The sequence below is a fragment of the Artemia sp. Qi Xiang Cuo genome, chromosome 4 (assembly GCF_049724085.1).
Source record: "Artemia sp. Qi Xiang Cuo chromosome 4, ASM4972408v1, whole genome shotgun sequence".
Lineage (NCBI taxonomy): Eukaryota > Metazoa > Arthropoda > Branchiopoda > Anostraca > Artemiidae > Artemia > Artemia sp. Qi Xiang Cuo.
Genome location: NC_142797.1, coordinates 33875262 through 34019440, shown reverse-complemented (window position 1 = coordinate 34019440; position 144179 = coordinate 33875262). Strand labels below are relative to the sequence as shown.

General features: G+C 34.2%; 2 protein-coding genes across 3 annotated transcripts; one reads left to right on the top strand and one right to left on the bottom strand.

Annotated features, from left to right (window-relative positions):
- The first annotated feature begins 68630 nt into the window (after positions 1–68630).
- On the top strand, positions 68631–136801 carry LOC148953037 (DNL-type zinc finger protein-like). Of its 2 annotated transcripts, none has more exons than XM_089087507.1 (2): positions 68631–68728; positions 136233–136801. In XM_089087507.1, exon 2 carries the CDS (start codon positions 136244–136246, stop codon positions 136703–136705), a length of 462 nt encoding a protein of 153 aa, XP_088943633.1. In that variant the 5' UTR covers positions 68631–68728; positions 136233–136243; the 3' UTR covers positions 136706–136801. The 2 variants fall into 2 exon arrangements, with proteins under 2 accessions (XP_088943633.1, XP_088943634.1); XM_089087508.1 differs by lacking the exon at positions 68631–68728 and adding an exon at positions 106373–106486.
- A 1738-nt stretch (positions 136802–138539) lies between these two features.
- On the bottom strand, positions 138540–140312 carry LOC148953036 (uncharacterized). Its single transcript, XM_089087852.1, has one exon. The coding sequence runs from the start codon at positions 140310–140312 to the stop codon at positions 138540–138542; it is 1773 nt and encodes a 590-aa protein (XP_088943978.1).
- Positions 140313–144179: the final 3867 nt, after the last annotated feature.

The window sequence follows — 144179 nt, the reverse complement described above, 5'->3', positions numbered from 1 at the left end:
TTTCAAAAGGGGCTCATTTTATACGAAATTGAAATTGCCCTTTTTAATAGTCTACAGTGAGTGGAGAGTAATTAACCCCCCTCTCACTCCCACCATTTTCCCAAACATATTCAATCAAAGTTTAGACATCGCAATTTTGTTCAACGTAGTTGAAAGTTCTAGAAATTGTGTATTTAAGGATGACAAACTCCCCAGAGTCCCCGGGGCAAAGGATGTAAGTTAGGTCCTTGGGGCATATAAGGTTTTTAATGATAGAGTTGTAGTAAAACTTCAAAAGGGGCTCGTTCAATTGTAAATTAAGAGGGCTAGTGCCCTTCTTAATAGTTGAAAGTGATTGAACGGTAACTAACCCCCCTCTCACGCCCACCATTCCCCTAAATACATCCAATCAAAATTTTCAGATAGCCATTTTGTTCAACGTAGTAGAAAGTTCTGGATATTAGGTTTATGAGGATGACAACCCCCTCAGAGCCCTCAGGACAAGGGTTGTAAGTTATGCATTGGGGGCATATAAAGTTTTTATAGAGTACTTTATCTTAGAAACTTCGAAAAGGGCTAATTCGACTATAAATTGAAATGGCTAGTGTCCTCTTTGATAGTCGTAAGTAATTGAAAGGCAACTAACACCCCTTCCACGCCCACCATTTCCCCAAAACACATCCAATCAAAATTTTGAGATAGCCATTTCGTTCCACGCAATTAAAGATCAGGAAATTATACCTTTGAGCAGGAAACTCCCCAACATTCTTCAGGGCAAGGGTTATAAGTTATTCCCTCGGGGTATATAAGTTTTTATTATGCCTTCCCAAGGCCAGAACATAATTTGCACTTTACTGAAAAAAAAATACAAATGAATATGTATTGTCAGTTTAATATACATATACTGATATTTAGTAATCAAAATGTTAATATTATTTGATTTATATAAGTTATACAAATAGCAGGCCAAACTATAAAGTCTTAAAAAAAAGAAAAGTTTTAAACTATTATTTTGCTTTTCCCTGAAAAGACTATGTCAATATAAAACGAACAGAAATTAATTAAAAAAACTTTTTCCACAAAATTTGTTTTTCAAAGAAAAGTAAAGAACTCCATTAAACCAAAAATGAGCAAAAATAAAATCAAATAATCTACCAAGCGTGAAACTACCACAAATCAGTATCAATATGAAAATGAAACCCAAAACGAACAGCAATTACAATAAATAACAAATTCAAACTCAAAACGAGAAGAAAATAACATGAGTAGGGCTCAAAACCCCTATGCCTTCCCAAGGCCAGAACATAATTTGCACTTTACTGAAAAAATACAAATGGAATGTGTATTGTCAGTTTAATATACATATACTGATATTTCTGAATCAAAGTGTTAATGTTATTTTATTTATTAAAGTTATAAAAGTAAAACCGTTTATATTTTTTTCAGTAAAGTGCAAATTATGTTCTGGCCAAATTATGTTTCACGCTTGGTAGATTATTTGATTTTATTTTTGCTCATTTTTGATTTAATGGAGTTCTTTACTTTTCTTTGAAAAACTTATTTAGTGGAAAAAGTTTTTTTTAAGTAATTTGATGAAAAGAATAGCTCGATATAGGTCTAGCGACTCGTATTTTAATAAAATCCCAGATCTTCAACATACCATTCCCTAAACCAAAATTCGACACTTTATGCACCATAGATGTTTAAAGGCGCAATAGTAGTATCAGTAGGACACAGAGTATGCCAACCGATCCTGACAAATGCCTTGACATTCCACCTCTATTTTCCGAATCTGGAACCAATTTTGCTTGTGAAGATGACACAGGACACTTTATAGAGGATCATGATGTTTACAGATCCGAAGATTGACGATAGGATTAGGTACCATCTGCATCAAAATCCGTGGAGGCCTACAAGTGTCCTCCTTCTATGCATTATGAAAACGACAAAGAAATTAAGTAGCGTTTATGAATGCAATATTTGAAAACCACAAGCGGATTCTTCTTTCCCATACTAAGTAAAGTCCATTTTGCAAATATTGTGCATTATTTTCGAGTGAAAAAGTAAAATTTAACAAAAACGTTAGTGCTAAAAAATATGTCATTAAACTAGTGATGAAACTTCCCAATCTCTTTGGAAAGGACGGCTTTCTAAATTCCCATGAAAATACACATTATAGTAAAGAATACGTCCATGCTGGTCAATGGTGTATGCAAAGTCTCAATTCCCCTAGCGAAAAACTAATAAACGAAGTACATAGACACAGATTTCAGCAAGCAGAGGAAAATAGATCAAGGATATTACCTATTATTGAAATATCACTTTTCTGGGAATACAAATACTGCTCTGAGAAGCGCACTGCGAAGTTAGTATATTGGATTATGTGGCAGCTCTGTCCAACAAAGGAAATTTTTAGAGGACTCCTAAAGTTTAAAGATACTATTGGAGACACAACTTTATATATAGCATCTTCAAAAGCAACACATACATGAAAAAATTCCCAGGATAGTATCATTAAGCAATGGGGAGAGGAATTAACAAGCACAATACTTGAAAGAATTTATCACGCCAGCTTTTACGAACATTTTCTGGTGAAACATCCGACATTTCTCTCATTTGATACTGTCTTTCAGAATTATATAAATACATAATACAAAAATTCGTGAAGGTTTTCTAAAATTTAACAGTTATAGGTGTTTTGACAATTATAATGACGTATTCGTAAAAGGAACTATTGAGGACCTTAAGTATCTGGAACTGCATTCGGTGCAATAACTTTAAGTATCATGAAAGAACTATTGCTTGATATAGACTGGTGTTTACGGCAAAGGAACGGTTAACTGCAGTGTTGTCTTCTGAATTTATAGGAGCTGATAAAAAAAAGTTAACGAACAAGCAAAAATGCATGCAAGGTACCCTGATACAATTGTGCCATTAACATTTCATTGTCCAAGTCGAACAATGATGTGGGTGTAACAAATGCTGTTGGGACTATAAAACACATTATTTCATTTTTAATTTATCTGCAAAGAGAAATTCTTTTTTAAGATATTTATTAAATTGACGTGTTCTAGGACTATGTGGGACAACATGGGCTGATCGTCTCGACGGTATCTTGCAATTTAGTACACAATTCATTCATATTTCTGAGTATCTCAATCTGCAGTTAGGAGGTCGAACGGCAACTAGCAAAAGTGATCTGCAAAAGTGATCGGACGGCAACTAACAACTCCCCCCCTATGCCCTCTTTTTCCCAAATGCATCCGATCAAAATTTTGATACAGCATTTTCGTTCAAAATAGTTCAAAGATCAAACAACCCCTAGAGACTGGGAGCAAGTGTTATAATTTATGCCCAGAAGGCATATAAGGTTCATAGGGAAGAGACGCTCGAATAAACTTTGTAAGAGGTTCATTTTAAAGCAAATTGAAAGTATTAATTCTCCTTTATAAACACTTTTAACTCTTAAAAAGGGAACTAAAATTTCCGATTTCCGATCCAATGAGCTCCCTCTGAAGTCTGTACGACCAGCTCTTCCATAAAAACCCTGTATGGCCCCCTCTCGAAGGCATATAAGGTTATTAACGAAGGGGTGGTTGTATAAAACTTGGAAGAGGCTCATTTGATTGAAATTGTCAGTTCAAGTTTTTTAAGAGTCAAAAGCGATCGAAGAGAAGCCAGCTCCCCCATACACTCTCTTTTCCCCAAGATCATATACTAAGATCACATGCTATGCCTTGGGGGTTGACACATCCCTCCAGAACCTTAGGGAAAGGGTCGCAAGCTATGCCCCAGGAGCAAGCAAAGGTTTTTATGCATAGGGATAGTAGTAGTGGGTGTGTATGACGTTTGAGGGATACAAGACCTATCAGACCCCTTTCTGCAGCTACACCTATTGCTGGGCCAATCAGAGATGTTTCTAAGCCTATCAGATTTCATGGAAACATAAACTAGACCTGCGCAATAGCCTTATGAGGATAAAATAGCGGGACCTAGAATGCATTATGACAGAAAAATCAATATATTACTGAGTAAAGGGAAAGGAATTATATTCTTACGTGCACATAGAATTTGAATAATTATTTAAAAGAAATAAAGGTTTGAAATATTAATTGCTTATCAACTAAGGGATAAATGTCAGGGAATTGTAACTCCATTAAGAGATACTTATTATTTTTTATTTTGAAGGATGTCTTGAGAATAACGCAAGAATTTTAAATGCATAAGCGTGGTTGGTATAATACACAAGTACCAAATAAATAGTTTAGTTAACGTGGGAATTTTAAATGTATAAGTGTAGTCGGTATAATACACAAGTACCAAACGATGAGAAGAGACAATATTTATTTAAAGAGAAAGAAAGGCTTGAATTATTATTTGCATATCAACTAAGCTATGTATGAGGGAATGGAGATTCCACTAAGAGATATAAATGTAAGAACAAAGTTATCAATAATGTCTTCAGACTCCATCTTTTTAGAGATGGGTGAACGAATTAAACATTCGATTTTGACACTTTTTGACTTAACAATATCAAATATGGCAATCTAAAATGTTTACATTTTAAAAGTTTCCCTCCATTAAGAGATATATATTATTTATTATTCTGCAGGGGTGTCTTGAGAATAATTATTTTAAATTTCTGAATATATTTAACGCGGGAATTTTAAATGCATAAGTATGGTCGGTATAATACACAAGTACCAAAATGAAGAGTGTAGTTAAAGTGGAAATTTTAAACGTATAAGTGTCGTCGGTATAATACGTAAGTACCAAACAAGGAGTATGGTCAATATTTATTTAAAGAGAGAGAACGGTTTGAATTAGTATTTGCATATCAACTAACCTATGCATGAGGGAATAGAGACTCCATTAAGAGATATAAATGTAAGAAAAAAGTTATCAAAAATGTCTTCAGACGCCATCTTTTGGGAGTTGGGCGAATGAATTAGACATTCGATTTTGACACTTTTTTACTTAACAATATCAAATATGGCAATTTTGAATGTTCACATTTTAAAAGTTTTCTTGAACTAAACGGACAAATTCTCCAAATTGCGAATCAACATATAGGCAACGCAGTATTTATGAAGACAAAAATCTCGTGATAAGCTTCTATGTGAGATCAAAAACAGTAAAGGCAATAGGTTGATTTTACTGGGTGCTTTCACATTAATTGTCAATTTGAAAGTCTAATAAAAAGAACTTGAAAGATTATCATGTTTACGTCTCTGGTGGAATTTATCCTTTTACGGCTTTTATTTTTTTCTAAATCGTCGATTTTGGTTTATTGCAAGAAAGCAGTAATGGCAAAACTCCCATGGCTTCTATGGAAAGTGTGGAGTCAAATACACACTTCCAATCTGCATTACTGGAGAGATAAATGAGTCGTAGCCCTTCCACCCACCCCCCCCCCCCTCCTCCATTACCAAACTTTGGTTGAGATATAGACTTCCTGCGCCTTGATTTAATCAACATCAAGGGATATCGTTTGAAGCATGAAGATACATTTTTCTGAAAACTGGAATAAGCTTCTTAAAACATTCTAATGAAATTAATAAAGTCGAATAAATTTTAAGCGATGTTACGGCGGTACTATGAGGGAAATGATGCAAGTCCCAAACATTTTTACTGGTTCAAAAGTGTATAACCGATTCAAAAGTGCTTAAATGGCTTATTTTGAACTCTGAGAAATTACAGGAGATATTTAGCCCAAGGATACCGTTTGAAGCACGAAGATACATTTTTTGAAAACTTAAATAAGCTTCTTAAAACATTCTAATAAAAATTCAAAAATTAGAACAAATTTTAAGAATGTTATGGGGATACTATGAAGGAAATGACACAAGTTCCTAACATTTTTACTCGTTCAGAAGTGTATAACTGATTCAAAAAGTGCTGATCTGGCTTATTTTGAACTCTGAGAAGTTACTGGAGATGTGAATTTTAGCTCTAGGATAGCGTTTGAAAAATCAAGATACATTTTTTTGAACACGAAATAAGCTTCTTAAAACATTCTAATGAAATTAATAAAGTCGAATAAATTTTAAGCAATGTTATGGGGGAACTATGAGGGGAATGATAAAAGTTCCAAACATTTTTACTGGTTCAGAAGTGTATAACTGATTCATAATTGCTTAACTGGTTTATTTTGAACTCTGAGAAGTTAATGTAAATATAGGTTTCAACTTTAGGATACCGTTTAATTAGGAAGGCACATTTTTCGGAACTCTGATTCTATCTTCTACATACGTTTTTCAGAAAACTGAAATAAGCTTCTTAAAACATTCTAATCAACTTAATAAAGTCGGATAGATTTTAAGCAATATAATGAGGGTAATATGAAGGAAATGGTACAAGTTCCAAATGTTTTTAACTGGTTCAGAAGTGTATAGCAGATCTAAATGTGCTTAACTAGCCTATTTTGAACTCTGAAAAGTAAGTGGAGATATTTAGATCAAGGATACCGTTTGAAACATTAAGATACATTTTTCTGAACACTAGAATAAGCTTTTTAAAATATTCTAATGAAATTAATAAAGTTGATTAAATTTTAAGCAATGTTACAGCGGTACAATGAGGGAAATGATACAATTCCCAAACTATTTTAATGGTTCAGAAGTGTATAACTGATTCAAATTTGCTTAACTGAAACTTAATATAAATATAGGTTTTAGCTCTAGGATACCGTTTAAAACATACATTTTCTGAAAACTGAAATAAGTTTCTTAAAATATTCTATTGAAATTAATAAAAGTTGAGTAAATTTTAAGTAATTTTATTGGGCAATTATGAACGAATGATACAAGTCCTAAGCGTTTAATTTTAACTGGTTAAGAAGTGTATAACTTATTCAAAAGTGCTTAAATAGAACTTACTATAAATATAGGTTTTAGCTCTAGGATACCGTTTCAAACATGAAGTTACATTTTTCTGAAAACTAAAATAAGCTTCTTAAAACATTCTAATGAACTTAATAAAGTCGAAAAAAATAAAGCAATGTTACTGGGCTAGAATGAAGGAAATGACACAAATCCTAAGCGTTTTTTTAACTTGTTAAGAAGTGCATAACTCATTCAAAAGTGCTTAACTGGCTTATTTTGAATTCTGAGAAGTTACAAAAAAATTTTGGTTCAAGGATACCGTTTGAATCATGAAGATAATTTTCCTGAAAACTGAAATCAGCTTCTTAAAACATTATAATAAAATTAATAAAGTCAAATAAATTTTAAGAAATGTTAAGGCAATGCTATGAGGGAAATGATACAGGTCCCAAACATTTTTCTGGTTCAGAAGTTCATAACTGATTCAAAAGCGCTTAACTGGCTTATTTTGAACTGTGAGATGTTACAGGAGATATTAAGCTCAAGAATAGCGTTTGACAGATGAAGATAAATTTTTCTGAAAACGAAATAAGCTTCTTAAAACATTCTAATGAAATTAATAAAGTCGAATAAATTTCGAGCAATGTTACGGCGGTACTATGAGGGAAATGATACAAGTCCCAAACATTTTACTGGTTCGGAAGTTTATAACTGATTCAAAAGTGCTTAACTGGTTTATTTTGATCTCTGAGAAGTTACTGTAAATATAAGTTTTAGCTCTAGGATACAGTTTAAACAGGAAGGTATATTTTTCACAACACTGATTCTATCTTCTACGGAAAAATTCAGAACAGAAGAGAACTATTTTTTCTTCACTTCTCTGAGAAAAGTCAGAATTAAAGTGGAACTGTTTCTCTTTTTTGGGAAAAATTCAGAAGCAGTAGCACTATTCTTTTTTTTCTTTTTCTCACATAGGATTTTTGGACTTGGAAAATAATTTTTTATTAACGTGGCCTTATCAATGGTACTCTATGGCTGCTCATAGACACTACACGGATGCACCAGTGGTACTCTATGGCAGGATATCGACACTACCTAGTTTATTGCATGTATTAGATCAGTAATTTTTACACATTGGAAGGATAAATACCTGCATCAGATTTAAAAACTAGTGACAATGAATTATTCGAGGAAATTTTACACACATGATAAAGTCATTGTTGCGTTGAATGCTGACAAAGACATATATTTGAACTCAGAAAAGAGTAGTAGTGGAGATCTTATTGGGAATCTATGCGTACGTTGTCATGACAGCGAGGAGTGAAATTCCTTTGGAGTACCCAAGAATTTCCATCACGCAAATAGTGGATATGCAAAAGTATCATTTCCTGAGAAGTTAGTACTCAAAGAGAATGCCAACATAAAAATAATAGTTGGTGAAGAGGGGTAACTTCTAGATAATGGTTCTGGTAACGCGTTACCCGTTGATAGATCTTATCGTTATCTTTCCGGTATTAGCATTCAAATGAAAGCAAAGAAAAGTAGAAGATATGCATACTGCTACACTAATATCATAAACCATATCTTGTCTACGTGCCAGAACTTTTACCTCTGTAAAAATAATGTGCTAATAGACAATGAAATCGCTGACAAAATAAAAAGGACATTGGCAGACAATATCATTAATGAATATAAAGATAAGTTACTGCAAAATAAAGCACAAGTGAACATCATTACTACCATTGATCATACCGACAATAAACCAAATAATACCAAAGACAAATTGAACAAATTGAACCTTTAGGTGACACAAGTAAAAATTGTGTATGCCTCAAAATGGAATAATGATTATTTTACTGGTTATGAACTAAGAGATCAGAGTAACTTTAGTATCAAGGGAGAACATCATGAATTATTTTAAGGAACAGATTCAAAATTTCTAAAGTTGTTCAATTATATTAATAATGTATAAGAATACATATAACATATTTTTTATGTTAATATTCTACATGTCGTTATTTCAATAAAAATATTTTGGATTACTTTTCTATATTTCCATTATTTTTAGGGTACGCTAGGAAGTCAAACGTTTAGAATGTTTATTAAAAAGTCAGAGATGTGAGAAATTGACTTTTCGCATATAGATACTATTAGCAGGCTCATAGAAGTTTTATTAGAAACTGAAATAGGTTAACAGACACAAAGGCAAAGAGAGTGAGAAATACATACAAAAAATAGATTCAGACATACAAACCGACAAAGACAGGCACTGGAACAAACAAACATCTGCCCAGACATACAGACAGAGATAGTGAGTGAGACAAAAAAACGTAAAATCAATATTTTTCATAAATTGGAAGGATAAACCCTTGCATCACATTAAAAAAAATTACTAGGTTTCAAGTAACCGCTGCAATCCGGAAATTCTTTCTTTACTTTAAATACGGCAACGGAAACTGAGTTTCTCTCCATTCTATTTGAATTCATCTCCTCCACTTTCATCTCATTTATTCTAAAGTCTCTGTACCGCGAGTAAAATGTGATATATTTAAAATACAAAAAAAAGTTCCTTCTTTCTAAAGATAATTCCAACTTCCTCTAATTAAGTTTAAATCTAGTTTCAAAAAAAAGAAAAGTTCTTAATCAGCAAAAAGAAGAATTGCATTTTAGCCTCAGACAAAGAACGGCGCTATCCAGTTTTGGATTTCACTAAGATAGTGGGCAATAAAAAAAAGGGAATATCAGGAAGTTTAAATTATAAGAGCGATGTGAACGCTTGAGTCATCAGAAATATTTAAAACAGTTTATTGGATGAGGAATTCGCATCCTTGGGCCACTTAGGCCAATTGTGAGCCAGTTCTTAGAGCGCAGGACAAAAAACTACGTTTGATTGTGGGGTAAAAGTGCTTTTTGGAAGATTATTAGAAGGAGAATTAAATTGGCATTCAGGCATTGTGATTCAAATTATTATGCAGTCATTGTAGAAACTTGGTTATTATTTGCCGTCAATTGAAGTGAGCCCTGTTGTACACCTCAAATGTAAGTCACAATAAATCCATTGTTTTTTCTATTTGTGTTTATTTTATTTTATATGTCTGTATCTAGTCACACGACTGGTAATTAGTTCGCATACTTCCAAGGTAGCGCTCCCAAGAATCTGATTTCTACATAATATAAGAGGTAATTGATTTCCAGATAACTCAAGGAAAATAGGTTACATTTATATAGCTATATATTTTATTGTCTCGCGTTCAGAGAGTGGCATGGTCACCCATTTATCTATCCCCCCCCCTTTTCGCAGCCGGTGCAGCCCTCGACGGCACGAGACAAACTATAACGGCTTTGACGATGCGATCATAAAATTCCCCGGTGGAACCTTTGGTTTTCTTATTTTTTTATAGTTTGCTTAGCCTATCCCTCAACCTAAGAAAAATTCACCCGGCGGAAACGGCGCGACCTTTAACGCCACGAACGGCACAGTCTTTAGCGCTATAAGTAGCACTATCAGCGAACTTACAAGGTGTAAGTTCCCAGCTTTAAAGCCTAAGATTACATTTGACGCGGTTAATATTTATTACCACAATTGCCTCAGTCTAAAATTTTTTATCGCTACAAATGGCACGGTCGGAAATTGGAGGAAAACTTGCGAACTAGTTAGGCTATAAACCTTGTAATTTAAATTTAATCATTGGAGAGATACAGACATATAGTTAAAGTGATTAGGTCTATAACCACTAAGCTATTACAGGAACACCCTTTAGAATATCTCATAGGAGATAATAGCCTCCCCCAACATAGGTTAAGTGAAAAAATTAATTTATTTTGAGTTATTCAAACGCAAAAAAAGAAATGTTAGAAGATTTAGACGAACAATTAAAGGCGCAAAAGTTGGTCGCGAAAAATGTAGAAATAGCAAAGTCTATTCCACAATACAATGGACAATCGGATATTGACAAATTTAATATCCAATTGGCCCAGTTTGTAGAATTAACAAAAACAGAGCTAGAACCGTTAGTTGGCATGCTTCTATTAAGATTAAGAGGCCAGGCCTTAACCTTTCTAAAGCAGATTGAACGTACTATAGGTGATGACGCCAGCTTGCCAATAAATACGGTAGACAAATTGTTAATGGCATTTAAAGACAGATTTATCGAAACTAGTTCTACAAATAAATTAAAACACGGAATGGTATGCTTTGCGCATTCACAAAATAAAAGAGAATATCTTGATAATATACGGATTTCAGTAGAAGCAAAATACGGAGAATGTTCGGGAGAGCTGTATGAAAAAGTCATATTAAGTACCTTTTTTTGAAAGGGCTACCCCCAAAACTATATAGAATGATAATATCCAAAAATATTCAGAAGTTGGATCTTGTAGTTCAGGAGGTAGAGCGATTGATCGAAATCGACACGATGGTCGCTAATCACAGTAAAGAAAAATAAATAGCCTATGCGAATAAAACGCAAATATGACCTTCAAGGGCGATCAGGCTTCTCCCAATTTCTTTTCAAGGGAAAACTCCCCAGTGCCACAAAGAAATAAAACGCAAGAACCCACTAGGCAGAAAATAGTACGTTAACAGCCTGTCAAACAATCTAGTTATGAAAATAACCCTACAATAATAAGATGCTATATTTGTTTTCGACCCGGGCACATCGCGAGGGAGTGCCGTTATGTCCCCAATAGCACACCAAGAATTGCTGTTGGCAATATGCAGAATTATGGCAACCATTTGTTTGGAAGAACAAATTTTAGCGCCGGTGGTGCCCTAGGCTATAGCCGGGAAAGATTGCGCCAATCAGTACCTTACAACGCGTACCAACCAAATTTGTATAACCCTCCCCCCAAAAGACAAAATAATTATCGGCCGACGGGAAATACAAATTTTTCAAGCCAACGGTATTTGCTGTCAGCGCCAACACCCGGCACTGGCGCAAGAAATCCAAACTATAGTAATAATACATGGCAAAGGCAGACAAATATAAATCAATTAGATATACCTACGGAATCTCAGATGTCTGAATCTCTATTGCAGACACCGACGTACGAAACAAATCCACGGGAAAACTCGTCAGGCCCCTCAGAAATATAAATGGGACCCAGAGGGCGCCTAGAATGTTTTATAGGTCGAAACCGATAGTGGTACCGTCTTGTAGTGATAGTAATAACAAGTTACCTATATTTAATGATTTTTGTGTGGCAAATGTTTACTTTAAAACTTTGATTAACTCTGGTACAACGATTAGTATCATAAACTCATACGTATTTAATATGTTGCCTCCGCATATTAGGTGACAGAGGAACCCCAATAATCCCAATTTAACTAGCGTGACAGGGCATAAATTGGATACAAAAGGTTCAATTCGTCTTAACGTAAAGAGGGATAACAGAATCTTTCCTACAAATTTTATAATATGCGATAACTTTTCGTACGAAGCCACTATCGCCACCATTTTTCTTAGGCTTAATAGAGCATTATTAGATATGGCTAACAACAAGCATGAATACCCGGGAAAGTTAGAAAAAGAATTTTTTACCTTAAGAAATTGTAACGGAAGTTACGAAGACAACATAACAGAACAAAAAAATTCGGGCGGTATAATGTCATAATATTTTGACCCTCAGTATCTCGCAAGGAAGACAGGGCATAGTAAGAAATTTGTTCAATTATTCTGAGAGGCATTGCAGAGATGAAGTAAATTTAAATAATAAGTGTATTGAATCTGCAAAAATAAAAATAGGAGATATGCGGCAGTACAGGTCAAACGAAATCAAGAAAATTGTGGAATTATGGAAAAAAGTAGTGAACCTCAATGCAGTTCAGACACAGCCAGTGCTAATGACGGATAGTGCCAGTCTAAATTTAATGGACAATGAAAATAAAGAAAAATATTACGGATTCGTGATAAGGAAAACAAAAGTCCCTCCCAAAAAGATGCAAAGAATTCAAATATCACAGATGATTGAACCAGTGGATGGCAAATCTGAAATATGGTTTGCGACCCCGTCAAATGAAATTCCTGAAAATCTGCTATGTGAGGAACAGATTATATCTTACGAAAAAAGAGAAGTTTTTATTTGGGTAACTAATAACCACGAAAATGACACAATTACAATAAAAAAGGGGACGTGTTTAGTTCAAATCCAAGTTTTATCAGAGAATGATTTAAATAGATGGGAAAATTCTAAAAGAAACCTAGTTAACGGCATCAAAACCTCAATTAACAAATACCCTCTAACTAAATCGCAATTTTTAAACAAATTTAATATGGATCACATTACGGACTTAGATCTTAAGAAAAAATTATGCGAATTATTATAGAATTTTAAAGATGTATTTCCGCATCTGAAGATGATATCTGACTGATACCGTTTTATGAACAATCAATTTTAACGACTGGTAATCCCGTAGCAAAACAGCCATATCGTGTGCCGTATAAGCACAAAGAATAGTTAAAAAATAAAATCCATGAATTAGAAAAAAAATGAAATTATACACCCCAGTATAAGTCCGTATTCTGCACCAGTGATCTTGGTGTCCGAAAAGAAGAGTGACTTGTGAATTTTAGTAGATTATAGAGCCCTAAGTAAACAAGTAGTTAATGATAAATTTTCTCTAGCAGGAATAGATGAACTTTATTACTTCATTTCAAGAAAAAATAAAATTTTTGCTCCTTAGGACCTTACCCAAGGCTACCACTAAGGGAAAAAAGCCGAAAAAGATGTCCATAAAACTGCATTTTCAACAGCTGAATGTGGTTCACACGAATATTTAAGAGTACCTTTTGGACTTAAGACAAGTTCAAGCGCACTATGTAGACCCTTATTATATCTATTAAGAGGATTAAAGAATATCATTCATTTTGTGGATGATGTCATATGCGTGGGAAAAAATTCTGAACAACACTTAGCAGCATTAGCTAAGGTGTTCGAGAAATTCAGACTGGGCAACTTAAAATGCCGGCCTGAAAAAGTAAATTTATTTCAACCAAAAATTAAATTTTTAGGAGTAGTAGTAACGCAAGGAGAGATATAGCCAGGCCCAGATAATCTAAAATGTGTTAAATACCTCAAACCCCCCAGAACTACGAAATAATTCAGAAGAATTTTATGTCTCACTGACTACCTTATGCAATGTGTGTGTATGTACGCCGAAAATATGAAAACCCTCACGTACACAACTAAAGGGAACTCCCAAAATGTTACCTGGTCCCAGGAAGCTCAAACTTTCCTAGACCGTCTCAACAAGGCACTCACTTCTGAACCAATATTATCACTACCTAATTTCAAAAACGGACAATTTGTGGTCACAGCCGATGCTAGTTCAAAGGGCATTGGCGCTATTTTTTCGCAAATAATCCCGGTAGAAAACCCAAATCCTCTAGAGGGAACGCCCAAACAAAACAAAATAGAAAAAGTTATATGCTATTCGAGTAGAACTTTATCAAAAGGCGAAAGTAGTTATTCCGCCACAAACTTAGAATTATTATCTATAATCCACCACTTGGACAAATTTAGACACCATTTAATTGGTAGAAAATTTATACTACGATCAGACCATAAAAGCTTGCAGTACCCTCGCACATTTAAAAACCCCATGGGAATTCTAGTTAGATGGATTACGAACATCAAAGACCTAGATTACCAAGTTGAATATTTAAAATGTAAATAAAATGCAGTTTGCGAATTTATGAGTAAATACCCGGAAAATAGTCCGTCAGAGACTTAGGGATATGAGGATAACAATATCCACACTAAGAGAAAACACAAATATAAGACAAACAAAAACACAGACAAAGCAAAAGAAAAAATTGTTTTCGGTTGTCTCCTGTCCATAGAAAATATAAAAAGAAAGCAAAAAAGAGGGAAAGGCGTATAACGCTCATTTATCATGGTGTGAAGGATTAAGTGCTGCTAGACGAATTAAAAGCGATTAGAAAAGATATAGATAATTTTTACTATGAACTGAATAAAGAAATACTTTTCGGAATCTTGACTACCGAGACAAATAGAAACCAAACCTCAATAATACCTGTATTACCCCAAAACTTAATAACACCTGCATTTGAATATTTTCATTCAGATATAGGTGGACACTTAGGAGTAACGAAAAATTTCCATAAATTAAAACAATATTTTTACGCGCCGTCGGGAATAACAAAACTTAAAGAATTTGTAAGTACATGCGAAGCTTGTAACTTAAGAAAAAAACCCGAGCTTATCCTAACCCTCCAATGGGAAGAGTCCCGGTAGCCAGATTCCCCTTTGATATTGTCTCATTTGATTTATATGGAACCAGTGGAGGACTGCCTGTTTCCAACAGAGGCCATACTTGTATTCTTTCAGTTATAGACCATTTTTCTGGTTTTAATTTTGCAAAAGCATTAAAAAATCAAGGAGCATACGCCACAAGTAAGGCATTAGCGAAATTATTTTTAAAATTTGGCATTCTCAATAAGGTTTTAAGTGACAACGGAAGCAATTTTGTTTCAAAAGTAACAAAAGACTTAATGAGTTTTCTTAATACAGGGAAATTGGTGACATCTCCGTATCACCCACAAGCTAATGGTAAAATAGAAAATAGGTATAAAATATTTTCGAACGTATTAAGCATTTATACAAAAGACAATAGGAACGATTCGGATCAATTCTTACCTTATTTAACAAGCGTAATCAATACTGCTTATTCAGAAACAACCAAAGACAATCCATTTTATTTACTTTTTGGTCGTGTTCTTAGAATCCCGTATGATGAGATTGTTGAATCTCGGCAGTATTATAATAACTCGGAGGACTACAAACAAGAATTCATAAATAGGATGAGGAAAACTTATAAAATAGTTAGGCAAGAGTTGGAAAAATGTAAAATAAACCAAGAGCTAAGAAACCAACCCAAAGTCAAGGGGGGCATAGATTTCAAAATAGGAGACTGCTTTTACCTAAAGAACGAGGCAAAAACGGAAGGCAAAAAACTTTCCAACAAATATTCTGGACTGTACAGAATAGTCAAAAAGTACGATAACGATTATACTTTTAAAATGGAGAACCCCGATAGCGGAAGAACTTACAAGGCACATGTTAGCCGAATAAAAAGAGCCAAATTTCCAGAGAGATGGGTATCACGTCCCTCCTTTACTGATTCGTCAGATGCAGAAAATGAGCCCCCTAAATCAAGATTAGCAGAGCTAAAACCCTTTAATTTCAGGCAAGACTATTTCAAGGATGAGAGCGATGAGGAAAACTTTGAAGAATTTTTAGCTATGAAAAATCTAGTTATTCCGAAGAAAAAATCCCTAATACCAGTAAGAATAAAAACGCCAAAAGATCCAAACAGTTCATTATCGGAGAGCGCAGGAGAATTAGATTATACGATATCTCCGAAAAACCAATTTCTCCCTGATAGAATTTCGACCCCTTGTCCCCCCAAAAGATTTCCAGACGACATGGTTTCCCCTGCAACACCAATAGAAAGGCCCCTGTCATTAAAGGAAGAATTGAACAGAGCTGTAGAAACTCCGGTTATTACTGTAAAGAAAATTCCTCCCAAAGATTCAACTAAAACAAATCTGCGAGAAGCTATGGATTTAATAAATTTCCCATTAAAAACGAGTCAAAGTACATTGCCTAAGAATAAAACTCCCGAGGATGACCGGCAAGGACAATATGATGCTTTATCTGTGTCCATTGTAAAGCTCCAATTGTAGACAACATGGAGAAAAGCCAGTAAAAAGAATGTCCCACCTCCTGTAAAACATTGCTTATAAGCAATGGAGAAATCCTGCAAAAACTCTGAATTATTATCAGAATTCTAAAGAGTCCTTCAAATCTCCCGAGTTGAAAACTCAAAGCGAGGACTTGGAGAATAAACCTTTTACTTCCAAAGGAATAAAAATTTACGAAGGAAGGGGAGGCGATACCTCAAGAATGTGAGGTCCAACTTCTAAAACTTATAATACATCAGAAACCAGATCCAAAGAATCTGACGGTGAATCAGACCATAGTAGGTAAAGAAATAGGGAAATCAAGACTGACTTTAGCAGCTGCACACGCGAAACAAAAGAAATTAAAAGGGCAAAAATTTTTGAAAAAACAATATAAGAAATTCGATCTTATATCCCTCGCAAAACCGAAAAAGAAAAAACCGCAAGAAGTCAAGGAGAAAGTAACGACACAATCGGGTAGAACGGTAAAAAACCCGATAGATGGAATTACACTTAGTCAGTATAGGATTAAAAGATTTTAATGGACAGGCGTTATAAAGGAATAATGATTAAAAAAAAACTTTTAATTTACAAGTAAAAAATCATACAATTATAAAAACGCTATAGAAAAATTTTGTTCAACTTATATCATGGCTTCCCATGAATCAAAACCGCCTGATACCGTCTGTTCAACATATATCAGTTCTCGAAAACAAATCTTAATTAAAAACTCACACTGCATACGATTAATTAAAATAATTCTCTTTGATATAAAAAATGTACTCGCAAAATTCCGATACGCGACATCCGATCTAATTAGACGAGCCTGTGACCGTGAGTAAGAAAAAAAGAACATCAATTCATTTTCAAAACTACATTAGACTTGTTTCGCTTACAAGAGAAACTGTAGAAGCATTTTCTTGCTATAACAACAATAAGGAAGCAGACCCAGATTTCAAAACAGATTTAGCGTTGCAAGATGTGGTTACGATAACCAGAAATCAAGGGTGTCGAGTTGTAACTAGAGTCCTCTGTTCGAACGCCGTTAATTACCACGAGCACAAAGATAATAAGTCCCAAAATAATCAATTTCATGGCAATTAACCTGTCGTACACTATTCCCAATATATAAAATGAGGAAATTAAAACCTCAATATGGTCGAAAATGGAAAAAAATAAAGGGACAGTAAAGCTTACAAAAATAAGAGAAGCATTAGACTCCCAGATTCCCCTATTTACAAATGAAGACGAGAGATTAATGTACGTGAATGATAGATATGGATTATTTTCAACCAATTTCTCGTGGAACATACTAATGACCTAAGGTTTCGTGTTCGCGACTTCCCTGACCATAAGAACCCTATTGACTTTTAACTATGGAAAAATTTTGAGACTTAGAAGGCGAAAACCAAAAGAAGAACACGGGGAAACGGCTTAAATGCAGAAGTTAAACCCTGAGCCCCATGATAACGTCCAAGCCAAGAAATAGAAAAGAAATGAAAAAATTAGTGAGTATGGAGGTTCCCACTCGTCCTTCCTCTGTCTGGCTTCCACAGTTTCAGTGTTGTTTACGTAGAACTATATGGTTATGACGCTCCAACATGCATTTCCCAAAGAGCAAAGACGTGCATGAACAACGCAGACATAATACATGTTGTAAAATTAGACCTAAAACTGAATGATGAAGAGTAACTTATGTTTTAAGGATTGTTTTAAATCTAAGGGGGAATTAAATAAGTATCGAAGAATAAATAAGCCTTTTATCGTTGTTTCCTTTCTCAAAACAAATTTGAAGACATCTATGTTTTAGATTTCCCAATGGGAATTAAATGCATATGAAACTAACATGATAATAATGTCGTTTTATTAAAACCAATGTTATGTAGTAATATCAGTGTATCTTATTATATTATCTTATATGGTAATCTTCACCCTAAAACTTACCCATTCGTATTGTTTATTATGTATTAAGACTACTTGATTTTAAAGAACGTGGGATTCTACCTCGTTATTTTTATTACAGGAAGTAAGATTGACATATTGGATATCGATCATTACAATGAGTTGTCCAGTGCAGATACCACCTAGTAGCATCTATTTTCATCATACCTCAGCCAACAAAGAGTACTCACCATAGACTCCAGCCAATTTTCATCCCAGCTACGAAAATTACAGTTACCTTTTGATCGTTGTTTCCTCGACCATGAACCATATTACGTATCAGGTAACACTATATTCGAATCTCAGTATCTAGTGCGTTATCAAACTATATAATCACATAAATCCTAAAAACCCCATCGACCGGTACAAGATACAAGTACATAAATATCACTTGCCAATCATTATGGACCCATGTACCATACGACTGTATAGATATGATATTTGATGATTCCAAAAATTATTTATATGACGCAGATTCAAGCGTCTAATCCCTTCGACCATCCCTCGGAATTCATCCTATCCCCTCTATGTGAAAATTTCATATCTCCGTTATCCCATAAATCTTACGAGAAAATTTCTGAAAAATGGACCTGGAAACCAACAATTGAATTACGGAAACCAAAATTAACCCCAGTGATTAACCCCTTAGTGACAATATACCCCTCCCACAATTTAAAGACAATATGTTGAAGGAGTCACTATAGTTTGATGTCGACCTGTTCCAACTCCAAAAAATCAATTCCCCTGTGACTAACCAAGGAATCACCGCAAAAGTTAATAGACGCAATCCATGAACTAACAATTTTATAAGAGAACTGTGATCCCTAAGTGCACGAATGAACAATTTTATACGAGAAATACATTCTCTATGTGCCTTAAAATATCACAAAAATAACATGCCGAGAAGAAAATAAACGCACTCCCAGTGTTCAACCCCTTAATGATAAGGCACCCTATGAACTGTCAAAAAGCAAGTGAGAATGAACTCTGATAGCACATTCCCACACCTGTAGTTGGAAGTATCATTTCCCGTTTAACAATTGGAGAAGCAAGATGTGCATAACCATGATCGAACTATTCGGTGAAGAAACTATATCATAATTGTTTTAAAAATTTGGCCAAGACGAAAAGAGTGAAGGACAATAATTTACAACCGAAGGATTGAGTACGCTAAAGAGACTTGAAGGTGATGAAATAGGTGTGAATTTACATATGCTACTTCTTAATAACTTTGATAACTCAAAAATTCCAATATTCTATCATTAATATTACATAGCAAACATCCCCAGTGAAAGTGTCCTAATGCTTACCAGTGAACGTGGTAAACATAATATTGTGTGTTTTAAATCGTTCTTATATGTAGTGTTAGATGTTCAGATAGAGTTATTTGTAGTGTTGTCGAGCTATTCATTTAATGTAGCGTAGATAGAAAGCAGTGTGCCCTATAGACAGCAAAATAAAAAAAAACTTGTAAAAGGTAAATTCTCAAAAAAAATCTTATGTAAAGGTAGAATAGCAAAACCTTGTTGGAAATGTAAAAGTAATCAGTGTGAGATGTAGAAAAAAAATCTTTAGTATAGTAGATAAGCTAGAACCATAGATAATCTTAGTCCGGTAGGTGAACTTTAGAAAGAGATATATAGTAAAATAAGAAAAAGCAATAGAGAAATTTTTTTTTGCACTCTTGATTAAGCCAAAATAAAATATAAAATAATACAATATCAATCAAAATTATGTAGAATAAATTGTTAATAAATAGAGAATATTTCAAAAGCCCAAGGGCAAGCAAGTCCTAATGACGGAACGTCATTAAATAATGGGAAGGGTAATATGTACCGTGAGTAAAATGTGATATATTTAAAATACAAAAATAAAGTTCCTTCTTTCTAAAGATAATTCCGATTTCCTCTAATTAAGTTTAAATATAGTTTCAAAAAAAGAAAAGTTCTTAATCAGCAAAAAAAAGAATTTCATTTTAGCCTCAGACAAAGAACGGCGCTATCCAGTTTTAGATTTCGCTAAGATAGTGGGCAATAAAAAAAGGGAATATCAGGAAGTTTAAATTATAAGAGCGATGTGAACGCTTGAATCTTCAGAAATATTTAAAACAGTTTATTGGATGAGGATTTTGCATCCTTGGGCCACTTAGGCCAATTGTGAGCCAGTTCTTAGAGCGCAGGACAAAATCTACGTTTGAGAGTGGGGTAAAAGTGCTTTTTGGAAGATTATTAGGAGGAGAATTATATTGGCATTCAGGCATTGCGATTCAAATTATTATGCAGTCATTTGTAGAGATTTGGTTATTATTTGCCGTCAATTGAAGTGAGCCCTGTTGTACACCTCAAATGTAAGTCACAATAAATCCATTGGTTTTTCTATTTGTGTTTATCTTATTTTATAAGTCTGTATCTAGTCGCACAACAGGTAATTAGTTCGCATACTTCCAAGGTAGCGCTCCCAAGAATCTGATTTCTACATAATATAAGAGGTAATTGATTTCCAGATAACTCAAGGAAAAGAGGTTACATTTATATAGCTACATATTTTATTTTCTCGCGTTCAGCGAGTGGCGTTGTCACCCATATATCTACCCCCCCCCTTTTTGCAGCCGGTGCAGCCCTCAACGGCACGAGACAAACTATAACGGCTCTGACGATGCGATCGTAAAATTCCCCGGCGGAACCTTTGGTTTTCTTATCATTTTTATAGTTTGCTTAGCCTATCACTCGACCTAAGAAAAATTCACCCGGCGGAAACGGCGCAACCTTTAACACCACGAATGGCACAGTCTTTAGCGCTATAAGTAGCGCTATCAGAGAATTTACAAGGTGTAAGTTCCCAGCTTTAAAGCCTAAGATTACATTTGACGCGGTCAATATTTATTACCACAATTGCCTCAGTCTAAAATTTTTTATCGCTACATCTCCATGCTCTAAATTGATTCTATTAAACTCATATGAGTTGTTAAAATCATGATAGTGACATTTTACTAATGATACAATCACAGTAAAAACATACTACTATTTCAATATTGTCATCCATCATAGTTTGACTAGAAACTAGCTATGTGATTGCTGCAGGTAACAGATCTATAAATAGATGAAGTGTTAAGCTTAATGATGTTTATTGCTTAAATTTCACTATTATACATGTCTTAGGATATTTTAAAAATGCTCTTTTGGATAGTTTTTGTCCAATATCCTTGGCTAGATTTATACGACTCTATTAATTTCATTAGAGTGTTTCAAAAAAGCTTATTTCAGTTTAAAAAAAAATTTTTCCTTCATATTTCAAACGATATCCTAGAGCTAAACATGATGCATAAGTCGTAGATGAAAATGGAAAGTAAGCTAAAACATTTTTATAGCTTAAAAAATATATTCAATAAACATAAAATAATTGGAAAAATACATATTACTTTAAAAAAAGCTTAATCCTTTTAAAAGAAGGAGCAGAAATTTAGGTCTTTGGATATCTGATGCATTTTTCCATGTCAAGTATCTTTTCAGGTACCCATAGAGTGAAAAATCTAACTTCATCTTCCGGTTCATGTACTGAGTGCAGGTATTTCTCACATTTGAAGTCTTCTAAGTTGAATAATGCTATGGCTTTATCACATTTTCCTAGTAAGAGTTTATCAGTCGGCACGTTTCCCTTAACATTAACAGCTTACACAATAAAAACTACATATTTTCTTAATTTCCTCTTGAACATGTTTTATTTCATATCTATTTTCATTACGTGGTCTTATAATTTTAACGTAAAAGTCGTTTCGATTTATAAAATATAATGCTGGATACCACCAGTTGAGGAATATTTCAGTCCGATATATTCTGTGTCAATCACATAAACATTATTATAGGTGTTTATCCTTCCAATGTGTGAAAATAAATGATTTAATACATACAATAAGCTAGGTAGTGTCGATAACTAGCCATAGAGTACCATTGGTACAGCCACGTGGGCTTATGAGCAAGCATAGAGTATAATTGATTTAGGTGCCTAATTTTAAAAATATGAAACAAATGTTAAAATTATGTAAGCTAGAAATTTTATGACACAAAACAAAAAGTAATAAAATAACGACAAAAATTGGCAGAACCATGACTCGATCTCGGAACCGATCTGATCTGTAGTCAGCCGCTATCCCATTGAGCTATTCCGCCTTAAACATACTCGTGTTTGAAACTGTTTTATGATAAAGATCTTATAAGGAACCAGCTCTAGTCCATAGCAACTTAAATATTGAAATGAACAAATAAAAGCATGATGACGCAAAACATATAGATAGGAATATAATCATGGTTGCACCAGTTGTCATATTTAAAGTAAGGAAAGAATATCTGGGTTGCAGCGGTAGTTTGCAACCAAGTAATTTTTTTTGAATGCGATGCAAGTGTTCATCCTTCCAATGTGTGAAAAATATTGATTTGCGTTTTTTTTTGTCTCACCCACTCTCTCTGCCTGTATGTCAGGGCGGATGTGTGCTTGTTCCAGTGCCTGTCTTTGTCGGTTTGTATGTCTGAATCTATTTATTTGTATGTGTTTCTCACTCTCTTTGCCTGTATGTCTGTTAACCTATTCGAGTTTCTAATCAAACTTCTATGAGCCTGCTAATAGTATCTATGTTTGAAAATTCCTTTTCTTACATTTCTGACTTTTTAATAAACATCCTAAACGTTTAACCTGCTAGAGTACCCTAAAAATAATGGAAATATTACATAGTAATGCATATAATATTTTTATTGAAATAACCACAAGAAGAATATTAACATAGAAAATATGTTAAACACATTATTATACATTATTAATATTATTGAGCAACTTTGGACATTTTGAATCTGTTCCATAAAGTAATTCATAATGTTCTCTCTTGATACTAAAGTTACTTTCTTCTCTTAGTTCATAACCAGTAGAATAATCATTATTCCATTTTGAGCCATACACAATTTTTACTTGGGTGTCAACTACAGGTTTAATATGCGTTTAGTCTTTGGTATTATTTGGTTCATTGACTATATGATCAATGGTAGTAATAATGTTCACTTATGGTTTATTTTCCATTAGTTTATCTTTATATTCATTAGTGATATTGTCTGCCAATGCCCTTTTTATTTTGCAAGCGATTTCATTGTCTATTATCACATTATTTTTACAGAGGAAACAGTTCGGGCACGTAGACAAGATATGGTTTAGGATATTAGTGCAGCAGTAGGCTTGTCTTTTTCCCTTTGCTTTCATTTGAATGCTAATACCGGAAAGATGACGATAAGATCTATCAACGGGTAACATGATACCAGAACCATTAGCTAGAAGTTGACCCTTTTCATCAACTATTATTTTTATGTTGGCATTCTCTTTGAGTAGTAACTTCTCTGGAAATGATACTTTCGTATATCCACCATATATATGATAGACATTCTTGGGTACTCCAAAGGAATTTAACTCCTCGCTGTCATGACAACGTAAACATATATTTCCAATGAGAAATTCACCATTACTTGTTTCATAGTTCAAATATATGTCTTTGTCAGCATTTAACACAACGATGACTTTATCATGTGTACAAACTTTCCTCGAATAATTCATTTTCACTTTTTTGTAAATATGATGCAGGTGTTTATCCTTCCAATTTATAAAAATTACTGATTTAATACAGCAAAAAACTAGGTAGTGTCGATAACCGGCCATAGAGTATCACTGGGACATCTGTGTAGTGTCTATGATTAGTGGTAGAGTACCATTGATACAGCCGCATTAATAAAAAAATAATTTTTCAAGTCCAAGATAACCTAAGCAGAAAAAGAAAAAAAAGAAGAAAAGTGCTAATACTTCTGAATTTTTTAAAGTAGAGGAAAAATTCCACTTTAATTCTGACTGTTCTTAAGAAGTGGAGAAAAAATTGTACTTTTCTGTTCTGAATTTTACCTTAGAAGATAGAATCAGTGTTCTGAAAAATGGGTCTTCCTGTTTAAACGGTATCCTAGAGCTAAAAATTATATTTACAGTAACTTCACAGATTTCAAAATAAACCAGTTGAGCAATTTTGAATCCGTTATACACTTCTAAGAAAGTAAAAATGTTTGGGACTTGTATCATTTCCCTCATAATACCACCGTAACATTGCTCGAAATTTATTCGACTTTATTAATTTCATTAGAATCTTTTAAGAAATTTATTTCGTTTTCAGAAAATGTAGCTTCTTTTTTCAAACGCTATCCTTGCGCTAAATATCTTCTGTAGCTTCTCAGAGTTGAAAATAAGCTAGTTGAGCACTTTTGAATCAGTTATACACTTCTGAACCAGTAAAAATGTTTGGGACCTGTATCATTTCCCTCATAGTATTACCGTAATATTGCTCAAAATTTATTAGACTTTATTAATTTCATTATAATGTTTTAAGAAGCTTATTTCAGTTTTCAGGAAAATGTATATTCATATTTCAAAAGGTATCCTTGAGCTAAATATATCCTATAACTTCTCAGAGTTTAAGATAAGCCAGTTAAGTACTTTTGAATCAGTTATACACTTCTTAACCAGTTAAAAAAAACGCTTAGGACTTGTATAATTTCCTTCATACTAGCCCAATAACATTACTTAAAATTTATTCGACTTTATTAATTTCATAAGAATGTTTTAAGAAGCTTATTTCAATTTTCAGAAAAATATACCTTCATATTTAAACGGTATTCTAGAGCTAAAACCTATATTTATTGTAAGTTCAAGTTACATTATATAATACCACCGTAACATTGCTCGAAATTTATTCGACTTTATTAATTTCATTAGAATCTTTTAAGAAATTTATTTCGTTTTCAGAAAATGTAGCTTCTTTTTTCAAACGCTATCCTTGCGCTAAATATCTTCTGTAGCTTCTCAGAGTTGAAAATAAGCTAGTTGAGCACTTTTGAATCAGTTATACACTTCTGAACCAGTAAAAATGTTTGGGACCTGTATCATTTCCCTCATAGTATTACCGTAATATTGTTCGAAATTTATTCGACTTTATTAATTTCATTAGAATGTTTTAAGAAGCTTATTTCAGTTTTCAGGAAAATGTATATTCATATTTTAAAAGGTATCCTTGAGCTAAATATATCCTATAACTTCTCAGAGTTTAAGATAAGCCAGTTAAGTACTTTTGAATCAGTTATACACTTCTTAACCAGTTAAAAAAAACGCTTAGGACTTGTATAATTTCCTTCATACTAGCCCAATAACATTACTTAAAATTTATTCGACTTTATTAATTTCATAAGAATGTTTTAAGAAGCTTATTTCAATTTTCAGAAAAATATACCTTCATATTTAAACGGTATTCTAGAGCTAAAACCTATATTTATTGTAAGTTCAAGTTAAACACTTTTGAATCAGTTATACACTTCTTAACCAGTTAAAAAAAACACTTAGGACTTGTTTCATTTCCTTCATGCTAGCCCAATAACATTACTTAAAATTTACTCAACTTTATTTATTTCATTAGAATATTTTAAGATGCTTATTTCAGTTTTCAGAAAAATGTATCTTCATGTTTTAAACGGTATCCTAGAGCTAAAATCTATATTTATAGTAATTTCAGTTAAGTACTTTAGAATCAGTTATACACTTCTGAACCAGAAAAATAGTTTGGGACTTGTATCATTTCCCTCATTGTACCGCCGTAACATTGCTTAAAATTTACTCTACCTTATTAATTTCATTAGAATATTTTAAGAAGCTTATTTCTGTTTTCAGAAAAATGTATCTTCATGTTTCAAACAGTATCCTTGAGGTAAATATCTTCACTAACTTCTAAAAGTTCAAAATAGGCTTGGTAAGCACATTTGAATCAGGTATACACTTCTGAACCAGTTAAAAACGTTTGAGACTTGTATCGTTTCCTTCATGGTACCCTCATAATATTGCTTAAAATTAATTCGACTTTATTAAAATCATTAGAATGTTTTAAGAAGCTTATTACAGTTTTCCGAAAACTGTACGTAGAAGATAGAATCAGTGTTCTGAAAAATATGCCTTCCTGTTTAAACGGTATTCTAGAGTTAAAAACTATATTTACACTAGTTTTTCAGAGTTCAAAATAAACCAGTTAAGCAATTGTGAATCAGTTATACATTTATGAACCAATAAAAATGTTTTAGACTTGTATCATTTACCTTGTAGTACTGCCGTAACATTGGTTGAAATTTATTCGACTTTATTAATTTCATTAGAATTCTTTAAGAAAATTATTTCGTTTTCGAAAAAATGTACCTTCATTTTTCAAACGCTATCCTAGAGCTAAAATTTATATCTCCATAAACTTCTCAGAGTTCACAATAAGCCAGTTAAGCACTTTTTGAATCAGTTTTTAACTTCTGAACGAGCAAAAATGTTAGGAACTTGTATCATTTCCTTCATAGTACCCCCATAACATTGCTTAAAATTTATTCGAGTTTATTAATTTGATTAGAATGTTTTAAGAAGCTTATTTCAGTTTTTAAAAAATGCATCTTCGAGCTTTATGCTTCATGTATCCTTGAGCTAAATATTTCCTGTAACTTCTCAGAGTTCAAAATAAGCCAGTTAAACACTTTTGAATCGGCTATACACTTCTGAACCAGTAAAAATGTTTGGGACTTGTTTAAATCCAGGCACAGGATATCTATATATCAACTAAAGTTTGGTAATTGAGGAGGTGGGGTTGTGCAGAAGGAAACGGGCCCTTTATTTCTCCAGTAATGCAGATTGGAATTGCGTATTTGACCCCACACTTTCAATAGAAACCATGGGAGTAACACCCTTACTACTTTCTTACAATAAACCAAAATTGGCGATTTAGAAAAAAAAATAAAAGCTGCGAAGGGACAAACGCCATCAGAGACGTAAATATGATAATCTTTCAAGTTCTTTTTTATTAGACTTTCAAATTGACAACTAATCAGAAAGCACCCAGCAAAAACAACCTATTGCCTTTACTGTTTTTGATCTCACATAGACGCTTATCACGAGATTTTTGTCTTTATAAATACTACGTTTCCTTTACGTTGATTAGCAATTTGGATAATTTTTCTGTTTAGGTCATGGGAAACTTTTAAAATGTTAACATTCTAAATTGCCATATTTAATGTTATTAAATAAAAAAGTTTCAAAATTGAAAATCTAATTCATTCGCCCAACTCTCAACAGATGGGGTCTGAAGACATTTTTGAAAACTTTTTTCTTACAATTATATCTCTTAATGGAGTCTCTATTCAGTCATGCATAGCTTAGTTGATATGCAAATAATAATTCAAAAACTTTCACTCTCTTTAAATAAATATTGACCGTACTCCTCGTTTCGTACTTGTGATTTATACCGACCACACTTATACATTTAAAATTCTCCCATTAACTACACTCTTCATTTGGTACTTGTGTATTATACCGACCACACTTATGCATTTAAAATTCCTGCGTTAAATATATTCAGAAATTTAAAATAATTATTCTCAAGACATCCCTCCAAAATAAAACATAATATGTATCTCTTAATGGCGCTGACAATCCATGAGATTTATCCCTTAGTTGATAAGCAATTAATAGTTCAAACCTTCATCTCTTTTAAATAATTATGCCAATTCTATGTACACATAAGAATCTAATTCCATTCCCTTAGCTTAGTAGCCTATTGATTTTTCTGTCATAATGCATTCTAAGTCCCGTTATGTTATCGTCCTTATTATAATAGCCTTATAATAAGGCTATTATGCAGGTCTAGTTTATGTTTCCCTGAAATCTGATAGGCTTAGAAACATCTCTGATTGGCCCAGAAATGGGTGTAGCTGCAGAATGTGGTTTGACAGGTCTTATATCCCTCAAACTGCATACACGCCCACTACTTATAGTCGTAAAAGCTTTCTCACCCGCAGGGGAGCTCACACACACTCACAATCATTCACTCTGTCTCAATCACTTACTCCGTCACTCACTCGCACTTACATCCAGGAGGAAATACTGGTTGTATAAACTTCAGAGGGGGTTCTTTCCATTGTAAATGGCAATTTCTAGTGCCATTTTAAGAGTCAAAAGTAATCGAAGGGCAATTGGCCCCTTCTACACCCTATTTTCCTAAATGGATCAGATCAAAACTTTGAGAACGCTATCTTGTTCAGCATGGTCTAAATATCAGGTAACAATAACTCCGGGCTTGACACATCCCCCCAGAGTCCTGGGAAGGTATTGTAAGTTATACACTGGGCGTATAATGTTTTTATGGAAGTGACGGTCGAAAAAACTTTGGAAGAGGTTCAATTGATTGCAAATTGAAAGTCTTAATTCCCCTTTAGGATCATTTTTGACTCTTAAAAAGGAAACTAGAATTTCCGATTTCCAATCGAATGAGCCCCCTCTAAAGTTTATAGGACCACCCCTTGCATAAAAACAATTATATATTCCTGGGGCAAAGCTTACAACCCTTGCCCCAGGATTTTGAGGGTCGTTTCAATCCCATAGGTATAGTTATAGGGTCCCTGAATTATTTTTAACAAATGGCTATACCTAATTTTGATCGGAAACATATGGGGAAAAGAGGGTTTCGGGGAGGGGGCTGGTTGTCTCTGATCACTTTTGACTCTTGAAAAGGGAACTACAACTTTCAATTTCCAATCAAATGAGCCTCCTCCAAAGTTTGTACGACCATCCCTTCGATAAAAACCTTATATGCCCCCTAGGAATCACTTTTAACACTTGCTCCAGAATCAGTGAGGGCCGTGTCAACCCCATAGATATAGTTATCTGATATTTGGACTATTTTGCACAAAATAGCTATCCCCCAATGTCGATGCATTATGAGAAAAGATGGCCCGTGGGGGGGGGGCTAGTTACCCTCCAATCACTTTTGACTCTTAAAAAAGGACGCTAGAACTTCCAATTTTCAGTCGAATGAGCACTTTCGAAGTTTATTCGACCACCACTTCCATGTGAAGTGCTGCTGGGGAAAAAGAAGTAAATAGTAATAAAAAATTGAATTCTTAAGGCATTTACAATAAGCAACGCTATAGCGGTGTCTCTGATATGGTACATAACAAGCCTGATAGGGAAAAATTAAGTCGCCAAGGTTTAGTCTTGGAAAAATGACTGGTGATGTTTTTAATTTTAAGAAAAAATTGATTTATGGTTGTTTAGCATATTTAGCCCAATTAACCCATCTTATGTCATCTTTGAACGTAGTCACATCTTCACTAGACGTAAAGTAGAGAAAGGAAGCTGGGTCGGAGCAATACTGAAATGTTGAGTGGCAAGAATCTTTAATGTTGATTTTTAGTTCGAAAAATTTCTTCATGGCAAATGTTGATGAGATTTAATGTATATTTTTGGGTGACATTGCTATTCTGTCCGATTTTCACTTCTGAGGCCATGTTGTAGCATTACCTCCTACCTGCAGTTTAAGACACTCAGAAATTTGTATACATTTTGCTTGTTCGTGCCCTTTTTTTTAATCGACTCCTACTAATGCGGAAGACATAATACTGCAGTTATCCACCCCCGTGCCGTAAACACAAGTCTAGATTAAGTGACGGTTCTTTCATGATATTAATTAAAAAATTAATTAAAAAGGGGGGTCCGACTCGTGACAGTACATAATTTATGCATGTTTTTATAGTTTTCTCAGTGAGAATGAAAAAACAGAATTTTCTCACTTGAAAAAACATGAATTTTCTCACTTTTATGGATGTTTTCTTGGATGGTTATGGGTGTTGGTCAATTTATTTGATGTTTTTCATGGATGTCAACAGCAATTTATGTCTGTTTTATGGTTTTTGTCAGTGAGAATGAAAAAACAGGAACTTTCTCACATTTATGGATGTAAACAGCAATTTATGTCTGTTTTATGTTTTTTGTCAGTGAGAATGAAAAAACAGGAACTTTCTCACTTTTATGGATGTCAACAGCAATTTATGTCTGTTTTATGGTTGTTGTCAGTGAGAATGAAAAAACAGGAACTTTCTCACATTTATGGATGTCAACAGCAATTTATGTCTGTTTTATGGTTTCTTAGTAATTTAAAATGCGTCAGCGCAGAGATGCCAAAAACAAAAGGAATACGCTGAAGTTACGATTAGGGATTATTTGGGCGAAACCATTTTAGGGAATTATTCTGGCGAAACAGTTAGAGACATTTTAAAAGATGATTTAAAAGATGATTTTAGAAGAGGATTTGAGGGTGAAACTCTGTGGTCGTCATAATACACAAGTTCCATTTGCACAGTGTTGTGAGGTCCCCTGCCAAAACCCCAAAGAGTCCTTATACCCCCCCCCAACCCCGAAGGGTCCTCATACCCCACCCCAACCCCGAAGGAAGCCCCCGGTCCTCAAAGGTCCACCGGGCTCCCAAAGGGCCCACCCGGCCCTCAAGGGTCCCCCAGACCCCCAAAGGACCCCCCAGGCCCCTAAGCCCCCCTTGGCCCCCAAAGGGCCCCCTCCCTCTCCTCCCCCTCCTCAACTCCCCCTCCCCTCCTCCCCCTCCCCTCCCCTCCTCCCATCCCCTCCCTTCCCTCCCCCATTTTTAATATTTTTTTTGTGCGTTGAGACACAGAAGGACCCCCTCCCCCGGCCCCCCCCAAAGGGCCCCCGGCGCCCCAAAGGCTCCTTAGCCACCATTTTAATACTTTTTTAAGGCTTTATTATATCTTTTCAGAACATATTATTATTTTAGGGAATTATTTCGGCGAAACAGTTAGAGACGTTTGAAAAGATGATTTTTGAAGAGATTTTAGAAGAGGATTTGAGGGTGAAACTCTGTGGTCGTTATAATACACAAGTTCCATTTGAACAGTGTCGTGAGGTCTTCTATCCCCAGCCCCAAAGGGTTCCGATCCCCCTACCCCAACCCCGAAGGAAGCCCCTGGTCCTCAAAGGTCCCCCAAAGCTCCCAAAGGACCATCCAGCCCTCAATCCCCTCCCCCTCCCCTCCTCCCCCTCCCCTCCTCCCCCTCCCCTCCCCTCCCCTCCTCCCCACCCCCTCCCCTTCCCTCCCCCATTTTTTAATATTTTTTTGTGCGTTGAGACACAGAAGGACCCCCTCCCCCGGCCCCCCTAAAGGGCCCCCGCGCCCCCAAAGGCTCCTGAGCCACCATTTTAATACTTTTTTAAGGCTTGATTATATCTTTTCAGAACAAATTATTATTTTAGGGAATTTTCGGCGAAACAGTTGGAGACATTTTAAAAGATAATTTTGAAGAGATTTTAAAAGAGGATTTGAGGGTGAAACTCTGTGGTCGTTATAATACACAAGTTCCATTTGAACAGTGTCGTGAGGTCCTCTATCCCCAACCCCAAAGGGTTCCGATCCCCCCAACCCAACCCCGAAGGAAGCCCCTGGTCCTCAAAGGTCCCCCCAAGCTCCCAAAGGACCACCCAGCCCTCAAGGGCCCCCCCAGACCCTCAAAGGCCCTCTCTGGACCCCGTCTTTCGTTGATGTATGTTGTCTAAAACCTATGATTTGGGGTGTATGGGTTGCTATTTTTGACTTTTATGAGTTGGATTTCTTAGTCTTTCATAGGTATGTGTTGTCTGAAACCTATGATTTGGGATGGGTGGGTTTCTATTTTTGACTTTTCTGAGCTTGTTTTCTTAGCCTTTCATAGGTGTGTGCTGTCAGAAAATTATGATTTTGAATGTGTATTTTTATATTTGGACTTTTCAGAGCTAGGATTCTTAGTCTCTCATAGGTGTTTGTTGTCTGTAACTTCTAGTTTGGGATGAGTAGTTTGCTATTTCAGACTTTTATGAGCTAGGCTTTCCTAGTATATCGTAGGTGAATGTTGTCAGAGAATTTTGATTTGGGATACGTAAATTACTATTTAGGGCTTTTCTGAGCTATATTTCTTAGTCACTAATAGGTGTTTGTTGTCTGAAACATATAGTTTTGGATGAGTTGTTTGCTATTTTTGACTTTTCATAGCTAGGTTTCTTAGCCTTTCATAGGTGTGTGTTGTCAGAAACTTATGATTTGGGATATGTAAATTACTATTTTTGACTTTTCTGAGCTAGATTTCTTAGCCATTCATAGGTGTTTGTTGTCTGAAACCTATAGTTTGGGATGAGTAGTTTGCTTTTGGACTTTTCAGAGCTGTATTTCTTAGCCTTTCGTAGGTGTGTGTTGACTGAAAATTATGATTTGGGATATGTAAATTACTATTTCGGGCTTTTATAAGCTAGATTTCTTAGTATTTCGTTGATGTGTGTTGTCTGAAACCTATGATTTGGGATTTGTAGTTTTGCTTTTTTGACTTTTCAGAGCTAGGATTCTTAGTCCCTCATAGGTGTTTGTTGTCTGAAACCTATAGTTTGGGATGAGTAGTTTGCTATTTCAGGCTTTTCTCAGCTAAGGTTTCTTAGTATTTCGTAGGTGTGTGTTGTCTGAAACTTATGACTTGAGGTGTCTAATTTGCTATTTCAGGCCTTTCTGAGCTAAGGTTTCATAGTATTTCGTAGGTGAATGTTGTCTGAAACTTATGATTTGGGATATGTAAATTACTATTTCGAGCTTTTCTAAGTTAGATTTCTTACTCTTTCGTTGGTGTGTGTTGACTGAAACCTATGATTTGGGATATAAGGTTCTTAGTCTTTCGTTGGTGTGTGTTGTCTGAAACCAATGATTTGGGATGGGTGGGTTGCTGTTTTTGACTTTTCTGAGCTGGATTTCTTAGCCTTTCCTAGGTATGTGTTGTCTGAAACCTATGATTTGGGGTGGTTAATTTGCTATTTTTGACATAAAGAAAGAAAAACGAGCAAAAATGGGGTTTTTATAGGCCAAATAAAGATACTGAAAAAACGAAGCGAATATTTCGAGAGGACAAACGCCTCTCTTCTTCAGCGCGAAACGAAACGATTTATCAATAAAAGCCAAAAATTAAAAGAATTAAAACCAACTACCTAACAACCATAAAAGCGAGTTATTCGCCAATATCCGTGATTTGCACAAAATCTAAAAAATATGAACTGCCATCGACGGATACTAGCAAACATTTTTGACTTTTCTGAGCTAGGTGTCTTAGCCTTTCATAGGTGTGTGCTATCAGAAAATTATGATTTGAGATTTGTAGTTTGCTTTTTAGACCTTTCAGAGCTAGGATTCTTAGTCCCTCATAGGTGTGTGTTGTCTGAAACTTATGATTTGAGGTATGCAATTTGCTATTTCCGACTTTTCATAACCAGATTTCTTAGTCTTTCGTAGGTGTGGGGTGTCTGAAACCAATGATTTGGGATGTGTGGGTTGCTATTTTTTTACTTTTCTGAGCTGGATTTCTTAGCCTTTCATAGGTGTGTGTTGACTGAAACCTATGATTTGGGAATGAGTGGTTTGCTATTTTTGACTTTTCTGAGCTAGATTTCTTAGCATTTCATAGGTGTGTGGTTTCAGAAAATTATGATTTGGAATGTGTAGTTTGCTTTTTGGACTTTTCAGAGCTAGGATTCTTAGTCCCTCATAGGCGTTTGTTGTCTGAAACTTCTAGTTCGGGATGAGTAGTTGGCTATTTCAGGCTTTTCTGAGCTAAGGTTTCTTATTATTTCATAGGTGAAGCTTCCACTTCTGTTTTAAGTTTACCAAGACATAGAAAATTTAAAGTTCAATTCTAAATTTTTCGGTGAAAGATAGAAAAAGAAATACTATACTTATGAATATTTTCCCGGAAGATAAAAAGTTCTAGTTCAATTTAAAATTTTATCAACGAAGTGAAGAAAATTTCAAGTTCTCTACTGAATTTTAAAAAAGAACACAATTCAATTATAATTTCTCCTGAGAAAATAAAAATCTTCCACTTAAGTTTTTTATTTCACAAAGACATAAAGAAATTTAAAGTTCAATTCTAATTTTTCGGTGGAAGATAGAAAAAGTAATACCATACTTGTGAATATTTTCACGGAAGATACTTGTGAATATTTTCACGGAAGATAAAAAGTTCTAGTTCAATTTAAAATTTTCTCAACGAAGTGAAGAAAAGTTCAAGTTCTCTACTGAATTTTACCAAAGAACACATTCAATTCAAATTTCTCCAGAGAAAATAAAAATCTTCCACTTAAGTTCATTATTTCACAAAGACATAAAGAAATTTAAAGTTCAATTCTAAATTTTTCGGTGAAAGATAGAAAAAGTAATACCATACTTGTGAATATTTTCACGAAATATAAAAAGTTCTAGTTCAATTTAAAATTTTCTCAACGAAGTCAATGAAATTTCAAGTTCTCTTCTGAATTTTCTCAATGAAAAAGAAATTAGTCATTGATCATATCTATTTTTCTAAATAATATAAAAATTTTCCACTTTAGTTCAGATCTGTCTCGAAGAGATGAAAAATTTAAAATACTGTTCCAAATTTTTCACAGAAGAGAAAAAAGTTCAAGTTCTCTTCGGAATTTTACCAAAGAACACAATTCAATTCTAATTTCTCCAGAGAAAACGAAAATCTTACACTTCAGTTCTTTATTTCACAAAGACATAAAGAAATTTAGAGTTCAATTCTAAATTTTTCGGTGGAAGATAGAAAAAGTAATACCATACTTGTGAATATTTTCAAGGAAGATAAAAAGTTCTAGTTCAATTTTAAATTTTCTCAACGAAGTGAAGAAAAGTTCAAGTTCCCTACTGAATTTTACCAAAGAACACAATTCAATTCTAATTTCTCCAGAGAAAACCAAAATCTTCCACTTAAGTTATTTATTTTACAAAGACATAAAGAAATTTAAAGTTTAATTCTAAATTTTTCGGTGGAAGATAGAAAAAGTAATACCATACATGTGAATATTTTCTCGGAAGATAAAAAGTTCTAGTTCAATTTAAAATTTTCTCACCGAAGTGAAGAAGAATTCAAGTTCTCTTCTGAATTTTACCAAAGAACACAATTCAATTCTAATTTCACCAGAGAAAATAAAAATCTTCCACTTAAGTTCTATATTTCACAAAGACTTAAAGAAATTTAGAGTTCAATTCTAAATTTTTCGGTGGAAGATAGAAAAAGTAATACCATACTTGTGAATATTTTCACGGAAGATACTTGTGAATATTTTCACGGAAGATAAAAAGTTCTAGTTCAATTTAAAATTTTCTCAACGAAGTGAAGAAAAGTTCAAGTTCTCTACTGAATTTTACCAAAGAACACATTCAATTCAAATTTCTCCAGAGAAAATAAAAATTTTCCACTTAAGTTCTTTATCTCACAAAGACATAAAGAAATTTAAAGTTCAATTCTAAATTTTTCCGTGGAAGATAGAAAAAGTAATATCATACTTGTGAATATTTTCACGGAAGATAAAAAGTTCTAGCTCAATTTAAAATTTTCTCAACGAAGTCAAGGAAACTTCAAGTTCTCTTCTGAATTTTCTCAATGAAAAAGAAATTAGTCATTGATCATTTCTATTTTTCCAAATAATATAAAAATTTTCCACTTTAGTTCAGATCTGTCTCGAAGAGATGAAAAATTTAAAATACTGTTCCAAATTTTTCACAGAAGAGAAAAAGTTCAAGTTCTCTTCGGAATTTTACCAAAGAACACAATTCAATTCTAATTTCTCCAGAGAAAACAAAAATCTTCCACTTCAGTTCTTTATTTCACAAAGACATAAAGAAATTTAGAGTTCAATTCTAAATTTTTCGGTGGAAGATAGAAAAAGTAATACCATACGTGTGAATATTTTCACGGAAGATAAAAGGTTCTAGTTCAATTTTAAATTTTCTCACCGAAGTGAATAAAAGTTCAAGTTCTCTACTGAATTTTACCAAAGAACACAATTCAATTCTAATTTCTCCAGAGAAAACAAAAATCTTCCACTTAAGTTCTTTATTCTACAAAGACATAAAGAAATTCAGAGTTTAATTCTAAATTTTTCGGTGAAAAATAGAAAAAGTAATTCTATACTTTTGAACATTTTCCCGGAAATGAGAATTTCTAGTTAAATCCAAAAGTTTCTCAACGAAGTCAAGAGGAATTGAAGTTCTCTTCTGAATTTTACTAAAGAACACAATTCAACTCTAATTTCACCAGATAAAATAAAAATCTTCCACTTAAGTTCTATATATCACAAAGACATAAAGAAATTTAGAGTTCAATTCTAAATTTTTCGATGGAAGATAGAGAAAGTAATACCATACTTGTGAATATTTTATCGAAGAGATAAAAAATTTTTAATAATGTTCCAAATTTTTCGCAAAATATAAATAAGTTCAATTTCTCTTCAAAATTTGACCAATGAACAAAACTCAATTCTAAGGTCTCCAGTGAAAGTAAAACTATTCCTATTCAGTTCCTTATTTCCCAAAGCTATACAGAAATTTCGAGTTCAATTCTAAATTTTTCGCTGGAAGATATAAAAAGTAATAACATACTTGTGAATATTTTCCCGGAAGATAAAAATTTCTAGTTCAATTTAAAATTTTTCAACGAAGTGAAGAAAAATTCAAGTTCTCTTCTGAATTTTACCAAAGAACACAATTCAATTCTAATTTCACCAGAGAAAATCAAAATCTTCCGCTTAAGTTCTTTATTTCACAAAGACAGAGCGAAATTTAAAGTTCAATTCTAAATTTTTCGGTGGAAACAAGAAATAGTAATACCATACTTCTGAATAATTTCACGGAAGATGAAAAGCTCTAGTTGGGTTAAAACATTTCTCAAAAAAGTGAGGAAAAGTTCAAGTTCTTTTCGGAATATCACCATAGAAAACATTTCTAGTCTAATTACACGAGAGACAATAAAGATTTTCCACTTCACTTTTATATTTCACAAAGACACGAAGAAATTTTAAGTTCAATTTTAAATTTCTCGGTGGAAGATAGAAAAAGTAATACCATACCTGTGATTATTTTCTCGAAGAGATGAAAAATTTAAAATACTGTTCCAAATTTTTCACAGAAGATAAAAAAGTTCATGTTCTCTTCGGAATTTTACCAAAGAACACAATTCAATTCCAATTTCTCCAGAGAAAATAAAAATCTTCCACTTAAGTTCTTTATTTCACAAAGACATAAAGAAATTTAAAGTTCAATTCTAAATTTTCGGTGGAAGATAGAAAAAGTAATACCATACTTGTGAATATTTTCCCGGAAGATAAAAAGTTCTAGTTCAATTTACAATTTTCTCAACGAAGTGAAGAAAAGTTCAAGTTCTCTTTTGAATTTTACTAAAGAACACAATTCAATTCTAATTTCCCCAGAGAAAATAAAAATCTTCCACTTCAGTTCTTTATTTCACAAGGACATAAAAAAATTTAAAGTTCAATTCCAAATTTTTCGGTGGAAGATAGAAAAAGTAAAACCATACTTTTGAATATTTTCACGGAAGATTAAAAGTACTAGTTCAATTTAAAATTTTCTCAACGAAGTGAAGAAAAGTTAAAGTTCTCTTCTGAAATTTACCAAAGAACACAATTCAATTATAATTTCTCCAGATAAAATAAAAATCTTCCAATTCAGTTTTAAGTTCCACAATTTAATAAAGAAATTTAAAGTTCTATTCTAAATTTTTAGATGGAAGAAACAAAAAGTAATACTATGATTGTGATTATTTTCCATGAAGATCAAAAGTTTCACTTTATTTATAATTTTTCTTAAATTCAGTTCTGATTTTTCTCAAAGAAAGGAAAAATTTAAAGTTCTGTTCTAAATTTTTCATAGAAGATAGAAAAAGTTATACATTGATTGTGAATATTCAACATGAAGATAAGGAACTCCACTTTAATTCAGAGCTTTCTCGAAGAAGTGCAAAATGTTCAAGTTCTCTTCTGAATTTTTTTAAAGAAGAGAAAAAAGTTAGCTCAATTCTGAATTTCACCAATGAAAATGAAAAAACCTTCCACTTCAGTTCATAATTTCTCAAAGACATAAAAAAATCAAAGTTCAGTTCAAAATTTTTCTGTAGAAGATAGGAAAAGTTATACTATGATTGTGATTATTTTCCAGTGAAGATAAAAAGTTACACTTTAATTCTAATTTTCTTAAATTCAGTTCCGATTTTTTGCAAAGATGAAAAATTTTAAGTTCTCTTCCAAATTTTTCATAGAAGATAGAAGAAGTTATACATTGATTTTGAATCTTCAACATGAAGATAAGGTGCATCACTTTAATTCTGAGTTTTCTCGAAGAAGTGCAAAATGTTCAAGTTCTCTTCTGAATTTTCTTAAAGAAGATAAAAAAGTTAGCTCAATTCTGAATTTTACAAATTAAAATGAAAAAAGCTTCCACTTTAGTTCTTAATTTTTCAAAGACATAAAAAATTCAAAGTTCTCTTCTAATTTTTCCAAGAAAATAAAACGGTACCACTTCAGTTCTGATTTTTTCTCAAAAAGATGAAAAATTTAAAGTTCTATTCTAATTTTGAATTAAATTTTAGCTCATTTGTCTTATGGATTTAACCCCTCAAATTTTTAAATTAGAAAATGAGTGACTCGTTCTATTATTAAAGACAATCGTTCAAACTTGTTCATCTAACCTCAAAAAAAATAGTTTATGTTAGTTGTAAATAAATATTAATAAATAAATATAAAATGTTATAATTTTTTATTTTTATTTTATTTATTTTAGATGATCGTGCGCGCAACGTATAAGTTAACTTAAACTTTTACGGTGAGTATGGTTAGGTTAGGCTAGATTAAGTTTGTTTAGATTAGGTTACGTTAAGTTATGTTAGGTTATCCAACGTACGCTTCACTTAGGTTAGCCTAGGTTAGGTGAGAGACAGGCAAAAAGTTAGGTGTATGATTAGGTTAGGTTGGATTAGCTTAAGTTAGGTTAGGTTAAGTTAGGTTAGGTTAGATTAAGTTAGGTTAGGTTAAGTTATGTTAGGCTAGGTTAGCCTACGTACGCGCGCGTACGTAGGCTAACCTAGCCTAACCTAACTTAACCTAACCTAACCTGAGAAAATTGTAAATTGAACTAGAACTTTTTATCTTCTGGGAAAATATTCACAAGTATGGTATTACTTTTTCTACCTTCCACCGAAAAATTTAGAATTGAACTTTAAAATTCTTTACGTCTTTGTGAAATAAAGAACTGAAGTGGAAGATTTTTATTTTCTCTGGTGAAATTAGAATTGAATTGTGTTCTTTGGTAAAATTCAGAAGAGAACTTGAACTTTTTTATCTTCTGTGAAAAATTTGGATCAGTATTTTAAATTTTTAATCTCTTCGAGAAAATATTCACAGGTATGGTATTAGTGTTTTCATCTTCCAACGAGAAACTTAGAATTGAACTATAAATTTCTTTGTGTCATTGTGAAATATATAACTGAAGTGGAAGATTTTGATTTTATCTAGCGAAATTAGAATTTCAATGTGTTCTTTGGTAAAATTCAGAAGAGAACTTGAATTTTTCTTCACTTCGTTGAGAAAATTTTAAATTGAACTAGAACTTTTTATCTTCCGGGAAAATATTCACAAGTATGGTATTACTTTTTCTTTTTTCCACCGAAAAATTTAGAATTGAACTTTAAATTTCTTTATGTCTTTTTGAAGCAAATAACTTAAGTGGTAGATTTTGATTTTCTCTGGTGAAATTAGAATTGAATTGTGTTCTTTGGTAAAATTCAGAAGAGAACTTGAATTTTTCTTCACTTCGTTGAGAAAATTTTAAATTGAACTAGAACTTTTGATCTTCCAGGAAAATATTCACAAGTATGGTATTACTTTTTCTATCTTCCACCAAAAAATTTAGAATTGAACTCTAAATTTCTTTATGTCTTTGTGAAATATAGAAATTAAGTGGAAGATTTTTATTTTCTCTGGTGAAATTAGAATTGAATTGTGTTCTTTGGTAAAATTCAGAAGAGAACTTGAATTCTTCTTCACTTCGTTGAAAAAATTTTGAATTGAACTTGAACTTTTTATCTTCCGGGAAAATATTCACAAGTGTGGTATTACTTTTTCTATCTTCCACCGAAAAATTTAGAATTGAACTCTAAATTTCTTTATGTCTTTGTAAAATAAAGAACTTAAGTGGAAGATTTTTGTTTTCTCTGGAGAAATTAGAATTGAATTGTGTACTTTGGTAAAATTCAGTAGAGAACTTGAACTTTTCTTCACTTCGTTGAGAAAATTTTAAATTGAACTAGAACTTTTTATCTTCCGTGAAAATATTCACAAGTATGGTATTACTTTTTCTATCTTCCACCGAAACATTTAGAATTGAACTTTAAATTTCTTTATGTCTTTGTGAAATAAAGAACTTAAGTGGAAGATTTTTATTTTCTCTGGATAAATTAGAATTGAATTGTGTTCTTTGGTAAAATTCAGTAGTGAACTTGAACTTTTCTTCACTTTGTTGAGAAAATTTTAAATTGAACTAGAACCTTTTATCTTCCGTGAAAATATTCACAAGTATGGTATTACTTTTTCTATCTTCCACCGAAAAATTTTGAATTGAACTCTAAATATCTTTATGTCTTTGTAAAATAAAGAACTGAAGTGGAAGATTTTTGTTTTCTCTGGAGAAATTAGAATTGAATTGTGTTCTTTGGTAACATTCCGAAGAGAACTAGAACTTTTTTATCTTTTGTGAAAAATTTGGAACAGTATTTTAAATTTTTCATCTCTTCGAGACAGATCTGAACTAAAGTGGAAAATTTTTATATTATTTGGAAAAATGGAAATGATCAATGACTAATTTCTTTTTCATTGAGAAAATTCAGAAGAGAACTTCAACTTTCCTTGACTTCGTTGAGAAAATTTTAAATTGAACTAGAACTTTTTATCTTCCGTGAAAATATTCACAAGTATGGTATTACTTTTTCTATCTTCCACCGAAAAATTCAGAATTGAACTTTAAATTTCTTTATGTCTTTGTGAAATAAAGAACTTAAGTGGAAGATTTTTATTTTTTCTGGAGAAATTTGAATTGAATGTGATCTTTGGTAAAATTCAGTAGAGAACTTGAACTTTTCTTCACATCGTTGAGAAAATTTTAAATTGAACTAGAACTTTTTATCTTCCGTGAAAATATTCACAAGTATCTTCCGTGAAAATATTCACAAGTATGGTATTACTTTTTCTATCTTCCACCGAAAAATTAGAATTGAACTTTAAATTTCTTTATGTCTTTGTGAAATAAAGAACTTAGGTGGAAGATTTTTATTTTCTCAGGAGAAATTAGAATTGAATTGTGTTCTTTTTTAAAATTCAGTTGAGCACTTGAAATTTTCTTCACTTCGTTGAGAAAATTTTAAATTGAATTAGAACTTTTTATCTTCCGTGAAAATATTCACAAGTATGATATTACTTTTTCTATCTTCCACCGAAAAATTTAGAATTGAACTTTAAATTTTTTATGTCTTGGTGAACTTAAAACTGACGTGGAAGCTTCACCTATGAAATAATAAGAAGTCGTAGCTCAGAAAAGCCTGAAATAGCCAACTACTCATCCCAAACTAGAAGTTTCAGACAACAAACACCTATAAGGGACTAAGAATCATAGCTCTGAAAAGTCCAAAATGCAAACTATACCTCCCAAATCATAATTTTCTGAAAGCAAACACCTATGAAATGCTAAGAAATCTAGCTCAGAAAAGTCAAAAATAGCAAACCACTCATTCCCAAATCATAGGTTTCAGTCAACACACACCTACGAAAGGCTAAGAAATCCAGCTTAGAAAAGTCAAAAAATAGCAACCCACATATCCCAAATCATTGGTTTCAGACACCACACACCTACGAAAGACTAAGAAATCTGGTTATGAAAAGTCGGAAATAGCAAATTGCATACCTCAAATCATAAGTTTCAGACAACACACACCTATGAAATACTAAGAAACCTTAGCTTAGAAAAGCTTGAAATAGAAAACTATTCATCCCAAACTATAGGTTTCAGACAGCAAACACCTATGAGGGACTAAGAATCCTAGCTCTGAAAGGTCTAAAAAGCAAACTACAAATCTCAAATCATAATTTTCTGACAGCACACACCTATGAAAGGCTAAGAAACCTAGCTCAGAAAAGTCAAAAATAGCAAATTAACCACCCCAAATCATAGGTTTCAGACAACACATACCTAGGAAAGGCTAAGAAATCCAGCTCAGAAAAGTCAAAAATAGAAACCCACCCATCCCAAATCATTGGTTTCAGACAACACACACCAACAAAAGACTAAGAACCTTATATCCCAAATCATAGGTTTCAGTCAACACACACCACCGAAAGACTAAGAAATCTAACTCATAAAAGCTCGAAATAGTAATATACATATCCCAAATCATGAGTTTCAGACAACATTCACCTACGAAATACTATGAAACCTTAGCTCAGAAAGGCCTGAAATAGCAAATTAGACACCTCAAGTCATAAGTTTCAGACAACACACACCTACGAAATACTAAGAAACATTAGCTCAGAAAAGCCTGAAATAGAAAACTACTCATCCCAAACTATAGGTTTCAGACAACAAACACCTATGAGGGACTAAGAATCCTAGCTCTGAAAAGTCCAAAAAGCGAAACTTCAAATCCCAAATCATAGGTTTCAGACAACACACACCAACGAAAGACTAAGAAATCTAGCTTACAAAAGCCCGAAATAGTAATTTACATATCCCAAATCATAAGTTTCAGTCAACACACACCTAAGAAAGGATAAGAAATACAGCTCAGAAAAGTCAAATATCAAACTACTCATCCCAAACTATAGGTTTCAGACAACAAACACCTATGAATGGCTAAGAAATCTATCTCAGAAAATTCAAAAATAGTAATTTACATATCCCAAATAATAATTTTCTGACAACACACACCTATGACAGTATAAGAAACATATCTCTGAAAAGTCAAAAATAGCAAACTACTCATCCCAAACTGTAGGTTTGAGACAACAAACACCTATGAGGGACTAAGAAATCTAGCTCAGAAAAGCTCGAAATAGTAATTTACATATCCCAAATAATAATTTTCTGACAACATTCACCTACGATATACTAGGAAAGCCTAGCTCATAAAAGTCTGAAATAGCAAACTACTCATCCCAAACTAGAAGTTTCAGATAACAAACACCTATGAGAGACTAAGAATCCTAGCTCTGAAAAGTCCAAATAGCAAACTACACATCCCAAATCATAATTTTCTGACAACACACACCTATGAAAAGCTAAGAAATCCAGCTCAGAAAAGTCAAAAATAGCAAACCACCCATCCCAAATCATAGGTTTCAGACAACACATACCTATGAAAGACTAAGTAATCCAACTCAGAAAAGTCAAAATAGCAACCCATACACCCCAAATCATAGGTTTCAGACAACATACATCAACGAAAGACAGGGGCCGGGGAGGGCCTTTGAGGGTCTGGGGGGGCCTTGTGGGCCGGGTGGTCTTTTGGGAGCTTGGGGGGACCTTTGAGGACCTGGGGCTTCCTTCGGGGTTGGGGTAGGGGTATTGGAACCCTTTGGGGTTGGGGATAGAGGACCTCACGACACTGTTCAAATGGAACTTGTGTATTATAACGACCACAGAGTTTCACCCTCAAATCTTCTTCTAAAATCTCTTCAAAAATAATCTTTTAAAATGTCTCTAACTGTTTTGCCGAAATAATTCCCTAAAATAATAATTTGTTCTGAAAAGATATAATAAAGCCTTAAAAAAGTATTAAAATGGTGGCTCAGGAGCCTTTGGGGGCGCCGGGGGCCCTTTAGGGGGGGGCCGGGGGAGGGGGTCCTTCTGTGTCTCAACGCACAAAAAAATATTAAAAAATGGGGGAGGGAAGGGGAGGGGAGGGGGAGGAGGGAGGGGAGGAGGGAGGGGAGGGAGAGGAGGGGAGGGGAGGGGATTGAGGGCCGGGTGGTCCTTTGGGAGCTATGGGGGACCTTTGAGGACCAGGGGCTTCCTTCGGGGTTGGGGTAGGGGGATATGAACCCTTTGAGGTTGGGGATAGAGGACCTCACGACACTGTTCAAATGGAACTTGTGTATTATAACGACCACAGAGTTTCACCCTCAAATCCTCTTCTAAAATCTCTTCAAAAATCATCTTTTAAAATGTCTCTAACTGTTTCGCCGAAATATTTCCCTAAAATAATAATTTGTTCTGAAAAGATATAATAAAGCCTTAAAAAAGTATTAAAATGGTGGCTCAGGAGCCTTTGGGGCGCCAGAGGCCCTTTAGGGGGGAGGGGCGGGGGGAGGGGGTCCTTCTGTGTCTCAACGCACAAAAAAAATATTAAAAATGGGGGAGGGAAGGGGAGGGGAGGGGTAGGAGGGGAGGGGTAGGAGGGGAGGGGGAGGTGAGGAGGGGGAGGAGAGGGAGGGGGCCCTTTGGGGGCCAAGGGGGGCCTTTGGGGCCTGGGGGGTCCTTTGGGGGTCTGGGGGACCCTTGAGGGCCGGGTGGGCCCATTGGGAGCCCGGTGGACCTTTGAGGACTGGGGGCTTCCTTCGGGGTTGGGGTGGGGTATGAGGACCCTTCGGTGTTGGGGTGGGGTATAAGGACTCTTTGAGGTTTTGGTAGGGGACCTCACAACACTGTGCAAATGGAACTTGTGTATTATGACGACCACAGAGTTTCACCCTCAAATCCTGTTCTAAAATCATCTTTTAAATCATCTTTTAAAATGTCTCTAACTGTTTCGCCGAAATAATTCCCTAAAACGGTTTCGCCCAAATAATCCCTAATCGTAGGCCAAAAAAAACATAAAACAGACATGAATTGCTGTTGACATCCATGAAAAACATCAAATAAATTGACCAACACCCATAACCATCCAAGAAAACATCCATAAAAGTGAGAAAATTCATGTTTTTTCAAGTGAGAAAAATTCTGTTTTTTCATTCTCACTGAGAAAACCATAAAAACATGCATAAATTATGTCTTGTCACGAGTCGGACCCCCCTTTCTACTATTATGTTCCCAAAGTCAGAACATAATTTGCTCTTTACTGAAAAAATATAAATGTATTTAGTTTTATAACTGTAATAAATCAAATAATATTAACGTTTTGATTACTAAACATAAGTCTATTTATATTAAATTGCCAATGCACATAATTTGTATTTTTTTTTTCAGTAAAGTGCAAATTATGTTCTGGCTTTGGGAAGGCACAGGGATTTTGAGCCCTACTTATGTTAATTTCTGCTCGTTTTGAGTTTGACTCGGTTATTTATTGTAATTTCTGTTCTTTTGGGTTTCATTTATTTATCGATGCTGATTTGTGGTAGTTTCACGCTTGGTAGATTATTTGATTTTAGTTTTGCTAATTTTTGGTTTAATGGAGTTCTTTACTTTTCTTTGAAAAACTTATTTTGTGGAAATTTTTTTTTAATTAACTTCTGTTTGTTTTATATTGACATTGTCTTTTCAGGGAAAAAGAAAATAACACTTTAAATCTTTTCGTTTTTTAAGACTTTATAGTTTGGCCTTCTATTTGTATGCTGGAGAAAAATTTTCAGTGATTTTTAAATACATACACCCTTTTAAAAATCTGGACACAAATAGGAGTGTTTAATTTAGTTTGATACCTCCTCTAGTTGACCTGAAATAGAAAACTTGATACCATTCGCAAAAATATCTGTTTACTTTCTTTCATAACTTGGATACGCTTATGGTATTTTGATTTGGTTAAGTTTTAAGAGCAGAAGTAGCCCCGAAAGTTTGAACATAATTCCCTCAGTCGTTGTTAGGATACTGCTGAGATGCCTTATTGGGAATTAGCAGTAGTGTTATATTAATATGTCCAACGGGGCAGTCCCCTTGCATTCCAATGGGGCAGTCATTCCCACAGGGCAGTCATTCCAACAGTACATTACCCCCTTATTATGTCAATCTAAGGAAGTGGTCAGTACTCCCATCATGCAAACGGGCTATCATTCAAAGCAGACACAAAGTCAATTTTATGGGGCATTTTCCATCCATAGAACTCTAGTCACTAAAAAAAATCCATATTACCTTTAATTCGTGTATAAATATAAAAAAAACACCACGCCTATAAAGTCAAATCTTCTGTTGGTTTTTAGGTTTTAATTATAATCACCATACCATGAAAATTCGTGCTGTTCATAGTGCAATGATTTTGAATTAAATTTCATGTTTCTGTTAGAGTCATTGCTGTTTTAAAACACCGATGTTTTTTCCTTATATGGTTATATACAGTTGCTGGTTACGAAATTATGTCTGTTAGGCAATATGTTAGGCGCGCTTTTTTTGTTTCGCCTTGAACACGGGTATTAAAACTCTGATTGCGAGCTATTTTCTCAATTCAAAATTGGCATTTGTAATAACACAATGAATTCTAACAAAAGGAATATTGATGAAAGCTACAAGCAAGAAGTAAGTTATTAATTTGTATTCTTGCATTATAATTTATCGAATGGTTTATACAATCCCCTTATAGTTAAATAATTTTTAAATATTTTTTAACCTAGATCTTCAGAGGTCGGTAAAGAGCAATATCAAAACTAAAAAGTGCGTAAACACTGTATTTAAATGTTTTGCGAGCTTATTACATGAGGCAAATCTTAGTTATTTTTTATTCAGGCCCCAAGTCCTCCCTGCATATCCTTCAATCCCCTCCCCCTCCCTTCACCCCCCACCCATCCTCTAGCCCCCAACTTTTTTTTCAACATTTTTTTGACATGTCTTAGAATGACATGAAACACACTTAAACATAAAAAACTCACATTTAATATTTTCCAAATTCAAATGAGAATGATATAGATATGACAGTCTTGACTTTTACTATTAGAAAAATAATGTTTGTAGTGACCATTTTTTTTAAATGAAACTTTACCCCCCTTTTTTTCAATGTGTGAAAATCATAACAGAAAAAAAGAATGACACTTAATTTAAATTTTAAATCACATTCTTGTGCTTACCCAACCCATTTTGATGAGGACTGACGGTTCTCATTCAATATTTTTTTCATGAAAAACAAACTGATTTTTTTTCCAGGATTTCCCAGAGCTCCCCCTAACCGCTTAGAAGACAAGGAGGGGTGAAGTGACTCCTTTGGTCATATTAAACAGACCAACTGTTATATAATATGGTCGTTGGCCGAAACCACTAGTCTCATCCAGACCCACCGTACACCAGCCAACAGACAACAGAAAACTGTCCAGCTGCCACACCCAACATGCAAAACATACCTACTGTTATATAATATGGTCGTTGCCTGAAACTTTTAGTCTCATCCGTACCCACAGTACACCAGCCAAAAGCCAACTGTCCAGCTGCCACACCCAATATGCAAAACAGACCTACTGTTATACAATATGGTCGTTGGCCGAAACCATTAGTCTCATCCAGACCCATCGTACACCAGCCAACAGCCAACTTTCCAGCTGCCACATCCAACATGCAACCTGTAGCCCTAGTCCTAGAAGCTGACCTACCCATGGAACCAGTTACCTCTCTCCATGATTATGTAAGAAAAATTGAATCTTCCCTCTCTTATCTCTGTATAAATCTATCCCAGTGTGTGTCTTATAAAAAAGCGAGTTATTAAGTGTGTTTGTTTGTGAACTATGTTTTAATGACAAAAAAAGACTTAACGTTTCAATGTTAGGATCTAACGTAAATTAAGAAGTAAAATTAAGAAGTAAATTAAGAATAAAATTAATTCTGCTTCAAAATGCACTTCGCTGAGTCCACAAACATAAACCCTATCGTGAGAGACCACTCAATGTAAATGTCATTGATCAAAAAAGGAAATGACTCTAACATCAACAATAACAACAACAACAACAGTACCAAAAGAAGAAGAAGATTTGTCTAAAGCTATGACAAGTGTTGCAGGTTTAATTCCACATTCCTATCGTGAACAGTGTACAAGACTCTTGACATATCTCAATGACAGTGAACATGTTCAAATTGATGCTAATGGGAATCAAGTTGTAATCCATGGCAAGACCTATATTCTACTTGATTTATTATCAGATTTAGACACGAATTGTAAAAGACTTGTATCATTTGACAGTCATCTGCATAAATTTTTAAACTCATCAAACTTTCCCAAAAGTCTTATTGCCAATAATTATGTTTTAAAACAATTAAAGAAATTTAGTCAAATATCAAAAGATGTTTTTAAATCATTTTCGGGAAATACTAGCACGCCAAGAGGAAATGATTTGACAAGAGTTATGGGTGGAGGAGTCAAGCGAAGACGTCTTAATATCACTGTTTCTCCCTTGCCATCACTTGTTAGTATGCAAATGGGTACTGGACACTTCACTACGTGTTTATTTTCACAATGGTTGTAGCATTAAAACATGTTTATGAAAATATTGGTGCAGTGGGAAGTTTAAGCTCACTCACCACACTTGCTCATGTCATTGGACTTAAAAAGAATCGGGCTTCAGAGTATTTACAGAATGAATCAAGTTACACTCTACATCGTAATCGTAGAGTTTGTGGTAATCACTATCGAAAAACTAAAAACTTTTTCCCATTACAAATATTACAAGCAGATCTTTTGAATCTAGATGAGATTCAACGGCGTCACAATCACCCAAATAAGTATATTCTACTTGCAATCATTATTTTTAGTCCCTATGCATATGCTATTCCACTGCGGTCAAATAGCGGCGATTAAGTTGCTAAAGCTCTTGAAATCATCCTTGAACAGGATTGCTATAAGAAGATTCAAACGGATCGAGGTAGTGAATTTGTTAATCCTCATGTAAGTAAGGTTCTACTGAAATATAATACAATCCTCTGTATAGGCATAGTCCAATAAAGGCAGCATTGGCCGAACGACTGATAAGAACTATTCGACTTTTAATTTCTAGATATTGCACTTTGAAAAATACTGCTGCTTTTATTCATGATTTGGATAAAATCATGTTGATTTATAAACAACGTCCACAACGTTCCCTGTCCAACTCAACCCCAACGGAAGTTTATCATGATGCCAATACACTTGACACTTTTCTTAAGCAATATTACAATGGTGGTGGTGGTGGTAATGAGAAGGAAAAGAAAAAATTCAATGTTGGTGATACTGGTCGAATCAATCGCACTACTAATGTTTTGAAAAGGGTAATTATTTGTGGTCCACTGAACTTTTTAAAGTCTCCAAACTCCTGGACACTACACCCATAACGTATTTTCTACGTGACATGAAAGATGATGAGATTCTTGGCAGTTTTTATGATTAGGAATTACAAAAAGTTAAAAAAACTGGAATCTATCAGATTGAAAATATATTAAAGACTCGTACTCACAGGGGCATGAAACAGTTGCTTGTTCGTTAACTAGGATACAACTCTGATTTTGATTCGTGGATATCCGCCGAGGACATACACAATGTCCAATAATTTTTATGTAACATTTATTTCTAATGTCTCCGACCCTCACTACAATGATTTGAATAAAACAAGTGATTTTTGGGCGAAACTCTCCCCCACCATCAAATTCGATGGTGGAAAGTATGAAGTGGCTCTTGTCGATTGTATTCTCAAAAATACATATTATATCCGGAGAAAAGATTGCGTGTATGACATTAAAGTTATTCTATTTGATTGGTCACTCTTTTTCGATTATGAATGGGTTGAAGCACTTAAATCTAGTGAATATCCCCATGTCACGCTGATATACAAAGAATTTGGTAGCATGAACGATTTGTGTCGTACATTAGCTCACCCGTTGACAATGAAATGATTCATCTCAATGATAATCTGAGAGATTTTCTTGGCTTTAAACAGAATATGATCAGTGGTAAAAACGCTGGTACTTTCAGTGGGATAAATCGTGTTAATTTTTCAGATTATCCACCCGGTTTCATCTCGGACGCTTGTATATTTCTTTATGCGTACTTTGTGGAAACATCGAGAGTTGGTAATTTAAATGTTCCCCTCCTACGTGTTCTTGAACAAAAAACCACCCATGGACATGTTCATCACTATAATATAAAGCATCTTCAGTATGTTCCTGTAGCGACTTCGTATTTGGAACTCTGTCAGTTAACTCTAAGAAGTAAAATGGGTGATCCTCTAGCAATAACAAAAGGTTTTGCCGTGATTACATGTCATTTTCGACCCATTCAGCAACAACAAAATGGCTAATAGAAAAATATATTTTTATGTCCTGATATTGATTACTATGTACTGCTTTCTAACCACGACAATTGGGTCATGGAATGGACTATTATAAAGGCCGTTCGTCAATGTCGGGCTACGGTCTTGGCAGTTGGTTTGCTAAGCTGTATCGCTCTGTAATATCGCAGGCTAAAAAATATATTGCGCCAGTTGCTGTAGATTTTCTATCTTCTACGCTACACGATTGGGGGGATGGTAAAGATTTTAAAGAAAGTGTTTCACAAAATCTCAGGTCCAGCGCATGATCCCTTGGTGAACGATTGAAATCACAGCAAAGTGAAAAAGATTTTAAAAGGAGGAGAAACATCTCATCACTCATCAGTTTCTAATCAGGTCAGAAGTGAAAGACATCACTCTTGTCAAAAAAATAAGAATAAGAAAAAGAAACCAAGAAGAAAAATCGTTATATCGAAAAAGGATTTCTTTTCATAGACTTAAATGGTATATCTACCCCACAAGGAATCTCATCCCACTGTCGCCATATTTCTACATCTTTTCAATGCAGAAAGTGTAGATGTCAGTGTAAAACATGGATACTATTCTATCCACAGCAACCCCTCTCTGAAAACATACATTTTTAAATTTATTCTAATGAAGACTACTTCATAGATTTATCATCCAAATTTATTGATTTAAAAGTTGTGGTGAGAAAAAAAGTCTGACAATTTACCTCCCTCCAACGTCGATGGATTATCCTATGAAAATGGTGTACTATACAATTTATTTAAACAAATATGTGTCTACATAAATGGAACATTGGTGAGCACTAGCAATAATCTATCAAAATATGCAAGCTGCATGCAACTTATATTTATGACTACAATGTCCAAGAAAAAATTGAGAGGTCTGCCAATGGGCTATGACTATTGATCAAATGTTGATACTAATGGTGAACTCACCTGGGCAGTAAGCAAGGAGTATCATTTAGTTGGTAGACTCAATCATGAAACATTTATTATATCCCAATGGATGCCCCCCAATGTTAAACTTGATATAAAGTTACAACTCGCTCCGCCCAATTTCATATTGAGAGAAACACTTGATACTGCACCCGATCCAATGTCAATCTCACCTCGGCAATACTTCATGTGCAAAAAAAACAGATTATGAGTTCAGTTGCTTCGGCCATTGAAAAACTAAGAGCCTCTGGAAATAATATCAAATTGCTCGTTCCTCACACAATCGCCAATCAACGTCATATTGCCACTGGTTCAAGAGCCTACACCGATTCTTCATTTATTAATGGTGAAATTCCGTCGAAACTTGCCTTGGCTTTTGTATAAGACGCCAGTGCCGTAGGATCGTGGACAAGTTCGCCACATGAATTTGAATTCTTAGGACTTTCCTATCTTGTATATAAAGTAAATGGAATTCCTCTCTACAATTTTTCGTTTGATAAATCCTTTAGGATCCTATATGAATTGACAATGCAATCCCTAGATCAAGATTCTCAACTATATGAAAATGGTATAACTGACGCAATGTTTGCAGAAAGTCCTGGTATCATTTTTTTTGGACTTGTCAGGTACTCAAGATATGAGTATGGTCCGAACGGGTACTATGCGTTTAGAGTGTACCTTTGACAAACCATTGGCAGAGAGTGTGACATTATTCTCACTCAATCAATTTGAAACCTATTTGGAAATTACCCTCGACGGTAGTGTTCTATTAGAATTGGCACCATGAACACCAATCAAATAATCGATGTATTTAACATAGATCCTTTCATGTCCAAATACAAATCCTATTGTATACCCTCAGATTTCCTTGATTATATTCATACTGCTAACAAAACCATTATCATTGTTAATAGTAGTCCATCAAAAACTGTGCAGACGGGTCATTGACTATGCATCTTTCAAACAGCTAGGAATATATAATTTTTTGATCTTTTTGGTCTACCATGTACATTCTACACACCGCACATCAAAAATATCTCGAAGGAAGCAGGAAAACAATAATTCAAAATCAGATGTGAGCACAAGATTTGTCAACCAGAAGCTGTGGTTTTCATGCATTACTATATTTCATTTTCCGATGTTGTGGCAATACTTTCAGTGAATTTCTCAACATTTATGTAGACAGTCCTCGTTCGAACGACTTTCTAGTAGAAAATACCCTCTCAGAACTGTATAATATTGATTTCAGTGCCCTAAGAATAAAGTGTTTTAAATATGTATGCGATTTTTTTTTGTTAATAAAGTATATATGCACTATAAAAAAATCTTCTTCTTCTTCTTCTTCTATTTAACAGCAGGCGGGCTTTTCAGTAATACTATTCAGCCCTTTTCCTTTTGATTCACTCTGGGGGCTATAGAGCTACTGGCTTGATTGCCTCATATTTATTAGATAATTTAATATATCTTTCAGTAGATCTTTCGACTCTAGGAGTTCAAATATAAGATGATAGATGTCGATTTCTATGCTCTGTGTGCAGGTATAGTTGGCTAGGCTCTTGGCTGATAGTGAGGTTTGTGGTGTTTGAAGCATTTTAGCAGTTTAAAAAGCAAGGTATGTTGTGCAGACGTCAGCATATTACATTCAAATAGGAAATGGCCAATTGTTTCATTATTCATATTACAATGCCTGCAAAGAGGGGACAGGGGAATTTAACCCGTTGAATTAGAAAACTTATACGAGAATGCAAAAAAAATTTAGTCCATTTGTTCCAGAACGAATTCTATGATAAATTTTAAAAAGAAACTTATTTGGAAAGGGGGAAAGGCTAGGATTTTTCTTATCAAAATTGGTATTTTATTGCCTTCATTGATAAGTATCTCTCCTGCGGATTTGTGTGCTAATAGGCTTGTAAAAACTTATATGATGATTTGGAATTTCATCAAACTTACAATCAGAACTTAAAAAAGAGTGTCGAGGACTATCCTGACAATAAGTCCTTATGCCACTAGAAGCAAGATTATCTATAATACTGAGACAATGATTAGTGTCAATGTCCAACTTATACTGAGGAGCTGAGGCCAGCAGCTCAAGGCTTGATAAAGAGTCGGAATATGCAATAATATTATTTGAATTTGCAATGAAAGGTTGGTTTTCCTTAAAGTGTTCTAATGCCATGATTATGGCATTTAACTCAGCAGATATTATAGATAAATTATTATATAATCTCTCGCCCATTGCAATTTTCAGGTGAGGAAGGAAAGCACCACTTGCTACCTCCTCATTCATTTTTGACCCATCAACAAATATTTGGAAGTGGTTTTTATAGGTAATTGTATTAAGTTCATCAAATTTTTTCTGGACAAAAGCAATGGGGGTTAAATCTTTATTCCTCTTTGAGAAATCAGTATTTATTATGGGACTGGACCAATTCCATGGAGGGGAATGGGGGAAGTAGGTGCAATAAACTGTGCCGGTTCGGGGAACTTCTTCTGAATATTGGCAAACTCATCTGCAATGCCACTATACTTGGCTGGATTTCTTAACCAGTTATGTAGGGTATGTGAGCTATTTGATTCAATTTTTGTAAGATATTTGGTCAAGAGAAAGCTACGTCTCTTCCTTATTGTTGTTAATGCACTCTCCATAAGCAGAAACTTGGTGCTTGTGGGTTTCCTAAGACCAAATATGAGACGTGTTATATCATTTTGTGCTGTTTCAATTTTTTTCATCTGGGTCTTTGCACATGCACCATAGACGATGAGCCCATAGTCAATCTGGGGTCTTATATGTGATTTATAAAACTGGAGTAAGGTTTTTTCATGTCATCCCCTTGGTGTTGAAAGAAGTCTTTTTAGTATATTTGTTTTTCTATAGCATTTTTTTATTGTGTTTGAAATGTGGAGGTGGAAATTAAGTTTTTGGTCAAGCATGAGACCTAGGTAATTAATATGATTATCTTCTGGAATAGTTGTTCCATTTAGAGTTAGTTTTGCATTAACATGGTTTCGCTTTTGGTGGAATTTGATTATTTTTGACTTGGTAGGTGCAATTGGTAAATCTGAATGTTGAGAGAATTTATCAAATTGGAAAAGTGACTTTTGCAGATTTGACTGTGCTATCTCAAAAGTGTTGCCAGATGACCATAGCACCAGATCGTCTGCATATTGTAGATTCGTGTGGGGGAGGTTCATGTCCCAGATATAAAGGGCAAAGAGGAGGCAACTGACGACTGCTCCCTGAGGTAGGCCTTTGGTTATTGTCTTTTGGGCTCAAGAGGCTGAACCAACACAAACAATGAAACTTCGCAATTCTATGAACGATTTTTATAAAAGATACTAGCTTGGGGGTAGTCCAAGGTTTGCAAGTTTGTTTAAAAGGGTTTGGTGGTTCACATTGTCATATGCCCCTTCAAAATCTAGGAAAGCTGCAACAGGGACATTGTTTTTTTAGAATGATTCATTTATTGCATTTTTTAGTAAAATGAAAGCATCTGTTGAGGAGTGGTGTTTCCTGAATCCAGTTTGAGTGTGAGGGATCATATTATTTTTTTCAACAAACCAGAGAAGTTGGTAATAGATCATTTTCTCCATTACTTTCCCCATCACAGGAGTAAACATTATGGGCCTATTTAAAAGGGTTTGGTGGTTCACATTGTCATATGCCCCTTCAAAATCTAGGAAAGCTGCAACTAGGACATTATTTTTGAGAATGATTCATTTATTGCATTTGTTAGCAAAATCAAAGCATCTGTTGAAGATTGGTGTTTACTGAATCCAGTTTGAGTGTGAGGGATCATATCATTCTTTTAAACAAACCAGAGGAGTCTGTAATAGATCATTTTCTCCATTATTTTCCCCATCACAGGAGTAATCATTATGGGCCTATAGGACTCAGGGTTATCTTTGGGTTTATTTTTCTTTAGGATTGGTAGGAAGGACGAAAATTTCCATATATTGGGGAACATAGAAGATGCCCAAGGGTGATTATAACAGTTTAGCAGTTCCTGTTTGTATGAAGGGATGAGATCCTTATCCATGTAGGGTGTATATTTTCATAGCGGCCGCTAGTTTTGGTCCTAATATGATGAATTGCATTATTCATTTCCTGGATTGAAAATGGACTAGTTATATACTTGGATCCTGGGCGTGGTTGGTAACTTGGGTTCATACGAATTGGGGACATTTTGCTTCGATTATTTGATGTTAGCTTATTAACAAAAAGAGTTGCAAATAGTTTAGCTTTTTCATAATCATTGTCATAATGGGTATTATTTTGTATAAGCTCATATAGCAGTGGGATGGGAGAAGTCTTTTTCCCACATATATGGCTTATGACTTTATGTATAATTGGCTCATGTGTTTCTCTGGAGAGATTATTTGCAAAATTATTCCAGTATTTATATTTAGCATCTATTATAGTCCTTTTTAGATTAGATTCTGCTTGAGATTTTTTTTAAATATTTAGTAGGTGATGTTTTTTTATGAATGCTCTCCTAGCTTTCTTTTTTGTTCTCCATTTATTTTGGCGGTTTTTTGTCCGCCATGCTTTAGGAATGTGTTTAGGGAAGGTTTTCTTGGGTGTTGTCCAGGGGATAGCATGATTAGCTGTTTTAATTAGTAACGATGCCAAGACTTCAGCATGTGTGTCAACTGCTGTGTTTGAAATGCATGAATTTTGGTGAAACTTGTAATTTCATCATTTAGCTTATTTTGGAACATAAACCAATTTGCTTTAGTGTTGATATATTTGGACGTATTGGATAGAGTTTCAGCAGGTTCATTCAGGGAGCAAACTATAGCAAAGTGGTCAGTACATAGACTGTCAATTTTATTTATATAAATTTTATTCAAAATTTTTAATGACACAATTTGAAGGTAAATTGTGGAGAATCTGCCACTTTTGGGGTTGAAATATGTATTCAGCTTTGGAGAGGTAGCAACAGCTAATTCATTAATATTTGAAGTCATATGCTCAATCAATTTACCAGCTTTATTTGCTGGTTTATTCCCCCACAAAAGGCTGTGGGCATTGAAATCTCCTCAAATAATGGTATTTTTTAACATATTAGAATTATTTATATATTTAAAGAAATCCTTGGCATCCGTAGATTCACCATTAGGGTTATAAAAGCTTATTATGTAGGTTTTTGTATTATTCAGCCAAACACTGATACCAATTGCATCAACATCATTTGCAGAATCTGGAAAATTGATGCCACAGAATTTTATATTATTTTTAACTATTAAAGCTACACCACCTCCTTTTCTCTCTGATGATCTATCCTGTCTCAGGATAGTTTATCCCAGAGACTTAATTTGTTGATTTTGGGTTAAATGAGTTTCCTGGAGGCAAGCAATATTAATGGAATTATTATTCATAAGAGATATTAGTTCATATAGCTTATTTTCAGTGAGTGATCTTATGTTCCACTGGAGTATTGATATGTGTTGTGTTGTTGATTTTTTTTTCATATGACTGTGTATCAATGTTCAGCTTTGTTAAAAGTAAAGCAAGATCTTTTTTTGCTAGAATGAGTATATCATCAGGAATGTAGATTTTTGCCAATTCTGCAGTGATTTTTGTTTTCTCTAGTTCATGTATGTTCATGGCCTGAACTGCATTACAGTTTAGAATGAATAAGCATATATTTGGGGATTGCATGTTTGGTTGTGCATCCTGTTTGTCAGTTAAGGGATTAATTACTGGTAGTGTTTCTTGTTTGTTTCTTCTTGGGAGGAGGGGCCAGGCTGACCTCATCTCACCAGACAAGGAGGCTTTTTGACTTGGTGATTCCTTCTGATAGGGATGTTAGCTAGGGGGCTTAGAGGACGGTGTTTTATATGGGGTACTTGATGCTTTGGGGGTGTTTCACTAGGGGGTTTTAGTTGGTTTCATTACGGGCTTTATTTGGTATTGTTGGGCAGCATTTGCTTCCATAGCTGCAAAGGGGTATGGAATGGCCTTCTCTGTTGCTATTTGGAGTGTTAGTGCTCTTTTCTTATATGCTGGGCATAGTGATTTATTTTTAGATTCATGTGGGCCTTTGCAATTGATACATGTAGGCTGAGTGTTGTTGCAAGTTGTCAACTCTTTAGGATGAAATGCTTTACAATTACTACACTCTAGAATTTCATTGCATTTGTTTGTTGTGTGTCCCAGTTTGAGACACTTTTGACCCTCGATAGGCTTTGGTTTGTATTCCTTGTGTGGTTTCATTTGCCCAAATAGGAATAACTTTTCTGGGATGTTAATTTTTTCCTTCAGTGTAAATAAGAAGGATCTACTTGTTTTTAGGCAATTAGAGTTAGGTTTACCAAGTTGGGTAACATCTTCAACTGGGATTGTGTTTCCAGCGCTATCTGGGAGGCATTCTTTGAGCTCCTGAGTGGGTATATTTGGGAGAACATCATAAACTACTATGTTTGTTGTGGATTGTTTGGGGTTCCATTTCTATGCGTTAATTGGGGTGTTGAGAAGGGATGTTTAGGTTAATTATTGTATCTGCTGATTTCTGATCTTGGACAGCTATTAGCAGAGATCCATCACGGTGAATATTAAGAGAGAACATTGATTTTAGCAATTTGAAAATTGCAACTCTTATTGCAGTAATCTTTTTTATTTCAAAGGCGGTAATAGGAGAAATTTTAAGGTAAATTCTTAAGTTTTGGGAGGGAGGTTCTTGGGCGGGGAGAGAGGAAATGCTTTTGATAGGGGAGATTTTTTTTCTTTTTTTAGAGCTTCTAGAAAGGACCTCTTGAAACCCATTATCAGCATTTATAGTGACATTAGCCCCTACACTGATCATTGTCCTATTCTCAGAATTGGAGCTATCATGTGAACTTTGTGATAGAGTGCTTGACCAGCCAAGATGGGTATCAATTTCACTGGTATTTGGGGTGGGATCTGGGGAGACATTTTTTTTGTTTGGAGGACTTCTAAACATTGCCTATTGGAGTAAGCTTTAAACTAAAAAGAAAAAAAAACAAGAAAGGATAATACAATGATAACAAAACGTCTGCACTCTACTGTGGGGAAATTTGCACTCTACTGTGGGGGAATTTTCACCATCCACAAAAGAAACACCACAGTATGGCCCTGAGGAGGATTTGAGCACGATTGGTTCGGTACACATACTGATTAATTGAGATAATAATACACAAGAAATTTATTTTAAATTTCTTAAAAATGTTGCTGCTGTGGAAGGATTCTTTCCTTTAGCTGTTTCTTCATTCAATCTTTTTTCTTCATTGTTTAGATTTCTTCTTCTTCTTCATAGTCATGTAGATTGTCATCGTAGTCGTCATTGACAACGATTAGTGGTGGCAGATCATTGGGATTCAACTTGTACTGATCTTGGTGTGCAAAGTCAGGGTCACATTTTCCACAATGTAATGTAACTTCATTTTTATTAAATCTCCTTGTGAAGTCAATGATACTATTACGATTCATTTAGGAAAATTCACCTGTTTCTATCTGATTATTTGAAGTAATGTCACACACAATATTCTCATATGAAGAATCACTTTCTGTAACAGCCAAATAAAAATCAGTAGGTTTATAATCATTACTAGCATCGTCCTCACAACGATGACACAGGAACCATACTCTCTTGATATTTTTACAATTGAAACGCGCTCCAAATTCTTCTTCCCAATACAATTTAAATCCACTACAAAACCAATCCCTTAGAAATAAATTGAAATCATGCTTAGGGTTTTTTCCAATCATGCCAGGGTAAGTATTTTGCCATTGATCACACTTATCAAAGTAGCAATTAGAGCATATATATCCATTAGGATGAGAGTCACAAGTCTCTTCAAGACAGGTATTACAGTCCTTAATCTGTACACCATATCCTTTATGCAATTTACACGGATTGCATAATCTACACTTTTCATTATAGTCATCAACTGTAGTACAGTTCTCACATGATGACCAGCTGCCCAATGTATATAAACATAGCGAATATGTATGATACATTTTTTTGATGTTGTCCGTCGCACTGCCAAAAAGAAACTGACTCATAATCAATAAAAAAAACATTGTCTTCTAGGAGAAGGAGGAGGATTAATCGAATATCGTCACAAAAAAAATTTTCTCATTGTTTTATAGAATGAATTTATAAGTAGTGGTTAAAAGCAGTATCACCATGTCATTTTGTTTCGTTTCAATTAATATGTCAACAAATTGAGTAAATGCATTTGATTCACAGCGCATAAGCTTCATACAATAGTCCAAAGATGGGGAATCAGTTCCCATTATGCTGTTAAGCATTTCTAGAGAAATTATTTTCCGTTGAAGAGATAATTCCAGAAAGTCATCATCTAACACTAAACATTTTTCCAATTTTACTAGACTCAGTAAGATCTTCTGTTTCTCAAATACAATCATTTTCGTTGTTAATACTCCCACTACCAACTATAGACTAAAATGACAATTGCAAGTTTCTACTTTGTGCACACTCTCAATGCCTATTGCTCACGCCTACTAGGAAGAAAGTGGAGTAAACGATCATCTAAAGTGTCTAATAAAAAAAAAATTCTAAAAAAGAAAAACATTTGTATTGACAGAAATGTAATAAAAGAATATATGTTCACTCTCTTCACGTTAGGTGAGTCAATCTATTTTCCTCAATGTGCTTCATGATAACATTCAACCCTTGTTTTAGTCGCGATAAATACATTTTATTTACTTTTGTGGCAAAACATAATTGTTCATCTGACTTAAATTTACTCAATAATATAACTTATCTGCCAAACATCTCATCCCACTCAAATGTTACTCGGGAATCTTTTCCAATTTTAACTGCTAAATTGGGAGCCCTTGTCTTCACAACGTCACTGTCAGCTCCTTTGAGGTGTAATAGTGTAAAACTACTCATTATCACAATATTTGAATGTTTATTTTTCCAATTTGAAGCAATTTATACTAAACAAATACAACTTATTGACTGAGATACTAACTCAGTATCAGGTTTTTATATCCACGCTCAATGTCAGAGTAAATGTGTCAACGCCTATAATCATGCTAAAATGAAGAATCACGGCTAACATTAAAACATCCATAACAGCCTAAAAAACATTAAAATCCATATATCCATACAATAAATAATCTATACAAAAAAAAACATCAAATAAAACACCAACTATATAACAATACATATAATCAGTCATAAAGTAACACACATAATCATCCATATATCAAAAAACAAAACCATCCCTACAATAACAATCAGACTTCCATACAATAAAACATCAAATATATCACCAATACAATGAACAATAAAAATCCGTAAACATAAAACATCCATACAATAAACTACCAATACATTGGGGTACTGTCCACTCTCTTTCATTGACCCAATTAAGGGTTACTGTCCACTCTCTTTAATTGACACAGTACGGGGGTACTGCCCCCTTGGAATTACTGCCCCGTTGAAATGACTGCCCGTTGGAATGACTCCCCCTTTGGAATGCGAGGGGACTGCCCCGTTGGAGATATTAATACAACACTACTATTAGCATGAACACAGTGCATTTTGAATTAATCTTAAGGCACCATTAGTTGTAAACATAATGGGCAAATGGGAGGGTGGGCGTGGGAGGGGGAATAGTTGCCCTCCAATCATTTTCGACTATTAAAAAGGGCATTTACCCTTTCTATTGTCAATCGAATGAGCCCTTTCAGAAGTTCTTAAGACAAATCCTGCAATACAAAGTGCCCGAGTTTATACAAAAAAAAAATAATACATTGTACCCACATCGATCTCTACTATAAAAATGTCAAGCCTTCCAATCATTTTCGACTATTAAAAAGGGCACTAGCCCTTTTAATTTACAATCGAATGGGCCCTTTTTGAAGCTTCTACTACGACGCTTTCTGTATAAACCCTATATGCCCCAGGGCATAACTTACAACCTTTGACCTGAGCGCTTTGAAGGGTTTGTCATCCTCAAAGACATAATTTCCAGACCTTTCATCTACGTTGAACAAAATGGCTATCTAAAAATTTTAATTGGATGTGTTTGGGAAAATGGTGGGCGTGAGATGGGGGTTACTTGCCATCCAATCACTGTCGACTATTAAAAATGACACTAACCATTTCAATTTCCAATCGAATGATTGCTATTTGAAGTTTCTACGACAACACTTTCTATAAGAAAAAATCTTATATGCCCCCATGGCATAAATTGCAACCCTTGCCCTGAGGGCTGTGGGGGGGGGGGGGTGTCGTCCTCAAAAACTTAATTTCGAGACTTTTTAACTACGTCGAACAAAATGGCTATCTAAAAATTTTGATTGGTTGTGTTTAGAGAAATGGCGGAAGTGAGAGGGGTGTTAGTTATCCTCCAATCACTTTTGACTATTGAAAAGGGCACACGCCCTTCTAATTTCCAATCGAATGAGCCCTTTCTGAAGTTTCTACAACATTACTATCTATAAAAACCTTATATACCCCCAGGGTATAACTTTTCACCCTTGCCCCGAGGGCTCTGAGGGGGTTATCATCCTCAAAGACCTAGCTCCTAAAACGTTTAACTACATTGAACAAAATGGCTATCTAAAAATTTTGATTGGATGTGTTGGGGGAAAAGTTGGGCGTGAGAGGGGGGTTAGTTGCCCTCAAATCACTTTTGAATATCAAAAAGGGCACTAGCCCTTCGAATTTCCAATCGAATGAGCCCTTTTTCAAGATTCAACGACAAAGCTTTCAATAAAAACCTCATATGCCCCAGGGCATAACTTACAACCATTACCCTGTGAGCTATGGGGGAGAGTGTCATCCTCAAAGACATAATATCCAGAACTTTCAACTACCTTGAACAAAATGGCTATCTCAAAATTTTGATTTGATGTGTGTGGGGAAAAAACGGGCGTGAAAGGGGGGGGGTTAGTTGCCCTCCAATCACTTTCGACTATTAAAAAGGCCACAAGCCCTTTGAATTTCCAATCCAACGAGCATTTTTTGATGTTTTTACGACAACGCTTTCTATAAAAACCTTAAATGCCGCCAAGGCATAACTTACAACCTTTACCCTGAGGGCTGTGGGGGAGTGTCCTCCTCAAAAACATAATTTCTATCGTGAAATCAACTACACTGAGCAAAAAGGCTATCTCAAAATTTTGATTACATATGTTTGGGGAAATAGTGGGCGTGGAAGGGGTGTTGGTTGCCTTCCAATCACTTTCGACTACTAAAAAGGGCACAAGCCACTCCAATTTCCAATTTAATGAGCCCTTTTTAGTTTCTACGACAACTGCTTCGATACGAAGTACCTTGGTCTAAGACCCAAAAAAAAATACATTGTGCCAACATCGTTCTTCACTTAGGCAGCGCTGCCTATGACTAAAATTTTTTGCGCTGATTGTAGTTCCAGATAGCCCAGAGTTACCTAAGGTCGTGAATGTCCTTTTTTGAAACTTCATTATAATTGGCAATAAGTTTCAGAAAAAAATTCAGGGATTTTAGTATTATTATATATTTAATACTGAAAAATGGCTGTTCAATGCGAGAAATGTTGGATGTCGTATCCGAAAAGATTGAGTAGAAGCTGGCTTGACAGATTATTTCAAGTATTATGCTGGTTCATTCGTATTCCCGCCAGTTAATGATACTATTCTGGGAATTTTTCTTATGTATCTGTTGTTTTTGAAGATGCGGTAGTTTGATGCGTCTTTGAAGTTGTGTCGCGAATAGCATCTTTAAATTTTAGAAGTTCCCTGAAATTCCCTTCTTTGGACAATCCTGCCCCATAATCCAATATATTATCATCGCAATGCACTTCTCAAAGCAATGTTTGTCCCCCCCCCCCCAAAAAAAGTATTGTTTTAATAATAGATCATATCCTTGATCTATTTTCCTCCGCTTGCTGAAATCTTAAATTATGCCAGTATGCTTTTCATTCTCAATGTCCTCTCTGTTTCGGAAAAAGCACCCAGGTTCAGGTTTTTCAGGTTCAGACTATTTTATTTATAAACTAAATACAACTACAATATGGGTATGCCCGGCTGAGAGTCTAGCTCGTATTACTAGGCAACCGATAACAAATAAAAACAACAAAAACATAATATATAACTGCATTTGTACACAATCACACTCTTTTGTAAATAAATACAAAAAGAAAGAAAAATGTATGACTTACCAAACATCACCCCAAGCCAGCAGCCAAATTGAGAACAAACTAAAACAAAACACCAAAAATAGTAAAGTAAATCCATGGGGAAACCCTACCAAGAGAATGTGCCAGTGGGAAAACCCTAACTCAATTAAAAAAAAAAAAAAAAATAATAATAATAAAAATGATCAAAGGGTTAGTAAAAAAGTTTTTAAATGACCCCGCAGTGTACCAACAGAAAGACCAATATTAAGACCCGGCCCATGCACATTCCAAAGTTTGGTTATGCAGTGCCTGAGTGACAACCTCGATATCTCAGTGCACGCTCGGGGTTCAACATACTTAGAAGATCCCGTCGTTTCATAATCGTGCTCACATTGGTTAAATAGATCCATAGCATAGAAAATTTTCGGTAGAATTTTAGCCAAATACTTAACACAAAACATCAATCCATGAAAAGATAAAAATAATTCCACTGGTAATATATTAAGGTAAGAATATATACTTTTAATTGACGATTTTGATGGTAGGGATATTTGGGAGGGGATGAAAGTTTTCAGGATACGCAGTGCTTTATTTTGCTGCCTTTGAAGTGGTTTTATTTGAGTTTTAAATGTATTCAGAAAAATGAGGGGATAGTAACTCAGATAAGAATAGACTAGGGCAAAATATACCGATCTCATTGCATGAAAAGGTAGAATAAATTTCAAATGCCGCAATATTCCAACATTCCTTCCCAACTTCATCCGCAATTTAGCAATGTGTTCCTTCCAACTCATATTCTGATCAACTAGCACGCCTAAATTTCTCATAGTAGATATACGCTCTAAATAAGTATATTGATCAATGGGTAGTCTACTAAGTTCAGGTAAAGACTGGTCAGTACGAGAGAAAATCATGAACTTGGTTTTTGACATATTAACAGATAATTTATTGGCACTAAACCAAGTTTCTATCCTCTCGAAAGCTGCCAACATATTCTTCTTAAACGACATTTCATCAGCACCGCTCACTGTGCAGGCCGTATCATCAGCGAATAGGACATTTAGCCGGAGATCATCCAGCGCCCTGTTGATGTCGTTAACATAAATAAGAAAGAGTAGAGGTCCAAGTATGGACCCTTGAGGAACGCCGACTTGACCAGTGATACCAAGTAGTAAAGAGGTAGCATTTCCACCATCCACAAACTGACTGCACCCAGTTAAATATGAGTCAATCAGAGAATTTGTAGGTCCACTTATACCATAATTTTCCAGTTTACGAGACAAAATTGTATGACAAATAGTATCGAACGCTTTTTTTATATCTATAAATATAGTAGCTGGAATATCTTTTTTATCCAAAGTGTCGTGTATAAGCTGTGTGAGTTTCAGAATCGCATGTTCAGAGCTATGACCCTTCCTAAACCCAAACTGAAGGTCATTAAAACATCCTCTCTTATCAAAAAACTTCACTATGCAGTTGTAAAGACATCGTTCAATTACTTTTGCGAATGTAGATAGAATCGAGATTGCCCTGTATTTTGTTGGATCTTTCACATCATCACCCTTATGCAGGGCTAAAACACGTGCAGACTTTAAGTAAGTTGGGAAATGTCCACTTGAAAAACATAAGTTGATAACATGAACCAAAAATTCTGTAACATCAGGCATTATCCGTTTTAAAAGGCTTGTCGACGAGCCATCCGTACCTTCCGACGACCCATTCTTCAGTTGGTATATAACTTGCAGTAATTCGTCCGCTGACACCGGCGTTAGGAAAAGAGAGCAATCCGATGGAGGCGGCATGTAGATAGAATATGCAGAATCGGGTAAACTTCGAGTTGGTGCCTCAAGCGAAGTTACGTGACCAGAATTAGCGAAGAGCTCATTTAGGACACCAACAACATTTCACTTTCCTTTAACAATTTTCTTGTCTTTTGGTGATAATATCTCTTCCGGAAGGTTTTTCATTTTCTTTTTCCCAAGGCATTCATTAATAATCAACCAAGTCTTTTTTGGGGACCCTTCATCATTTTGAAATTCATGAAGATAGTATGACTGCTTCGCTTGTCGCAGTAACTTTGTCAGACAATTCCTGTACTGGCGAAATTTGGCCTGATTTTCATGTGTAGAATCTGCCATGAATTTCCTGAAGAGGTTATTTTTGGTATGTATAGAGGACAGAACAGCAGCTGTAATCCATGGTTTCTTTGGTTTAATATAACGCCTAGCTTGCCGGCTTGATGAAGGACATGCCTTATTAAGTACTATTTCAAACTGGCTGATGAAGTTTTCAGTAGCTTTGTCCACGTCGTCACATTCTAAGCAGGGGACCGGTCAACTTGGGACAGTAAACTTGTTAGCTTATCAATCGAAGCAGCGTCCAGTCTTCTTGAACTCAATGAAGAGAGTTCAGGGGAGGGGCCCGTTTGAAGGTCGCACAGGATCATAAAATGGTCAGAAGTATCTTCAACTATAACGTTACAACCAAGTGTCTCAAAATTTGTGAAAATATTGTCAATTAACGACGCTGATGACTCCATGATTCTCGTCGGGATCCGGCATGTTGGAAGCAAACTCGCGGACATACAAATAGTTACAAAGTCAACGGCAACATTATTCGAAAGCATTGAATTCACATCCCCTATGTACATTACTAATATCAATATTAAAATCACCCAACATCATTAACTTACACTTTCCTTGGGTCATCAGCAAGCTAAGTTCATCGAACTTTTCTACAAATTGTTTAGCAGCCGAACTCGGTGGCCTATATAGGGCGCAACATAATACTTTCGAAGGAATTAAATCTATCTCAATAGCAAAAAAATTCAAATGACATTTCTTCATAAAAGTAATCATAATCATTCACTTCTCTTACAGGTATACTATCATTTACAAAAAAAGCCAACCCTCCTCTCTATGTTTAAATAACGACTTATACCCATTTATATGAGCAAGCTCAGAAGATTGCTCATTGAAAAATGTTTCACATGCACCAAAAACATCAATCTTATGGTCGGGAAGCAATAGTGAAATGTGCTCTAAACTACTCATAAGTCCACAACAATTTAGAAATACTGTTCTCAGACACTTCTTTGTTGGTTTACTCATAATCATTCCTAGAGAAAGGTATTTGTTCGTGGGTAAATTATTAATAAAATAATCATAAGTGTTTTCATCCTCTCTATCAATGCATGAAAGAATATTTGATAAATTCAAGGGTCTCCCCTCCAACTCACTCAACCTATCACGAGTTCTACCACAGCCACCACCATTCAAATTAGAAAAAAAATACTTACCCGTATCTCCACTTGGCGTTGGCCAAACAGCACTTTTTCAAGCCATATGTTACTAAATGATGGCACCATCAAGCCGAAGTTAAAACATCGATTAAACCTGATAATCATCTTTTATAGGAGACCCCTAAACTGCTCTCTTTGGTATCAGCATCCCGTAAGCCGTGAAGAAAAAAAATGACACGTCAGTGCTACTCATTCAAAAAAAAGATTTTTCTTGTCGTTTAAAAAGGGGGGGGGGAGTTCAAGCTTCTATGTATAGTTTTCGACAGTGACGACTCCAGTGGTTTACTTTTCATTTGGATCGGAAACCGTTTTTGATGAGTTTAAGGCTCTTTTTTTAATATTCACGTATATCAGCTAAAAATTAATGGTAATTTTTTCTCATATGACAGTTTTTTGAAAACACAGTTTCAGGCTTTTGATTGCTATGGGCTGTGGTTTGCTCTTTATCCGGTTATAGCTATCGCTGAAACTACGAAAGTCATATTTCTGAAGAATGCAGGAAAATAGTTTACGAGTTTTGGTACATAGTTGTAGCAGAGCAACTTATTTTCACTTCATCTGTCCGAACAACCCTCCACTACTTCATTGATAACAAAAAATTTTATTTCGATTGTCTGGATGAATTAATTTTTTACCGAATAAGGCTTCTATATACTATAGTAGCTTTAGGAAGAGTGTAAGAAATATTTGGTCATGTTCTGTGATGTGATGAAAAATCATTCTTCCAACCTCAGGTATTCTTTGGTAAAACTTTCAATAGTTTTCATCCACCAACGGCTATCCAAGCCTGCTATCACTTCTAGGTTCCAGCAATAGAATCACTAAGCATAAATGACCAGACAGAGGATGCTTAAAAGTAAAAGATACTGACTTTTCGTACAGAGTCAGACTCTCATTAAATCAGATCCAACTTGGTTTTGGATTTGAGTTTACAATCAAAAAGATGTTAATGGTTCAAACTGGCCTTGGTTCTTGAACGATTCTCACTAGTTTTGTTTCTTCACCGATACACTAGGTGAATTTTTTGAACTCTAAAACTGAAAAATAAAATGGCTAATGAAACCGTTGTGGTTTCACCATCTTGAATAGGGTTTTCAGTTCCAAATGGATTGCTTCTAAAAATTTGAAGCCATCCTTAAGAAGGATTTGTGTTCATAGCAAAAATGTGGCCATTATCTTAATGTGTTGAAGTATCAAAGAAGTTACACTTCATAAACTCAATTAAAGCATCATATTTAGTGGAGGTATGAATATTCCTGTGGCAAATTATATCTGCATTCTTTTGTTAATATATATCTCTGCCCATTCTCAGCGCTCCAGCCATCCAGTGGGTAGTTTTCTTCACGGAACGATGAGAAGTGCAAAAATGACTGTAGTTATGTGGATTTTGCCTTTCTTATAGCATGTTTTTGTAGATAAATTTTCTATTGGCTCATGACTTTTGTTGATCATTATCATTTTAATGGGGATCCAAAGTTCTTGAAACCAGAAAACAAATCATTTTCCCTTAGTGATATGTTATCTGCCTTGCCACCGACCTTTCTTTACTTTCTAAAGGATGAGATAGTACTGGCAAACAGTTTAGTGAATATTTCCAGAAAATTTTATGGGGAAACTCTGCTAAAAACATGCTTTTTGCTTTGGAGTTGCTTTTGCATTAGGCTAAAAGATTTATGGGATGAATACTTTATATTGCCAGATACAGAGTTTTTGCTCCTCAGGTTTTATTAGTCAGTATTTCCATGTAATTTTTTCTGTTCATTTTTTAAACGGACTGAATATCAACCTTGCGAACATCGTAAAACAACATGTGTGGTTAATTTATAGCCCAATTTCCAGCACCAAATAATGCCCCGTGGTATAATGTCGATTAGAAAATCGGTAAGTTAAATTCAAGATTTGGCAACGGCACTAATCGTGTATTGGATTGGCGCTGTGTTTCACTTTAACAAGTTTCAACAAGTTCAATTGGTAAGAGAATCCTCAATATTTTAAGATACTTCTGAATTTGCCTAGACTTTCAAAGAATGGCTCTGCAGCATAGGTTAGCCCTATCCCAAGAAGGTGTTTCCAAGGGTATAGACTAGGCCCCATTTAAGGATTTTTTAAATTGGCCTAATTTGCTAGCCTAGTTAAAAGATAAACATAGGAATACTTGTTCTGGTAATGAAGATTTTTCTTGTGAAGGAAACACTATTATAATCAAAGAGCAGTAATGTTTAATTCCTCATTTACCACATTTTCTAAATAGGCCTAAATGGCATAGGCTAGGTGGTAAATTTCTAGGTGGCATTATAATTGGTAAATATTTCACAGTTCATATTATTGACTTACAAATAAAGTAAACATTACACTTGATGCCTTTTTTACACTCTTTCCAAATATAGTAATCATTTTTGTCACAAATAAATTTACCCCCACCCCTATAGCCTATGGGATACCACCAGATGGCTAATTTGAGGTAAATATATACCAAATCATATTATTGACTTATGAATAAAGTGAATAGCCTACACCATTCAATGCCTTTTTTTATGCTGATTACAAACATAATAGGCCAATCATTTCTATCAGAAATGAATTTTAGCCCCCCCCCCCATATATATGCCAATTCAGGGTATATATTTCTACATTAGGGGTGGGGTGGGGGTAAAGTTTAAACTTACCTCCCATTTACATCAGAAACAAAATTTGCCCCCCCCCCTAATGTAGAAATAGCTATATACCCTTAATTGGCATATATTTGGGGGGGGGCTGAAATTCATTTCCGATAGAAATGATTATTATATTTGTAATCAGCATAAAAAAAAGGCATCAAATGGTGTATTCACTTTATTCCTAACTCAATAATATGATTTGGTATATAGGCTATTTACCTAATTTGACAGTGTATATAGGCCTATATACAAATCTTTAAATTAGCCAAACTGGCCAACCAGTATTTTAAACCTAGGAGCCCAGCTGGAGAAAAGGAAACATATTAAGAAAACAATTCTTGCTTCCTAATATGTAGAATAACCCTAGTTAACACATTTTGCAGGGGGAGAGCCTTTATCTTCATTTCTTTGCTTGTTTTTCCAGTTTTCCTAAGAAACCCATTACCTTAAATCGCACTTGCTAGCGATAGGACGAATCCTGTGTCCGCCAGCTTCAGTGATGATAGTTAATCATCATCTGTGGCGTCCCAAATGGTGCACCACGGTTTGTTGAGCCACTCCCTATCCACTGATGACTTGAACGCATCCAGGCTGGTAGAGGTTACTGTTTTTTCACTAAGGGAGTTCCACAAGCTGACAACTCTATTTGAGAAGAACTTGTTCCTTAGTCTGGTGTTGGCTTGTTTCTGGAAAAGCTTTTGAGAATGACCACGAGTTCTGTTTGAATTGTCCAGTTGGAAAAGGCCAGGAATGGTATCCTCACCATTTAGAAGCTTGTATGCTGTTATCGCATCGCCTCGTTTGCGACGATATGTTAGAGATGGTATTCTAAGCTTACGGAGACGGGATGGATAAGGGACATCATAGAATTCTCTAATACATTTTGCTGCCCTCCTCTGGACTGATTCTAGAGCTGCTTGGTCTATCTTATTGATTGGGCATGCGATACACATTCCAAACTCTAGCCTTGGTCGAATTAGATTTGTATAGCTTGGTCATAACAGTTGGAGATCTGCTAGTGAACGTTCTTTTGATTAAGCCAAGAGTCTGATTAGCCTTTGCAATAGTTGCTTGTGCATGAATATGAAATTTCAATTGGTCGTCTACCAGGACACCAAGATCTCTCTCCGCGTGGCTGCTGGAAATGGCATTTTGGGACCCATCCCTACAATCCATATGATACTGAGTTTGTGGGTTTTTCTACCCTAGGTGGAGAGTTTTGCATTTTGATGTGTTGAATTCAAGCCTCTAAATATTTGTCCGGTGAGTAAATGTATCAAGGTCCAGTTGAATTAACTTGATATTCTCTGCTGTGTCTGCATAACCGATAAGTTTCGAGTCATCAGCGTAGAGGCTTACTTTGTTGTTTAGGATTTTTGGCATGTCATTTATATATATATTAAATAAAGTTGGACCCAAAACTGTGCCCTGGGGGACACCACTTCCAACAGCAGCCACCTCGGAGAAAAACGTCCTTCCATCCTCGCCAAATACTTTAACCGTCTGTTTCCTATCTGTTAAGAACTGCATCACCCACTCAACCACACCACCACTCACCCCAATAGCTTGGAGCTTGATTCGAAGTCTTTTATGGCAGACTTTGTCAAACGCCTTTGCCAAATCGAGTAGTATGATGTCAACTGGGAACCCCTGGTCTAGAAGATTGGTGATATAATTATAAGAATCTATCAAGTTTGTTTCAACTGACCAACCAGACCTAAAGCCATGCTGACATGATGAGAATAGTTTATTGGTTGTCAAGTGTTTCAGGATTGCAGTGTTAACAATTGCTTCTAGTAGCTTCCAGACTGCCGAGGTGATACTGATTGGCTGTTAATTACTTGCATTCTCTTTGCTGCCACCCTTCTGTATGGGGGTTATGTGGGCCATGCGCCAATCCTGCGAGATACACTTTTCATCAAGGGATTTCTGAAAAAGGTGAGTGAGTGGGCCTGATAGTTCAACATGCAATTCTTTAAGAAGCCTTGGGTGTACATCATCAGGTCCCACCGAGTTTTTTGGATTCATCTTTTTTAGGTGGGCCCCTACATCGACCCTATTGACGGAAATCAGGGGCATCGTGGTTCTGAGGGGATCGTGGGGGGGGCCGGGAAGAGGGGCATTATGAGGTGGAGTAAATACAGATTTAAACTGCCTATTTATGGCATTGGCAATTTCTATTGGGTCATCTATTATACGGTCATTATCTTTAAGTCGCGTAACAGAGTGTCTACCAGGTTTATGGGCTGAGGCATAATTCCAAAAGCGTTTTGGATTTAACTTGCTTGCTGCTGCTATAGAATTTCTTAGAGCCTATATATTCACAGAATATATACCCCACCCCCCTAATATGTAAATATATACCTAGAATTGTATCCTCAATTTAAATACAACATCCATTTGCATCACAAATGAACTTTACTCCTATATTAGCCATGTGGTGAATGTCCCCCCTATATAGCCTACCAATTCAGGGTGTATATTTGCACATTCGGGGGGGGGGGGGGGTTGGTAAAGTTTTTTTCTCATGCAAATGAGAGGTAAGTTTAAACTTTGGTAAAATTCTATTTTAGCTAATTTTGGCTGTCTTGGAGTGGGGTTAGGTTTGGAAAATGAAACTTTCAGGGATGGGTCTACTGGCTAAAGTATGTAATGAGAAGGTATTTTGAAGTACCTACCTTTTTAAATATTTACCAAATCATATTATTGAGTTACAACTAAAGTGAATAGGACCTATACCACTAACCTATACCACTTAATTCCTTTTTTGATGCTCATTATGAATATAATTATTATTTTTGTCAGAAATGAATTTTAGCCCCCTCCCCTATATATACCAATTCAGGGTATATATTTGCACATTAGGGGGGTGGGGGTAATTTTATTTCTGATGTAAATGAGAGGTAAGTTTAAACTCCCCCCCCCTCTAATTTGCAAATATAAACCCTGAATTGGTATATATAGGGGTGGGGGCTAAAATTCATTTACAATAAAAATAATTATTATATTCATAAGGAGCATAAAAAAGGCATTGAGTGGTATATTCAGTTTAGTTGTAACTCAATAATATGATTTGGTAAATATTTACCCCTAGCTCCATTCCTTCTCCCTCTAGAGGGTCCTGAAATTTGCCTACATGACAGGTCTATACCCATGGAAATTTTGATAAAACAACATTGTACCTTAATTTTCAGTTATCAGTTTCTTTTTCTCTGGCCTTAGCTATGAAAATGCAATTTCAGTTATTTGAGCATAATTTTAAGCCATATCAATGTTTTATTTTCTTCAAAATTTAGAAATGTATTTTCATATCTTTAAAACCCTATAAATTGGTATTGAGCAAAGTTGTGAAGCTGAAAACAATTTTGTTGTACTTCATTTAAGCAGAAGATCTATTTTGCAAGGTTTCCCTTTTATAACTCACAGATTTTTATAGGTCATCAAAGGTCAGGACCCTCTAGAGCAAGAAGGAGTGGAAGTAGGTACTTCAAAATACCTTTCTGGGAGATTCCTAACCTAACCCTTTTCCAAGATAGTCCAAAGTAGCTAAAGTAGAATTTTACCTAAACTTTACCCCCAACCCCCTAATGTGCAAATATGATACTTGTATTCTGGTGCTAATTACATCTTAAGCCCTTAAAGGGGCCCCAAAGGTATTTCATTTTTGTAACCACACAAAGAAGTGAATTTAAGCATGAAGTAATTGTAGATATGGATTGTAGATTTTAAGCCATTGCAACATGGATAGATACCCTTGAACAAACATCTGATGCTGATATCAACCAGGACTTGCTGAATAGGCTTGTAGTCTCACAGGTATAGGCTTTGAAAATTGATCTCAATAACCATTTAGAGAACAAAATGAAGCAGTTGATAGTCAAAGATAGAGGCAGGCAGAGACACAAGCTGAACCTTGTTGTGCTTGGAGTGCCAGGAAACTAAGATGATGGTCAATTTATCCAGCAGTATTTGTCCCAAGATTATAACCTCCCAAACCTTTCGATCATAAATCCCCATTGCTTAGCTAACCCAAATAGTCCAACTAACTCAAACTCACCCATCATTTTATCAGTTGTGAACCTTACAATAACAAAACAAATTCTTCAGAAGTCATATGAAACAAGAGGAACTGGCAGAATTCAGTTAAGAAATGACATATCCAAAGCAGACAGGATTAAAAAAGCAAAGCTGTATGAAGAGATCCAAGCTTGGTGAGCAAATGGTGGGACAGATATTATGATTTGGTGTGGCAAAATAATATCAAAAAACTTTGTGCCTCCTACTCCTCCAATTCAGATGGAAATTTAAGTGACCATTTGTCTTCTAGTGCATTATTAAATGTAAATGATACTTTTGCTAGCAGGGAGCTTGACAACAGTTTTTACAGTGCTAAATCTGAACAATCTAATGGGGAGTTGGACAATAGTTTTTATAGTAATAAACCTGAACAAACCATTGAGTCACCAAGTTCTAAAAGATCATCAACCCCCCCCCTGATAGTACAATCTGTGAGAACATTAATTGCCTTAATGTTATCTTCAGCAATGTAAGTTTCAAGAAATTAAGTGTGTTGTTGTGTCAGGCACTTCAGACATTTACACCTTATGTGAAGTGAAACCTAAAAGGACTACTATTCCTCTGACAGGTAACAGATACCTGGATACAAAATTGTTAGCAACCTATCAAAGCAAGAAGGAAGGGGAATAGTCCTCTACATCCCAGAAACTTTCAAGGTAGGAAATATTGATTATGAGCCTTATTTAGAACAAGTGTGGGTATCAATAAACCCCCCTGGAGAACCAATTCATATTGGTACAATTTACAGAAGTCCAAGTTCCCCTAATTTAGAGAAGTCCCTCTATGAAGTTGTAAAATCAATTGAAAGAAAAGTTGCACTGACAGGAAACCTTCTCATAGTTGAGGATTTTAGCCTACTTTGTATTCAATGGACAGATGGCTGCAGCTACTCTGGACAGAAATCAGTTGAACCATTTCTTGAGTGCCTAGCTAACAATTCACTTTACCAAGCTGTAAACTTTCCAATTAGGTACCAGGGTGGTCAGCTATTTGACCTTGTAATAGTAAGCAATCATGAAGCATTATTAAATATAGTCCCACTACCACCTTTGGGGCAAGCAACCACACTGCTATACAATGCTCTCTTAGAATGTACCCTGAAAAATAAGTTTTTTCAAAACATGTGTTTAGAGGTTACTGTCTAGTGAGGCAAGAGTTGGCAGGGTGTGATTGGTCCTTTATCACTGAGAATGATGTTTACAAATCATGGAATATGGTACTGAAAATACTGCTAAAGGTCTCAGAGAAAAATACTACAGTAAGATTACCTCAAAACTTAAAACACTGCCATTTGTGAAAAAAAATAAGTAGAGCAAGGAATCATAGGCAGCGCAATAGCACTGCCTAAGTAAAGAACAATGGAGACACAATGTATCGTTTTTTTTTTTTTTTAGACCAGGGCACTTTGTATTGCAGGAGTTCTCATAGAGACTTCAAAAAGTGCTCATTTGATTGGAAATTAGAAGGGCGTGTGCCGTTATTAATAGCCAAAAGTGATTGGAAGGCAACTAACACCCCTTCCATGCACACCATTTTCGCAAACACTTCCAATCAAAATTTTGAGATGGCCATTTTGTTCAACATAGTTGAAAGATCCAGACCTTATGTCATTGAGGATGACCCCCCCCGCCAGAGCCCTCAGGGCAAGGGTTTTAAGTTATGCCCTGGGGGTATATCAGGTTTATATAGAAAGGGTGAGTGTAGAAACTTCAAAAAGGGCTCATTCAATTCCCCAAACACATCCAATCAAAATTTTGAGATAACCATTTTGTTCAACATTGTTAAGAGTTCTGGAAATTAGGTCTTTGCAGATGACAACCCCCACAGCCCTCAGGGCAAGGGATGTAAGTTATGCCCTGGGGGCATATAAGTTTTTTTTTTATAGAAAGTACTGTCGTAGAAACTTCAAAAAGGACTCATTCGATTGGAAATTGAAAGTGCTAGTTCCCTTTTTAATAGTCAAAAGCGATGGGAGGGTAACTAATCCCCTCTTACGCCCACCATTTCCCCAAACAAATCCAATCTAAAATTCGAGATAGCCATTTTGTTCAACGTAGTTGAAAGGTGTGGAAATTATGTTTTTGAAGATGACAAACCCCCCATAGCCCCCAGGGCAAAGGTTGTAAGTTATACCCAGGGGGCATATAAGGTTTTTATTGAAAGTATTGTTATAGAAACTTCAAAAAGGATTTATTCAATTAGAAATTGAGAGGGTCAGTGTCCTTACTAATAGTCAAAATCAATTGGAGGGCAAATGCCTCCCCCCATGCCCATTATTTCTCTAAACACTTCCAATCAACATTTTGTTATAGCAATTTTGTTGCGCATTGTTGAAGGCATTAGTGTATCCAGGGGGGGGGGGACCGGAGCGCCCCCCCCCGCTCCCCGAAATTTATTTTCTTTTTTTTAAGTGCCAATATAGTAAGTTCCGAAATATTAACGCTTTTTAGTTATTTACAACACCCATTTTTTTTTTCATTTCTTGTTAAATGGCTATCCATTTCTCCAGCAAGTTTATATCATTATTTTATCATCAATCGTCCAATCGCCTCCTGTAATCAAACAAGATGTCAAGGAATTTTTTTCACTATTTAACCCCCGCAGCTATAAGCACTAGCTTCTCTGCAATGAATGAATTGCGATAAGGAATCGGACTAAGAGGCAATAGTTCATTCAAAGTTTCAAACACTGCTATAATTCCAGTGTAAGGTAAGCATTGAAATGGAAAGGTCACGTGAGAGGAAAGAAAGAAAATTACCTTACATTGCATGTCCAGCAAGATAAGGTGGTGTTGAGCCTCCTGTAGAAATCTCACTGGTGGTGTTTCAAGGTTATGATTTGAAATCCCAGTTCAGGCTCCATTCGGCGTTGGCCCAGTCTTGATCAAGTCCTTTCTTGAAGGCATCTAGAGTTTTAGTTTGGATGGTGGCTTCAGACAGGCTGTTCCAGAGTGGGACAGAACAGACTGAGAAAAACTGTTGGCACTCTTGCTAGATGAAACAGGGGGCTTGCAGCTTCTTGGTATGTCTTCTTGTTGTAGCTCAGAATGACAGGGAAAAGACATGACTTAATTGGTCATTTTCTAGCAACTTACGAGTTGCTATTACATCTCCTCTTTTTCTACGGTATACTAAGGTAGGGAGTTTGAGTAAGGTGAGACGTTCATTGTAAGATTTGTCTTGGAATGCAGAGATAAGCTTAGTTGCTCTTCTTTGGACACTCTCAAGTTCTTTCACATCCATCTTATAGTACAGAGATGCTAGGATCATGCCAATTTCCAGGTGAGGATGGACCATGGCTTTGTACAGTTTTGTAATCACTCCCGACTTCCTGGTGGTAAATGTTTGCTTTATGAGGCCAAGGGCTTGGTTTGCTTTTGCAACTTGAGCTCGTGTATGGCAGTGAAACTTCAACTCACTGTTAACAATAAGCCCCAGGTCCTTCTCCTCACTGACTGCCTCAAGCTGGGTATCTCCTATTTGATATGCAAGTTTTGGATTATTCCGTCCAAGATGTAGAATTACATTTTAAGGCATTGAACTGTAGACACCAATCCGATGACCATCTAGATAGTCTGTCCAGATCTTCTTGCATAGTTGACAGATTTAGGTCATCCTGGGCCAGTCCTAGGAGCTTACAGTCATCAGCATATAGTATCAAAGGATTCTTCAGGTTTGTTGTACAGTTATTGATATACATGCTGACAAGCCTAATTAGTTCTAGTTAGTTCTTGTAGTCAGATACTAATATGAAACTCGTGCTTTACTTGAAGAGCGGTTTCTCGGGTTTTATGTTTGTGGAAATCTCACCGGCTCTGCAGTAGCGGAACAAATCATCGGCCAATGCATTGCGTTTGGCTTAAAAATGGAGAAATTTGTGGGGGTTGGTTTTTATGTGGCCAGCAACATGTCAGGCTGCTATTCTGGTGCACAGGCAGAAATTAGGAAAACATTTCCGCATGTGATCTACACCCACTGTGCATGGCACAGCTTCAATTTGGCTTTATGTAAAACTAGTAGGGTAGGACTTGTTAGGTCAACCTTGGCTACTATACAGCACATTATATAATTTTTATCATCCTCATCAAAAAGAATGAATATGCTTGGAGAAGCGGTCGCTGTCGTTTGTCGCGATAGTCCTGTGAGACAGCTTGTGAAGTTGTATAAAACGAGAAGGGTGGATCGTCACGATTACATTATAGTTTTGATGTCTTTGTATTGTGCGATTATTTCCGTACTTGAGGAAATGGTTGGTAGCATATGGTGCGATACGAAAGTTATTTCAAAAGCGAATGCGTTGGTTTCAGCAGCAACCGAATTTAGTTTTATGTTCACGATGGCTATGCTAGAGTTTGTAAGTGCCATAATGCTCTCTGTCTCTAAGACGCTGCAAGCCAAAGATTTAGACTTAGTTGAGTGCTGTTGGGATATTAAGCTATGTTCTGATACTTTACTGCAGTCAAAACAAAATAATTTTGAATCAATTTTTCAGAAAGCTTACGAGCTTGCACAAGAGTTAAATATGGCTCCGGCTGTTCCAAGGTCTTTCTGCCAAAAGTCCATCAAGGTTTTTTATCGCGAGTCATTGTTCGAACCTTACTTTGCTTCACTTATTGAAGAACTTGATCAAAGATCTTTGCGCTATCAGGAGGCATCTTTCAAAATCGGAAGGCTTTTGCCAGCTAACAGCGAGTCATTAAATATTAATGAATTTGTGAACGCTGTTGCTGTTTACAAGGGATTTCACGGGGGTAGACGTGCGCTCGAATGTGAGTTAGTCCTTTGGAAACAGAAGTGACTCGGAATGTCTGAGAAACCATCAACTGTTGCTTCGACTCTTGTGTCATGTGATGCAAAATTTTTCCCATGCATTCAAAGGCTTTTGATGATTTTTCAGACATTACCAGTGACTACCGCTTCTGCTGAGAGGAGCTTTAGCTGTCTTAAGCGATTAAAAACCTATCTGCAGAGCTCAACGGGCGAGGAGCGTCTGAACGGACTAGCTCACATGACCCTGAACCACGATATCCAGGTCAATGCTGACCAAGTTTTTGATTGATTTGCAACCAAAAAAAGCGGTGGCTGTTACTGTGAGAGGTTAAGTCGTCTTTTGTTGCTCGTTTCTCTAAGTGCAATTGATTCTGTTTTTTAAAGATCAATTGTTCTTCATCCTCTGTAGACAATGTTAATGTCAATCCATTTCTTTCTTTCATGACTGCTATATTAGATAGATTGAGGCCCCCACCCCACCGAAACCAAATTATGGGTACGTTCCGTTGATATAATATTATTTTTATTTATTTGGTTCTCTAAAACAAGGGTCCCATAGGCAAATATAAGGAATAATGCACTTTTTTTTTTATATTTTCTAAATTCTGCCGCTTCGTGGTAGTTCCAAAACATCTACTCGCCCAAAATAGAAACTCTCACTGCTTCTAACTTTTTTTTTAATTCTGACTTTGTTGGCAAAATTTTGTCATCCGTTCTCAAACAAAAAAAGTCTACAAAAATTAATGCTCATGACAAGTGTGTACTTTTCATTTCTTTACCTAGCTACCCCCCCCCCCCCATACCCGCCACCTGAAATCTTGCACTACAATAGATAATTTTCTTGCTCACATGACTGCTATAAAAAGGTAGACTGACGGCCCCCCCCAAAAATAAAATCCTGGATACGCCACTGGTTGAAGGGTCCAAAAATTATGTTTTTGAGTATGGTAACTCTCCTCCCCCCCCCCCCACACACACAGCCCTCAGGGCTAAGGTTGTAAGTTATGGCCTGGGGATATATAAGGTTTTTATAGAAAGGGATGTAGTGAAAAATTCAATAAGGGCTCATTCGATTGGAAGTTGAGAGGGTTATTGCCCTTTAATAGTCAAAATAATCAGAGGGAGAATCACCCCACCCAATCCATAATTTCCCCAAACACTTCCGATCAATATTTTGATATGGTCATTGTGTTCAATGTAGTTGAAAGGTCTGGAAATTATGTCTTTGAGGATGATATCCTCCTCCTCCATAGCCCTCAGAAGAAGGGTTGTAAGTTATGCCCTTGAGGCATATAAGTTTTTTTTTATTATAGAAAGTGTTGTCATAGTAGCTTCAAAAAGGGCTCATTCGATTGTAAATTGAGAGGACTAGTGCCCTTTTTATTAGTAAAAAGTGATCAGAGGGCAAATGACCCCCCCCCTCACCTATCATTTTTTCAAACACTTCCAATCAAAATTTTGAGATAACCATTTTGTTCAAGGTATTTGAAAGGTCTGGAAATTATGTCTTTGAGGATAGCAAATTCCCCCAGCCCTCAGGGCAAGGGTTGTAAGTTATGCCCTGGAGGCATGTAAGGTTTTTATAGAAAGTGTGGTCATATAAACTTTGGAGGGGCCTCATTGGATTGGTAATCAGATGCTCTGGTGCTCTTTCTAAGAGTCAAAGTGATTGGAGCGCAGCAAAGCAAGTGATTGGAAAACGCTCATCATTTGCCTTAACATCTCCAATCAAAATTTGGAGATAACAATTTTATTCATTGCAGTTGAAGGTCTTGGAATTTATACCTGTGAGGAAAACCCCCCCCTCCCCCCTACAGCTCTCAGGGAAAGGGTTATAAGTTATGCCCTTGGGGCATATAAGGTTCTTATGAAAAGGGTGGTCGTATATGCTTTGTAGGGGACTCATTGAATTGGTAATCATAAGTTCTAGACCCTTTTTAAGACTCAAAGTGATCAGAGTGTCACCCCCCCCTCCCCACACACAAACATGTTGTGTTTTCCTGATATGTATCCAATAGATATTTTGAGACAGTCCCTTTATTCAAAATAGTCCAATTATCATATAACAAGGCCTTTGAGGTTGAAACAAACCACCAGAGTCTGAGAGCAAGGGTTGTAAGTTATGCCCCTGGGGCATTTAAGGTTCTTATGAAAGGGATAGTTGTATAAGATTTAAGATTTATAGGCTCATTTGGTGGAAATTGGAAGTTCTAGGTCCCTTTTAAGAGTCAATAGTGTTGAAGGTCAAGAAGTACCCCCCCCCCCCCATTTACCCCTCTTTTCACCAAATGCATCTGATAGCAATGATGGCAAACCAATTTGCGATGGCATTTTTTTAAAAAAATAGTCCAAAGAACTTACAATAATGCTTCCAGGGTTGGCACAATCCCCCAGAGCTCTGGGGCAAGGGCTTTAAGTTATACCCTAGGGGAATATAAAGTTTCTATGGAATGGGTGGTCGTTTTAAATTCAGATGGGTCTCGTTTGATATTGGAAGTTATAGTACCTGTTTTAAGAGTCACAGTGATTTCAGAGACCCCCCCCCCCCACGGCAATCATTTCCCATAACAAATATCCAAAGAAAGTTTTGAGACATCAATTTTTTCAGCATTTTTGAAAGGTTCAGTAATTATGCAGAACAATAGTTGTAGTAACAGTAGTAGCATTAGTAGCAGTATGCAAATAGAACCTTTTTTCAACATCTCCTTCAACACACAATGAAATTTCTAGCTTAATACCATCAACGGGTCCTGAAGCATTGCTGATACGTTTTCTGGACAACCTACATGGGTTTAGTGTGTTGCTTTATTTCAATACAGTTATAATATTGCCCAAAAATTTTCACCTTAATACCCTTAGGTTTATTAGTTGTAGTAGTAGCACCAGTAAATATAGTAGTAGCAGTAGGAGTACAGTTAATAGTAGTAGTCTTAGCTTTAGTAGCAGTAGTAGTAGTAATAGTAATAGTAGCATTAGTTGTAGGAGTAGAAGGATTAGCATTATGGGATTAGCAACACCCTCCACAACAGGCATTGTAAGTTTTAATTTTATACACAAAACTGTTGCTGATATGCCTAAGATATTGCTGATATGCCCTTTTGACAACCTGCATATGGATGGCAGGTTGTCATCCATAAAACAGAAATATCATCTGACAATTTCACCTTCATACCTTCATAGGTTGTGGATTTTGGACACTTTTTCCACAAAATAAGTTTTTCCAAAAAAGTAAAAAATTCCATTAAACTAAAAATTCACAAATATAGAATCAAATAATCTATCAAGCATAGAACTACCACAAATCAATATCTATAAATAAATGAAACCCAAAACAAACATAAATTGAAATAAATAATTGAGTCAAACTCAAAACGAGCAGAAATTAATAAGAGTAGGATTCAAAACACCTATGCTTTCTAAAAGCCAGAATATAATTCGTATTTTAATGAAAAAAAATTATTTTAAGTGTTTTCACTTTTATAACTTTAAGAAATAAAAATTAATTAAGGTTTTAAGGAATAAATATCAGCATATGGTATTAAACTGACAATGTACATTTTTTCAGTAAATTCATTTGAATTTTTTTCAGTAAAGTACAAATTATATTCTGGCTTTTAGAAAGCTTAGAGGTTTTAAACCCTACTCATATTAATTTCTGGTCACTTTGAGTTTGACTCTGTTATTTATTTTAATTTCTGTTCGTTTTGGATTTTATTTATTTAGTGATATTGATTTGTGGTAGTTGTATGCTTGGTAGATTATTTGATTCTATTTTGTTCATTTTTGCTTTAATGGAGCTCTTTACTTAAAAAAAAATTATTTTGTGGAAAAAGTTTTTTTTTTAATTAATAAAAAGAAGAAGTTTTGGAGACTATATAAGCAGAATATACATAATAAGAATAACTACAAAAATATACCAAGGTACGAAAACAAGTGAGAAACCTATCCAGAAACCTATTTAAACAGTATGAGTAGGCTATAGCAGGAGCAAGCAAGTCAAATACGAAATGCTTTTGAAATTATACCTTAGCCCAAAAACCTGGCAGACACTCGGTTACACAACTAAAAGTCAATGACGGTGTAGTAGACAACCCAGAAGAAATTGCTAATGCTGTAAATAGGTAGTTTACATCTGTATTTACTCTGCCTGATAATGCCCCTCTTCCAACCCCACTACCTATACCATCATAACCCCTATGCCCTCAATAGCTGTCAACAGGTTTGATTTAAAGACAAGCCTAAAAAAGTTGAATCCAAAATATGTATATATATATATATATATATATATATATATATATATATATATATATATATATATATATATATATATATATATATATATATATATATATATATATATATATATATATATATATATATATATATATATATATATATATATATATATATATATATATATATATATATATATATATATATATATATATATATATATATATATATATATATATATATAAATATATAAATGATGTGTCAAAAATCCTTAATAGCAAAGTAAGCCTCTATGCTGATGACTCAAAACTTATTGGTTGTGCAGACACAGCAGAAAATATTGTGTCAAAACAACCGGACCTTGATGCATTCACTCACTGGACTAATTTTTGGAAGCTTGAATTCAGTGCAGTAAAATGCAAGACTCTTCACCTGGGGAAGAAAAACCCACACACTCAGTACCATCTGAATTGTGGTGATGGGTCTCGCAAAGCTATTTCCAGCAGCCATGCAGAGAGAGATCTTGGTGTCCTGGTAAATGACGAGTTGAATTTCCATATTCATGCAAAATTAACTATTGCAAAGGCTAATTAAAGACTTGGCTTAATCAAAAGAACGTTCACTAGCAGATCTCCAAATGTTATTACCAAGCTGTATAAGAGTCTAGTTCGACCAAGGCTAGAATTTGGATGTGTGTTGATGCCCAATCAACAAGACTGACCAAGCAGCAATGGAATCAGTCCAGAGGAGGGCAACAAAGTGTATTAAAGGCCTCTGTGATGTCCCATATCCATCCTGTCTGTGCAAGCTCAGAATACCATCTCTAACATATAGACGCAAACCAGGCGATGTGATAACAGCAGACAAGCTTCTAAATGCTAAGTATTGGAGGTTTAAAGTGCGGGGTCACCACTTTTAAAGGCAAAAATGGCGCAAAGAGTTGTTATGCCACTTACTGGAGGGAGAGATTCCTCTTCGGCCCCAAATTAGTGGGATTTCCGCGGTTACTCCAACGGTTCCGTATATACTAACGTGACCGGATGGTCTATGGCCACATTTAAAGCCAAAGTTTACCGATAAGATTTCTAACTATCTCTTTTAGACTCGACCTAAGCTGAAAAGTTAAAAGACTGCATAAAAACAAATCTTACTGTATTCACTACACTTTGTATAAAAGCACTGATTTAAAAAGGACTCTTTCTCCCAGCCCGCTCTGCTAGCCGCGTGCTGCGACATGGGGTACGAAGGTGGTAAATGAATCTTTCCAGCCAATCCTAGGACTTACTAACTTACTGGTCAAGCCCTCTAACTGCGCAATTTCCTACCTGGTGATCTATTAAATACGTACGCAATTAAGAGGATCCAAACTGGCGTCACAAAATAAAAGGAAAATTAATATTTAATGCTTGGGGAAGGAAAATAATTAAGGAGCCAAAAGAAATGAATCTGGGAGGGACATTTATCTGAACAAACTGGGACCAAGGGTTCCAACAGCTCCCTCCTAAGATAAATGGCCTGCATCTCCAGTAGATTGGCTGGGAACTCAAACATAAAATAAATAACACCAAACTTAAAATCACTAAACTTGTTTATCTTCTCTTCTACCAATGCCTGTGCTTCCTCTGCTTGGCTCTGGATCGGTCGTCCTCGACACGTCTCTACTGTAGGACCACCATTGTCTAGATTGTCTAGCATCCACATTTTGTTTTCAAAGCTGACGTCCCCAAGATTCGTAGAAATTCATTGTGCACAGCACAATCAAAAACAAAAATTTTCTTGCTCTCACGAATTTATATTTGAGAGGAGCAGAGAATCAGTTTCTGGCACATATGATGATGCCAGCCATCGTGAAAAATTGGCTGCACTAGCCTCTTAATTTCCATCTGTGGAAATAACCCCACATCTCAATCAAAAAGTAAATTGCCCCTTGGCATAATTTCAAATAATCTAAGGCCGAAAATGCAAAGGCCTGTGAAAACGATAAGGGTACTGGGAATGAAGTAAAATTTTGAGCGAACAATGAATCGCCTTTTTTCTGGGTTCCTTCCCCTGGGATAATTAACTGAAGAATATACGTTTATGCTAATTGAAAATGAAATTTGGATACATCTCCCACTGAATACAATTTGCCGGAAATAATTGTCGGTTCCCATGAAGAATAATTACTATGAATAGGGTTACTGGACAAAGGTTTGGGTGAAGTATGAAGTGACTGTGCGAGAGTATCCCCCATGGACTCCAGATCAGAAAGGCAAGATCTCGGTAAAGGGATCACAGCTTGTCCGCCAGTTGTGCATTTAGGAAAAGGACTATCTCTCGTGACTTCCTGGAGGGGATCTTCCCCAAGGGATTCCTCCCCCTCATAAAGGAACAAACCCTCTTTTGAGCTGATCAGACCAATATCTTATTCCTTTCCAAGTTTTTTCAATCCGAATCGACATTCAATATTTCCCAACTTTCCCCCTACCCGTTGTAGGTCATTCGTCTCTCTTTTGTAACCATCTTCTTTTATTCCCCATAGGTCTTTGACCTCTTTTTCCCCCTTATTATCTATGTTTTCAAGGCACAGCCCATCCAACATTTTTTTGTTTTTCGCCACTGTAGGCTGAATCTCCAAATTTTGTCTCTTTTTTACACTCCTCTTTTCATCTCTACTTTGCTCAATATTTTCATTCGCACAGAATAATAAATCATGTTAAATCTGATTTGGACTCCAGTGTCCACCATCTTTGACTGCATCACTTCATTGTAGCTCCGTTTAATATCTCTTTCTCTCTCTTAGTTTTCTTTTCTTTTGTAGTAGCATTAAATAAATCGTCATAAAATCTGAATTGGACTCCAGTGTCCATCTTCGACTGCCTTTCTTTATTGTAGTTCCGCTTAATATCTTTCTTCTCTCTTTTATCCTTTTTTATTCTTACCGCAGCAACAAACATTTCGTCATCAAATGGGAAGTGAATTCCGACATTTGGTTTTTCATATTCTACTAAAATTTATCGAACTTTCTGAGGAAAAGCGCGTACAATAAATTTCGTCTCATTTTTCTCTGGTACACTCAGCGTTTCATTTTGGCCTGTACTTGTTAACGTGTCATATTCATTAAAAGTGTTGTCAAGTTTTCTATTATTTGCAAATTTTCCTGAAAAATCAATTTCGCGCGTCTTATTTTCAATATTTTTGGTCTTTTTACTTCCGCATCCCATTTTTGTGGATTATCAACATTTTGAACTCGCGTATCAAGTATTTCGTTTTTCCGACGGCGGCGCAGCCTCCCAATTTGTTTTATGGGCCGGTCCACCTCCCCGCCTTGTCAATGAAGTAGCATATTCTTCCGTCGTAGTGTAATTTTGTAATTTTTCCTCTGTTAAAGAAGTCGCTTCTAACAATAGGAGATTTCCGATAACTCCGAAGTCTCCTCCTACTAAAACATTCACTGCTAGCGTTGGTACTAAGCCTAATTTTATCGTTTTTCTTTGTACCGTACCGTCGTTCTATGCAATTTCTAATCTTACCCAAGCAGATGGGCAATGATGATTGTCTTTATAAAAGCATAATGTTGTAATTTTCTTTTTATGGTCTATTTCTGTTGTATTAATTAGGTCAGTTTACACGTAAGTTTGATCGCTTCAAGGATCAATTACCATTTCAACTAATTCCCTGTTCAGTTTTCCGTCTATCTTATGCGACTCTGCAAATGCGTAATTTTTTTCCCTATTATGGGTCATGGCCCAGGCTGTCGTTTTATGTGGTGTATGGTCATATGTATTGGGGCAGTTTCTTGCAAAATGCCCCGTGGTACCACAGTTCTAGCAAGTTAATCCTCCTTGCGCTGTGTTATAATGCCTATCTTTGTTATACTCTTTATTTTGAAATGTGTCTATCTCCTCCATTTCTTCTCTTATTTCGGTCCACCTATTTGCCATTTCTGCCATTTCTTCGCTTGTTTTCGGGTTCATTTCTTTCAAATATATTTTCAACTCTCTGTGGCTATTTTCTAAAAATTGTTCCATTGCTGTTTTATTTATCACTTCTGTCAATTTTTCTTTTATTTCTTTCGGGGCTTCATATATTCTATAATTTTCTAACTCTAGCCATTTTAAACACATATCTTTCAATTTGTACCTGAATTTTGTATATGTTTTGATGTCTCGTTTTCTTTAGTTTCTAAAATTTCCTTGAAAGTGCTCGGGGGAGAGATAAAACTTTTCAAGAATGGTTTGTTTTAGTGTTTCAAAATCACATGAGTAGTGCATTGGTAATGGTTTATTTGCAATTTGGGCTTTGTAGTTAAGGAGGTGCTGTATTCTTGTCACGCAATTTTCTCTCGGTAATCCGCTTAATTCCGCCGTTTTTTCAAAATTGTATATGTATAAATGTACATCTTCATTATCTTTCATTGGTTGAAGGTTTATTGCCTGCATTACCTCTATTGTAGACGATTTCTGAGGCTCTTGGGAATTCCTCCCTGCAATCAATTCCATTATGTATTTTCTTTCCTCTCTATCTGCCTCCTCCTTTTTTTCTTTGGCTACTCTATCTCTTTCTCTTTTTTTTCTATGTTCCTCCTCATTTCGTACTCTGGCTAATCTGCCCTTCTCTATGTAATTTAAAATTTGTTGTGTCTTTTAGTACTCTTTTGCGAGCCCCTGCTGGAAATTTAACTTCTACTGCTCCTGCTACTTGGCCTACTCTGAATCTCATTGTCTTTATATTCTCTTAATTCGTTTTCTGAGTCTGCTCGTTGTATAATATTTTCTTCTCCCCCCAACTCTCCTACTTTTTGTACCTTCTCTGAAGGGTGAGTTTGTTTTGTTATACCCGTTCTTTCATGTAATTAAATAAAAAAAAACAAGTTTTTTAAACTGAAAGTAAGGAGCGACATTAAAACTTGAAACGACCAGAAATTATTCCGTATATGAAAGGGGCTGTCCCCTCCTCAACGCTGCGCTCTTTACGCTAAATTTTTTTATTGTTTTAAAAAATAAAGTTATGAGAGAAAGTCAAACTTTAGCGTAACGAGCGAGGCGTTGAGGAGGGGACAGCCCCTTTCATATACGGAATAATTCCTGTTCGTTTTAAGTTTTACTGTCACTCCTTACTTTCAGTTAAAAAAACTTGTTTTTTTTATTTAATTTCTGAACTTTTTTTGTTAATGCAGCTTTTATTTTGGCTCACCGTCATTGAATAAGTAAACAAAATTTGCATAAACATTTTACTTTTCTTTTGCTAAATGAATGTCTCTAAATCTGGTTATGACTTAATTTACAAATTAACTGACGTAACTAAGTTCTATATTCGTATATTTTTCTTCTAGTAAAAAATACAAAGTTGCAGATTTTTGCAGATATGAGCTTGAAATCTATGTAATAGGGTTTTCTGATATGCTGAATCTGACGGTGTGATTTTCATTAAAATTCTTTCACTTGTAGGGTATATTCCCCCCCTCTTTATAAAATCGGGTAAATTTGCTCACGCTCGTAGCCTTTGATGAGTAATATTAAACTTAATAAAATTTATATATTTAGAATCAGCATTTTAAACCCATTCTTTTGATACATTTATTGACATCAAAATTCCGTTTTTAAAAGTTTCGATCACTATTGAGCCGTATCGCTTGTTTTTTTAATGCTTTTTTTATTACGTATATGTTATTACGTATATGAGGGGGTTCTCCCCTTAGTCAATACCTCGCTCTTTACGTTAAAAGTTAAAAACAAATTTAATTCACAAACCCCTGAATCACAAAGGCCGTTTAGTTAGAATAGATAGCTTTTTTGAAAGCACTAAAAAAAACTGTAGCGTAAAGAGCGAGGTATGGACTTGGGGGAGAACCCCCTCATATACGTTATAATTTCTGTTCGTTTTAAGTTCTAATGTTGCTTTTTATTTTCAGTTGAAAACAACTTGTTTTTTTTTTAAATTTAATTTCTGATCGTTTTTTAAATAATGCTTGGAAATCTGGCGCCCCATTCATAGAAATTTCCCCTACGCCAAAGAAACTACCTCCACGGAAAGATTCTCCCGAGTAACCCCGTCTTCCAGCCCCATCCTCCAGAAAAAAAATCCTTCCTGAAAATGTCTGTATACTTCCCAATAACCAATAAATAATGCTGGCAAGTTCGGCGCCCCCTTCATGGCAATTTCCGTTCCCCCATGAAAACTTCCTTCATGGACAGATCCTCCAACATAACCCCCGACCCCCCCCTCACGTCCAGAAAAAAACCCTCCTGAAAACGTCTGTATACTTCCCAATAACCAATACTAAATGTTAACATTGAGTAAAGTTAATAACTTTCAGCCCTCCCCCCGGGGACTTCCGGGGAGCAAGTCATCCTAAAAGGCATAGTTATCATGTTTTTGACCATGCTGAACTAAATGGCTCTCTCAAAATTTTCATCGGGTGACTTTGGGAAAAAAATGAGCATGGGAGGGGGCCTAGTTGCCCTCCATTTTTTTGGTCACTTAGAAAGAGCACTAGAACTTTTAATTTCCATTCCAATGAGCCCCCCCACGATATTCTAGGACCGCTGGGTCGATACGATCACCCCTGGGAAAAAAAAAGAATAAACACGCATTCGTGATCACTTTCTCCTCGCAAAAAATGCAAAATTCCACATTTTTGTAAATAGATGCTTGAAACCTCTACAGGACGGTTCTCTGATATGCTGAATATGATGGTGTGATTTTAATCAAGGTTCTATACATTATAGGGGGTCTTTCCCTCCTTTTTTTGAAAACCAGCCAAATTTTCTCAGACGCGTAACTTTTGATGGGTAGGAATAAACTTGATGACAGTTATATATTTGAAATCAGCATTGAAATCTGATTCTTTTGATGTATCTATTGGTATCAAAAACCCGTTTTCTAGAGTTTCGGTTACAATTGAGCCGGGTCGCTCCTTTCTTACAGTTCGTTACCACGAACTGTTTGATGATTTTTCCTCATGTATTATCGCCACTGTTTCTTTTGTTCGGGTTTCTGTATCTGCGAGTAATTCTTTCTGCATTTGTTTTAGACTTTTCTCTTCTTCTCTGGTTCGTACCGGGGATCGCTCTATTACTGATTTTGGTTTGAAGATATCCTCTTCACATGTCTCAGAAATGTCTATTTCATCTGTTGAGTGATATATGGTTCTATCTGATGGTGTTTTTCTTAGGGTATTTCCAGCAGGAGTCGCATACAATTGTGTGTCTGATTCCGATTTTTGTTTTACCGCGGTAGATCTTGTCTGAATTCTCCGTTTGTCCGCCATTATTTCAAGGTTCATTTAACGTCTTCCGTTCAAACGAAAATCCTTTTATCAATGTCTCTTTTTATCTTTTCGTGAAAAATTATTTCCTTTTAATTGGTCGATTATCCGTGGGTGGCGCAGCCTCCCTTGTCTCACAAGTTATCGTGATTTATTGATTTTTAAATTTTATTACCTATTATTATCTGACTAGGCACAGCTCAGATAAAAATTTTCTCTGCGATTTTTATATATGTACCCACAATAGGCTACTTTCTAGGCCAAATTAACCTGTCTCTTCGAAAACGCGGAATTCTTTTATTATCAGATTTACTGATAGGACCTTAAATCGCTGCCACCACTTATTGGAGGTTTAAAGTGCGGGGGTCACCACTTTTAAAGGCAAAAATGGCGCAAAGAGTTGCTATGCCACTTACTGGAGGGGGAGATCTCTCGTCGGCCCCAAATTAGTGGGATTTCCGCGGTTACTCCAACGGTTCCGTATATACTAACGTGATCGGATGGTCTATGGCCACATTTAAAGCCAAAGTTTACCGATAAGATTTTTAGCTATCTCTTTTAGACTCGACCTAAGTTGAAAGGTTAAAAGAATACATAAAAAACAAATCTTACTGTATTTACTACACGTTGTATAACAGAACTGATTCCAAAAGAACTCTTTCTCCCAGCCCGATCCACTAGCTGCGTACGGTGACATGGGATACGAGTGTGGTAAATGTATCTTTCCAGCCAATCCTAGGACTTACTAATTTACTGGTCAACCTCCCTAACTGCGCAATTTCTTACCTGGTGGTCTATTAAGCACGTACGCAATTAAGAGGGCCCAAAATGGCGTCACAAAATAAAAGGAAAATTAATATTTAATACTCGGGGAAGGAAAATAATTAAGGGGCCAAAAGAAATGAATCTGTTAGGGACATTTATCTGAACAAACTGGGACCAAGGGTTCCAACACTAAGAATACCATTCCTGACCTTTTCCAACCGGACAATTCAAAGAGAGCTCGTGGTCACTGCCATAAGATTTTCCGGAAACGAGCAAATACCAGACTAAGGAACAAATTCCTTTCAAATAGAGTTTCAAATACTATTTTCAAGTATTCCTAGGTTAGACTACTCTACAGAAGAACACATCAATGGCTACTGTTTCTTCTATAGATAAGGGTGATAAATCATTTCTGCACAGGTTGCTGTATGATCTGCCACTATTCCATCAATTCAGGTTTCTAATTCTACCTAGTGCTGATCACCTAAGCACCTTTTCTGCTGTCTCCAATTTACAAATTTGAAGATGCTTTTGTTTAGTTTTAGAATTAAACTGATTTCTTCTTAGAAATAATGGATGGTATTTCCAAATAGTACATATTAGGATGTAAATAAACCATTATAATACTAGTTGAAATTACTTAAATACATTTTGCAAGTTATCAATGGATGGCTTGGACTTCAGTTATTTTTGTCTTTTTTTACATGTAAGACAAGATTTTTTTCTCTCTTTTTTTTTTGCAATTTACCATAATAGTGACCTCAACTTATGGGTAATTAATGGCAATCTTGGTACAAAATAACCCTTTTAAGCTAGCTGCAAACTTCATGGTGATCATAAAACTCTGTTTAATTTGTTTTTTGTGTCTCCTTTCAGTTTATTTGAATTCAAGGCACTCTTGCCTTAATGTCTGGATATCATCCTAGTATGAAAACCAAATTTGAAGGTTTTTTTGTCTTTAATTTAGTATTAGGAACCAACTGTTGAAAATACATCATAGGCAGCCCAATAGCGCTGCCTAAGTAAAGAACGATGTTGGCACAATGTATTATTTTTTTTTTGGTTTAGACCTGGGCACTTCGTATCGAAGGAGTTGTCGTAGAAACTTCCAAAAGGGCTCATTCGATTGGAAATTGGAAGGGCTTCTGCCCTTCCAATTTTATCCAATATATCCGATAAAGGATGTTGTTAAAGCATTTATTCATTTTGAAATTTAGATTTTGTCAATTTTATTTGATGTATCTGACAAAAGATGTTGATAAAAAAAAATTATTCACTCTAACACTTAGATTTTGTCAACTTTTTCCTATGTATCCGAGAAATGGATGTTGATATAGAAATTAGTCACTCCTATGCTTAGATTTTGTGAAAATGCTGTATTGCCTGTCTAGGAAGCGACTTCAATCGATAATAAGTGTTAATAAAGAATTTGTTCAATTTTTTTTTTCATAATTTCCTGAATTAAATTTCTGTATTGTGTATCCAAGAGGTGAATTCAAGAAAGAGATCGTTACTTACTTACTTACAATTTTTTCATAATGACATCCAAGAACGGATGTTGATAAAGAATTTATTCATTCTGATACCTAGATTTTGTCAATGTTATCCCATGTGTCTGACAATAGATGTATGCAAATTCCTTTTCTTACATATTCGATGTTTTAATAGACATTATAAGAGTTTGATATGCTAGCTTACTCTGAAAATGATGAAAACGTAACAATGTAATGTGTAATATATTTTTAATGAAATAATATTATGTAGAATATTAATTCACAAATATATAATATGATACACTATTAATATCAATGATTAACTTTGGACATTTTGAATTTGTTCCATAAAATAGTTCACCATGTTCTCTCTTGATACTATAGCTCTTATCTTCTATTAGTTAGTAATCATTAGAATAATCATAATTCCATTTTGAGTCATACCCAATTTTTACTGGGTTCTCATAAACAGGCTCAATGTGCTTTTCATCTTTGGTATTATTTGGTTTATTGACTGTCTGATTAATTGTAGTAACGATTGCTGGTGCTTTTTTTTAATTGATTCATCTTTTATGTTCCATAGTGATATTTTCTGCCAATGCCCTTTTTATTTTTCTGGCAATTTCGCTGTCTATTATCATATTATTTTTACACAGGTAACAGTTTCAGCACGTAGACAAGATACGGTTTACGAAATTTGTAAAAGAGTAGGCCGTTCTTTTTTTTACCTTCCGTTGTATGCTAATACCCGAAAACTGACGATTGGATGTATCAGTAGGTAATGTGTTACCTGCAACAGTATCAACGAGTTGTCCTCTATCATCAAAGATTTTTTTTATGTTGGATTTCTCTCTGATTACATACAGCTCTGGAGATCTTAGTATTGCATATCTACAAACAATCGGGTTAAAGTGTTTCAATCCTTGAAATAAATTTAATTCCTATACTGCCTAGACTATTCCTGCATTTATTTCCAATAATTTTGCTACTTGTTCTTGTTTTAAAGTTTAAATACTTCATATTGTCGGCATTCAATGCTACAATAACATGGTCATGTGAACACACTCTATTAAAATGCTCCATCTTCACTATTTTTAAAGATATGACCTATGTGTTTATCGTTCCACTGCGTAAAAAATACTGATTTAATACATGCAATAGACTAGGTAGCGTCGATAACCGGACATAGAATACCAATGGGAATGCTAAATCATTTCTCTGAGGAAGCTTAGTGAAAAATTGCTAGTGCCGTAAGCATATTTTGTCATTTTAAGATACGTACAAAAAAATAAATAAATAAAAAAATAAGTAAAGTTGAATAATTTCGAAGTTTAAAAAAAAATAGTTTGTTTTTATGAAAAAAATATTGAATTAGAACCATCAGTCCTAATCATTATGAGTATCCAAAACTGGGCTTAAGTCTCACATTTGAACTAGAGAATTGTATTTTCCATAATTTTCTTACAAAAAACTAAAGTTTACGATCAAAACCCTTATTAGCTCAGATTTTACGGAAATAGTTTTATTTTTCGATCCAAAAATGGACTTAAGTTTCACATTTGAATCAGAGACTTATTTTCCATAATTTTCTTAAAAAAGACGAGTTTACGGTCAAAAACCCTTATTAGCTCAGATTTTACGGAAATAGTTTTATTTTTCGATCCAAAACTGGACTTAAGTTTCACATTTGAACCAGAGAATTGTATTTTCCATAATTTCCTTACAAAAACTATAGTTTACGGTCAAAAACCCTTGTTAGCTCAGATTTTACAGAAATAGTTTATTTTTCGATCCAAAACTGGACTTAAGTTTCACCTATAAGCCAACGAATTGTATTTTCCATAATTTTCATAAAAAAAACTAGATTTTATGGTCAAAAACCCTTATTAGCTCAGATTTTACGGAAATAGTTCTATTTTTCGATCAAAAAATTGACTTAAGTTTCACATTTGAACCTGAAAATTGTATTTTCCATAATTTTCTTTCAAAAAACTAGAGTTTACGGATAAACCCTTATTAACTCAGATTTTACAGAAATGGTTTAATTTTCGATCCAAAAATGGACTTAAGTTTCACATTTGAATCAGAGAATTGTATTTTCCATAATTTTCTTACAAAAAACTAGAGTTTACGGTCAAAAACCCCTTTTTAGCTCAGATTTTACAGAAATAGTTTATTTATCGATCCAAAACTGGACTTAAGTTTCACCTATAAGCCAACGAATTGTATTTCCCATAATTTTCTTACAAAAAACTAGAGTTTACGGTCAAAAACCCTTATTAGCTCAGATTTTACGGAAATAGTTTTATTTTTCGATCAAAAAATGGACTTAAGTTTCACATTTGAACCAGAGAATTGTATTTTCCATAATTTTCTACAAAATACTAGAGTTTACGGTCAAAAACCATATTAGCTCAGATTTTACAGAAATAATTTATTTTTCGATCCAAAAATTGGACTTAAGTTTCACCCATGAGTCAACGAATTGTATTTTCCATAATTTTCTTACAAAAAACTAGAGTTTACGGTAAAAAACCCTTAGTAGCTCGGATTTTACGGAAATGGTTTTATTTTTCGATCCAAAAATGGATTTAAGTTTCACATTTGAACCAGTAAATTGTATTTTCCATAATTTTCCTACAAAAAACTAGAGTTTACGGTCAAAAACCCTTATTAGATCAGATTTTGCAGAAATAGTTTAATTTTTGATCCAAAAATGGACTTACGTTTTATCAATGAGCCAACGAATTGGATTTTCCTTAGTTTTCATACAAAAAACTATAGTTTATAGTCAAAAACACTTATTAGCTTAGATTTTACGGAAATAGTTTTATTTTTCGATCCAGAAATGGACTTAAGTTTCACATTTGAACCAGAGAATTGTATTTTCTATAATTTTCTTACAAAAAACTGGAGTTTACGGTCAACACCCCGCTGACATCACCCCATCCCCCCAAAAATATTTTTTCAGAGATTTCTTGTTAAAAAATGTTATTTCAACTCATTCATTTGGGTTTTTCGCTAGCAATTCGCCCCCCACCATCACACTATAACCACTTTAAGATACCCTTCTGCCATCATCCCATCTTCCCAAGAACACTTTTCTGACATTTTTGGTTAACAATATGATTTCCAATTCATCCAGTCGGGTTTTTCGCAAGCACTGCGTCCCACACTATCATATAATAGCTACTCTAAGACAGCCGGCTGGCATCGTCCTATCTGCCAACAGAACACTTTTCAGACATTTCAGTTAAAACATTTTATTTCAAGTCACCCATCTCCCCCAAAACACTTTTCAGACATTTCTAGTTAAAAATTTTATTTCAACTCATTCATTTGGGTTTTTTCGCAAGCAATTCGGCCCACAGTAGAGCACTATAGCTACTCCAAGACACCCCGCTGACATCACCTCCCCCCCCCCATTAAATTTTTATTTCAACTCATTCATTCGGGTTTTTTCGCAAGCAATTCGGCCCACAGTACAGCACTATAAGTACTCTAAGACACCCCGCTGCCATCACCACATCCCCCCACTCCTTGTCGGCATTCAATGCTACAATAACATTGTCATGTGAACACACTTTATTAAAATGCTCCATCTTCACTTTTTTTAAAGATATGCGTTATGTGTTTATCGTTCCACTGCGTAAAAAATAAAAAGTGTCAATTGCCAAAAAAAAAACAAAAAAAAACATGCTATGCTGAATGTGCTTCAAAAACCCATCTGGTTGAAAACGTGTTTAACCACTTTATAGGTAAAGGTTTGCTCGCTTTTTACAATGTGCACGTGAAACTGCACTGCATATTCTTGTGCAATTCCATGTGTACTTTCAATCAATAGCAAAAACCAGTCTGGTTGTGCTATACAATCTCAATTATACTCTCAAAACGTGTTTGACCACTTTATAGGTAAAGGTTTGCTTGCTTTTTGCAATGTGCACGTGAAACTGTAGTGTATATTCTTGTACATGCTAGAGATAAGACAAATTACGCAAGCACGGTTCAAATTCCCTATGCCCTTACTACTGGTAATGAGACGTTGTGTTCTTTTTAAGAGTCAAAGTGATCAATGGGCAGCTAAACCCCCCTCCCACACACACACGTAGTATTGTCCCGAAATGTAACTAATAGAAACTTTAAGAGAGCCATTCTATTCAAAATAGTCTAAATATCATATAACAAGGCTTTTGGGGTTTAAACAAACCCCAGAGATTAGGGTGAAGGGTTGTAAGTTATGCCCAGGGGGTATTTAAGGTTTTTATGGAAGGGATGGTTGTTCAACTTCAGAAGAGGCTCAAGTCTTTCTCCCTGAAAAAGACTATGTCAATATAAAACGAACAGAAATGAATTAAAAACAGTTTTTCAACAAAATAAGTTTTTTTTTTAAAAGTAAAGAACTCCTTTAAACCAAAATGAACAAAAATAGAATCAAATAATCTATCAAGAATACTACTACCACAAATGAGTATCAATGAATAAATAAAACCAAAAACAAACAGAAATTAAAATAAATAAGAGTCAAACTCAAAACAAGCAGAAATTATTATGAGTAGGGTTCTAATTCCCAAGCTTTCTACAAGCAAGAATCATGGGTGCCCATTAGCAGAAATCCAGGGGGGGGGCAAACCTTGTGTAATTTGCACTTTTAATGCTATATAATAGAAATCTCAGAACAAAAATATAAAAATAAGGCAACATCATTCAGCCAGGGGGGGGGCGCCCCCTGTCCCCCCTTATTGGCGCCCATGGCAAGAATATAATTTGTACTTTAGAGAAAAAAATTCTTTTAAATGTTTTCACTTTTCTAACTTTAAGAAATCAAAGATCAATTAAGATTTTAAGGAATAAATATCAGCATATGTATATTAAACTGACAATGCAGATTTTTTTTTTAGTAAATTCATTTGAATTTTTTTCAGTAAGATACAAATTATATTATGGCTTTTAGAAAGCTTGGGGCTTAGAATCCTGCTCATTTTAATTTCTGCTCGTCTTGAGTTTGACTCTCATTTATTTTAATTTATGTTTGTTTTGGGTTTCATTTATTTATTGATATTGATTTGTTGTAGTTGTATTCTTGGTAGATTATTTGATTCTATTTTTGTTGATTCTGGTTTAAAGGAGTTCTTTACTTATTTTAAAAACTTATTTTTTAGAATTTTTTTTTTTTAACTAATAAGTAGAAAAAGACGATACAATTATTTTGTTCAAGAAAAATGAGATAGAAAACAAGAAATATACTAAGCGAATCTCTATTCAGTGCTATTTCCAACCATGTTATCATGGTTATTACAATACATCCTAGTCCACCTCCTCCAATCCAGGGATGCAGGCATAGGCTAAATACAAAATTTTGTTGATTGTATTTTTTTTCTAAATTAGGTTTATTTGGCATTATGAACCAACTGTTGATAAGAAATAATCACAAAAAAAATAAAGCAAACCCATAAAATCAGCCAACTTTTGCATACAACCTAAGACTATATACAGGCATTATGGGGGGGGGGGGCCAAGGGGTCTGGGATGTAATTTTGTAAGGAATGATAGTTATATGTGGAAATTGCTTTTAATGATGAGTTATGTTGTATGTTTGTTTTTGTATATGATTTCTGTATTTCAGAATAATTTTACCCAAAAAGAATTAAGTCAACAAAATCAGCCAAATTAATGTTTAGTATAGGGCTGTATCTAGGTATTAGGGAGGGGAAGGGCTAAAATTCAATAAATCAAATAAAACCAAAGGCAAACATAAAAATTTAGAATAAAGTAAGTATCATGTAATTTTTTTAGGCAGTGTAGAAGGGGAATGTTCACCAAGACTAGCTAGTTAAAAATTACAAGAGAGGATTTTCAAAATCCCTTGTGTATGCTCTTTGTAATAGCATATACTTTGAATTTGAGAAGGCTTGCCTTATCAGTAGAGTAGTAGGTACCATATTGCTTACACATATAGGAATTCCCATGCTATTTGCTTACACATATAGGAAAAACATTTCCAGGGCATGTACCTATGGATTTGCTTGCCCTATGTTCCTTGGCACCTTTCCAGAGCATGTACCTATGGATTTGGGGAGATTACGTTCCATGGCACCTTTCCAGAGCATGTACTTGACGATGGAGAAAAAGGGTTAAAGTGATTAGCAGTTAAGGTAACCTCAATGGCGTTTGAACAGTGTTGTTAGTTTAAAATAGGGTCCAACGTTATAGTATACTAAAAAGTTGATACTAAGAGAGATGTAGATGGCAAGAAAAGAATTTTAATAAAGAAATTCAGAACAAGCCATAGAAATCCTTACAGATCAAGTAGTGAGGTATACATGAGTATGAACCATCATGGATCATAAGCACCAACGACCCTAACCACCAGGGACTTCAACCCTCCATAGGTCCCCTATCCCCAAACTCGAAGGGCGCCCCCTCCCTCCAACTTTTTGGCCCCCCCTCCTTTTTTTTGTGGCAATTGACATTTTTTTTGATAACACGTATCATTCATTACGATCGTAGCTTTCAAATGTGAAACTTAAGTCCATTTTTGGATCGCAAAATTTACTTGGTGGTCATTCAAAAAGCGAGGATTTTTGTTAAATAAATAATTCTTGTACCTTTTAAAATAGCTTTACGGGGTTTGACAGACTCTGTTGTTTTATTCTGTGTGATTTTTTTTTACTTGGTGGTCATTCAAAAAGCGAGGATTTTTGTTAAATAAATAATTCTTATAACTTTTAAAATAGCTTTACGGGGTTTTAGAGACTCTGTTGTTTTATTCTGTGTGATTTTTTGTTTACTTGATGGTCATTCAAAAAGCGAGGATTTTTGTTAAATAAATAATTCTTGTACCTTTTAAAATAACTTTACGGGGTTTGAGAGACTCTGTTGTTGTTTTATTCTGTGTGATTTTTTCTTTACTTGGTGGTCATTCAAAAAGCGAGGATTTTTGTTAAATAAATAATTCTTGTACCGTTTAAAATAGCTTTACGGGGTTTGAGAGACTGTTGTTTTATTCTGTGTGATTTTTTCTTTACTTGATGGTCATTCAAAAAGCGAGGATTTTTTTTAAATAAATAATTATTATAACTTTTAAAATAGCTTTACGGGTTTTGAGAGACTCTGTTGTTTTATTATGTGTGATTTTTTCTTTACTTGATGGTCATTCAAAAAGCGAGGATTTTTGGTAAATAAATAATTCTTATACCTTTTAAAATAGCTTTACGGGGTTTGATAGACTCTGTTGTTGTTTTATTCTGTGTGATTTTTTCTTTACTTGGTGGTCATTCAAAAAGCGATGATTTTTGTTACATAAATAATTCTTGCACCTTTTAAAATAGCTTTACGGGGGTCTGAGAGACTGTTGTTTTATTCTGTGTGATTTTTTCTTTACTTGATGGTCATTCAAAAAGCGAGGATTATTGTTAAATAAATAATTATTATACCTTTTAAAATAGATTTACGGGGATTTGAGAGACTGTTGTTTTATTCTGTGTGTTTTTTCTTTACTTGGTGGTCATTCAAAAAACGAGGATTTCTGTTAAATAAATAATTCTTATACCTTTTAAAATCGCTTTACGGGGTTTGAGAGACTCTGTTGTTTTATTCTGTGTGTTTTTTCTTTACTTGGTGGTCATTCAAAAAGCGAGGATTTATGTTAAATAAATAATTCTTATACCTTTTAAAATAGCTTTACGGGGGTTTGAGAGACTCAGTTGTTTTATTCTGTGTGTTTTTTCTTTACTCGATTGTCATTCAAAAAGCGAGGATTTCTGTTACATAAATAATTCTTATACCTTTTAAAATCGCTTTAGGGGTTTTTGAGAGTCTGTTGTTTTATTCTGTGTGTTTTTTATTTACTTGTTGGTCATTAAAAAATATAGGATTTTTGTTAAATAAATAATTATTATACATTTTAAAATAGCTTTGCGGGGTTTGAGAGACTCTGTTGTTTTATTATGTTTGTTTTTTCTTTAATTGGTGGTCATTCAAAAAGCGAGGATTTTTGTTAAATAAATAATTCTTTTACATTATAAAATGTCTTGACGGGGTTAGAGAGACTCTGTTGTATCATTCTGAGTTATTTTTTCTTGAATTGGCTACCATTAAAAAAGCGTCTTTGTCTATTAAATTATTAATTCTTGTACACTTTAAAATAGATATATGTGGGCTGAGAGACTCTGAAGTCTTATTACGTTGGATTTTTTCTGTACTTGGTGACCATTCAAAAAAGCGAGGATTTATGTTTAATAAATAATTCTTATACCTTTTAAAATAGCTTTACGGGGTTTGAGATAATCTGTTGTATTATTCAGTGTGATTTTTTCTTTACTTGGTGGTCATTCAAAAAGCGAGGATTTCTGTTAAATAAATAATTCTTGTACCTTTTAAAATAGCTTTACGGGGTTTGAGAGACTCTGTTGTTTTATTCTGTGTGATTTTTTCTTTACTTGATGGTCATTCAAAAAGCGAGGATTTTTGTTAAATAAATAATTATTATACCTTTTAAAATAGCTTTACGGGGTTTGAGAGACTCTGTTGTTTTATTCTGTGTGATTTTTTCTTTACTTGGTTGTCATTCAAAAAGCGAGGATTTTTTTTTAAGTAAATAATTATTTTACATTTTAAATTAGCTTTAAGGGGTTTGAGAGACTCTGTTTTATTATTCTGTGTGCTTTTTTATTTACTTGATGGTCATTCAAAAAGAGAGGATTGCTGTTAAATAAATAGTTCTTTTACCTTTTAAAATAGCTTTACGGGGTTTGAGAGACTCTGTTGTCTTATTCTGTGTGTTTTTTTCTTTACTCGGGGGCCACTCAAAAAAGCGATGATTTCTGTTAAATAAATAATTCTTGTACCTTTTAAAATAGATTTACGGGGTTTGAGAGACTCGGTTGTTTTATTCTGTTTGATTTTTTCTTTACTTGGTGGCCATTAAAAAAGCGAGGATTTTTGTTAAATAAATAATTCTTATACAATTTAAAATTGCTTTACGGGGTTTGAGAGACTCTGTTGTGTTATTCTGTGTGTTTTTTGTTTACTTGGTGGTCATTCAAAAAGCGAGGATTTTTGTTAAATAAATAATTCTTGTACCTTTTAAAATAGCTTTACGAGGTTTGAGAGACTCTGTTGTTTTATTCTGTATGATTTTTTCTTTACTTGGTCGTCACTCAAAAAGCGAGGATTTCTGTTAAATAAATAATTCTTATACCTTTTAAAATAGCTTTACGGGGGTTTGAGAGACTGTTGTTTTATTCTGTGTGTTTTTTTCTTTACTTGGTGGTCATTCAAAAAGCGAGGATTTTTGTTAAATAAATAATTCTTATACCTTTTAAAATAGCTTTGCGGGGTTTGAGAGACCCTGTTGTCTTATTCTGTGTGTTTTTTCTTTACTTGGTGGTCATTCAAAAAGCGAGGATTTTCGTTAAATAAATAATTCTTGTACCTTTTAAAATAGCTTTACGAGGTTTGAGAGACTGTTGTTTTATTCTGTGTGATTTTTTCTTTACTTGGTGGTCATTCAAAAAGCGAGGATCTCTGTTAAATAAATAATTCTTGTAACTTTTAAAATAGCTTTACGGGGTTTGAGAGACTTGTTTTATTCTGTGTGATTTTTTCTTTACTTGATGGTCATTCAAAAAGCGAGGATTTTTTTTTAAATAAATAATTCTTATATTTCTCAAAAATATAAGATTCTTAAATAATTCTCTGTTGTTTTATTCTGTGTGATTTTTTCTTTACTTGGTGGTCATTCAAAAAAGCGAGAATTTCTGTTTAATAAATAATTCTTATACCTTTTAAAATAGCTTTACGGGGTTTGAGATACTCTGTTGTATTATTCCGTGTGATTTTTTCTTTACTTGGTGGTCATTCAAAAAGCGAGGATATCTGTTAAATAAATAATTCTTGTACCTTTTAAAATAGCTTTACGGGGTTTGAGAGACACTGTTGTTTTATTCTGTGTGATTTTTTCTATACTTGATGGTCATTCAAAAAGTGAGGATTTTTGTTAAATAAATAATTCTTATACCTTTTAAAATAGCTTTACGAGGTTTGAGAGACTCTGTTGTTTTATTCTGTGTGATTTTTACTTTACTAGGTCGTCATTCAAAAAGCGAGGATTTATGTTAAATAAATAATTCTTTTACCTTTTAAAATAGCTTTACGGGGTTTGAGAGACTCTGTTGTTTTATTCTGTGTGATCTTTTCTTTTCTTGATGGTCATTCAAAAAGCGAGGATTTTTGTTAAATAAATAATTCTTGTACCTTTTAAAATAGCTTTACGGGGTTTGAGAGACTCTGTTGTCTTATTCCGTGTGATTTTTTCTTTACTTGGTGGTCATTCAAAAAGCGAGGATTTCTTTTAAATAAACAATTCTTATACCTTTTAAAATAGCTTTAAGGGGTTTGAGAGACTCTGTCGTTTTATTCTTTGTGATTTTTTCTTCACTTGGCATCCATTCAAAAAGCGAGGATTTTGTTAAATAAATAGTTCTTGTACATTTTGAAATAGCTATACGGCGTTTGAGAGACTGTTATTTTATTGTGTGTGATTTTTACTTTACTTGGTGGCCATTCAAAAAGCGAGGATTTTTGTTAAATAAATTATTCTTGTACCTTTTAAAATAACTTTACGGGGTTTGAGAGACTCTGTTGTATTATTCTGTGTGTTTTTTTCTTTACTTGATTATCATCCAAAAAGCGAGGATATATGTTAAATAAATAATTCTTATACCTTTTAAAATAGCTTTACGGGGTTTGAGAGACTGTTGTTTTATTCTGTGTGATTTTCTTTACTTGATGGTCATTCAAAAAGTGAGGATTTTTGTTAGATAAATCATTCTTGAACCTTTTAAAATAACTTTACGGGGTTTGAGAGACTCTGTTGTTTTATTCTGTGTGTTTTTTCTTTACTTGGTGGTCATTCAAAAAGCGAGGATTTCTGTTAAATAAATAATTCTTGTACCTTTTAAAATAGCTTTATGGAATTTGAGAGACTGTTGTTTTATTTTGTGTGATTTTTTCTTTACTTGGTGGTCATTCAAAAAGCGAAGATTTTTGTTAAATAAATAATTCTTATACTTTTTAAAATAGCTTTACGGGGTTTGAGAGACTCTGTTGTTTTATACTGTGTGATTTTTTCTTTACTTGGTGGTCATTCAAAAAGCGAGGATTTTTGTTAAATAAATAATTCTTATACCTTTTAAAATAGCTTTACGTGGTTTGAGAGAATGAGGAATTCGGAATGAGAGTCCGGAATGAGGCAGACTATGTCTGCTGACCACGTGCCTCTGGATATGGGGTTTTCCCTAACTAAACGCTCCATGTTAATGGGCAGCCTCAACCTTATGAGGTGGGTGGATCTCATCCCAGGGACTCTCAGTATCTTAGCAAGTCCTAGCTCTAATTTGATCCCAGGCATAGGGTCAGTTGGGTCTGCACCCCTCCCCCCGAAAATTTTACCACAACGAAAAACAATGATTCTGCCTCGGCCTCTTTTACCTTCCACGACCCCAGCAAGTCCCTGGACAGATTTCAGACCATCGAATGAACCTTATTGACGAGGGTGGAATACGACTCGCCACCTGGAACGTACTCACACTCAACTTTCCTGGAGCTAAATCAATGCTTGCCTATGAGCTAAAACGCTTCAATATAGCTGTGGCTGGCCTAACGGAAACCCGCCTTGTCGGAAGAGAGTCTGAGGATATTGGTGAAGGATATCACCTGATCTGGTCTGGTGACACAAAAAGCAAGACAAATGATGTAGGCCTTGTGCTGAACGCTAGAGCAAAGAGAAGTCTTCTCTCCTATAAACATATTTCAAAGACAATACTGATGGCTCAGCTACAGCACAAGCATGAACAGTGGAAACTTATTGTATGATATGCTCCTACCACTCTTAGTCCTGCAGAAGTGAAGGATCACTTCTATGCGGAGCTCTCAGCGACCCTGTCTAGAGTCCCACCCCACGACATCATCACTCTTCTGGGAGACCTTAACGCGACGGTAAATGACAGGGAGGGTGTGTGGAGAAGTGTTCTCGGCCCTGTGACTCCAAATTCACTGAATGACAACGGACAAAGACTCCTCCAGCTCTGCAATATGCATAATCTGGTTATTTCAAACACGCTCTTTCAGAGACTAGATATACACAAATACACTTAGTATAGAAATGACGGCCAGACAAAGAAGATGATCGATTATGTTATGATCTCGGGTCGCTGGCGCTTGTCAATAACAAATTGCCGGACGTACAGGTTGGCCGAGCTTGGAAACAGAGACCAGAGGCTGGTAGTCGCCACACTCAGGCTACGCCTGAGAGCACAAGGACAAGAAAGACAGCCTCCCAAGCTCGATCTGAGTAGTCTGGCTACATTTCAGATGCAACAGAAGTATGCTCTCGATATCTCTAAACCGGTTTAGCTGCCTCCAAGTTCTGGACGACCCTGAAGTAGCCTGTAAGTCTTTCAAAGATAATACACTCAATTCTGCTGGCAGTACCATTGGCCGCAGCAGACATAAGAATAAACCCTGGATATCCCAGGAGACTCTGTCGGTAATCAAGCTGTGCCGGAAGGCACGTTTAGCAAAGAATATGCCAGAGCACAGACGACTCAATGGTCTGTGCAATAGCCTACTGCACAGTGATAGGAAGACCTTTGTCGACAAGAAAGCCAGCGATCTTGAAGATGCCTCGAGAAAAGGAGACACCTGCTCCCTCTACAAACACCTCCGCGAGCTGACGGAAGGGAAGACTTCCACCGTGAGCCGTGTTTTTTCTGCTGACGGAAGCACGCCGGATGACGATGCAGGCCAACTCTCTGCCTGGAGCAGTCACTTCTCAACTCTTCTGAATGCCGAGGCAGTTGCTCATCCCGACCCTGATCTGATTGAAGCAGCAATGACCACACCCGAGGCTACTTCCTACCTCGTATCGCAACCGTTTACCACCTTTGAGATCCAAAATGATGTAAAACGGTTAAATAATAATCGAGCCCCCGGCGTTTGTGGTATTTCTCCAGAACTCCTCAAGTACGGGGGTGCAGCGATGATTCTGTGGCTCCAGATAATCTTCTCAGCTGTATGGACGACGGAAAGCATACCGAATGACTGGCGTGCTGGCATCATATTGCCGCTCTGGAAAAGTAAGGGTAGCCGTCAAATCTGTTCCAACTATCATGGGATCACGCTTCTCGCCGTTCCCGGTAAACTTTTCACTATATCACTCCTGGATAGGTGTTCCACCTTTTTGCGTAGAAAGAGAAGAGTCCAGCAAGCCGAATTCAAGCCCGTCAGGTCGACGACGGAGCAAATTTTTACTATGCGCCAGTTGATAGAGGAGACGCGGGGGTTCCACCAAAAAGCGTACATCGCGTTCGTGGACTTTATGGCTGCCTTTGATTCTGTTGATCGCCGTCCACTTTGGCTGATACTAAGAACTACGGGTCTACCCAAGAAATATTGCTCACTCTTTGAAAAGCTGTATGAGGATACGGAAAGCTGCGTGCAGGTCAATGGAAGACGCAGTCCCACATTCCCGGTGAAGACTGGCGTCCGGCAAGGTTGTGCCACCGCTCCTAAGCTTTTCAACTGCGCCATAGACAATGTTATGGCCAGCACGATGAATCGCCTTCAATTCGGTCTTCAGTTCGGAGACCGGGCACTCTCTGATGCTGACTTCGCCGACGACATAGCGCTAGTTGCGAGCACCGTCGATAAGATAACCAAAGCTCTCCAGGTGCATTCAGAAGAAGCCTCGAAAGTTGGACTGAAGATCAACTGGCAGAAAACCAAAGTTATGCTCCTTGAGCCCCCCACGTCCCGTTCTACTGTAAAGGAAGTCAACGTCGGGAGCAACCGAGTAGATGTGGTTGAAGACTTCACTTACCTGGGATCTATTCTGTCGAATGATGGCTTGATCACAAAAGAGCTTACATCTCGAACTGCCAAGGCTTCAGCACTTGTTGGGAGGCTTAACAGCATCTGGCGAAAGCCAAACATAAGCCGATTTACCAAAATGCGCATCTACAATGCGTCAGTCAGCACCATCCTGCTGTATGGAGCGGAGACGTGACCAGCTGCCAAATCTCTCCTCAGTGCCGTCGATATCGCTCAGACGAAAAATCTCCGAAGAATCGAAAGACTTCACTGGACTGACCTCGTTAGCAACCATACTCTCTTATCATGTACGGCTCAAACTCCTTTCTCGACGAAGCTCGCCCAGAGTAGTGTTCGGTGGTACGGCCACCTCCTTTGCATACCACGCGACTCCCCAGCACGGTTCGCATTTGACTTCGATCCCACCCTACACGGATAGAAACGACACAGAGGACGCCCACACACTAGGTGGAAAGACAAAGCCGATGAATTCCTCACCCAAGCCCACATCCCGGTGGAAGAAGCTGCGATCCTGGCAAGCGATAGGTCAACCTGGAGGCGCCTAGTCTCATCGTTCTCTACGCCGAACCCTCGGCAGGAGCCTTAAGTCAAGTCAAGTAAGTCATTCAAAAAGCGAGTATTTCTGTTAAAGAAATATTTCTTATACCTTTTAAAATAGCTTTAAGGGGTTTGAGAGACTCTGTTGTTTTATTGTGTGTGATTTTTTTTACTTGGTGGTCATTCAAAAAGCGAGGATTTTTGTTAAATAAATAATTCTTATACATTTTAAAAAAGCTTTACGGGGTTTGAAAGACTCTGTTGTTTTATTCTCTGTGATTTTTTCTTTACTTGGTGGTCATTCAAAAAGCGAGGATTTTTGTTAAATAAATAATTCTTGTACCTTTTAAAATAGCTTTAAGGAGTTTGAGAGACTCTGTTGTTTTATTCTGTGTGATTTTTTTTACTTGGTGGTCATTCAAAAAGCGAAGATTTTTGTTAAATAAATAATTCTTATACCTTTTAAAATAGCTGTACGGGGTTTGAGAGACTCTGTTGTTTTATTCTGTGTGATTTTTTCTTTACTTGCTTGTCATTCAAAAAGCGACGATTTTTGTTAAATAAATAATCCTTATACCTTTTAAAATAGCTTTACGGGGTTTGAGAGATTCTGGTGTTTTATACTGTGTGATTTTTTCTTTACTTGGTTGTCCTTCAAAAGCGATGATTTTTGTTAAATAAATAATTATTATACCTTTTAAAATATCTTTACGGGGGTTTGAGAGACTCTGTTGTTTTATTCTGTGTGATTTTTTCTTTACTTGATGGTCATTCAAAAAGCGAGGATTTTTGTTAAATAAATAATTCTTGTACCTGTTAAAATAACTTTACGGGGTTTGAGAGACTCTGTTGTTGTTTTATTCTGTGTGATTTTTTCTTTACTTGGTGGTTATTCAAAAAGCGAGGATTTTTGTTAAATAAATAATTCTTATACCTTTTAAAATAGCTTTACGGGGGTTTGAGAGACTGTTGTTTTATTCTGTGTGATTTTTTCTTTACTTGGTGGTCATTCAAAAAGCGAGGATTTTTGTTAAATAAATAATTCTTATACCTTTTAAAATAGCTTTAGGGGGGTTTGAGAGACTCTGTTGTTTTATTTTGTGTGTTTTTTCTTTACTTTGTGGTCATTCAAAAAGCGAGGATTTCTGTTAAATAAATAATTCTTATACCTTTTAAAATAGCTTTACGGGGTTTGAGTGACTCTGTTGTTTTATTCTGTGTGTTTTTTCTTTACTTGGTGGTCATTCAAAAAGCGAGGATTTCTGTTAAATAATTCTTATTCCTTTTAAAATAGCTTTCCGGGGGTTTGAGAGACTCTGTTGTTTTATTCTGTGTGTTTTTTCTTTACTTGGTGGTCATTCAAAAAGCGAGGATTTTTGTTAAATAAATAATTCTTTTACCTTTTAAAATAGCTTTACGGGGGTTTGAGAGACTGTTGTTTTATTCTGTGTGTTTTTTTCTTTACTTGGTGGTCATTCAAAAAGCGAGGATTTTTGTTAAATAAATAATTCTTATACCTTTTAAAATAGCTTTACGGGGTTTGAGAGACTCTGTTGTCTTATTCTGTGTGTTTTTTCTTTACTTGGTGGTCATTCAAAAAGCGAGGATTTGTGTTAAATAAATAATTCTTATACCTTTTAAAATAGCTTTACGGGGTTTGAGAGACTCTGTTGTTTTATTCTGTGTGATTTTTTCTTTACTTGGTGGTCATTCAAAAAAGCGAGGATTTCTGTTAAATAAATAATTCTTATACCTTTTAAAATAGCTTTACGGGGTTTGAGAGACTCTGTTGTCTTATTCCGTGGGATTTTTTCTTTACTTGGTGGTCATTCAAAAAGCGAGGATCTCTGTTAAATAAATAATTCTTGTACCTTTTAAAATAGCTTTACGTGGTTTGAGAGACTGTTGTTTTATTCTGTGTGATTTTTCTTTACTTGATGGTCATTCAAAAAGCGAGGATTTTTGTTAAATAAATAATTATTATAACTTTTAAAATAGCTTTGAGAGACTCTGTTGTTTTATTCTGTGTGATTTTTTCTTTACTTGGTGTTTATTCAAAAAGCGAGGATTTTTGTTAAATAAATAATTCTTATACCTTTTAAAATAGCTTTAAGGGGTTTGAGAGACTGTTGTTTTATTCTGTGTGATTTTCTTTACTTGATGGTCATTCAAAAAGTGAGGATTTTTGTTAAATAAATAATTCTTTTACCTTTTAAAATAGCTTTACGGGGTTTGATAGACTCTGCTGTCTTATTCCGTGTGATTTTTTCTTTACTTGAGGGTCATTAAAAAGCGAGGATTTCTGTTAAATAAATAATTCTCATACCTTTTAAAATAGCTTCACGGGGTTTGAGAGACTCGGTTGTTTTATTCTTTATGATTTTTTCTTTTCTTGGTGGGCATTCAAAAATCGAGGATTTCTGTTAAATAAATAATTCTTATACCCTTTAAAATAGCTTTACGGAGTTTGAGAGTCTCGGTTCTTTTGTTCTCATTTATTTTTTCTTTCCTCGGTGGCCATTCAAAAAGTTAGGATTTTTTTTAAATAAATAATTCTTATACCTTTTAAAATAACTTTACGGGGTATGAGAGACTCTGTTGTCTTATTCAGTGTGATTTTTTCTTTACTTGGTTATCATTCAAAAAGCGAGGATATTTGTTAAATTAATAATACTTGTACCTTTTAAAATAAATTTAAGGGTTTTGAAAAACTCTGTTGTTTAATTCCGTGTGATTTTTTCTTTAATTGTTGTTCATTCAAAAAGCGAGGATTTTTTTTAAATAATTAATTCTTGTACCTTTTAAAATAGATTTACGGGGTTTGAGAGACTTTGTTGTTTTATTCTGTGTGATTTTTTCTTTACTTGGTTTTCATTCAAAAAGCGAAGATTTTTGTTAAATAAATTATTCTTATACCTTTTAAAATAGCTTTACGGGGTTTGAGAAACTCTGTTGTTTTATTCTGTGTGATTTTTTCATTACTTGTTGGTCATTCAAAAAGCGAGTATTTTTGTTAAATAAATAATTCTTTTACATTTTAAATTATCTTTACGGGGTTTGAGAGACTCTGTTGTTTTATTCTGAGTGATTTTTTCTTTACTCGGTGGTCATTCAAAAAGTGAAGATTTATGTTAAATAAATAATTCTTATACCTTTTAAAAAAGATTTACGTGGTTTGAGAGACTCTGTTGTTTTATTCTGTGTGATTTTTTATTTACTTGGTGGTAATTCAAAAAGCTATCATTTTTGTTAAATAAATTATCCTTATACCTTTTAAAATAGCTTTACAGGGTTTGAGAGACTCTGTTGATTTATACTGTGTGATTTTTTCTTTACTTGGTGGCTATTCAAAAAGCGAGGATTTTTGTTAAATAAATAATTCTTATACCTTTTAAAATAGCTTTACGGGGCTTTGAGAGACTCTGTTGTTTTATTCTGTATGTTTTTTCCTTTACTTGGTGGTCATTCAAAAAGCGAGGATTTCTGTTAAATAAATAATTCTTATACCTTTTAAAATAGCTTTACGGGGTTTGAGAGACTCTGTTGTGTTATTCTGTGTGATTTTTTATTTACTTGTTGGTAATTAAAAAAGCGAGGATTTGTGTTAAATAAATAATTCTTATACCTTTTAAAATAGCTTTACGGGGTTTGAGAGACTGTTGTTTTATTCTGTGTGTTTTTTTCTTTACTTGGTGGTCATTCAAAAAGCGAGGATTTCTGTTAAATAAATAATTCTTATATCATTTACAATAGCTTTACGGGGTTTGAGAGACTCGGTTTTCTTATTCAGTTTGATTTTTTCTTTACTTGATGGTAATTCAAAAACCGAGGATTTCTATTAAATAAATAATTCTTGTACCTTTTAAAATATCTTTAGGGGGTTTGAGAGACTGTTGTTTTATTCTGTGGGATTTTTTCTTCACTTGATGGTCATTCAAAAAGCGAGGATTTTTGTTAAATAAATAATTCTTATACCTTTTAAAATAGCTTTACGGGGTTTGAGAGACTCTGTTGTTTTATTCTGTTTGATTTTTTCTTTACTTGATGGTCATTTAAAAAGCGAGGATTTTCGTTAAATGAATAATTCTTATACCTTTTAAAATAGCTTTACGGGGTTTGAGAGAGTCTGTTGTTTTATTCTGTGTGATTTTTTCTTTACTTGATGCTCATTCAAAAAGCGAGAATTTTTGTTAAATAAATGATTCTTATACCTTTTAAAATAGCTTTACGGGGTTTGAGAGACTCTGTTGTTTTATTCTGTTTGATTTTTTCTTTACTTGATGGTCATTCAAAAAGCGAGGATTTTTGTTAAATAAATAATTCTTTTACCTTTTAAAATAGCTTTACGGGGTTTGAGAGACTCTGTTGTTGTTTTATTCTGTGTGATTTTTTCTTTACTTGGTGGTCATTCAAAAAGCGAGGATTTTTGTTAAATAAATAATTCTTGTACCTTTTAAAATAGCTTTACGGGGTTTGATAGACTATGTTGTTGTTTTATTCTTTGTGATTTTTTATTTACTTGGTGGTCATTCAAAAAGCGAGGATTTTTGTTAAATAAATAAATCTTATACCTTTTAAAATAGCTTTACGGGGTTTGAGAGACTCTGTTGTTTTATTCTGTGTTATTTTTTATTTACTTGTTGGTCATTCAAAAAGCGAGGATTTTTGTTAAATAAATAATTCTTATACCTTTTAAAATAGCTTTACGGGGTTTGATAGACTCTGTTGTTTTATTCTGTGTGATTTTTTCTTTAGTTTATGGTCATTCAAAAAGCGAGGATTTTTGTTAAATAAATAATTCTTGTACCTTTTAAAATAGCTTTACGGGGTTTGAGAGACTCTGTTGTTGTTTTATTCTGTGTGATTTTTTCTTTACTTGGTGGTTATTCAAAAAGCGAGGATTTCTGTTAAATAAATAATTCTTATACCTTTTAAAATAGCTTTACGGGGTTTGAGAGACTCTGTTGTTTTATTCTGTGTGGTTGGGGTTTGAGAGACTCTGTTGTTTTATTCTGTGTGATTTTTTATTTACTTGGTGGTCATTTAAAAAGCGAAGATTTTTGTTAAATAAATAATTCTTATACCTTTTAAAATAGCTTTAGGGGGGTTTGAGAGACTCTGTTGTTTTATTCTGTGTGTTTTTTCTTTACTTGGTAGTCATTCAAAAAGCGAGGATTTCTGTTAAATAAATAATTCTTATACCTTTTAAAATAGCTTTACGGGGTTTGAGCGACTCTGTTGTTTTATTCCGTGTGTTTTTTCTTTACTTGAAGGTCATTCAAAAAGCGAGGATTTCTGTTAAATAAATAATTCTTATACCTTTTAAAATAGCTTTACAGGGGTTTGAGAGACTCTGTTGTTTTATTCTGTGTGTCTTTTTTTCTTTACTTGGTGGTCATTCAAAAAGCGAGGATTTTTGTTAAATAAATAATTCTTTTACCTTTTAAAATAGCTTTACGGGGGTTTGAGAGACTGTTGTTTTATTCTGTGTGTTTTTTTCTTTACTTGGTGGTCATTCAAAAAGCGAAGATTTGTGTTAAATAAATAATTCTTATACCTTTTAAAATAGCTTTACGGGGCTTGAGAGACTCTGTTGTCTTATTCTGTATGTTTTTTCCTTACTTGGTGGCCATTCAAAAAGTGAGGATTTTCGTTAAATAAATAATTCATGTACCTTTTAAAATATCTTTACGAGGTTTGAGAGACTCTGTTGTTTTATTCTGTGTGATTTTTTCTTTACTTGATGGTCACTCAAAAAGCGAGGATTTCTGTTAAATAAATAATTCTTATACCTTTTAAAATAGCTTTACGGGGGTTTGAGCGACTGTTGTTTTATTCTGTGTGTTTTTTCTTTACTTGGTGGTCATTCAAAAAGCGAGGATTTTTGTTAAATAAATAATTCTTATACCTTTTAAAATAGCTTTACGGGGTTTGAGAGACTCTGTTGTTTTATTCTCTGTGTTTTTTCTTTACTTGGTGGTCATTCAAAAAGCGAGGATTTTTGTTAAATAAATAATTCTTGTACCTTTTAAAATAGCTTTACGAGGTTTGAGAGACTGTTGTTTTATTCTGTGTGATTTTTTCTTTACTTGGTGGTCATTCAAAAAGCGAGGATCTCTGTTAAATAAATAATTCTTGTACCTTTTAAAATAGCTTTACGGGGTTTGAGAGACTTGTTTTATTCTGTGTGATTTTTTCTTTACTTGATGGTCATTCAAAAAGCGAGGATTTTTTTAAATAAATAATTCTTATATTTCTCAAAAATATAAGATTCTTAAATAATTCTCTGTTGTTTTATTCTGTGTGATTTTTTCTTTACTTGGTGGTCATTCAAAAAAGCGAGAATTTCTGTTAAATAAATAATTCTTATACCTTTTAAAATAGCTTTACGGGGTTTGAGAGACTCTGTTGTCTTATTCCGTGTAATTTTTCCTTTACTTGGTGGTCATTCAAAAAGCGAGGATCTCTGTTAAATAAATAATTCTTGTACCTTTTAAAATAGCTTTACGGGGTTTGAGAGACACTGTTGTTTTATTCTGTGTGATTTTTTCTATACTTGATGGTCATTCAAAAAGCGAGGATTTTTGTTAAATAAATAATTCTTATACCTTTTAATATAGCTTTACGGGGTTTGAGAGACTCTGTTGTTTTATTCTGTGTGATTTTTTCTTTAGTTGATGGTCATTCAAAAAGCGAGGATTTTTTTTAAATAAATAATTCTTATACCTTTTAAAATAGCTTTACGGGGTTTGAGAGACTCTGTTGTTTTATTCTTTGTGATTTTTTCTTTACTTGATGGTCATTCAAAAAGCGAGGATTTTTGTTAAATAAATAATTCTTGTACCTTTTAAAATAGCTTTACGGGGTTTTAGAGTCTCTGTTGTCTTATTCCGTGTGATTTTTTCTTTACTTGGTGGTCATTCAAAAAGCGAGGATTTCTGTTAAATAAATAATTCTTGTACCTTTTAAAATAGCTTTACGGGGTTTGAGGGACTCTGTTGTTTTATTCTGTGTGATTTTTTCTTTACTTGGCGGTCATTCAAAAAGCGAGGATTTCTGTTAAATAAATAATTCTTATACCTTTTAAAATAGCTTTACGGGGTTTGAGAGTCTGTTGTTTTATTCTGTGTGATTTTTTCTTTACTTGGTGGTCATTCAAAAAGCGAGGATTTCTGTTAAATAAATAATCGTTATACCATTTTAAATAGCTTTACGGGGTTTGAGAGTCTCTGTTGTCTTATTCAGTGTGATTTTTTCTTTACCTGGTGGTCATTCAAAAAGCGAGGATTTTTGTTAAATAATTAATTATTATACCTTTTAAAATAGCTTTACGGGGTTTGAGAGACTGTTGTTTTATTCTTTGTGATTTTGTGTTTACTTGATGGTCATTCAAAAAGCGACGATTTTTCTTAAATAATTAATTCTTGTACCTTTTAAAATATCTTTAGGGGGTTTAAGAGACTTTGTTTTTTTATTCTGTGTGATTTATTCTTTACTTGGTTGTCATTCAAATAGAGAGTAAAATGGATAAATAAATCGGTCATAGACCTTTGATAAGATCTGTAAGTTGCTTAAGATACTCTGTTGGTTTATACTGTTTGATATTTTCTTTACTTTGTGCCCACTCAAAAAGAGGGGAGATTTTTTAGTAACTAAAACCTTATAAATATTAAAAAAGATTTACGGAGTTTGAGAGACTCTGTTGTTTTATTCTGTGTGATTTTTTCTTTACTTGGTGGCCATTCAAAAAGCGAGGATTTCTGTTAAATAAATAATTCTTATACATTTTAAAATAGCTTTACGGGGTTTGAGAGACTGTTGTTTTATTCTGTGTGATTTTTTCTTTACTTGGTGGTCATTCAAAAAGCGAGGATTTTGTTAAATAAATAATTCTTTTAACTTTTAAAATATCTTTACGGGGTTTGAGAGACTGTTGTTTTATTCTGTGTGATTTTTTCTTTACTTGGTGGTCATTCAAAAATCGAGGATTTTTTTTAAATAAATAATTATTATACCTTTTAAAATAGCTTTACGGGGGTTTGAGATAGTCTGCTGTTTTATTATGTGTGTTTTTTTCTTTACTTGGTGGTCATTGAAAAAGCGAGGATTTCTGTTAAATAAATAATTCTTATACCTTTTAAAATAGCTTTACGGGGTTTGAGAGACTCTGTTGTTTTATTCTGTGTGATTTTTCTTTACTTGATGGTCAATCAAAAAGCGATGATTTTTGTTAAATAAATAATTCTTATACCTTTTAAAATATCTTTACGGGGTTAGAGAGACTCTGTTGTTTTATTATGTGTGATTTTTTATTTACTTGATGGCCATTCAAAAAGAATGGATTTATGTTAAATAGATAATCCTTATACATTTTAAAATAGCTTTACGGGGTTTGAGAGACTCTGTTGTTTTATTCTGTGTGATTTTTTCTTTACTTGGTGGTCATTCAAAAAGCGAGGATTTTTGTTAAATAAATAATTGTTATACCTTTTAAAATAGCTTTACGGGGTTTGAGAGTCTCTGTTGTCTTATTCCGTGTGATTTTGTCTTTACTTGATGGTCATTCAAAAAGCGAGGATTTATGTTAAATAATTAATTCTTTTACCTTCTAAATAGTTTTACGGGGTTTTAGAGACTCTCTTGTTTTATTCTGTGTGATTTTTTCTTTACTTGATGGTCATTCAAAAAACGAGGATTTTTGTTAAATAAATAATTATTATACATTTTAAAATAGCTTTACGGGGTTTGAGAGACTCTGTTGTTTTATTCTGTTTGATTTTTTCTTTACTTGATGGTCATTCAAAAAGCGAGGAGTTTTGTTAAATAAATAATTCTTATACCTTTTAAAATAGCTTTACGGGGTTTGAGAGACTCTGTTGTTTTATTCTGTGTTATTTTTTCTTTACTTGGTGGTCATTCAAAAAGCGAGGATTGTTGTTAAATAAATAATTATTATACCTTTTAAAATAGCTTTACGGGGTTTGAGAGACTCTGTTGTTTTATTCTGTGTGTTTTTTTCTTCACTTGGTGGTCATTCAAAAAGCGGGGATTTCTGTTAAATAAATAATTCTTGTACCTTTTAAAATAGCTTTACAGGGTTTGAGAGACTGTTGTCTTATTCTGTGTGATTTCTTCTTTACTTGTTGCCCATTCAAAAAGCGAGTATTTCTGTTAAATAAATATTTATTTTACATTTTAAAATAGCTTTACGGGGTTTGAGAGACTCTGTTGTTTTATTCTGTTTGATTTTTTTTTTACTTGCTGGTCATTAAAAAAGCGAGGAGTTCTGTTAAATAAATAATTCTTTTACGTTTTAAAATAGCTTTACGGGTTTTGAGATACTCTGTTTTTTTATTCCGTGTTATTTTTTGTTTACTTGATGCTCATTCAAAAAGCAAGGATTGCTGTTAAAGAAAAAATTCATATACCAAATAAAAGAGCTTTAAGTGCTCCGAGAGACTCTGTAGTTTTATTCTGTCTGATTTTATATTTAATTAGTGGTTAGTCAAAAAGCAAGGATTTTTGTTAAAAAAATAATTCTTATAAATTTAAAAATAGCTTTACGGGGTTTGAGACTGTTTTTTTATTCTGTGTGATTTTTTCTTTACTTGATGGTCATTCAAAAAGCGAGGATTTTTGTTAAATAAATAATTCTTATACCTTTTAAAATAGCTTTACGGGGTTTGAGAGACTGTTGTTTTATTCTGTGTGATTTTCTATTTACTTGATGGTCATTCAAAAAGCGAGGATTTTTGTTAAATAAATAATTCTTATACATTTTAAAATAGCTTTACGGGGTTTGAGGGACTCTGTTGTTTTATTCTGTGTGATTTTTTCTTTACTTGGTGGCCATTCAAAAAGCGAGGTTTTCTGTTAAATAAATAATTCTTATACATTTTAAAATAGCTTTACGGGGTTTGAGAGACTGTTTTTTTATTATGTGTGTTTTTTTCTTTTCCTGATGGTCATTCAAAAAGCAAGGATTTTTTTTAAATTAATAATTGATGTACAATTTATTAGAACTTTACGGGGAATGAGATACTCTGTTGTCTTAGTCAATGTGATTTTGTATTTAATTGCTGACCATTCAAAAAGCGAGGATATATGTTAAATAAATAATTCTTATAACTTTTAAATTATCTTTACGGGGTTTGAGAGACTGTTGTTTTATTCTGTGTGATTTTTTCTTTAGTTGATGGTCATTCAAAAAGCGACTATTTTTTTTAAAGTAATGTTTCTTGTAACTTTTAAAATTGCTTTACGGGGTTTCAGAGACTCTGTTGTCTTTTACTTTGTGATTTTTTTCACTTGGTGGATAATCAAAAAGAGAAGATTTCTTTTAAATAATTTATTATTTCCAATTTTATAATAGATTTATTGGTTTTGAAATACTCTCTTTTTTTATGCTGTCTGTTTTAATCTTTAATTTATGGTCATTCAAAATTCGAGGATTTCTGTTAAATAAATATTTCTTGTACATTTTAAAATAGCTTTATGGAGTTTGAGAGACTGTTGTTTTATTCTGTGTGATTTTTTCTTTACTTGGTGGTCATTCAAAAAGCGAGGATTTTTGTTAAATAGATAATTCTTATACCTTTTAAAATAGCTTTACGGGGTTTGAGAGACTGTTGTTTTATTCTGTGTGATTTATTTCTTTACTGGGTGTTCATTCAAAAAGCGAGGATTTTGTTAAATAAATAATTCTTATACCTTTTAAAATAGCTTTACAGGGTTTGAGAGACTGTTGTTTTATTCTGTGTGATTTTTTCTTTACTTGGTGGTCATTCAAAAAGCGAGGATTTTTGTTAAATAAATAATTCTTATACCTTTTAAAATAGCTTTACGGGGGTTTGAGAGACTCTGTTGTTTTATTCTGTGTGTTTTGTTCTTTACTTGATGGTCATTGAAAAAGCGAGGATTTCTGCTAAATAAATAATTCTTATACATTTTAAAATAGCTTTACGGGGTTTGAGAGAATCTGTTGTTTTATTCTATCTGATTTTTTGTTTACTTGTTGGTCATTCAAAAAGCGAGGATTTTTGTTAAAAAAATAATTATAATAACTTATAAAATATATTTACGGGGTTTGAGAGACTGTTGTTTTATTCTGTGTGATTTTTTCTTTACTTGATGGTCAGTCAAAAAGTGATGTTTTCTGTTAATTAAATAATTCTTATACCTTCTAAAATATCTTTACGGGGTTTGAGAGACTCTGTTGTTTTATTCTTTGTTATTTTTTCTTTACTTGTTGGTCATTCAAACAAGCGAGGATTTCTGTTAAACAAATAATTCTCATACCTTTTAAAATAGCTTTAAGGGTTTTGAGAGACTCGGTTGTCTTATTAAGTGTTATTTTTTATTTAATTGTTGGTCATTCAAAAATCAAGTAGTTCTGTTAAATAAATAATGCTTTTACCTTTTAAAATAGCTTTACGGGGTTTGAGAGACTCTGTTGTCTTATTCTGTTTGAATTTTTCTTAACTTGTTGGTCATTCAAAAATCTAGTATTTTTTTTAAATAAATAATTATTATACATTTTAAAATAGATTTACGGGGTTTGAGAGACTATGTTGTTTTAGTATGTTTGATTTTTTCTTTACTTGCTGGTCATTCAAAAAGAGAGGAGTTCTGTTAAATAAATAATTCTTATACCTTTTAAAATAGCTTTACGGGGTTTGAGAGACTCTGTTGTTTTATTCTGTGTGATTTTTTCTTTACTTGATGGTCATTCAAAAAGCGAGGATTTTTGTTAAATAAATAATTCTTATACATTTTAAAATAGCTTTACGGGGTTTGAGCGACTCTGTTGTTTTATTCTGTGTGATTTTTTCTTTACTTGATGGTCATTCAAAAAGCGAGGACTTTTGTTAAATAAATAATTCTTATACCTTTTAAAATAGCTTTACGGGGTTTGAGAGACTCTGTTTTTTTATTCTGTGTGATGTTTTCTTTACTTGATGGTCATTCAAAAAGCGAGGATTTTTGTTAAATAAATAATTCTTATACCTTTTAAAATAGCTTTACGGGGTTTGAGAGACTGTTGTTTTATTCTGTGTGATTTTATCTTTACTTGATGATCATTCAAAAAGCGAGGATTTTTGTTAAATAAATAATTCTTATACCTTTTAAAATAGCTTTGGGGGGTTTGAGAGACTGTTGTTTTATTCTATGTGATTTTTTTTGTTACTTGATGGTCATTCAAAAAGCGAGGATTCTTGTTAAATAAATAATTCTTGTACCTTTTAAAATAGCTTTACGGGGTTTGAGAGACTGTTGTTTTATTCTGTGTGATTTTTTTTACTTGGTGCTCATTCAAAAAGCGAGGATTTCTGTTAAATAAATAGTAAGTGAGTAAGTAGGTAACAAACTCTTTTTTGAATTCACCTCTTCGGGGTTACGTACGCGCACGTAACCCCGTCTAAATTTTTTTTTCATAATTTCCTGAAATAAATTTCTGTATTGTGTATCCAAGAGGTGAATTCAAGAAAGAGTTTGTTACTTACTTACTCACTTACTATTTATTTAACAGAAATCCTCGCTTTTTGAATGACCACCAAGTAAAAAAAAATCACACAGAATAAAACAACAGAGTCTCTCAAACCCCGTAAAGCTATTTTAAAAGGTATAAGAATTATTTATTTAACAAAAATCCTTGCTTTTTGAATGACCATCAAGTAAAGAAAAAATCAGACAGAATAAAACAACAGAGTCTCTTAAACCCCGTAAAGCTATTTTAAAAGGTATAAGAATTATTTATTTAACAAAAATCCTCGCTTTTTGAATGACCATCAAGTAAAGAAAAAATCACACAGAATAAAACAACAGAGTCTCTTAAGCCCCGTAAAGCTATTTTAAAAGGTATATGAATTATTTATTTAACAAAAATCCTTGCTTTTTGAATGACCATCAAGTAAAGATAAAATCACACAGAATAAAACAACAGAGTCTCTCAAACCCCGTAAAGCTATTTAAAAGGTATATGAATTATTTATTTAACAAAAATACTAGCTTTTTGAATGACCATCAAATAAAAATAAAATCACACAGAATAAAACAGCAGAGTCTCTCAAACCCCCTAAAGCTATTTTAAAAGGTACAAGAATTATTTATTTAACATAAATCCTCGCTTTTTGAATGACCATCAACTAAACAAAAAATCACACGGAATAATACAACAGAGTCTCTCAAACCCCGTAAAGCTATTTTAAAAGGTATAAGAATTATTTATTTAACAAAAATCCTCGCTTTTTGAATGACCATCAAGTAAAGAAAAAATCACACAGAACAAAACAACAGAGTTTCTCAAACCCCGCAAAGCTATTTTAAAAGGTATCAGAATTATTTATTTAACAAAAATCCTCTGTTTTTGAATAACCAACACTATAATATAAACGCCCAAGTAATAAAAATGCAACTGCAATTGAACAACGTTATGCTTTAATGATATGTTTACGTATCATTGATTTAACAAAAATCCTCGCATTTTGACCGACAATCAAGTAAAGAAAAAATAGGACGGATTAAAACTTACGAGTCTTTCGGTACCTGTCCAGATCTTAAAAAATATCTAAGAATTATTTCTTTAACAAAAATCAACGCTTTTTGAATGACCATCAAGTAAAGAAAACATCACCCAGAATAAAACAACAGAGTCTCTCAACCCCCTTAAAGTTATTTTAAAAGGTATAAGAATTATTTATTTAACAAAAAACCTTGCTTTTTGAATGAGCATCAAGTAAAAAAAATCACACAGAATAAAACTACAAAGTCTCTCGAACCCCGTAAAGCTATTTTAAAAGGTACAAGAAATAATTATTTAACATAAATCCTCGCTTTTTTGAATGAGCACCAAGTAAAAAAAAAATCACACAGAATAAAACAACAGAGTCTCTCAAACCCCGTAAAGCTATTTTAAAAGGTACAAGAATTATTTATTTAACAAAAATCCTCGCTTTTTGAATGAGCACCAAGTAAAGAAAAATCACACAGAACAAAACAACAGTCTCTCAAACCACTTAATGTTATTTTAAAATTTATATTAATTATTTATTTAACAAAAATCATCCCTTTTTTAATAATAACCAAGTAAAGAAAAATCCGACAGAATAAAACAACAGAGTCACTAGAACCCCGTAAATCTCTTTTAAAATGTATAAGAATTATTTATTTAAGATAAATCCTCGCTTTTTGAATGACCAACAAGTAAAGAAAAAAACACACAGAATAAAACAACAGAGTCTCTCAAACCCCCGTAAAACTATTTTAAAAGGTATAAGAATTATTTATTTAACAAAAATCCTCGCTTTTTGAATGACCACCAAGTAAAGAAAAAATCACACAGAATAAAACAACAGAGTCTCTCAAACCCCGTAAAGATATTTTAAAAGGTATTAGAATTTTTTATTTAACACAAATCCTCGCTTTTTGAATTACCATCAAGTAAAGAAAAAATCACACAGAATAAAACAACAGAGTCTCTCAAACCCCGTAAAGCTATTTTAAAAGGCACAAGAATTATTTATTTAACAGAAATCCTCGCTTTTTGAATGACCACCAAGTACAGAAAAAATCACACGTTATAAGACAATAGAGTCTCTCAAGCCCCGTAAAGCTATTTTAAAAGGTATAAGAATTATTTATTTAACAGAAATCTTCGCTTTTTGAATGGCCACCAAGTAAAGAAAAAATCACACAGAATAAAATGACAGAGTCTCTCAAACCCCGTAAAGCTATTTTAAAAGGTACAAGAATTATTTATTTAACAAAAATCCTCGCTTTTTGAATGACCACCAAGTAAAGAAAAAACACACAGAATAAGACAACAGAGTCTCTCAAACCCCGTAAAGCTATTTTAAAAGGTATAAGAATTATTTATTTAACAAAAATCCTCGCTTTTTGAATGACCACCAAGTAAAGAAAAAACAAAGAATAAGACAACAGAGTCTCTCAAACCCCCTATAGATATTTTAAAATGTACAAGTTATATCTATTTAGAAAAAATCCTTGCTTTTTTAATTGCCATCAAGTAAAGAAAAAATCACAATCACACATAATAAAACAGCAGTCTCTCAAGCACTTAACATCTATTTTATAATGTACATTAAATTTTTTTTTAACCGAAATCCTTTCTGTTTGAATTACCATCAATTAAAGAAAAAAAAACACACAATCAAACAACAGAGTCTCTAAAACCCACCTAAAGATATTTTAAAAGTAACAAGAATCATTTATTTAAGAGAAATCCTCGCTTTTTGAATGACCACCAATTAAAGAAAATAACACAAAGAATAAGACAACAGAGTCTCTCAAACCCCGTAAAGCTATTTTAAAAGGTACAAGAATTATTTATTTAACAAAAATACTCGCTTTTTGAATGACCACCAAGTAAAGAAAAAATCCCACAGAATAAAACAACAGAGTCTCTCAAACCCCGTAAAGCTATTTTAAAAGGTATAAGAATTATTTTTTTAACAGAAATTCTCGCTTTTTTGAATGACCACCAAGTAAAGAAAAAATCCCACAGAATAAAACAACAGAGTCTCTCAAACCCCGTATAGCTATTTTAAAAGGTATAAAAATTATTTATTTAACAAAAATCCTCTCTTTTTGACTGGTCATCAAGTAAAGAAAAAATCAAACAGAATTAAATAACATAGTCTCTCAAAACCCGTAAAGCTATTTAAAAAGCTACTACAAGATTTAATATAAAAGAAATAATCTCTTTTTTAATGACAATCCAGTAAAGAAAAAATTACAGATAATAAAACAACAGAGTCTCTCAAACCCCGTAAAGCTATTTTAAAAGGTATAAGAATTATTTATTTAACAAAAATCATCGCTTTTTGAATGACCATCAAGTAAATAAAAAATCACACAGAATAAAACAACAGAGTCTCTCAAACCCCGTAAAGCTATTTTAAAAGGTATAAGAATTATTTATTTAACAGAAATCCTCGCTTTTTTGAATGACCACCAAGTAAAAAAAAAATCACACAGAATAAAACAACAGAGTCTCTCAAACCCCGTAAAGCTATTTTAAAAGGTATAAGAATTATCTATTTAACAGAAATCCTCGCTTTTTGAATGACCATCAAGTAAAGAAAAAATCACACAGAATAAAACAACAGTCTCTCAAACCCCGTAAAGCTATTTTAAAAGGTACAAGAATTATTTATTTAACAAAAATCCTCGCTTTTTGAATGACCATAAAGTAAAGAAAAATCACACAGAATAAAACAACAGAGTCTCTCAAACCCCGTAAAGCTATTTTAAAAGGTATAAGAATTATTTATTTAATAGAAATCCTCGCTTTTTGAATGGCCACCAAGTAAAGAAAAAAACACACAGAATAAAACAACAGAGTCTCTCAAACCCCCGAAAAACTATTTTAAAAGGTATAAGAATTATTTATTTAACAAAAATCCTCGCTTTTTGAATGACCACCAAGTAAAGAAAAAATCAAACAGAATAAAACAACAGAGTCTCTCAAACCCCGTAAAGCTATTTTAAAAGGTATAATAATTATTTATTTAACAAAAATCCTCGCTTTTTGAATTACCATCAAGTAAAGAAAAAATCACACAGAATAAAACAACAGAGTCTCTCAAACCCCGTAAAGATATTTTAAAAGGTACAATAATTATTTATTTAACAGAAATCCTCGCTTTTTGAATGACCACCAAGTAAAGAAAAAATCATACGGAATAAGACAACAGAGTCTCTCAAACCCCGTAAAGCTATTTTAAAAGGTATAAGAATTATTTTTTTAACAGAAATTCTCGCTTTTTCTAATGACCACCAAGTAAAGAAAAAATCACACAGAATAAAACAACAGAGTCTCTCAAACCCCGTACAGATATTTTAAATGGTATAAGAATTATTTATTCAACAGACATCCTCGCTTTTTGAAAGACCATCAAGTAAAGAAAAAATCACACCGAATAAGACAACAGAGTCTCTCAATCCCCGTAAAGCTATTTTAAAAGGTAAAAGAATTATTTATTTAACAAAAATCCTCGCTTTTTGAATGACCACCAAGAAAAGAAAAAACACACAGAATAAAACAACAGATTCTCTCAAACCCCGTAAAGCTATTTTAAAAGGTATAAGAATTATTTATTTAACAATAATCTTCTCTTTTTGAATGACCACCAAGTAAAGAAAAAACACAGAATAAAACAACAGAGTCTCTCAAACCCCCGTAAAGCTATTTTAAAAGGTACAATAAATATTTATGTAACAAAAATCCTCGCTTTTTGAATGACCACCTAGTAAAGAAAAAACACACAGAATAAAACAACTGAGTCTCTCAAACCCCCGTAAAGCTATTTTAAAGGGTATAAGAATTATTTATTTAACAGAAATCCTCGTTTTTTTAATTACCATCAAGTAAAGAAAAAACACACAGAATAAAACAACAGAGTCTCTCAAACCCCGTAAAGCTATTTTAAAAGGTATAAGGATTATTTATTTAACAAAAATAATCGCTTTTTGAATGACCACCAAGTAAAGAAAAAATCACACAGAATAAAACAACAGAGTCTCTCAGACCCCCGTAAAGCTATTTTAAAAGGTATAAGAATTATTTATTTAACAAAAATCCTTACTTTTTGAATGACCACAAAGTAAAGAAAAAAAACACACAGAATAAAACAACAACAGAGTCTCTCAAACCCCGTAAAGATATTTTAAAAGGTACAAGAATTATTTATTTAACAGAAATCCTCGCTTTTTGAAGAACCACCAAGTAAAGAAAAAATCACACAGAATAAAACAACAACAGAGTCTCTCAAACCACGTAAAGCTATTTTAAAAGGTACAAGAATTATTTATTTAACAAAAATCCTCGCTTTTTTAATGACCACCAATTAAAGAAAAAACACATAGAATAAAACAACAGATTCTCTCAAACCCCGTAAAGCTATTTTAAAAGGTATAAGAATTATTTATTTAACAAAAATCTTCGCTTTTTGAATGACCACCACGTAAAGAAAAAACACAGAATAAAACAACAGAGTCTCTCAAACCCCCGTAAAGCTATTTTAAAAGGTACAATAAATATTTATGTAACAAAAATACTCGCTTTTTGAATGACCACCGAGTAAAGAAAAAACACACAGAATAAAACAACTGAGTCTCTCAAACCCCCGTAAAGCTATTTTAAAAGGTATAAGAATTATTTATTTAACAGAAATCCTCGCTTTTTGAATGACCATCAAGTAAAGAAAAAATCACACAGAATAAAACAACATAATCTTTTAAGCCCCGTAAAGATATTTTTAAAGGTATAATAATTATTTATTTAACAAAAATCCTTGCTTTTTGAATGACCATCAATAAAAGATAAAATCACACAGAATAAAACAACAGAGTCTCTCAAACCCCGTAAAGCTATTTAAAAGGTATATGAATTATTTATTTAACAAAAATCCTTGCTTTTTGAATGACCATCAAGTAAAGATAAAATCACACAGAATAAAACAACAGAGTCTCTCAAACCCCGTAAAGCTATTTTAAAAGGTACAAGAATTATTTATAAAACAAAAATCCTCGATTTTTGAATGACCAACAAGTAAAGACAAAATCACACGGACTAATACAACAGAGTCTCTCAAACCCCGTAAAGATATTTTAAAAGGTATAAGAATTATTTATTTAACAAAAATCCTCGCTTTTTGAATGACCATCAAGTAAAGAAAAAATCACACAGAACAAAACAACAGAGTTTCTCAAACCCCGCAAAGCTATTTTAAAAGGTATAAGAATTATTTATTTAACAAAAATCCTCACTTTTCGAATGACCATCAAGTAAAGAAAAAATCACACAGAATAAAACAACAGAGTCTCTCAAACCCCGTAAATCTATTTTAAAAGGTATAAGAATTATTTATTTAACAGAAATACTCGCTTTTTGAATGTCCACCAAGTAAAGAAAAAATAACACAGAATAAAACAACAGAGTCTCTCAAACCCCGTAAAGCTATTTTAAAAGGTATAAGAATTATTTATTTAACAAAAATCCTCGCTTTTTGAATGACCATCAATTAAATAAAAAATCACACAGAATAAAACAACAGAGTCTCTCAAACCCCGTAAAGCTATTTTAAAAGGTATAAGAATTATTTATTTAACATAAATCTTCGCTTTTTGAATGACCATCAAGTAAAGAAAAAATCACACAGACTAAAACAACAGAGTCTCTCAAACCCCGTAAAGCTATTTTAAAAGGTATAAGAATTATTTGTTTAACAGAAATCCTCGCTTTTTTGAATGACCACCAAGTAAAAAAAAAATCACACAGAATAAAACAACAGAGTCTCTCAAACCCCGTAAAGCTATTTTAAAAGGTATAAGAATTATTTACTTAACAGAAATCCTCGATTTTTGAATGACCACCAAGTAAAAAAAAATCTCACAGAATAAAACAACAGTCTCTCAAACCCTGTAAAGTTATTTTAAAATGTTCAAGAATTAATTATTTAACAAAAATCCTTCCTTTTTGAATGACCATCAAGTAAAGAAAAAACCACAAAGAAAAAAACAACATAGTCTCTCGAAAACCGAAAATATATGTTAAAAGTTATTAGAATTATTTATTTAAAAGAAATCCTCGCTTTTTGAATGGCCACAAAGTAAATAAAAAATCACACAGAATAAAACATCTGAGTCTCTCAAACCCCGTAAAGCTATTTTAAAATGTATAAGAATTATTTATTTAACAAAAATCCTCGCTTTTTGAATGACCACCAAGTAATGAAAAAATCACACAGAATAAAACAACAGAGTCTCTCAAACCCCGTATAGCTATTTTAAAAGGTATGAGAATTTTTTATTTAACAAAAATCCTCGATTTTTGAATTACCATCAAGTAAAGAAAAAATCACACAGAATAAAACAACAGAGTCTCTCAAACCCCGTAAAGCTATTTTAAAAGGCACAAGAATTATTTATTTAACACAAATCCTCGCTTTTTGAATGGCCACCAAGTAAAGAAAAATTCACACGGTATAAGACAATAGAGTCTCTCAAGCCCCGTAAAGCTATTTTAAAAGGTATAAGAATTATTTATTTAACAGAAATCCTCGCTTTTTGAATGGCCACCAAGTAAAGAAAAAATCACACCGAATAAAATAACAGAGTCTCTCAAACCCCGTAAAGCTATTTTAAAAGGTACAAGAATTATTTATTTAACAAAAATCCTCGCTTTTTGAATGACCACCAAGTAAAGAAAAAACACAGAGAATAAGACAACTGAGTCTCTCAAACCCCGTAAAGCTATTTTAAAAGGTATAAGAATTATTTATTTAACAAAAATCTTCGCTTTTTGAATGACCACCAAGTAAAGAAAAAACACAGAATAAAACAACAGAGTCTCTCAAACCCCGTAAAGCTATTTTAAAAGGTATAAGAATTATTTATTTAACAGAAATCCTCGCTTTTTGAATGACCATCAAGTAAATAAAAAATCACAAAGAATAAGACAAAAGTCTCAAACCCCTTAATTCTATTTTAACTTTTATCAGAATTATTAATTTAACAGAAATACTCGCTTTTTTCCTAGTAATTCATTAAAGATAAAATCCCACATAAAAAGACTACTGTGTCTCTCAATCACCGTCAATATATTTAAATAGGTATAAAAATAAATTCTATAACAGATATCCTCGCTTTTTGACTTGACACCAAGTAAATAAAAAAACACACAGAATAAAACAACAGAGTCTCTCAAACCCCGTAAAGCTATTTTAAAAGGTATAAGAATTATTTTTTTAACACAAATTCTCGCTTTTTTTAATGACCACCAAGTAAAGAAAAAATCCCACAGAATAAGACAACAGAGTCTCTCAAACCCCGTAAAGCTATTTTAAAATGTATAAGAATTATTTTTTTAACAGAAATTCTCGCTTTTTTGAATGACCACCAAGTATAGAAAAAATCACACAGAATAAAACAACAGAGTCTCTCAAACCCCGTAAAGCTATTTTAATAGGTACAAGAATTATTTTTTTAACACAAATCCTCGCTTTTTGAATGACCAACAAGTAAAAAAAAAATCACACAGAATGAAACAACAGAGTCTCTCAAACCCCGTAAAGTTATTTTAAAATGTATAAGAATTATTTATTTAACAGAAATCCTCGCTTTTTGAATGGCCACCAAGTAAATAAAAAATCACACAGAATAAAACAACAGAGTCTCTCAAATCCCGTAAAGCTGTTTTAAAATGTATAAGAATTATTTATTTAACAGAAATCCTCGTTTTTGAATGACCACCAAGTAAAGAAAAAATAAAACAGAATAAAACAACAGAGTCTCTCAAACCCCGTAAATCTATTTTAAAAGGTAAAATAATTATTTAATTAACAGAAATCCTAGCTTTTTTAATTAGAACCAAGTAAAGAAAAAATCACAAGGAAAAAGACAAAACAGTCTCTCAAACCCCGTAAAGCTATTTTAAAAGGTATAAGAATTATTTATTTAACAGAAATCCTCGCTTTTTGAATGACCATCAAGTAAAGAAAAAATCACACATAATAAAACAACAGTCTCTCAAACCCCGTAAAGCTATTTTAAAAGGTATAAGAATTATTTATTTAACAAAAATCCTCGCTTTTTGAATGACCATCAAGTAAAGAAAAATCACACAGAATAAAACAACAGAGTCTCTCAAAGCCCGTAAAGCTATTTTAAAAGGTATAAGAATTATTTATTTAAAAAAAATCCTCGCTTTTTGAATGACCACCAAGTAAAGAAAAAAACACACAGAATAAAACAACAGAGTCTCTCAAACCCCCGTAAAGCTATTTTAAAAGGTATAAGAATTATTTATTTAACAGAAATCCTCGCTTTTTGAATGACCACCAAGTAAAGAAAAAACACACAGAATAAAACAACAGAGTCTCTCAAACCCCGTAAAGCTATTTTAAAAGGTATAAGAATTATTTATTTAACAAAAATCCTCGCTTTTTGAATTACCATCAAGTAAAGAAAAAATCACACAGAATAAAACAACAGAGTCTCTCAAACCCCGTAAAGCTATTTTAAAAGGTACAAGAATTATTTATTTAACAGAAATACTCGCTTTTTGAATGACCACCAAGTAAAGAAAAAATCAAACGGAATAACACAACATAGTCTCTCAAACCCCGTAAAGCTATTTTAAAAGGTATAAGAATTATTTTTTTAACAGAAATTCTCGCTTTTTCTAATGACCACCAAGTAAAGAAAAAATCAAACGGAATAAGACAACAGAGTCTCTCAAACCCCGTAAAGCTATTTTAAAAGGTACAAGAATTATTTATTTAACAGAAATCCTCGCTTTTTGAATGACCAACAAGTAAAGAAAAAAAACATACAGAATAAAACAAAAGTGTCTCTCAATCCCCGTAAAGCTATTCTAAAAGGTACAAGAATTATTTATTTAACAAAAAATCCACGCTTTTTGAATGACCACCAAGTAAAGAAAAAACACAGAGAATAAACCAACAGATTCTCTCAAACCCCGTAAAGCTATTTTAAAAGGTATAAGAATTATTTATTTAACAATAATCTTCGCTTTTTGAATGACCACCAAGTAAAGAAAAAACACAGAATAAAACAACAGAGTCTCTCAAACCCCCGTAAAGCTATTTTAAAAGGTACAAGAACTATTTATTTAACAAAAATCCTCGCTTTTTGAATGACCACCGAGTAAAGAAAAAACACACAGAATAAAACAACTGAGTCTCTCAAACCCCCGTAAAGCTATTTTAAAAGGTATAATAATTATTTATTTAACAGAAATCCTCGTTTTTTGAATTACCACCAGTTAAACAGAAAACACACAGTATAAAACAACAGAGTCTTTCAAACCCCGTAAAGCTATTTTAAAAGGTATAATAATTATTTATTTAACACAAATCCTCTCTTTTTGAATGACAACCAAGTAAATAAAAAATCACACAGAATAAAACAACAGAGTCTCTCAGACCCCCGTAAAGCTATTTTAAAAGGTATAAGAATTATTTATTTAACAAAAATCCTTACTTTTTGAATGACCACCAAGTAAAGAAAAAAACCACACAGAATAAAACAACAACAGAGTCTCTCAAACCCCGTAAAGCTATTTTAAAAGGTATAAGAATTATTTATTTAACAGAAATCCTCGATTTTTGAATGACCACCAAGTAAAGAAAAAATCACACAGAATAAAACAACAACAGAGTCTCTCAAACCACGTAAATCTATTTTAAAAGGTACAAGAATTATTTATTTAACAAAAATCCTCGCTTTTTGAATTACCACCAAGTAAACAAAAAACAAACAGAATAAAACAACCGAGTCTCTCAAACCCCGTAAAGCTATTTTAAAATTTAAAAGAATTATTTATTTAACAAAAATCTTCTCTTTTTGAATGAACACCAAGTAAATAAAAAACACAGAATAAAACAACAGAGTCTCTCAAACCCCCGTAAAGCTATTTTAAAAGGTACAAGAACTATTTATTTAACAAAAATCCTCGCTTTTTGAATGACCACCGAGTAAAGAAAAAACACACAGAATAAAACAACAGAGTCTCTCAAACCCCCGTAAAGCTATTTTAAAGGGTATAAGAATTATTTATTTAACATAAATCCTCGCTTTTTGAATGACCATCAGGTAAAGAGAAAACACACAGTAGAAGACAACAGAGTCTCTCAAACCCCATATAGCTATTTTAAAAGGTATAATGATTATTTATTTAACAAAAATCCTCGCTTTTTGAATGACCACCAAGTAAAGAAAAAATCACACAGAATAAAACAACAGAGTCTCTCAGACCCCCGTAAAGCTATTTTAAAAGGTATAAGAATTATTTATTTAACAAAAATCCTTACTTTTTGAATGACCACCAAGTAAAGAAAAAAACCACACAGAATAAAACAACAACAGAGTCTCTCAAACCCCGTAAAGCTATTTTAAAAGGTATAAGAATTATTTATTTAACAGAAATCCTCGCTTTTTGAATGACCACCAAGTAAAGAAAAAATCACACAGAATAAAACAACAACAGAGTCTCTCAAACCCCGTAAAGCTATTTTAAAAGGTACAAGAATTATTTATTTAACAAAAATCCTCGCTTTTTGAATGACCATCAAGTAAAGAAAAAATCACACAGAATAAAAAAACAAAGTCTCTCAAACCCCATAAAGGTTTTTTTAAAGGTATAATAATTATTTATTTAACAAAAATACTCGCTTTTTGAATTACCATCAAGTAAAGAAAAAAACAGACAGAATAAGACAACAGAGTCTCTCAAACCCCGTAAAGTTATTTTAAAAGGTACAAGAATAATTAATTTAACAGTAATCCTCGCTCTTTGAATGACCATCAAGTAAATTTTTCGATCCAAAAATGGACGTAAGTTTCACATTTGAAAGCTACTATCGTAATGAATGATACTTGTTATCAGAAAAACTGACAATTGCCAAAAAAAAAAAAAAAAAAATGAAAAAAAAGAAAAAATAGAAAAAAAAGAAAAAAAAGAAAAAAAAAGAAAAAAAAAGAAAAAATAGAAAAAAAATAAAATAAAATTAATGACTAGAAATCCTGGTTATTATACAGCTCAACAACACTCGGAACAAAGCTCTTGCGATATCTTTCGTGTATAGCTGGGATGGGAGTCAGTTTTTAGACTTTTTGGGATTTTATACGGGACGGTCAATTGCGGGAGGGATGGTAGGGTTCGGGGATGATGAAACATAATCGGGGAACAGACAGGGTCTTTGTACCGAAACGAAGGCACAGTAGGTTCCTTCTCTCGGCCAACGTGATGAGCTTGAACTTACCTAGTAGATAATGTTACGGAGCCTTCCCTTTACCATTTATGATTCTAAGTGCTCGTTTTTGGACATTTTCAATCATATAGAATCGATCTAGGGGAAGAGGGGTTTGTGAATACTTGGGATATTTTGCTAGGCATTCCTTTTTGGTCGCTAGGACATCCTACACAACAATGATTGACAAACAAAACCATCAAAGAATCAATACAACAATTAGAATCTTCTTATAACCAATATCTTCCTATTAATTTTGTAAACCTTTTTTAAAATTTTAGACTTTCAATAAACTTGGAGATATACTGACAAAAGCTTGATTTAATGGTTAATTGAGATTTTATTTATTAAAAAAAAGGACAAACACTTAATACAAACCATGGGAAGTTCAGTACAATTTCTTTTTTAAATTGTATACATAATTTGCTTTGTTTTCTCTATAATTTACCAGTAACAAGTTGACAAATATTTAATATCAATACAAATAAATGTGAACATGACCATGCAAAGAAACACAGATGCCATTTACTGTTATATCAATGATGCCTATACATAACTGACCCCCCCCCCTCCAAAAATGTCCTTGAAAGCTATATTTTAGACATATCTTGTGCAATGGATACTGAAATGTATAGAAGTTCTGGAAATGTAGGGGCTACCAGAACCTACGCTGGCATTGCCCCCTTCCCTAGAAATATGGAACTCTTTTACTGAAAATGTAAACTTTTAGGTCCTTACTCCTTGGTATCTTTAACTGACGAAATTTGCACCTTTCTTTTCAAAACCTTTTTCTTAAACCAAAAGGTTTTGTTCAAACCTTTCTTTTAGATTACAGAACATCTAGAGTCTTCACTGTAATTTTATTGTTAACTTCCCAGTTATTGATATATACAAAATTGTATTTGATCTGACCTGGAAGGCAGAAGTAATTAGGTATACAAAATATGCACAAAGTTGTTTGTGCTTTTTTAGTGTGGCAAATGACACCAGAGTAAATTAAATCATTTAAAGATGAAAGAATACAAAATTGAAAAGATGTCCGCGGGTAGTGGCAAAAAGTTTGCTTTGAGGAAGAACAAAAACTGAATTTGGGGAACATAACATTAAGTACGATAATTTTAGAGAGAATTTTGGGGAATAGGACAACTAATTTTCTTTCATGAAAGTCTAAGAATTTGAGGAATTATCCTGAAATTTCAGAGACAGCAGAAGCACCTCAGTGGGCCAGCATTAATCACACTTGTTGAAACGTAAGGGTCTTCCCTGCACCACATTCGCTATAGTAAATATTCTAGCAGAAATTCCCATATAGACTTGTCCGCCTGCTCGGTAATATTACACCAGAACCATAATAAGGGGTCCAAGAGCTGTGTGCAGCTTAGGAGCCGCACTTGGCTGACCATTGTAACAGCGGACAGTGTTGACTTGTGTTCCTGATTTGTTGTATTTTGAGCAAGCTCTTACGGATCGTTCGCAATGTCAAGACTTTTAGAGCTCATCAAGAGTATGCTCTGAAAACTACATGTGTAAATGTGCATATAAAAAGACAGTATGTGCACATGATTTTTCAAATTGTTTATACTATCTTGGGAATGGCTTTAGAGATTGAGTTGACGCAAAATTCATGACATTGTAAAGTAGTGAGAAAAATCAAACAGCACAATCTGCTGCCTGGTTATCGAACTGGCTTATCAACAATATCTCATATTTCAGAGTTTATTCAACACAAAAATTTGCAACAAAACACTTCAACATAGTCTCCCTTATAAGGTTCCATGGCAGGAATGGGGATGTTGATGATTGCAATCTCAGGCATGGAAATGGGTCATTGAAATAGGAAATACTCACAACCCAAAGACATCTTATCAAATTTTTATATAGCCATTTTCTTCAGAGTAGTAAAAACTCAACAGTTATGCTTCTGGGGATGACATTACCCCCCACAGCCTCTGGAACAAGGGCCGTAAGCTATACAAGCTTCCCATAGCCTTTTATGTAAGTTTCACATTGGAAAAGGGGGGCATGTATGCTCGAAACTTTGGTATAAAAATTTATGGGCCAAGATGATCACATGTTTCATTGGGAATGTGGGGGGGGGGGGAGGTGTATTAGGGGGCTTGGAAATAGGACAGAATTTTGTGTTCCGTATTAGCCCTATTTCAAGTGAGCTCTTCTGGATTGTTTGCTAGATGAAGATTTCTTGGGTTTCCCAAAAGACTATACTCTGGGAACAACAAGAGTACCTGAATAAGTTAGTAGATGCTATGTGCACTGTGCACCAGATTTTTCAGATTATTTATGATACACTGGGAATGACTTGAGGGATTGAATAAAACTTGAACTGAATATTAGAGAGTAAGAGTGTCAATTTTGTTTATAATTTTGACTTAAGGGAGGAGGAGGTAAACTTAAAAACACTATGTGTTTGCAGGTTATATAATTAGGATATTTGCAATACCGTGGAAACACCCTGAGGGACAGAATTCATACTGTCAAGCACTGTTGGAGAAAGAAATATGAGAGATTTGGGCAAGGGAAATTAAGATTCAGTTCTATAGATCGAAGTGAGATAAAACAGGTGCTGTTTTGTTTCAGTCAGTCTGTGGTGATATAGTTGTCGAGATTAAAGAGCCCATTTCATTTACTGCAAGAAGCCCTGTCATCACCTGTGTGAGAGAGTCAGGTTCTGCTGAATATCTGTGAAGGTCAACTGATTCACGCAATCTACTGTTCAGAAAGAACGGCAATTCCAATCAGAAAATTCTTGTTGGATCTAATGACTGTGGTTGATCTGAAAACGCAGAGTTAGTGGCTACTTGGCCTGCCTATGGGTTCTGGTATTCCTTGTGGAAAGAGTGGGAAAAGCCCCGTAGCGGTCCTGTGAATAAAGTTCGTTTGCATATTAAACACCATTTTGCCAAGTGTCTGTCCATACATCGCGTTCACATAGTTGATTAAAATAGTGAATTAGTCTATTCGAATTTCAATTCTGCGTGGACGCTGATAAAGAATAAGAAACCCCGTTGCCTTTCCAATGCTAAACTCCCAAGTGAAACTGATTGAATCCACTATTATGAATCTGAATTTTTGCCACTGGACCCAACACTCCAATTACCATATGAATCAGAGCTAGACCCTGCATTTTGAGCGTTTAGACCATACTATAGGTATGTTAATGTCAGTGTCAATTGTGAAAAAAGCTATAAGAAAGCTAAAAAATATTAAAGAGGTGATGATGAAGTCTGTGGCATGTATTTGATTTTTGGTAGTACTTTGTTTATCAACTTGCTTTAACACCTTTCTTTGCTTTATCCGATGATTTTTTTTTCTTTTTTTTCTGGATCAGTGTCTGATGTTTTTTCAATAGCCATGGTTATCCTAGTCCTAAAAAAGTAGAATCGGAAGAATATACATCATGCCGTCCTGTTACTCTCCCCCCGGTATTGTGTAAATTAATGGAGCAGCTTACAATTAAGGATGTAAATAATTCGTGTTCCACTCCCGATAGTCAGTTTCGCTTTAAAGCAGGCCTAAGATAAGATAAATTCATAATCAATAATCATACAAGAAAATAAATTGTGCTAATCCCCCAAAGGCTCCTAGGCCTGTAATAGAGGGGGAATACATACCATTTAAATCAAACACTAAACCAATAGAAAAACACTAAAATAGGCCTACATTGAATAATCCAATCAATACATACAATACATTCACAACATTCCTAATCCCCCTCTAAAGGTTCCATGGCCAGGGATACAAGGGGGAAGCATGGAGAGCATCTACACTGTCTCTTTGTGCACTGTTGATTGATTGTAATGAAAAGCTTTTACTGGCCGCGCATTATGCTAAGAGAGCTTTTGACGCCAGCATATACGTGCAGCTCTTTTTAAGTGCTTATCAACGTTTTCTGCCTAGGTCTATTGTCATAACGCTTAGAGATCTGTATCGGAAGATAAAAGTACAGGTGAGTTTTCATGGGTTATCTACTCCGACTAATAGGACTGCAGTATTGATTCCTGTTATAAAGGTATTAGGCAAGGAGCAATCAGCTCCCCTCCCTTGTATAGTAATAATGTTGTTGAGCTGCAGTAGGTTTTGTTACAGAGTTGTTTGTTTCATGAAATAGATGTTCGCTTCTCGAATTGAGGAAAATTTGTCATGACTGGCAAATGCGTACCATAAGATCTACTTTTCGTTTAATGAGAGTAAAATTGAAATGCTTGTATTTTTTTTCTGTTCTCAACAACTCTCTACCGCTTCTTTTCGGCTCAGTAATCAAGCTTGTTCTGTCTTCTAGTAATATTACGTATCTGGCCCTTCTGATTGCGTCAAATTGCACAGAATTTGCTCATTTGGCTCTTGTTCAGCATTTTGCGGAAAAGCCCCACTATACTTACGGACTCCTTGCTTGCAGTAGATTGTTGCTAAACCGTTTTTTACTGGACCTCTATACCGTATTTCTTATCCACACATTCTGTCATTATCACCCTTATGACCCATCTTATCGGAAGGGGATGAAAGAACTCTCCGTTTTCATTATTATAACTATTGTAAGAACCTTTTTAACCTCCCACCTTGAGCCAGAAATTCCAGAGTAACAGTGAAATGTTGATCCTCTTACTGCGGTTATTGAAAGGTGGAGTAAACTTAGAAGTTCGTTTGATTTGAACCATGATTTTTTTATGTAATTTTCTTAAAGAATATTCGATCTGTCCTGTTTTACTATATTTTTCGGAAGATTTTGTTGTTGTCGTTGTTGTGCACATTGTGTTGTATTTCATTGTTTTCTTTTCTTCTCCTTTTTTCTTAACTTATTATTGCTCCATTTTTCAGCTATTGTTTAAAAATGGGAAATTAATCTCTTTCTCTGTATATATGTATATTTTCTTACTTTGTTTTTCATCTATGTTAACGAGCAATCAGTGCACATGAGTAAATAAGATGTCATTTCAATATTTTTCTTTATTTAGGAGACCTACTAGTAATTTATATGAGTAAATATTTGTTTCAGATATTTTCAATATGATTTCCAATCAAACAAGGATTTTGCTTGGGTCTTTACCAATGCTCAAAAGAAATCTAGGAACACGGATTAAAGGCATGTCTAGGGTTTTTCAAAATGTCCCTATCTTTCCAACTATAGCGTTGAAATCTTCTCTATCTTGTCAAGAACCTGTCGGTGGACACGATAAATCTGCTTCCAATAGTCTTGGCAAAGTTATCGCAAAATTGCAGTTACATTTTACATGCAAGGTTTGCGGTGGGAAAAGTCAGAAAGAAATATCTAAAGTGGCCTATTATTCTGGAGTTGTGATTGTGCGCTGTGATGAATGTCAAAATAATCACTTGATCGCAGATAATCTTGGATGGTTTACGGATTTGAATGGAAAGAAAAATATTGAAGAAATATTGGCTGAAAAGGGAGAAACAGTGAAAAGAATCATTAGCATCGAGCAAGAAGAAATAGTGACAAAAACTAATTGAAATTTTCTGCTTCTTATTTGTTAAGTTTGTGGTCAAACCGGGGCCAGTTTGATCAGAAAACGAATAGTCAACTCCAAATATATGTATAGCTGCGCAGTGATATTTATCAGTCTTTTCGTAATGTTTATTATATTTTTGGACAATTTTCCTATTTGTGTTTTAATTGCTGGCTAAATACTACTTGATTATTTCAGTATTTATTGTGTGAAAGGAATTAATTTGCACAGCAGGGTAGTATGTTAAGTATAGTGAAGCTTTCTAGTTTGGTACAAATCAGTAGTCTGGATATTTTAGTGCCTACATGAACAGGAAAGAAGAGTCGAAGGGAATCTTCCCAGCACTGGCACCTGTGCAAAGGGTGGGGGCTTTGATAGATAGATAGATATTTTATTTATGAAATATACATAACGCTACAAAATACACTTGCGCACATGCCTAGTGGCATAATTGAGCGCATTAAAAATTACAACAAGTTATTAAACACCATTAGCAATTTAAATGAAAAACACAAAAAAAAAAAAAAAAAAAAAAAAAAAAAAAAAAACAAGCCTCTCGGACAACTGCCCAAATACAAACAAGGTAAATAAAACCAAAGTCAACTCTCAGCGATAAACTTCCTCACCATTCTGCGAAACTGCTGGTAATCAGTGCACTCTCTAACCAGGGGAATAGAATTCCTCACCTTCGGACCAACATGCCTCAAACTAAATCCTGTTCTAGTTGCTCGCCTAAACTCGTGTGAGAAATTAAATCTGAGTGATGTCGGAAATGAAGCTGCGAGTTAAGAGGAAATATTCCATGAAATCTCATGCTAACTGACCAAAAACGTAATTGTGACAGATCTGGGATATTGCAAAAAAATGAAGTTTATGTAAAGACAAAATTCCAGCTGATCCAAAAAGATGAGTAACAGAAGACCTATTATCAATCTGAAAAAAGTATCCTTATCGCTTTGTTTTGTAAAATTTGAAGGGGTTTATAAACTGGAAGAAAAGCTGAAGCCCACACTGAAACACAATATAGAGAAAAAGGGTGGACCAGAGCAAAGTAAATTGATTTAAGTATATTAACCGGAAAAACATGGTGGAGACGGCACATAATCCCAACATTCCTAGAAACTTTTACCCATAGAGTTTTAGCATGTTCATGGAACGACAAATTTTCATCAATAATTATCCCAATATATCTAATCTGTTGTACCCGTTTCAGTTCCACATTATTTAAATAAAGGGAAAAAACATCAGAATTTGCTGAACCAACTTGTGAAAATAGTATATACTGGCGTTTCCTTTCATTTAATAGAAGAAGGTTTCGTCAATACCACTCTGAAGTAGTTGATAGAGTACTTTGGATGTTCAGGAAAAGCTGTGTTAAATCTGAATGGCAAGAAAAAATCACAGCATCATCCGCAAACATAACAATTTTGCAGATTGGAAGAAACTCAGGCAAATTATTAATAAAAAGAAGAAATAGGGTAGGACCCAAAACAGAGCCCTGAGGAACCCCACAATTTACGGGAAATGACTTAGATCGGATTCAATTTTTACTATCATTGCATTCAATTTTCTTTCAGCAAGGTAAGATGCAAAAAAATTCAAAGATTTTGAAGAAAATCCAAATTTTTTTTATTTTATTTAGTAAAAGACGGTGATCCACCGAGTCGAACGCCTTGGCCACATCCAAGACTATAGCAAAGGTGCCCTGACCAGTGTCCAGCGCATTATTTATTTCAATTAAAAGCTGATGTATTACTAGTTCTGTTGATTTTCCTTTAATGAATCCAAACTGCGAAGGATGCAATATTTTATTATTACATAAATAATTTTGAAGTTGTTTATGAGCAATATTTTTCCCAAATGTTACTAAAAACAGATAACAGTGAAATTCCTCTATAATTTGAAGGATCCGTAGAAGCACCACCTTTATACAAAGCTAATACATGGGCATTTTTTAAAAGATCAGGAAAAACTCCATTTAGTAAAGACAATTTAAAAATATGTGCCAACAATGGGGCAATATTAGGAGCTATTTCTTTCACAATTTGTGTAGAAAACCCAAAATCATCCAATGAAAAACTTTGCTTTAGTTTCATTATATGTCCTTCAATTTCCTGAGGTGCAATTTCAGAAAAATCAAATGAGTTTGGTGCTTCATCTTCAACAACAAAATCAGTCGACGGAATCTCTTGCCTATTTGTACTCGATACAATCCTAGACCCAAAAGTACTGAAATGCTTGCCAAAAATATCCAAAATTTCTTTTGGATCCGTCACTTTTGAACAATCAAGTTCAAGACAATTAACTCCGGAACTCGAACGATGATTGGGACGGATTTTATCATTGATTAGCTGGCATGTCTTTTTCGTATTTGACTTATACTTTAAAAATTTATCGGAAAAATATTTTCTTTTAGCATATCTTATAATAGAATTCAGTTTATTTCTATAAGTTCTATATTCCTCATAAAATACATCAGATTGGACAGCCAGATACTGACGATGTTTTTTCCTTTTCATCTTAAGTGACGTCAAAATACCATCCGTAATCCACGGGTCAAATTTTTTTGAAAATTTTCCGCGCAAAAATCTTGTCGATGCTGCTTGATCTCGGAGTTGTATCATATCATGGATAAATTTCGAAAAAGCATCATTAACATCATTTGAATAAAAAATGGGGGTCCAGTCTTTATTATCTATCAATTCACGCAAAAGCTTAAAATCAATCAATTTTTTCTGTTGGTAAGAATTTTTATTTCCATGTTTTTTAAATGGAGGTCGAGATAAACTTTGGGCTACATCTAAAACAGCACTAACTGGAAAATGATCCGACATGTCACATATACTAACAGAAGCCTTTATCGCTTTAAAAGAAACACCAGAAAAGAAAATGTTATCCAGCAAAGTTGCAGTAGTCTTTGTTACTCTCGTAGATAGCGAAATACTTGGAAAAAGGCCTGAACACAGCATAATGTTCAGAAACTCTTTATGAAAAGCCACATCTAAATTCAACAAATCAAAATTGAAATCACCAGAGATTATTACTGGTTTTTTACATCCACCAAGTTTTACAACTAAGGGCTCAAAAAACTCTTTGGGGTTACTTGATGGCGGTCTGTATACTGATCCAAAAGTAAAAGGTTCGCAGCCAATGGGACTTAATTCAACAAATAGAGTCTCACATAAACCTTCTTCCCAAACTGGAAAATCATCAAGTATATTAACAGACCAATCCTGTCGGACATAAATTAATTGACCACCTTTCGTACTCTCAGACCTACACCATGAATCAGATGTCATACACGAAAGGGAGAGCATAGGCCTTGGAGACTTTTGCGACAAAAAAGTTTCACATACAGTTACAATATCTTTAGGACTAGAATTTAACAAAAACTTAAGTTCACTATACGCACCCTGCAATCCTTGCGCATTAACATGTAATACCCTTATCGGGAATTCACATTGCTCAACTTCATTAGTTAAAGGGTCATCTAAAAAATCACAATCTGGTTGATTTCTGACATACTGTACATCTTTATCACTCCCAGTCGAATCATAAAGTATCGCATCTAAGTTTAAACAGAACTCCAAAAACGACTGAAATCTATCCATATCACAAATAAACAAAGGAAAACTAAATCAAACTTCAATTATTCACAGTGAAGGTTCATTAGCCAGATTGAGGATCTGAGCCACATCGGCTATTATTTTGCATGGTATAATTTGCGGGCCATTTTTCACAAAAATGATGCCTCTCATCGTCCACACATTCTTATTTCCAAAGCTGTTGCGAGCAAGCTTGAAAATCTCCTGCCTCTCCCTAGTTAACACTTCATTAATAAAGACGCGGGAACCCTTCAGCATTTTTCGATTGCGAAGTATTTTGACTGCTGCAGCTTCTGAGGTCAATGTAAGTTCGATAGGGGCTAGAGCTTGATCATTAGCTCCTAAACGTTTAGCCCCCTTAATGATCGATTATTCAAGCTGAAGTCCCATTTGAAAATTTAAACGATCAAGAACTTTCTCATCTAGTACCAGGAGATCACGGGCAGTTGTCTTGACACCAGCAACAATGACTTTATTTGGAAGGGCAGACTGACCTAAGTTGTCCAACTTTGACGCAAGTTTTTCAAGCTTTGACTCATTTTGAACAAGTTTCACTCGTAAATCCTTGAGAGCCTTTTCAACCTGCTCAAACTTCAACTGAAAATGCATCTCAATTGCCTTATAAACCGCTTGCGTAATCGTGTCTAAAAATTCCTTTTTAAACTGCGACGGAGATATATCTAACTTGGAAAACTCTTCGTCCACTTTTTTCTGGATCTTGTCTTCTACACTGCTACGCCATTCCTCCAGATCAGTCTGTAGAGATAGCACGGATTCAAATAAGTCATCTGGCAATCCATCTGAACCTTCGATACAAAGCTTAATAGCTCTTAGTGCATTTTTTCTCCCATCTTTTCTCCCATCTTTTACCGCTTCTGAATACTTTATCGAGTAGCGCCAAATATTATCAGACGTCACAATCGTGCTTTCGTCCATTCCATAAAAGCAAACTTATAAGAAAATCGAAATATATTTTCTTGTGATTATTATCTCTTCTAATCAGCAGTTGTACTAAACCAATTCTGCTCAAGTCATCCTCAGGGCTATACTGTGGTGTTTATCCTCCCCATAGTATAGTGCAGACGGTTCGATATCATCTATTTTCCCTTCTTGTTTTGGTTTTATTTTTGTGTTTAAAGCTTTTTCCAATAGGCAATGATTAGAAGTCCTCCAAAAAAAAGTCCCCCCAGATCCCAAATCGAATTCCAGTGAAAGTGTCATAGTGAAAGATACCCATCCTGGCTGGTCAAGCACGCTATCTCAAAGTTCTAATGATAGCTCCAATTCGGAGAATAGGACAATGATAAGTGTAGGGGCTAATGTAACCATAAATGATGATAATGGGTTTCAAGAGGTCCTCTCTAGAAGTTCTAAAAAAGGAAAAAAATCTCCCCAATCAAAAGCATTTCCCCTCTCCCTGCCCAAGATCCTCCCTCCAAAAACTTAGGAATTTACCTTAAAATTACTCCCACTACCCCCTTTGAAATAAAAATGATCACTGCAGTAAGAGTTGCAATTTTTAAATTGCTAAAATCAGTGTTCTCTCTTAATATTAACCGTGATGGATCTCTGCTAATAGTTGTAGAAGATCAGAAATCAGCAGATATAATAATTAACCTTAAATCCCTTCTGAATAACCCAATTATTGCATCTAATTGGAACCCAAAACAATCACCAACAAAAATAGTAGTTTATAATGTTCCCCCTGAGATATCTACTCAGGAGTTAAAAGAATGCCTTTCAGATAGGGCTGGAAACACAATCCCAGTTGAGGATGTAACCCAACTTGGAAAACCCAACTCTAATGGCCTAAAAACTAGTAGATCCTTCTTATTCACACTGAAGGATAAAATTGATATCCCAGAAAAATTATTCCTATTTGGGCAAATCAAACCACACAAGGAATACAAACCTAAGCCTATTCAGTGTCAGAAGTGTTTCAAACTGGGACACACAACAAACAAATGCAATGAAATTCTCCAAGAGTGTAGTAATTGTAAATCTTTCCATCCTAAAGAGCTGACAACTTGCAACAACACCCAGCCTACATGCATCAATTGCAAAGGCCCACATGAATCTACAAATAAATCATTATGCCCTGCATACAAGAAAAGAGCTCTAACACTCCAAATATCAACAGAGAAGGCCATCCCATACCCCTTTGCAGCAATGGAAGCAAATGCTGCCCAACAATACCAAATAAAGCCTGTAATGAAACCAACCAAAACCCCCAAGTCAAATGCCCCCAATGCATCAAGCATCCCATATAAAACACCATCTTCTAAGCCCCCTAGCTCAAATCCCTATCAGAAGGAATCACCAAGCCAACAAGCCTCCTTGTTCGGTGAGATGAGGCCAGCCTGGCCCTCCCTCCCAAGAAGAAACAAACCAGAATCACTACCAGGAATCAATCCCTTAACCAACAAACAGGATGCACAACCAAAACTGCAATCCCCACATATATGCTTATTCATTCTAAACTGTAATGCAGTTCAGGCTATGAACATACATCAACTACAGAAAACAAAAATTATTGCAGAATTGGCAAAAATCTACATCTCAGATGATATGCTCATTCAAGCAAAAAAAGATCTTGCTTTACTCTTAACAAAGCTGAACATTGATACACAGTCATATGAAGAATAAATCAACAACACAACATTTATCAATACTCCAATGGAATGTAAGATCACTCACAGAAAATAATCTAAATGAACTAATATAATTTATGAATAATAATTCAATTAATATTGCTTGCATCCAGGAAACTCATTTAACCCAAAATCAACAAATTAAGTCTCTAGGATATACTATCCTGAGAAAGGATAGATCTTCAGAGAGAAAAGGAGGTGGTGTAGCTTTATTAGTTAATAATAATATAAAATTTTGTGGCATCAATTTTCCAGATTTTGAAAATGATGTTGATGTAATTGGTATAAGTGTTTGGCTGAATAATTTAAAAACCTCCATAATAAGCTTTTATAACCCTAATGGCCAAACTGCAGATGCCAAGGATTTCTTTAATTATATAAATAATTCTAATATGTTAAAAAATATCATTATTTGTGGTGATTTCAATGCCCACAGCCTTTTGTGGGGGAATAAACCAGCAAATAAAGCTGGTAAATTTATTGAGCATATGACTTCAAATAATAATGAATTAGTTGTTGCTACCCCTCCAAACCTGAATACTTATTTCAACCCCAAAAGTGGCAATTTCTCCACAATTGACCTACAAATTGTGTCTTTAAATTTTTTGAAAAAAATTTACATAAATAACATTGATACTCTATGTACAGACCACTTTGCTATAGTTTGCTCCCTAAATGAACCTGCTGAAACTTTATCTCATACATCCAAATATATCAACACTAAAGCAAATTGGTCTATTTTCCAAAATAAGCTAAATGATGAAATTACAAGTTTCACCCAAAGTTCATGCATTTCTAACACAACAGTTGACACACATGCTGAAGCGTTGACATCTTTACTAATAAATACAGCTAATCATGCTATCCCCAGGACAACACCTAAGAAAACATTCCCTAAACAAATTCCTAAAGCTTGGTGGACAAATGAGTGCCTAAATAAATGGAGGATAAAAAAGGCAGCTAGGACAGAATTCATAAAAAAACCAACACCTACTACATATTTAAAAAAATTACAAGCAGAATCTAATCTAAAAAGCACTATAATAGATGCTAAATATAAATACTGGAATAATTTTGCAAATAATCTCTCCAGAGAAACAAATGAGCCAATTATACATAAAGTCATAAGCCACATATGTGGGAAAAAGACTTCTCCCAACCCACTCCTGTATGAGCTTATACATAATAATACCCATTTTGACAATGATAATGAAAAGGCTAA

Excerpts from the sequence above, each read along its gene's own strand:
- LOC148953036 (XM_089087852.1), bottom strand. The coding sequence starts at position 140,312 with ATGGATAGATTTCAGTCGTTTTTGGAGTTCTGTTTAAACTTAGATGCG.
- LOC148953037 (XM_089087507.1), top strand. The coding sequence starts at position 136,244 with ATGATTTCCAATCAAACAAGGATTTTGCTTGGGTCTTTACCAATGCTC.